This window comes from Cucurbita pepo, chromosome 8, assembly GCF_057944985.1.
Source record: "Cucurbita pepo subsp. pepo isolate OVF chromosome 8, ASM5794498v1, whole genome shotgun sequence".
Classification (NCBI taxonomy): Eukaryota; Viridiplantae; Streptophyta; class Magnoliopsida; order Cucurbitales; family Cucurbitaceae; genus Cucurbita; species Cucurbita pepo.
Window position 1 is genome coordinate 9,816,497 of NC_141805.1, and position 105,296 is coordinate 9,921,792.

The 105,296-nt window shown below is 34.1% G+C and overlaps 15 protein-coding genes, 1 long non-coding RNA gene and 1 other non-coding gene across 24 annotated transcripts; 10 read left to right on the top strand and 7 right to left on the bottom strand.

Annotated features, from left to right (window-relative positions):
• The first annotated feature begins 6,016 nt into the window (after nucleotides 1–6,016).
• Nucleotides 6,017–9,134, top strand: LOC111800880 (uncharacterized). Of its 5 annotated transcripts, none has more exons than XM_087126034.1 (5): nucleotides 6,018–6,266; nucleotides 7,030–7,498; nucleotides 7,845–7,906; nucleotides 8,833–8,880; nucleotides 8,978–9,134. In XM_087126034.1, the coding sequence occupies exons 2-5, from the start codon at nucleotides 7,359–7,361 to the stop codon at nucleotides 9,043–9,045; spliced, it is 318 nt and encodes a 105-aa protein (XP_086982160.1). In that variant the 5' UTR covers nucleotides 6,018–6,266; nucleotides 7,030–7,358; the 3' UTR covers nucleotides 9,046–9,134. The 5 variants fall into 5 exon arrangements, 1 of the variants encoding a protein (XP_086982160.1); XR_015422127.1 differs by lacking the exons at nucleotides 8,833–8,880; nucleotides 8,978–9,134 and adding exons at nucleotides 8,000–8,050; nucleotides 8,132–8,420 and having other exon boundaries at nucleotides 6,019–6,266; XR_015422129.1 differs by lacking the exons at nucleotides 8,833–8,880; nucleotides 8,978–9,134 and adding exons at nucleotides 8,015–8,050; nucleotides 8,132–8,420 and having other exon boundaries at nucleotides 6,019–6,266.
• Nucleotides 9,135–10,937: 1,803 nt separating this feature from the next.
• LOC111800815 (inactive poly [ADP-ribose] polymerase RCD1) lies at nucleotides 10,938–19,145 on the bottom strand. Its single transcript, XM_087126036.1, is given in 9 exon segments — nucleotides 10,938–11,785; nucleotides 11,788–11,851; nucleotides 12,720–12,812; nucleotides 12,890–13,072; nucleotides 13,280–13,371; nucleotides 13,590–13,831; nucleotides 15,979–17,227; nucleotides 17,381–17,486; nucleotides 19,018–19,145. Coding segments are annotated over 7 exon segments (1,887 nt in total). The 5' UTR covers nucleotides 17,106–17,227; nucleotides 17,381–17,486; nucleotides 19,018–19,145; the 3' UTR covers nucleotides 10,938–11,699.
• Nucleotides 19,146–22,273: 3,128 nt separating this feature from the next.
• On the top strand, nucleotides 22,274–26,262 carry LOC111800857 (uncharacterized). Its single transcript, XM_023684740.2, has 6 exons — nucleotides 22,274–22,446; nucleotides 22,593–22,675; nucleotides 25,154–25,518; nucleotides 25,598–25,693; nucleotides 25,892–26,012; nucleotides 26,124–26,262. Exons 1-6 carry the CDS (start codon nucleotides 22,372–22,374, stop codon nucleotides 26,158–26,160), a joined length of 777 nt encoding a protein of 258 aa, XP_023540508.1. The 5' UTR covers nucleotides 22,274–22,371; the 3' UTR covers nucleotides 26,161–26,262.
• A 600-nt stretch (nucleotides 26,263–26,862) lies between these two features.
• Nucleotides 26,863–29,844, top strand: LOC111800879 (dolichyl-diphosphooligosaccharide--protein glycosyltransferase subunit DAD1). The gene is made up of 5 exons (XM_023684784.2): nucleotides 26,863–27,021; nucleotides 27,106–27,153; nucleotides 28,798–28,885; nucleotides 28,975–29,018; nucleotides 29,547–29,844. Exons 1-5 carry the CDS (start codon nucleotides 26,938–26,940, stop codon nucleotides 29,628–29,630), a joined length of 348 nt encoding a protein of 115 aa, XP_023540552.1. The 5' UTR covers nucleotides 26,863–26,937; the 3' UTR covers nucleotides 29,631–29,844.
• Nucleotides 29,845–41,686: 11,842 nt separating this feature from the next.
• On the top strand, nucleotides 41,687–45,155 carry LOC111800834 (alpha/beta-Hydrolases superfamily protein). The gene is made up of 5 exons (XM_023684707.2): nucleotides 41,687–42,166; nucleotides 43,550–43,586; nucleotides 43,918–44,154; nucleotides 44,236–44,283; nucleotides 44,492–45,155. The coding sequence occupies exons 1-5, from the start codon at nucleotides 41,838–41,840 to the stop codon at nucleotides 45,008–45,010; spliced, it is 1,170 nt and encodes a 389-aa protein (XP_023540475.2). The 5' UTR covers nucleotides 41,687–41,837; the 3' UTR covers nucleotides 45,011–45,155.
• A 535-nt stretch (nucleotides 45,156–45,690) lies between these two features.
• Nucleotides 45,691–51,053, bottom strand: BZIP16 (basic region/leucine zipper transcription factor 16). Of its 2 annotated transcripts, XM_023684703.2 has the most exons (13): nucleotides 50,723–51,053; nucleotides 50,278–50,382; nucleotides 49,754–49,810; nucleotides 49,591–49,665; nucleotides 49,133–49,222; nucleotides 48,960–49,019; nucleotides 48,709–48,878; nucleotides 48,081–48,135; nucleotides 47,144–47,186; nucleotides 46,810–47,069; nucleotides 46,603–46,680; nucleotides 46,380–46,505; nucleotides 45,691–46,145 (listed from the first exon to the last, which is right to left on the bottom strand). In XM_023684703.2, exons 2-13 carry the CDS (start codon nucleotides 50,344–50,346, stop codon nucleotides 46,023–46,025), a joined length of 1,206 nt encoding a protein of 401 aa, XP_023540471.2. In that variant the 5' UTR covers nucleotides 50,347–50,382; nucleotides 50,723–51,053; the 3' UTR covers nucleotides 45,691–46,022. The 2 variants fall into 2 exon arrangements, with proteins under 2 accessions (XP_023540471.2, XP_086982265.1); XM_087126139.1 differs by lacking the exon at nucleotides 50,723–51,053 and having other exon boundaries at nucleotides 50,278–50,400.
• A 722-nt stretch (nucleotides 51,054–51,775) lies between these two features.
• On the top strand, nucleotides 51,776–56,617 carry LOC111800821 (uncharacterized). Of its 2 annotated transcripts, XR_002816024.2 has the most exons (5): nucleotides 51,776–51,969; nucleotides 52,195–52,601; nucleotides 53,572–54,710; nucleotides 55,589–55,845; nucleotides 56,191–56,617. XR_002816024.2 is itself a non-coding variant. In XM_023684688.2 (4 exons), the coding sequence occupies exons 2-4, from the start codon at nucleotides 52,259–52,261 to the stop codon at nucleotides 55,661–55,663; spliced, it is 1,557 nt and encodes a 518-aa protein (XP_023540456.2). In that variant the 5' UTR covers nucleotides 51,776–51,969; nucleotides 52,195–52,258; the 3' UTR covers nucleotides 55,664–56,142. The 2 variants fall into 2 exon arrangements, 1 of the variants encoding a protein (XP_023540456.2); XM_023684688.2 differs by lacking the exon at nucleotides 56,191–56,617 and having other exon boundaries at nucleotides 55,589–56,142.
• Nucleotides 56,618–57,246: 629 nt separating this feature from the next.
• Nucleotides 57,247–59,520, top strand: LOC111800811 (DNAJ heat shock N-terminal domain-containing protein). Its single transcript, XM_023684666.2, has one exon. The coding sequence runs from the start codon at nucleotides 57,327–57,329 to the stop codon at nucleotides 59,298–59,300; it is 1,974 nt and encodes a 657-aa protein (XP_023540434.2). The 5' UTR covers nucleotides 57,247–57,326; the 3' UTR covers nucleotides 59,301–59,520.
• Nucleotides 59,521–60,597: 1,077 nt separating this feature from the next.
• Nucleotides 60,598–65,091, bottom strand: VPS25 (E2F/DP family winged-helix DNA-binding domain-containing protein). Its single transcript, XM_023684764.2, has 7 exons — nucleotides 64,921–65,091; nucleotides 63,733–63,845; nucleotides 63,216–63,355; nucleotides 62,903–62,956; nucleotides 62,721–62,809; nucleotides 62,088–62,163; nucleotides 60,598–61,089 (listed from the first exon to the last, which is right to left on the bottom strand). The coding sequence occupies exons 2-7, from the start codon at nucleotides 63,789–63,791 to the stop codon at nucleotides 60,968–60,970; spliced, it is 540 nt and encodes a 179-aa protein (XP_023540532.1). The 5' UTR covers nucleotides 63,792–63,845; nucleotides 64,921–65,091; the 3' UTR covers nucleotides 60,598–60,967.
• Nucleotides 65,092–65,875: 784 nt separating this feature from the next.
• LOC111800823 (phosphomevalonate kinase, peroxisomal) lies at nucleotides 65,876–71,514 on the top strand. Its single transcript, XM_023684690.2, has 10 exons — nucleotides 65,876–66,089; nucleotides 66,734–66,884; nucleotides 67,367–67,464; nucleotides 67,612–67,721; nucleotides 67,811–67,863; nucleotides 68,193–68,573; nucleotides 69,435–69,536; nucleotides 69,971–70,198; nucleotides 70,360–70,482; nucleotides 71,113–71,514. The coding sequence occupies exons 1-10, from the start codon at nucleotides 66,082–66,084 to the stop codon at nucleotides 71,359–71,361; spliced, it is 1,503 nt and encodes a 500-aa protein (XP_023540458.1). The 5' UTR covers nucleotides 65,876–66,081; the 3' UTR covers nucleotides 71,362–71,514.
• Nucleotides 71,515–73,764: 2,250 nt separating this feature from the next.
• On the bottom strand, nucleotides 73,765–73,870 carry LOC111801246 (U6 spliceosomal RNA). The gene has a single exon (XR_002816120.2). It is a non-coding gene; the product is annotated as a U6 spliceosomal RNA (small nuclear RNA).
• Nucleotides 73,871–75,305: 1,435 nt separating this feature from the next.
• LOC111800794 (extra-large guanine nucleotide-binding protein 3) lies at nucleotides 75,306–80,769 on the top strand. Its single transcript, XM_087126185.1, is given in 10 exon segments — nucleotides 75,306–75,474; nucleotides 75,929–76,990; nucleotides 77,104–77,241; nucleotides 78,041–78,145; nucleotides 78,236–78,421; nucleotides 79,107–79,287; nucleotides 79,376–79,614; nucleotides 79,766–79,938; nucleotides 80,030–80,584; nucleotides 80,586–80,769. Coding segments are annotated over 9 exon segments (2,613 nt in total). The 5' UTR covers nucleotides 75,306–75,474; nucleotides 75,929–76,009; the 3' UTR covers nucleotides 80,641–80,769.
• Nucleotides 77,248–77,727, top strand: LOC147791532 (uncharacterized). Its single transcript, XR_015422190.1, has 2 exons — nucleotides 77,248–77,505; nucleotides 77,580–77,727. It is a non-coding gene; the product is annotated as an uncharacterized LOC147791532 (long non-coding RNA).
• A 73-nt stretch (nucleotides 80,770–80,842) lies between the features above and the next one.
• LOC111800835 (26S proteasome non-ATPase regulatory subunit 13 homolog A-like) lies at nucleotides 80,843–84,505 on the bottom strand. The gene is made up of 6 exons (XM_023684709.2): nucleotides 84,264–84,505; nucleotides 82,964–83,410; nucleotides 82,702–82,782; nucleotides 82,197–82,393; nucleotides 82,006–82,105; nucleotides 80,843–81,325 (listed from the first exon to the last, which is right to left on the bottom strand). The coding sequence occupies exons 1-6, from the start codon at nucleotides 84,411–84,413 to the stop codon at nucleotides 81,140–81,142; spliced, it is 1,161 nt and encodes a 386-aa protein (XP_023540477.2). The 5' UTR covers nucleotides 84,414–84,505; the 3' UTR covers nucleotides 80,843–81,139.
• A 2,124-nt stretch (nucleotides 84,506–86,629) lies between these two features.
• LOC111800876 (uncharacterized) lies at nucleotides 86,630–88,942 on the bottom strand. Of its 2 annotated transcripts, none has more exons than XM_023684777.2 (3): nucleotides 88,551–88,935; nucleotides 87,891–88,070; nucleotides 86,630–86,959 (listed from the first exon to the last, which is right to left on the bottom strand). In XM_023684777.2, the coding sequence occupies exons 1-3, from the start codon at nucleotides 88,614–88,616 to the stop codon at nucleotides 86,786–86,788; spliced, it is 420 nt and encodes a 139-aa protein (XP_023540545.2). In that variant the 5' UTR covers nucleotides 88,617–88,935; the 3' UTR covers nucleotides 86,630–86,785. The 2 variants fall into 2 exon arrangements, with proteins under 2 accessions (XP_023540545.2, XP_023540546.2); XM_023684778.2 differs by having other exon boundaries at nucleotides 86,866–87,006; nucleotides 88,551–88,942.
• Nucleotides 88,943–91,868: 2,926 nt separating this feature from the next.
• LOC111800854 (secretory carrier-associated membrane protein 4) lies at nucleotides 91,869–95,872 on the top strand. The gene is made up of 12 exons (XM_023684737.2): nucleotides 91,869–92,067; nucleotides 92,690–92,803; nucleotides 92,895–92,957; nucleotides 93,253–93,286; nucleotides 93,382–93,504; nucleotides 94,230–94,292; nucleotides 94,393–94,486; nucleotides 94,670–94,715; nucleotides 94,816–94,883; nucleotides 95,068–95,116; nucleotides 95,318–95,383; nucleotides 95,656–95,872. Exons 1-12 carry the CDS (start codon nucleotides 92,011–92,013, stop codon nucleotides 95,686–95,688), a joined length of 810 nt encoding a protein of 269 aa, XP_023540505.1. The 5' UTR covers nucleotides 91,869–92,010; the 3' UTR covers nucleotides 95,689–95,872.
• Nucleotides 95,873–96,987: 1,115 nt separating this feature from the next.
• LOC111800797 (hyperosmolality-gated Ca2+ permeable channel 1.8) lies at nucleotides 96,988–101,525 on the bottom strand. The gene is made up of 11 exons (XM_023684651.2): nucleotides 100,875–101,525; nucleotides 100,439–100,591; nucleotides 100,192–100,327; nucleotides 99,977–100,078; nucleotides 99,772–99,891; nucleotides 99,580–99,660; nucleotides 99,151–99,491; nucleotides 98,807–99,052; nucleotides 98,391–98,715; nucleotides 97,999–98,232; nucleotides 96,988–97,445 (listed from the first exon to the last, which is right to left on the bottom strand). The coding sequence occupies exons 1-11, from the start codon at nucleotides 101,186–101,188 to the stop codon at nucleotides 97,122–97,124; spliced, it is 2,376 nt and encodes a 791-aa protein (XP_023540419.1). The 5' UTR covers nucleotides 101,189–101,525; the 3' UTR covers nucleotides 96,988–97,121.
• Nucleotides 101,526–105,296: the final 3,771 nt, after the last annotated feature.

The following is a 105,296-nucleotide window of genomic DNA, read 5'->3' on the forward strand; positions in this document are numbered from 1 at the left end:
CACTTTTCATGAGACAACCTTAATTTCTTCAAAAATATGTTTATAAGAACTGTTAATGTGTTTCTGAACTTTTAATTTTGTGTCTGATAAGTTCTTAACATTCATTTTGTTCTTGAGCTTACGGGAAAAAAATGGAAGGAAATAATAGAACAGTGATCAACCCAAAAGATGAAGTTGATGAGTTATGGTAAATTTAATTATATTAACGTTCTCCCGCCCTCACGTGTGGGCTTGAAACACTGTAAAAGATCCAATAAGTGGAAACCAATATTGACCAAAGAGGAAATTATATTTCGATCTCTCATCAGTTAGGGAGGAGAACGAATCATTATTTATAAGGCTGTGAAAACATCACACATCTTAAAACTGAAAGTCTGAAAGGGAAAGCCAAAAGAGGACAATATTTGCTAGCGTTGGGCTTGGACTGTTACTAACAGTATCAAAGTTACACACAGGGCAATGTGTTGGGTAGGCATGAGCGGTGTGTCAGCAAGGACTCTGGGTCCTGAAGGGGGTGGATTGGGGGTCCCACATCGATTGAATAAGGGAACGAGCCAAGAATGTTGGAGTCCCGAAGGGTGGTGGATTGCGAGAACCCACATCAATTAAAGAGGTAAACGAAACATTTTTTATAATGAGATTTTTTGGGAGAAAACAATATAACATAAATAAAAACTTACGGAAAAGATCCAAACATATCGTTATCATATCATTTCATAAACATTATCTTAATTACATCATTAAAAAACAACATTCTTCATAGGATAGAATCAAATTATTCCAAACCAATGGTACATACGCGCGTGGCGACACACATACGTCATTTATTTAATTTCGTCCTAATTATAATTAGTATAATTTATAATTATATTGGATAAAAAAACACGTGCCTCATAATTCCTAATTTCCACACTAAAAGCCAAAAATAAATGGATTATTAAATTATTTATCTAATTATGCCGACAAATAATTTTATTAAATGAGCAGTAATAATTAAAAAAAAAATTATTTTGTAATAATTTAATCTGATGAAAAATAAATTTTTAAAATTTGATAAAATAGTATTAAGAAAAAGAAATAATAAATAAAAAAATAAATAAATATTGGGAAAATAACGATAATGACATAACATAGTTCTCATTTATTTCACAAAAAGGAAATTATACATTAAAGAAATAAAAAGAAAATGAAAGGAGAGGAAACATACATCCAAAAAGTGAAAATTGCAGCTTTACTTTTTATTGTTTTAATGCTGACAAAAGTCTAAGAGAATTTATTATTTCATTTAATGAAAATATTTTACCATTTATTTATTATTTTCTAAATTAAATTTTAATTATATATATATATATATATATATTGCACGTAAGGTTTGAAAAGTAGTTAGCATTAAAAGAAAAAAATAAAAAAATAAAAACATTTTATATATTGAAAAAAAGTTAAATTTATAATTTAATAATATATATATATATATATATATATATATATATATATATATATATATATATATATATATATATATAATTATTTAATTAATGTAATTTAAAAAAAAGTTAAAAAGGGAATTTGGAGAATAGAGCAGACAAGAACTGACAATTGTAAAAAAGCCTAGAACTACGATTAAATTAAAAATAAGGAGCCAAATTTTACACACCCACCAAAGCGACGTCGTACAGGCGGCAGAAGCAGCGTCATCTTCCGTATAGCATGCACAATTATTTATTTATTTATTTATTTATTTTTACAGCTTTCAGAATTACCTTTTTACCAGCCACACCCACGTCAGTCAATAACATTCATTCGTAGAAGAGAATGTCAAATTATTTAACCATCATTATATTTTCGTTCTGGGGCCCACTATTTTTACACGTGGCGCAATCACGTTGCCTCGAATCTCTTCCTGTAGTCCCTGCCTACCGTCAGATATGGGAAAGCGACGTGTGCTACTGAACCCTACCGTCCTTGATTTCACCCAATTCCACGTCCTTGTGAAAGTCTCGAGAATTTTTTTTTTTTTTTTTTTTTTCCTTTTTTTCCTTTTGCATGTAATTATAAATTATTAAAGAATCATTGCGTAACTTCTAGTGGTATGAAACTTTTGTGCAACTTCTTTTCTTTTTATATATATTATTTAATTTTTTTAATAAATAATTTAATTTTTTAATTCATATTTGTTGAACTAAAAAATATTTTAATTAAAAAAATATTATTATTTTAATAGGAATATTTTTATTAATGGAAGCTAACCGATATAAGATCTCACAATTCACCTCCTTGTGGACCCAGCGTTCTCACTAACACACCGCTTAATGTCTGGCTCTGATGTCATTTGTAATAGTTCAAACTCACTGTTAGAAGGTATTGTCCTTTATGACCCGTTATATATCGTCATTAGTCTCATGATTTTTAAAACGTGTCTATTAAGGAGAGGTTCCAACACTCGTATAAGGAATGTAGCGTCCTCACTAACACATCGCTTAATGTCTGGCTCTGATACCATTTGTAACAGTTCAAACTCACTGTTAGAAGGTATTGTCCTTTATGACCGGTTATATATCGTCATTAGTCTCGTGATTTTTAAAACGTGTCTAGTAAGGAGTGGTTCCAACACCCTTATAAGGAATGTAGCGTCCTCACTAACACACCGCTTAATGTCTGGCTCTGATGTCATTTGTAACAGTTCAAACTCACTGTTAGAAGGTATTGTCCTCTATGACCCGCTATGTATTGCCGTTAGCCTCATGATTTTTAAAACGTGTCTATTAAAGAGAGGTTCCAACACTCTTATAAGGAATGTAGCATCCTCACTAACACACCGCTTAATGTCTGGCTCTGATGTCATTTGTAACAGTTCAAACTCACTGTTAGAAGGTATTGTCCTCTATGACCCGCTATGTATTGTCGTTAGCCTCATGATTTTTAAAACGTGTCTATTAAGGAGAGGTTCCAACACTCGTATAAGGAATGTAGCGTCCTCACTAACACATCGCTTAATGTCTGGCTCTGATACCATTTGTAACAGTTCAAACTCACTGTTAGAAGGTATTGTCCTTTATGACCGGTTATATATCGTCATTAGTCTCGTGATTTTTAAAACGTGTCTAGTAAGGAGTGGTTCCAACACCCTTATAAGGAATGTAGCGTCCTCACTAACACACCGCTTAATGTCTGGCTCTGATGTCATTTGTAATAGTTCAAACCCACTGCTAGAAGGTATTGTCCTCTATGACCCATTATATATCGCCATTAGTCTCATAATTTTTAAAACGTGTCTACTAGTGAGAGGTTTCCACACTCTTATAAAAAATGTTTCGTTTCGCTATCCAACTAATGTGGATTCTCACAGTCCCACTAAACTTGTAATGTAACCTAAAAAACATCCTTAAACACTAACTCAACTAACTATGTCTAATATTTTATCTGTTTTATTATCGATCACTCGTTCAAATTATCACAAATTGCTCATTTTTTTAGTAATTTAATTATTGTGAGGTGGAGAATGAACTATCAACCTTCGTGATAGTGATTAATGTATTGTCTATTAATCAATATTCGGGATAGCATGTATCAGTTAAATTGTACATACCTAAAATGACAACTGGGTGAACTCGATGCTTGATAGCGACTCGACACAAAAGATGACAACAAAAGCATTTTATCACCTTATGATAAAATTTTGGTTGGACCATCGAGTTGAATATGATATTTTGTCGACCCATTTCATTCCTTCAATAATGCACATACCTCGATACGTCTAAATTAATTTAATATATAGTTTTTAATTTTTATCTCGCGTAAAATTTTCTTCTATATATATATTAATTAGAGAAATAGATATTGAAAAAAAAACATAAAAAGGACAAATTAAAAAAAAAAGTTAATTTTGTAAAATTCTTATAATAAAACACAACGCATTATAAGGCGATATTCTCGCGAGGGCCAAGGGGATAATTATTATTCCTTGTGGTGACATAAAAAGGGAGATAATTAAAAAAAAAAAAAGGAAAAAGAAAAAAAGAAATGCACACACGCTTTCAAATCCGTCGCACGTGTGAAAGTGACATCTCGAAAAGAGCCGCAGTGGCTAAGCGACACGGTCAAAGACACAGCGTCCAGCGTCACCGCCAATCACCGTTAAGAACGCTAAAAGAAAAAAAGAATTTAAAAATAGAGCGAAACAATCGAGGCGCTTTATTTGTTTATTTATTTATTTATTTATTTATTTATTATCATTTCGAAATCATTTTGTAATCCATTGCTTTATGATTGACGCCTCGCTGACCGCTCTGTCACTCTAGCACCAGTGTCGCTCCTTTGTCCTTTCCCCCCTTTTCTTTCGGGCAGCTCGGGCACTCCAAAGCCTACCACACCCTCTGATTGCGACCATTCCTTCTTAGTCCTGTCCTTTCGGGCAGTCATTTCCTTTTCTGCCCGGCATTCAAGGCGGGCTATTTATAATTTATTTCTCTATTTATTTCCTCCATTTTTAAAATTTTTTTAAAAATATATTTAAAATTACAATAGCTATACACAACTTTCTTTTATTTCTTCCTTGCCCCAAACATTCTTTCTATTTCACTTCTAGCCCAATACTTCAAATATAGGAGTGTTCGTGAATTAAATTACGACATTTTTAGACTCAATTAAAGTGTTCGGGTTGTTCACATCGTTTATTCAATTTTATTTATTTTTAATAAAAGATTTTTTTTTTTTTTTTTTAAATATATATTAGCAAGAGGGACTAAATTGAAAATAGGAAAATGAAGAGGGGTGGAATGGGGAAGGAAAAATATGTTGTCAGAACCTGTGACACTCTGACACTGACATAGAATTTTAATAAATAATAAAAAAAAAGTTTAATTTAATTTAATTTAATTTATTTATGTGTAAAAAAATGATACAAAGTCTGCAGTGAATCATTCATTCATAATGAGTAGCTTTTTGGAAATGCATAGTATAAAAAGAGATGTAAGGATGTGACATGTGCTGAATTGTATATATTATCTCTTTGGGACCTACCTTTTTTTTTTTTTTTTTTTTTGAATTTATTAAAAAAAAATATATATATATATATATATATATATATATATATGTAGAAAAAAGCGTCCGCTCGAGTTATATCATTTTTTATTTAATAAAATTTTATCATAATTTATATTTTCTCGGGCTATGGTTCAATAGATACAACAACGTCTGTTATCATACGTCGTTATCCAATTATATGTTTTTTTTTATTAATAGAAATATTTATTTGGAAAAAATAAAATTATTAAGTGATAGATAATGAACTATGGACCAACTTTGACATTCAATAAAATGCCAAGGCTTATGGGCCATGTCCATTTGTGGCAAAAATTACTTTAATAAAAAATGTAAATAAAAATAAAAATTCCAACTTTCTTCCAAGAAATGATAGCCCATCACGTGACACATAGAAAGTTGCATTGCAAACTAACCCTTTTAAGCTTTTAAAGTTGCATGCTTTTGAGCTAACCCACGTTACTGGTGATCTGGGCACTTCATTGGACTATTTAATTGGTAGGAGAGACGGGTGGTGTGTATAAAGGGCAGGGATGTAGTCAACGCGAGCTGATGACTCGTGCTTACTGGGAATTTCTCGTTGAAGACCAAGGATTGTTTCGTCTCGTAATCTTGACTCTAAAAAGGTATTAGAATTGAAATAGGTAGCCCACTGAGATGAAAGTGTTACTAATTTCTTGATTTGGTTGAAAAACCCGAGCAAGAAGCCAAATCAAATCTCGTACTGGGAGTGAGCGATACAAAAAAAATATATATATATATATATTTTTCAAAGTTTTTTTTTTTTTTTTTCAAATAAAAAAAATTACTAAAAAATTAAAGAAAAAAGAAACAAATGACCCATGAGTGATGTTATATTTGGGCCTATTTTTTGTGAAATTTGGGCTGGGCCTTAAAGGGCGTATTAGGCCCATAGTATAAATAGCAAGTTTTGGGCTTTATTTTAGGGTGCCCAATATCGAATTCAAAAGACTCCGGGAACAGACGGCGGATCCCGCCTTCTGCAATCTCCTTATCCAATTGTTAGGTTTTTTCAGCGGGAAGGTCTAATGGCTTCGACGAGGTTTCCCTGTGCTCAAACCCTATCGAAAACCTCGAATTCTCTTCTCCGATCTTCTCTTTTAGCCCTAATGGCGTCGAATTCGCTTCCAACTTCTCGTTTAGGTTACTGTTTTACTCGCAACGGCTCCTGCAGCACCGTTCCAGTTCGCACTTTGGATTATGAGGTACTTCTTCTTAGATGGTTTGTGTTTTGTGTGTTGCAAACTTAGGACTGATCTGATATTTCAGGATTTTTTAATGGAAGTGTTTATTGGAAGACATTTTCGCATTGCCTTCCGAAAGCGAGAAGGATTACATGTGAAAACTGACTATTGTTAGGATTTATGAATCAAAGAGAAATTTGATTCTTGTTTACAATTGTTATCTTTAGTAATGATGTATTTGATTGACATACGTCGAGGAACTAGAGATTAGAGAGCCAAAGTTTTGTGTGCGGATGTATCGTTGAGGGTGTAATGACAATTTGTGCGTTGTATGATGTGTCGTCTTTGTGAGATACGTAAATTGTTTATTGGAGATGAACAGTCCACTTGCATCAATTTAATGCATACAATCTTTGGAACAAACTGGTTTGTTTATCTTGTAATTCCATTTCTAGTTCTATGATTCGGAGTATTATTTCCTATTTGATCCCTTTGAATTCCATATTCGAAGTTGCGATTGGATCTATTCATTAAAAAGAATCGATTCAATGCATTTCTTATGCACCCATAGGTGTTATATTGGATTTGAATAAGATTTCGGATCAATCTATATTGATTGACTTCCTCCGTTATCTTGTTGCTAGCGTCATGACCACCTAGATTAGCTTAAGAAATGGAAGGAAAAACTATAGTTGTTGTTTTGGGAGCATGTGTAGTTGGAATTGCTTTTTATTTCGCTCACCAGTCTTTTACCCCCCTACTTACTGGATGAAGTTTCATGTAGTTCACCAATGGTTCTTCTGAAGTGGAACTGAGATAACACCTTGGGACACAAGAAATTGGTAGTTCAAAAGATGTTTTTGTGGATGCAAATCAAGCCTCGTTGATAATTAAAGGACAATGCTTGGGATCGGCTATCACTTTTCTGGAAACGAAACAACAATTTGAGAAAATAAAACCTGCAGAAACAATATGGTTTTCCATTGTTATGGTAGATAGCCTCCGACAAATAGTATGAGTCTTAATGTCTAAATATGACATTTGTTTGATGAACAGGTATATTGATGAAGATCAATTAGTTATAAACTCAAAGAAGCATGATCCAGACTTCAAATGGCCCAACATTTTAGAGTCTTGGTAATCCCTTATAGGAGGATCTACGCAGTTTCCAAAAGGAACATCGATGAATTTGATAGGGGGGATTCAACAGATTTTAACCAAAAAGTTGGGCAGGAACTCGAAGTTGGGCTAGGGTATGGCGTCTGTTTGATCTATTTTTGGTCATTTTCATTATCCAATGTTCAAAGTTGATAGTGATCGTCACGTCAATTGCTAGTTTATTTGAAATTACTGATTCTCTCCCTTTCCAAGCAATGTCTATCAACTGAATTGTGGCCTTGAAACGTAACAACTTAAACAAGGCAAACATTTTAGTGCCAGGTAGGACCTACTTCATGTTATCTTAAGCAAGATAAACATGAACTTTCATTTTTCAATTATTAACTTCAAAAACTACGAGAAATTTATGTCCTTCTGAAATTGTTCCTACTAATTTCGTAAAACTTGCTTCTGAGAAATTTTTACTGGTATGATTCTCAGGTATACTCCATCGAGTACAAAAGAATTGCTGGAAACATTTTCCAAGCAGATCGTTGATTCATGTGAGTACTATTTGCCCTGAACATGCTTTAATGCCACTAATCACTGCCAGGGTCTTATAAACTTTTTCCCTTTTCACAATAATCACCTTCAAGAGGACTCGATGTTAGGAATGTATGACCTTGACATAAGCACGCCACACTAAGGTTAGTGTTCCCTCCTTTGATTGAGCAAAAAGAATTCCTCCCAGACCTTAACCCTTCTCCACCATTGGTTCTCAATGTTAGGAATATGGAGCCAATACCATGCTGCAAAGCTTGGAGGATCAAAATCACTGCATCCACATTTGTTGAAGTCATTGTGGTACTTGGAAGTCAAATAATTTTAGTTGGGTTATGTGAAGGTCGATTAGCAGCACGAGTTTGAGACCTTTTGTAACCTTCATTACAATAGAATCTGCCGGCAAACCAGTATACTTAACAAGTCACAAATGAGACTTGTTAACTTATTTGGCTCACACTTGTGAAGGGTTGAACAATTGAAGTATATTTTAGTTGTCTTAATGCTCTTTGTATCCATTTCTCCCAACACCTAAGTAGATTTGACTTGAGGATAATGGGCGTGGGAAACTCAAATAAGACGAGGAAAGAGAAACAAAGAACCTTGCACCTATAAATAATTGTTCACCTTCTTAGTTTGTCTACATTGTAAATGATTTTGAATAAAGAACACTCATCTCTCTTAAATTGGATGCTCAACCTTTTAAGATTGAATATGACTTTCATATTTGGGTCAAAAGTATATGTTTTAACTAGGTAAGCCACATTTAAAATCGTTGCTCTTTTTCCGATATTATATTGTCCAAAATGCCTAATTCGTGATCATAAAGTCTTCTCAAAATTTATGTTTAAAATGATACTTTTGAATTGTTATCTATTAAAATATTATTTTAAACGTGCTTTCTCCTAACAAAGTCCTCTTGTTTCAGTGAAATCAAGACAAAAAAAAGGAATTCTCAACCGGCATGGAAAAAGAGGTACGATCTCGCCCACCTTTGCCACTCAAGTATATATACAACATATGCCGTTAAAAATCAACCGGTGTGAGGTTTAGAGCCCTTCTTCCATCAATAGGTACTCCCAACGTGTTGAGTATTCGGAATCCGTCTTCTACAAAGGAAAAGCCTGTTACGAATAAGTGAGAATGAGCTCGAGCTTAGTGAAACACTAATATGCATAGTACCGTGGGATGATTTTATATAAGAGAGCGGCAAGACTAATTGACTTCAAATCCTCGATTCCATTTGCTCCAATTATAAGCAATGCATTTCTTTTATGTCTTCAGGAGGATGGTGCTGTTCGAAATACTCCTCCTCTTCCTTACTTACCATAAACAGTGTCTATCATTTAATAAAATCCTTAAACTACTGCATGGACTCAAATTGAGATATCACGTAAAAAAAAAAAACTCACTACTTGGATCGTGTTTCGTTTTAAACATGTTTTCGAAGACTAAAAATAGCTCTTACAAAACTAAAATGAAATGATTATCAAACAGAGACTTGACATAATGGATTTCTTTGCCATGTTTATCCAAAAGGAGTATACATAATAATAAAATGGATCATTTATTCTTTTGGTAATGGAATTTGAAATTTTAATAAGCAAACTAAAAAATGTATAAAAAGACTGGGAAAATAAAGAGTGAAAACCTTCCAACCCTATTTACCAATTTTAAAACCTCTCAAATAATGTAAATATTAAAGTTAGTCACCTGATAAGATGGTAAGATGCATCGAAATACAGAAAATAGTCTGAAAATGATCATCCAAGTGACTCAAGTCACCTAATAAGATGGTAAGATGTATTCAAGAGACAAAAAATAGTCCGAACATGATCATCAAAGTTAGGTTAGTAGCCACCTGATAAGATAGTAAGATGTATCGAGATAAAACCATGGATAAGAAGAGACTTCAACATGAACTTTTAACTTTATTTCATATATAGATCACAAGTACATTTAGCTCCTCGTCTCATCGCCAACGACTTCCTCATAACCTGATCAATGCTAACACATTCAATGATCGAAAGCCTTGGCATACGACAATAAAAACTTAGAAACGTGATATTCAACAAAGAAAGTAAAACATTACGAAACCCAGCATCCAGACAGTACAGGAACATTAACAAAAAACAACAAATAAAAAGTCTTCTCGAGTTCAAATCACTAGAAAAATGGACTTTAACAGTCCGCATATGTTCCAAAGTAACGATCACCATATTCACAATTTTATGTCGACACATTCTAACCAAAAGCATCACATAACCATTACCATTAATCACTTTCGCCACAAAAAGCATTTTCTTTCGATACTGTTTCAGATCCTTGCGTTATGGACTAGATGATTTCAGTGGCACCTGCCAAGAAAGAGGAAGTTTAAGAAAATTGGACATATATATAACAAAAAGCAGTTTCTTGTACAATAGTTTCAAGGAAAAGGCCAAATGAAATGAAATGATTGTATCTATTTTAATCCCTGATCTTTAAAACAGTTCATTACATCATTGACTTCTTAACTTTGGTTCTAAAAAGTCTATGCTTAACATTTTTACTTAAATGTCAACACACATTAATCAAATGAATGACTGTGACACAACGTAGAAATAGGTGGCACAAAAGAGTCAATCCACTTTGTTAACTTGCCTCATTGTAAATTTTAGCTCATACGTCCTTATTTTATCCAATTAACTTACTCTATTGTGCCACATTATTACTACGGGGTGTCAAATCATCACTCATCAATACGAATAACGTGTCACATCAATATTTAAGTAATGATGTTAATGAGAAGAACTTCATGGAATCCAAATCAAAAGTTAAAGAGTGTAAATGGAACTTCTTAAAGTTTAAAGACCAAATAGATACAACTATTAAAAGTTGAAAGACTCAAATCTGTAACTTAATATAAAAAATTCAGTCAAAAAAGCAAAGACAGATCAATGGTCTCATCTCATGTCTACAAGCATAGCTGACTCATGGTGATGCATATTTAGACTTTACAATAAACAAAACGTCATCTTCTGGAAACTGCAGCAAGGTAAAACACAGTATCAGGTAAATCAAGTGTTACTTCAGATAAGTGTCACTTCATTAATTTTAAGGTTATCGATCCATTTCCGCATATTTCATGTAATTTACTCTAAAATAGTATATATATAAAAATAATAAAAAATAAAAAACTTGTTCGTTTCTACTCACCTACCTCCCAATAGATATGACCTCCGGACCTAATGAAATGAGTCAACAAATTTTTTTTTTTTTGGGGGGGGTGAAGAGTACAAGATTGTTTTCTTCTTTTTTTTCAAATCAAGATCCTCACTAGTTTGAAAGAAACTGACTGAAGGAATAATGATCATGGCCCCCCAATAAGGACCAGTATATTCAACATGGGCACGCCTGAAGAAGGGTTTTTCCAAGAAGATCAGCGCTTGGAACTTTTATTGAGAGATTGAATCTACTCAATTATCACTGGTACAAAGAAAATTGAACGATAAAGAAACAGCAGGCCGAGTTCTTTGGTTTGACAATGTAGACTGGCTATTTGAAGCAAGGGATTCATTTAAAGGAAGGTTTTCAACCAGGAAGTCAAATGTCCACATCCTTCCCATTTTGGGCCCCCTAAAGATTTTTTGCTAAGTCCACGTCCTTCTAACAACATCCAAATCCCCCTGAATGAACCAAATATGTTCCCAAAATGCCTAAAGCCCCATTTGGTTTTTAAACTGGAGCCTAAACCACTCATTTGGGACAAAAGAAAAATTGAGCAATTAAGTAAAAAAATGGGAGGATCTCTTTTTATTTGACCAAGTAAATTGGAGTTGGGTTTCCTCGTCCAGAAATTGTAGAACCCATGAAGATCTTTCTAAAGCTCATTTCCATCAGACGACATTGAATTTGAAATCTTCCCACATGCACGAAAAATTGTCAGGAATTCCAAACCAATCCTCCTCTAGATGCTTACAGTAGAGTAAAATTGGGGAAGTGGTTTGAGTCATTCCCAGCGTTGACTAGGTGATGGAATCGGCTCAAGCACTTGTTAGGGAAGAAATTGAACAATCGGGGTAAGACATCAGGAACTTTGCAACCAGGTAATCATCTTACTAGATGAGTAAGGTAAATCGTGCTCATCTGAATTTCTTTAGCAAAGTAACCTCTTTGAATTTTAATTCGTAGTACTTCAATTTTTGTAAAATCAATAATCATAAGCTATAGCATGTTTCCATTTTTAGCCCACATTATCTAAGACTTGGGATTTAGAAGACTAAACAATTTAAACATCCCGAATAAAGTAACCGAGTTAAAAATGCAATAGCAAAAGGTTGTAATTTGATTTTAACCTTTAGAAACGGGAGAAAATCAATGAAAAGTTTCATTTCTTGTTAAAAAAAAAAAAAAAAAAACAGGAGTAGTTCGATTCATTGACATGAAAGAGAGACGTTGAATTTTCATGTCAAAGTGAAACATTTAAAGGTTTTAGATTCAGTCTCTTTGGTTTTTCCATCATGCTTTCATGCTATTTTTGTTAGCTTGTTTCTCCCTTGGGCCTTTTGCTCCTTATTATTCGATCTTCGCTTTAGTATATCTTAGGGGAGTTTTCCCTTTTTGGTTTGGTCGTTTGTTATCTTCACTAATTTTGGGAGTTCGTATCCTTCAACTTTTTCTTTATTTTCATCTATCAATGAACAATTTGCTTCTTGTTCAAACATAGCGAGAGAGAAACATTGAATTTTCATGTATTTAAGGTCAAAGAACCAAAAGTCGATTGAAATTTAACATTAAAATCACAAGAATGAGAATAGAGGAGCAGAAAATGACCTTGCAAAGACTTGTTATTGTACTCCTCAACAAAGAATCTCCAACAACCAGTCTCAGCTGTTTTACAAAATCATCACGATGCATCTTCTTGGCCTAGAAAACGGTATCCAGATAAATAACATGAAAAGACATTGAAAGAATCATGACATAAAATTAAAATTTCAAATTACCCTGAATTGTTCATATTGCATATTAATACGTTCCATGTCTTTAGAAGAAACTTTGTTACAGATAGCAGCAAACAACATGGAGAAAGGCATCCATGGAGACTTGGGTGTTTTCATAGAGTTGGAAGCAACACTAGCTGCTCTTTCCTGAGGTCTCCAATCATCTGGAGGTTGAGCATCGCCATCCTAAAAGATAAATAAATATTTGCAAGTAAAGTCACGTGCTAAAGGATCAAATATTAAAAAAAAAAAAAAAACAAATTCTGACTCAGTTTACTAAATCCCATTTTCAGGAGAACAAAAAAACATGAGCTGCAGTCTATATTTCAAAACTCCATAATGAATGGCTGCAATGGTAGAGACATACATCAATTGACATATTTGGAGGCTTACCATATTAATTACCGATGACCCCAATGGTATTTGGCCAGGGGACGCTTGACAAGATGCAGTGATCCTCGAGATGTCATTGGTATGACTTTCAACTGCATGCATGAATCAGCATCAACAAGTGTTCAGAATAACATTGCATCTATTCATAAGATTCCAACTACTACAAATTGAGACCACCCATCAGTGTAGTAACATCCCTAAGAATAATATGACTGCCCTTGGGCAGAATTTGTAAAACTAATCAAGGAAAAAAAAAAAAAGAACGAAGTAACTCCTCCAAACAAACAGTGCACCCAGAGAAGATGACCACCTTTGAGACTGGGTGCAACTTTAAAGCTGACAACAGATTCTGGATAGATGTGGGTGTTCATATTCATTCTCCATATAACGTAATATGTTGGTTTTGTAAGGTTGTCCACTCCACTGTCAAAATCCTTGCCACTTGGATGGAATTGTCTGCTTCCAGGGTGAAGAAGTTCCATGTTTCCCATTATTACACGGCAAAATACAAGATGCTGCACTCCTTTGTCATCAATATCACAATGACTTGCACTGTAAATAAACAAAAGATCAAATCTTATGAAAGCAGGATAGTATGCCATTACCAAGCACGTAAAGGAAAAAATGAATTATGAGAAAAACCAGTCAACATGGATACATTATATGAAATTACCATAGCCAGATGAAGAATAAGCCAAACATGCAAGGAAAGTGGAAGTATGATAGGAAGAAAATTTTATGAGTTGTACAAGCTATAAAACAGATCCAGTGTTTGGTGTATTGCATTGCTTATGACAAAGAACAGACATGGAATGTATAACATGTTTGGCCATATTGATACCCTCGGTTCTAGAAAGATGCAAATGAATGGTTGGCAAAGAATCAGAGGCATGAACACAAGACACAAATGGGCACAGTGTCAAATTTTTTGTTCGACAGATCCTTCCTGCAAGGTTAATACTTTAGATCGCATTCAGAGGTCTTCCCCTAAGCTGGTTGGCCTAAGTGTTGTACCTTCCGTAGGAAGGATAATCTCTTGTGGTTTGCTTCTTTTTGTGCTTTCTGTAGGGACTTTAGAGGGTAAGAAACAATAGAAATTTAGGAGAGGCAGAGAGACCTTCATGCGAGGTGTTAAATATCATGTTTAGCTTTGGGTCTCCGTTTGTGAAGACTGTTGAAAATATCCTTCAGGTCTTGAATTGTACTTTGGGACCACTTCTTTGGTCAATTAGGCCCCTCTTGGGGTGTTTTTTGTATCCTTCATGTACTCGTAAATTTTATCTCAGTTTGTTGGCTTTTCACCGAAACAAAAAATGTTATTTTTAATATTAATATCAAAAAGGATTTAAGAATCGTTAAAATTAAAAGGCCATTACATTTAAGAGGAAGAGATAAACATTTGAAAAAGAAGAAAAAAGTTGGAGAACAATTTTGAGAAAAAATGGTCTTTCAATAAGGTTCTTTATATAAGCTTGCAGGTTGGAAATAAAGTGGGCAAAAATTTAACAGAGAAAAACGTTAAAATAGAGAGACAATATTTCTGAGAGAGGAAAAGTTTATAGAGAAATAAAGTAGGGAGCGTGATACGATAATTATACAGTGAAAAAGAAGTTAGGGAGACCATTTTTGGAGCGAAACAGTTAAGAGGTACAGAAATTTTAGACAAAAAAATTTGGGAGAGAAAAAGTTCGAGAGAGTGACAAGAAAATTGGGAGAGGAAAAGTTCGAGAGAGTGACAAAAACTTGGAGAGAAACAAAGTTAGAAAGAGTGAAAAGAAACCTAGAGCCATCACCAAAAAATTAGAGAGAAACAAAATTATAGAAAAAAATAACTTATAAAGTTTTAAGGCAAAAATAGAATGAAAATTTTGAAATTTAAAGTAATGATCATTTTGGTAACCAATTTTCTAACCATCAATTGACAAAAATCACTTAAAAACATCTCCAAAAATCACTTTATGTACAAATGTCAAAATCCTTCCAAAAAATACCCTTTTACCTACGTGAAGGGACTAGAACCATGGTAAAAAAAATTGCAAAGTAAAAAAACTTGGAGAAAATGAAAAGTTGAAGTTGCAGCTATGAGCTAACAAACATCAGAAAAGCCATTTTTTTATGGGAAGCAAAGACTTATTTATTCTAACGATGAAATGGAAATCCAAAAAGTGGTAACAAAGTTACATTAAAATAACCAAGTATACATACATATATGTATGTATACAAAAGCCTCCTCCAATGGCAAAAATAAATAGGAGAGGAGCATAAGATTGAGGGAGGGGACTTGCCGAATCAACTTCTTATCTGAACCTATAATAAGCTGGAGAGAATAAGAGCCATTTGGTCGTTCCGAAATAATAAAAAGACTTGGACTAAATAATGTGCAAAAATCTTCCAACAAACTGCATTACCTAACTACTGGCGTGCTTTGGCTTGACCTTAATATTTAGCACCAAATGAATAGCATTTCATCATCCTAACTTAGAGGACCAGCTTCCTTAAGGTTGAGGGGCAAATTGAGGCAGATGTTGTATTGTTCACAGTTAGCAGTCAGTAGGTCAGTAGTTGGCATTTTCTGTTAGTGGCTGGATAGTTAGTTATGCTAGTTAGCAGCCAGTATGATTCAAACGTAACCAACATATTATTTATACGAGTTCAAAATCATTTAAAAGATAATTATTTTTCTGAAGAAATTTAGCCACCTGACATTCGAGCAATCAACGGCTGTGAGGTGAACACCAGTGCCATACATGGATTTGATTGAAGAAGCTCCAGAAAGCCCGATTCCATACATCGTCAAGCTAGATAGTTCTGTTTCAGAAACAGGAAGCCAAGCAAAACGAACATTTGCATCCCCTCTGTACAGTTTGGTCATTTCTATGTTCTTATTGAAAAGCTCTAATTGAGACTGCGTTGAAGTATCATGGCAGTGTTTTATATTAAGTATCTCTAAACTACCATCGGGGTTCATCATTCCATCGCGAAATATTTTCTCTACCGTTTTTGTATCCAATTCTCCATTCACAAGTTCAATCCCAGAGGTGAGGTTCATATCCAACTCCTTTAATTTTGGAGCAACCTCATACACTTTTCCAGTAGGTATTCTACAACAATTATCCTCAACTTCTTCAATATCATAGTCATAAGCAGGTTTTTCGTCGGTTTGGGACTGTTTGATATAATCATTTGACTCCCCACTACACAACTCCAAACTCGACTGGCCAACTCCATTTATTTCAATTTCCAACTGTAACTTGATGACATTGGACCCATGATTTCCTTCCACCTGTGGTTCTGTATTTCCAAAATCATTAGAATTGTAGCATTGACTTTTGTATGCAGCATAAATCTCAGGGAAGAAGCAGCTCCCTGCTGCATCAATCCATCCAAGAGGTTGCTGCAACCCTGTATTTAAGTCCAAAAAAAACATATGCAAAAAGTCTAGCACGCAGTGCTGTCCATTAGACTTAATTTCCAAAGATGCTTTCTTTACCTGCAGAGTTTCCCCAGCCAAATCAAGAAGATCACGGGGAAAATTAATCCACTCACCATTTTCATAAAGCATTATTTGTTTTGGTATCCCACTTTTCATAAAATTTGAATAACCTCTGTACAAGGGTCTAAAACGAGTTTCAGAGTTTGCAAGTGCGCTACTACATCCACCTAGCTTCTGTCTCTTTCCCACGCTATTTAATGAAGTCATGGCAGGGCACTGATGTGCCATGCAGATAGGTTCTGTTGAATGTACACCAAACTGGGCAGCTCGCTTTCTTTTTAAAGCAAGTCCAACTTTCTGGCTACCCAATACCTTTACGATCTTGTCTTCCATTTTCACTAGCTAGCCTAATATCTAAATGCAACTTCAAATCTAAAAGTGTGTCACAAATCCAAAGTACACCTTATACATTAACTGGACTTGTGAAGAAATTCATGAGAGAAACTTGGAAAACCCTGGAAAATGAAAATATAGCTATTAGATGAGGGAACATTAAACAATCATAAACATTAGACTAACTATGTTGACAAACATTAGAGCGAAAAAAAATAAGAATAAGTGGTCAAATACAACTTTATTTTCCCATTTTGAGGACTTAAGCTCAAAACCTTAGATTGGTTGCTCGATTTCCCAGGTTTACTTCATGTGTATGGTGTGTGCACGAGAACTGTAGCTCGGAGAGTTGGAACATACCAGGAAATGTCAAGAAGCAATCTGCTGCACCCAAAAGCAACATCGCGGAAAAGGTAAACAAAAACAAAGCTATAATGTTAGAAACCATTGAAATTGCAAGTTAACAGCAAATTCACATGTCAGAAGGGTATCAAATAACAAAAGGTAATTTCCCAATGAAACAAAATACATCCATAAGATTCAAACAAATTTTCCAAGAAAATAATTGCAGATACCTTCAAACAATTAAAAGAAAATGATAATAAACACATCGCTTGACTACAAAACTCGTACACATTTAGCACTCTGAGCCAAAAAGCCAGCCACTTATTTTTTAAAATTAGACTTTTTTCAGCAAGCACGATTCTTCCAATCAAGATTAAGATGCTCAATTGAAACATAAGTTTTACTATGAGCATCAACACAGATCATGTGTAGAACACTTAATAGAAGGAGAACCATAAATACTTAGAAACAGCAAGAAACAACGACACCATTCGGGTGGGGGCCCTTAAAGGTTCTTTCATTAATATGAGGACGGTAATAAATAATATATCATTCATACATATAAAGAATGATAAAAAGTTTTTTAAAATACATTCTGATAACTGGAAATTTTTCGAAACTGCAAGAAGCAGCATAATTAAACATGGTGTCCAAAGAAATCGTGTGGGTTTAAAAATGAGTGAATGAAAAGAATAAAGATGTAGATTAATGTTGGAGAAAATCTAAACAAGCTCATCTACGTCAAATCTTCAATAAGAAGGCCCTATCAAATTCATCTTCTATCAAGGATGTCATTATGGCGTTACACTTGCACCATTTTTTTCGGTAAAATCCAAATTCATCAGGGATGAACTTCAAGTTGGCTGCTTTCTTTTTCTCTTTAGTTTTCAAAAACATCATCAAGTTTCAGAGGATGGAAGGCACTGGACATGATTCTCCAGGCTATGTGTAGTGATGTGCTTAATCAAATGCATGGTGAAGTTGAAAACATGGATAAGTAGCAATAAATAAAAACAAGATGATGATAAGAAGGAAGAAATGGGATTTTGTTGTTACATCAAAAGTGGTTGAGATTATTACCACAATTTTAAAGTTAATTGATCCATCAAAAGGTAGAAAAATAAATATAAACAAAATCAGCATAACAGCGAGTTTCAACAATTCATGTTACACTGATATTAAAGTTGACCGTCAATTATTCCTTCCCCTCCAAGAAAAAAAAAACATCCGATCCCCTCATACCAAAACTAAAACCTTGTTATGAGCAAATACCTAATGAAAATTTCTTCATCTAAGTTATGAATACCCTAATGAATCATTCAACTCAAACAAAACGAAAATTCACACACAACCTAAAATCGTGAAGAAAAATTAACCAAAACAACTCAGATCGAACAGATCAGTGTCATCCGTATGTTTTAATCGGCTTTGACTGCAAAATTAATACTTCTAAACCCAACGATCTAAATGCAGACATAAACAGAAGGATTAAAGACCGAAAACACAACCAAATCACTGGTCGAAACTTCAGAAAAATTTCCAGAAAACAATAGAACAAAAATCTTACCCTCAACTTCACATGTAACAAAAAAAATAACATAACATGTGCTGGATTTCAATTTGCAGTAGAAAAGATCAAGAAACGAAGATCGAACGAACAAGGGGGAGAGAGAAGAAGGAAAAAAAAAAAATAATAAAACAAAAGTAGAAAATAAAAATTATCGTGAAGTGTATATATATATGTAACTCGAAACGACGTCGTAAATGAAACCCCCGCGACTTTATAAGTCGACGATGTCAATAAGTTGGGCCATACTGTGGGCCGCTCACGCTTTCAACGTTTCCAACGGTAAATTTAAATTATTGTATTTTATTTATTAATTTTTATACGGAAAAATAGAATCTCTATGTGAAATTTGATCTTTAATTTAAAATTTTAATTAAATTTAATTAAATTTAATTAAATTTAATTAAATTGACCTCTAACCCTAAATTGGAGAGTAGATGCCATATGGTTGAAATTTCAAACTTTTCAATGGTCACGCGTCTAGTTGGGAGGTGGGAGTAGATATTTATTGTACTATTAAATATTAATTTTTCGATTTAGTTTATAGGGTCGTTAGTATTGGTTCATACGTGTATGTATAGAGTGAGCGGGTGAAGATTTGGGCAAGGACGGGGACGGAGAACGTGATTCATGTCTTCAACTCTGTGTTAACTAACATGGAAAAATCTCTCTTTACTCCCTTTTTCATTTCCCGTACGATGATTCTCCACCACATTCAAGATGGGGTCCCTAGGCCCACGTGTGTAATGAACATCTTAAACCGTGAGAAAGACAAAATTGATGATGATAGTAATTGATAAGGAGTGTAAGGAAAAACGAGCCTCGTTCTTAAGAAAGTTAGGAGGAAATGTAAAACGTCAAACGGTGGTGGGAGAACAAGTTTAAACTAAAGAATAGAAAGAAAAAAAAACGACCCACCGAGTCTCCTCTCGAACAATCGTCCATTCATGTCTACTCTCAAACATAATGCTTTTATTCACTCTAGACTCCCTTTGTTCTCGAGACATATCGTCCGTCCGTCTATGACTCTGTCATCTTAACTTGCTACATGGGTAAGTCTATAACACAACCTTGATACACGTTGTTAATGAAAACGAGCCATTCTCGCAGGTTTATAATATTAGCCCGACATAAAATCTTAATAATTTAAAATTATTATATAAAATAAATAAAATTATTATGGAATTACAATAATAATAATTAAAAAAAAAAAACAAATAATTGATTATTATGGTAGGTATGACAATTTCCCCGAAACTGGGTCCCACCACAGTAAATACTTATTTTTAAATTTGAAATTTATGCCATCCAAAGTCAAGTCACCATAATAAATAAATAAATAAAAGAATAAAAAAACCAATATCATATTTTCCAGCTATCTTGCGCCACAACTTGTTTAATAATTATTTATAAAAAATATATATATATATATATTTTTTAAATAATAATTAGACATCATTGTTTAGTACAACAAGTTAGAAATATTGCCGACTACTAAATTAAAAGTCTCCACGTCAGATGAGGTTGCCACCGAATTTCCACCTCATTATTTTATTTTAATTTTATTTTGTTTGTTGCCAAATGAATTTGGGGTTGTTTAAGATACTTACTACCTTTTACTTTATCAAATATTACCTACCATAATAATAATAATAAACAAAATAAACTTTACATTAATTTAAACTATTTTATTATTTATAATATGAGTTTGGTCTAAATTATTATTTAAAAATGACCATTAATAAAAAAAAAGCAAGAAAAATAAAAGATATTACTATAGTGGAGTATTATGTGTATTTTTTATTTGCCAAAAATGTTTTTAAAATTAAGAATATATCTAAATAACTTATACAAAAATTTAAAAATGTAATTTAACTAAAAAAATATACTAAACATTATTAAAAATTTTGATTAATACTTTAATTTTTTTAAAACTTATTTTTAATTAAGAATTAAAAAAAAAAAAAAACTTTTACTAAAATATTTATACACATTTGAAAAATACCTACAAATTTTCAAAAATAATATTAATAAATTTAAATTTGTAAAAAATAGCTGAAAAAGATTTTACCTCGTACTCATAAATTTAGGATAAAATAATTTATCATCGGTAAATAAATATTTTTCCGTTTATATTTTGATTAAAATATCAGATATTAATAATCATTTTAAAATTTTATGCGGTTAAGAATGAGAAATAGAAATAGAATTGGAATGGAAAGTATTTTGTTATTGATATTCATAAGCTTTAAATATAATACAAGCAAGCCACTAATACCTATCCTAAAGAAAATATAAATTAATTAAATATTAAAAATAAAATAAAATATACTATAAATCAAATCAGGAAATAAAGAATATTAAGATATAATATCTATGATATATTTCATAAATAATATATCTCAACACTCCCCTCAGGTTGGAGCGTGTATGTCAATCACATCCAACTTGTTTTTATAGTGTAGGTCAATAACACTCAAGTTGTCTGAGTGTAGGTCAATAACACTTTTGTCTTCCGAGTAGTGAAAATAGAAAGTGTAGGTCAATAACACTCAACTTGTCTTTGAAAAGAGAGTGTAGGTCAATAACACCCAACTTATGTTTGAGAAGAGAGTGTAGGTCAATAACACTTTTGTCTCCTAGGAGAGTCTAGGTCAATAACACTTTTGTCTTCCCAATAGTGAAAATATCCGTCAAGTTAACTCTAAACAAGTATCATCTGGGCACAATGGTTTGCTTTGTAGACTTTCAAGAAATTATTGAATTTCCAAGAAAGATGCAAAACTCAGAAATAGACTGTCTTTGATTGGTTTGCATTTTTAGACTTCTCAATAAATTATTGAATTTCCCAAAAGATGCAAAACTCAGAAATAGACGGCCTTTGATGTATCTCATAAGCTTTAAATAGAATACACAACTAATACTTATCAATAAAGAAAATATAAACTAATTAAATATTAAAAATAAAATAAAATAAAATATACTATAAATCAAATCATAAAAGAAAATAATATTAAAATATATTTAAGACAATAATAAATATATTTTAAAATGTTTTAAAAAAATTGAAAAGTTTTAATAAAATTTTTGAAATTAAAAGTATTTATATTGAAAGTTGATTAGTATTTTTATTAATTTAACTTAAAAATTATCGAGATTGCCCCCAAATCAATAATCCCGGGTCGGGTCGCGTAAGATCCGATCAAACCCGAAAAATATCTCGTCTGGCTATTGCCACACTATATAGTTCTGTAGACACAGGTCGCGGCAAGCTGAGGCGGGAACACAATTCGTTCGGGTTTTATTTCTGTATTTGTTTTGCAATCGCATCACTCTCAGAATTCAATCGAGAAGATGGGTCGAAACAGAATGTACTGGGATGATTCCATGCCTGTCAAGGTCATGGATGAATCTATGACGAAGTATAAGGTTATCTCTCTCTCTTTCCATCTGTTAATTCTCTCTTTGCAGTATCCAAGAAGTGCTGTCGTAATCTGTCAATCTGAGATTGTGTTGATTTTGTCTTCGTTTGTTGCTTCGTGGCTTTGATACGAACAAATGCTGGCGTTTTCCAGATAATGCATGGACAAGAAGCCGTCTGTGTTCCGGCCGAGGGAGGAGTTTTTAACGGTTGCGGTAAGAATGACGAGCCGAAGAGGTCCGTAGTTGTTTTGTATATAGCGCTTTTCTTGTTTTTTTTTTTTTTTTTTTTTTTTTTTGGTATTATCAATCATATCTCTGGAAGTTGAAATGTTATTGTAGTTATTTAAAATTCTTGGAAGTTTTGTGATCATGTTAACGGGCAATGTTCTTGTTTCTGTTTGATCCTGTGAGTTGAAATGAAAGTGAAGGCGTGGATATTAATATTTTTGGACCTTGGTTACATGTTTGTGAAATCTTTAAGTTTATGGCGTGGCTGCTAATTTTTGAGTCTTTAATGGTGGTCAGTGGACCAGTCTTGTTTACCTTCAAGAACTGGAAGTGACCTTGGAGAATGTTTTATTCAAGATGAAAGACCTTTCTACTTGTGAGATCCCACCTTGGATGTGGAGGGGAATGAAACATTTTTTATAATAGTGTGTAAATCTCTCCTTAGTTAGTAGACACGTTTTAAAAACCTTGAGAGAAAGTCAGGGAAGATCCAAAAGGATAATAACGGTTAGTAGTGGGCTTGAGTTGTTACGAATGGTATTAGAGTTAGACATTGGGCGATATGCCAGTGAGGAGGTTGAGTCTCGAAGGAGGGTGGACACAGAGTAGTGTGCCAACGAGGACGTTGAACCCCGAAAGGGGTAGATTGTGAGATCCCACATCAGATGGGAAGGAGAACGAAACATTCTTTATAAGAGTATGAAAACTTCTCCCTAGTAGATGCGTTTTAAAAACCTTGAGGGCAAACCCGAAAGAGAAAGCCCAAATAGGACAATATTTGCTAATGGTGGACTTGAACTCTTACACTACTAAAGTCAAGCTGGCAGATGAAGCTAATTTTCTATATTCCCAAGATTTACATTTTGGCAGGTTGCAAACGCCATCTTACTAGTCGGATTTAGAAAGCTGATTCTGCCTCTTAGAACTATCTTTTATACAAAACTTGAATGGGTATTATGGGATAAATAGATCTGGCATGAGAATTCTTGAGTTTTAGCAGCAAACCTCTCCTAAAAGACTATCATCTTTGCAAGTATGTTTAAAAGGCGAAAAATCTTCATTTGGGAAGTCTAGTTGGGAATCTTTTTTCCCCATCGGGAATCCTTGATCTTGCCTCTTTCTGTTGAGGATTTTTGCAGTGATGAAGTGGGGACGACTTCCTAATCCCACCTATATTCTTGATACCCGACTTTCTAACTTCTACCCCAAGCTACTTATGGAGAATGCATAACTTTAAAGTTACAAGTCTTGTGGGCTACCAAGCTACTCTACCCCAGTGGACAGATTTCCCATCACCAAGAAAAACCGCACGCCATAAAGTTGAATGACACTTGAATGACAGTCTTTTGATTTGATGCCTTGTCATATATGCTATTGGAGTTATTTTGACTGGTCTCAAATAACACTAGATTTTGGATCCTAGGGAAGTTAGGGTCTTTGCAACCATATAAACATTGTAGAAGAAGAAATGTTCTTTAATGCACTACCTCTTGGCCTCCAAGATATGGGGAAGGCACTTAAAGGCGTGCTAGGTTTAGGTTGGATATTCTGGAGGTGCGAGAAAGATTCAGCGGTGCAATTGCTTTTAGAATGTAGAAAAAACAAGAACATTTGAAAAGTTATTAGAACGGTTTCTGTGGCTGCTGTTACCTACAAAGTTTACTTTAGAGAATACTTTGAGAGAAAAGAAGTGATTTCGTAGAGGTTCAGGGTAGAATGATCATTGTTACTTTCCATTTCAACGTCCTTCTGGTCTGCAATTATGGAAGAGTACTATAAAATTTGGGTTTTTTTTTTTGGTCAAAGACAAGCTAGAGGGCTCTATATCACTCTCCCTAGGTCTTACTGTGGGGTCTCATGTAACAGTCCAAGTCCACTGCTAGTAGATATTGTTCTCTTGGGGCTTTCTCTTTCGGGCATCCCCTCAAGGTTTTTAAAATGCATTTTTTTTATCTACTAGATGTGGATTTGTGTTGTTACAAATGGTATTAGAGCCAGACATCGAGTGATGTGCCAACGAGGAGACTGAGCCTTGAAGGGGGGTGGACACGAAGCAGTGTACCAGCAAGGAGGCTAAGTTTTGAAGGGGGTGAACACGAGGCGGTATGCCAGCAAGGGTGTTGGGCCCCACTTTAGGGTGGATTGTGAGATCCCACATCGGTTGGGGAGGAGAACGAAACATTCTTTATAAAGGTGTGGAAACTTCCCATTTATTTATTTGCTTACGGTGAACTTGGGCCGTTACATTTGGTCTTTAGACCTTGTTCTCTTATTTTTTTTGTGTTATTGTATCTCATTCTTATCAAAGAAGAGAAGGGAGATAGATAGGAAGAAGTGCCATGGCTAAGCCCCTTCTTGTTTTGTAGGATATATTGCAACTTCTCTTCAATAATCTCCACTAGGGAAAATACAGGAAAAATAACATATAGTTATTCCGCTTAATATTTTATTACTCTCTTAATTTTTGTTCATCTTCAAAGAACAGGTGTGTAAATGAAGAGGGCAACGTCGAGTTTGAAGTTAATGGAATTAGAAATGCCTCGGAAGCTAATGAAAATAGCACTGTAGAGCCGCAACAGGGACCCATTGAGCACTTCAATTTAGATCTGAAAGGTGAAGAGCGCTATAACCAGCTACTCAATCAGTATTACGAGCTCGAGGAGAAGAGGCAGAAGGTTCTAGAACAGCTGTATCAATCCGGTGCTGGTGGTTGGAACTACCAGGATGTCAGCGCAGGGTCGGAGTTTGGAACATCTTCTGCTTATCAAGAGCTCCCAGCCTCTGCAAGCCAACCTTCTCAAAACCATCCAATACCCTCCTATTTTCCCTCCAGTTTTCCAATTCAAGCTGGTATGGATTGCTTGTTGTATGGATTGTTTGTTGTTGGCAAGTGGCAAAGTGTTACCCATTTTTCATTCATTGGTCTCAGGTCCTGAAAGTTTGTCCTTCGCTGATGATGACATTATCAAAACTGCAATGGATTCTGCAGAAAGAGCTATATCCTCCGTGAAGACTGTAAAAAAAGGTAGGCATGATTATTTCGAGTCGTATCTTTTTAGATTATCTGTTCGTTGTGTCGTATTGAGTTAACGATTATCCGACGAGCATGAACCAAACCACTTCAGTAGTTTCAACATGATCTTGCATATTTCAGTTGTGCATACATTTTAAATAGCTTTAGATAAGAATCATAAGATTATATGCGTTTGATCTGTTGACATAGAGAAAGAGAGCGAGAAACATGATGATGGGGTAATGGCGCAAAGTGGTCCAGTTGTATACTCTGAAACAGACCTTTCTGCTGTTTTTCATGCTTGGTATTCTGCAGGCTTCTACACTGGCAAGTACGTTTTGCTTGAAAACGTTCTTTTAGACACTTAAAAAGTCGTTCCAAATAGGCCCTTTAAAAAGATCGAGTCTAATCAAGTGTGTAATAATCTCGATCTGTTTTGCAGATACCTTGTGGAGCAATCTCATCCAAAGAAACTGTGAAAAAACAAGCTTCCTCCTACAACTCTATAATCTTTTCACTCAACTTTGCTTGTACAGAACAAACCCAACTCTGATCTATAAATGAGTTTCAATTTTCCACTATTTTCGTTTTCTGTTGATTTTGTGACATTTTAGCGCCCTTAGACGTCTTATAGTTATAGCGAACGTCTCATTCGATAACCTATTGAGCTTTTAACTTTTGGTTTTTACAATTGTGGTTGTTTTTTTACAATAGAGATGTCCATGGCGTGGGGATAGGAAGTCTTTTCCATCCTCATCCCGACCCCATTCTTCATTTTTTTATTATTGCAAAAATTTTCATTTATTTTTATAGGGATCGGGGCAAATACACAAGATGAGCAGAATTGGGCTCCAAAATTCATTGTTTTTTACTCAAATTTCACAAATTTTAAGCTTATTAATCAAAATAAAGTGCAATGAATTGGAACAAAATGACTGCCTATTTATAAAAAGTCATGAAAATGTAATTATAAAATAAAAAAAAAATAAAAAAAAGATTTATTATCATATTTTTGGGGCAGATCCCCACAAAATCTTTTTGTTATGTAATTTTAACATATTAGATACGAGATAATATTTGGTGGTTATCGTTTCCAAGGAAGAATACCGGTTCGGTTCGGTTCGGTTCGGTTTCCGGTTCATAGAAACCGAGAAAATGAACTGGAGTGTTCACCCCTTCTTCTAAGTCAGCATTTTAGACCAAAGTTTTCATTCGTCGTGTATTGAGGGCACAGAAGAACAAGAACTGGTACTGCCATGGCGAGATCCACCAGCAAAGATGCTCAAGCTCTTTTCCAATCGCTTCGTTCAGCTTATGCTGCCACTCCAACAACCCTCAAGGTATGTATATCTTTCACTCTCACATTGTACTCGCCGTTTCTTTCCTTGCCGATGGAATTTTGACCTAGATCGTCTTCTTCGCAGATCATTGATCTGTATGTGATGTATGCTGTTTTCACGGCTCTGATCCAGGTATATGGCTTTAGATCCTTCTGTTGACGCCATTTCGTTGACTATTGTTGTAATTTTGTGTTGTTGGTTATTCTTAGATCTCCGTCGGTTTGTCTTGTTTCGGATTTGCATCGAATTTTTATGATTATTGCATTTGAGCCTTTTCGATTACAGAAAACTGCATGTAATGGAATGGAAATAAAAATTTGGCGTTTCTCCTGTTTTTCGCGTTGATGTATTGTTCCATTATTCTATAAATTATGATCTCGCCTAATTTCTTTTCAACTGGATGCATTCAATTTGAGGATCTTGCCTGTTGTTTTATCAGACTCTATACACTCCATGTTGAATTGTGTATCTCCCCCTTAATCTTCCTTTTGTGCATCATTGTTTTTATGGGTACTCTTTTTTGTTTTAAGAAACATTCTTAAGAAAATGGAAGAATACACAAGAATAGGAATCCTCTCTCTAGCTTAACCGGGTTACAGAAACTTCCATAGTAGCTCAAACAGTGTAAGCTAATAATTACAAAAATAATCTGAGTTGCATCAAGAAGACAATAAAAGTAATTGTTGACTTAACATCCTAAACAAGCCTCTCTCACCAACAGTCCAACAAAGTTATTAGTCTTTTACGATGATCTCATGTTGCATTTTTATCGTGTCTCCTTTGCATAATTGCATGTATTATATGATCCATCTGTTCAACATTGGACCCTTTTCTTTTGTTAAAGTTGTAACTGTATATTCACTGTCCTAAAAAAAAGCTAAAAGGTTTATTCATTGTAAAAGGTTACTCGCCGAGTTCTTAAAGTTTCATGTGTTCCTTGGACAATTTATTTCAGAAATAAGGCACTGCAAGTTGTAAAGTGAAGTATGAACACAGAAGTGTGGCGTTGGAACCTTAACTTGTATTATTCTTGAAAATCGAATATATGGAGTGCAATAAAGTGTGGTTCGAAAACAGCCTCATGACCTTCCGCCTACTTAACCCATCATTTCACACTGTGGAACATGACAAAAATTAACTACTATTAACTGAATGCAACTAATCGAATGGCTTAACACTTGGTGATGTTAGATCTCTGTTTTTTAATTGAATAATTGAGCTTTGTTTCAACTCCATCTAATAAATCCTATCAACAAAAAAAAAGTGCATTATATGGACAAACATGGTAGATTTTGCCCCAAACTTTATAATTCTGGGAGTGGGAGACTTCATTACTTTAGGTCGTGTTTAATAGGCTCAAGGTAAACACAATTGTGGTGTCTGGATCATTAGCATTAACACTTGAAACATAGCTTAGTCATTATGAGTTTTTCTTTATTTGTAAACTGTGATGCAAACTGAAGGGAAATTTTTTTTGTAAGGCGTATGATTGTTAAGATAATGAAAAACTAAGAGAATGATGGTTTTCTTCGGTGCTTGTTCAGAGATATAGGCGTTTTAAGTTTTTATCATACGTATTTATTTTGTAGTAAATTAGGAAAATAAAAATGTTAAGAAGTTTGAGGTACCCAACAGCATACACTTCTTGCACTGGGAGGTGCCTTCATCTTGCTTAACGCGCCTACTCACACTTCTAAGATCTCTGTCTCCAAGTTCTTTCGATGTTTAAAACTGTTCTAGATTAATTTTAACTCATAAATTCTTGTAAACAAACAGGTAGCTTACATGGCAATTATAGGTTCATTCCCATTCAACTCCTTCCTCTCAGGCGTACTTTCTTGTATTGGGACGGCTGTCCTTGCTGGTAAGCAGAATGTATATCATGGTTATCAAAGGACATAATAATGTGAAACAGAAGAACAGTTCTTATTCTGATCGAATTCAATTTTGCAGTATGTCTCCGGATTCAAGTTAATAAAGAAAATAAGGAATTCAAGGTAATGTCTTCAAGCTTTTCTACTTGAGCATGCTTTAACCTTCACCATAAGTTGCTTTACCCGCTGTTTGTTTCCACAAGATTTGAAGGGATTTTAAATCTTGGATTTGAAGTATAAACGGGATTTCAAATCATGTTCTTACTCGAATAACTTTTCGTGCTAAAATGGATACTGGATTCCGAAGTTGAATAATTTGTCCTTAGTTTTCATTTATTATTTACATATTTAGAAAGACTATAGGTAAAATCTTTAATTTTCTTTTCATTTCTAACAAATATCCAAACAAAAATTTTAAAATTAATTCATTTAAGAAACTTATCATCCCTCCATTGATTTGGAATGATTTCTTTTTCTTGATTCCAAACAAGGCGTTAACCTTTTCTTTTGTGCCATATTTCATGGTGGTAAGCAAATTGCCTGATCAAGCATTACTCTTCTCACACCCCCTCCCCATACCTCAACCGAAAAACTGGTTACTTACTGCATTTCATTTTTGGAGTTGTTAACGAATTTTCCTCGAATTTGCAGGATTTGGCTCCGGAGCGAGCTTTTGCAGATTTCGTTCTTTGCAACCTGGTTCTCCATTTGGTAATTATCAATTTCCTTGGATAAACACCTCATCTTGGGTTCTAATTTTCTTCTTTCCTTTGGAGAATTATTTAAACCTAGGAAGTAGCTTATGCTAGAGATTTTCCTTCCAAACTTAGCACATTAGAGAGAGAGAGAGCGAGAGAAAGAAGGCATGCAACTGAGTCAATGTCATTCTGAGTACTTTTCTACAGTAATGTTTTTCCAGACAATGAAATACGTCAACATTTTCTGGCCATTATGATGCAACAGTGAGAACTATGATTATATTTTCTTGCACTTAATCAAGGAAGATAACAAATTTGGACAACAGCTAGGACCCTTTACCCCCACATAAAAAAAATGAGAAGTACAAAGAAAGAATTGCCACAACTCTTGAACATGCTTGAAGATAAAATTGCGAATTAACTCTGCATGTTCTTTTTCAATATGGTTTCCTCTAGAATTTGGTTATACATCTCTGTGCATGATTTATACAAAGAATGATTATATGTTAGTATTCCTGTAATATGGAACATGTGCATAGAGAAATTTATGCATGGCTGAATTACAATATTCTCTCGTATGTCTAAATGGTATAGAACTTTCAGTAAAATTATTTTAACCTCATAATTTCTTGAGTGAGTGAGATGGAGTTTGCTAAGTTACAATGAACACAATCCATTTTGTTAGTTTTGAATGTTATGAAGAAAATATCGTCCTTTAAAATAGAAATATAATCTTCAACACCATGCCACTTTAAAATTTCTCCCACATGTATAAGCTTTGAGTCTTATATATCTAAGTATACCATATTATATACATGTAATCTAAATATATTAAATGTGTTTGTCATGTGAACATATGCAACTTGATGTACTGGAAACATCATTTTCAAGAATTATTGTGTTGTGAGACCAACTCAAATCATTGTGTTCTAATTATTAGGCTATCAGGTAAATGATTACTAATTTGATTTTTTTGAGTTTTTTGGGAATCATATATGAAATTATGCATATTTACTTCGGATTCTCTAGGGTTATGTTCTTATTAGCATTTTTGCTGTTGGCTGAAATTACATGCTCAATTTTTTCTTGGTAAATTCAATAAGCAACCTAATTGGTTCTAAGGTGTATATATATATATATATATATATATATATATATATAATGCATATACTCATATTTTATACTCACCCATATGTAATTATAAGTGTAACTATAGATTATACACTATAAGTTATGTAGAACACCATTTGTACCAGTTTTATGTTCATGCTTTTACAACCTTCTATGCACATTTTTAATTATTAATACACATCATTAGGCTGAAAATTAATTCGACCTAATGTTACATATTATGATTTAATATTCCTTAATTTTAGTTGAGCTAAAAAGTGGCCATTTTTTCTCAAAATTAAATACTATTCATCATTTTTTCAAGTTGGGCTTTTTAAGATCATAAATTCTTCTTGTTGGCCCATTTTTGGGTCAGTTTCTTGGGCCTTGCTTGTTGCAGCCCATCATATTTTTATTTATGTAATCTGTTCAGATTTTTTTGGAATTTTTGTAATGTAAGACGACCTATTAAATTAATTAATTAATTAGCTGAATTGATGGTTTTTTATATATAATTATAATATTTCCTGAATTTTTTTTTTATATTTCATTAAACTATAGATTAATTGCTCATATCGAGATCAAAACATTGATTATTAAAAACATCAATAAAATATTTATATTTACTATCCATTATCATACTTTAAAATTTTCTTATTTGTAGAGCTTTTTTGTTTAAATTATTATTTTCAGATAATTGTCAGGAAGTACCACCAACTGAGCTATATCATTTGACATGAAATGACACGTGTAAAATTTCTACTGGCTGTTAATTTATAATTACAAATAAAAATAAAAAAAGAAGAGAGAGAAAACTCAGAATCTTCAGTCACTGTTTCATCCACCACTTCTCTCTCTTCCTTTTGAAGTTTGTTCAGTAAACAAAGATACACCAAACCCTTTTTCTTCCATTTTTTTTAATATTTTTGTTAAAAAAATAATTTAGTCTCTATAGTTTAAAATACGTCATTTAATAATTAAATATGTCGCTAAAATTATTGATTAAATTTTAATATTGTACGATTAAATTGATTAAATTGACACAAATTTAAGAATATCGGGATTAAGTTAATAATGTGAAAATATTGAGACAAGAAGTATTTTTTTTTTAGTTTTATTTTTATTTAAATAATAATCAAAAGTCTCGTGAGCATAAATTAAAATTAGATTTGCACAGCAAAAGACAAGGGAGTTGAGCTAAGATAAAACAATAAGAAACTAACACATGCCAAAACGACGCCGTTCCCCATGTGGTTGCAAGGATGATCAGGCTCCTCTTTGTCTAATTAACTAATGGCTATCCACGTGGCCTTCGAATAATCTCACATTCTTTTACTATTTTTCTTTTTTAACTTTTAAATTTTATTAATGTTAAAATTATAATTTTGGTATTTTTTTTATTTATAAATTTTACATTTGATTTGTGATCCCTATATTTTTAAAAAATTAAATAAATTTCCAATATTCCAAGGATCCATCTTTCAAAAAAAAAAATTTATTTGTCGCTACTAGATATTGTCCGTTTTTGTCAGTCGTGTATTGCCGTCAGTCTCACGGTTTTAAAAATGCTTATAAAAATGCTTCGTTCTCCTTTCCCACCGACGTGGAGACCTCACATTCCATCCCCTTTAGAGCCCAGCGTCCTCGCAAGCACATCACCCACTGTTTGGATCTGATATCGTTTATAACAACCAAAACCCTCCACTAACAGATATTATTAGTTTTGGCTCGTTTACGTAACGTCGTCAACCTCACGATTGTAAAACACTTCTTCTAAGAGGAGGTTTCTACATCCTTATAACCAATACTTCATTCCTACTCCCGACCGATGTATTGCAACTCTGAGCCTGTTTATTTATTTATTTATTTTTAGTGAAAATTAAAAAAACTAATAAATGAATTTTTCTTAAAATTTGAAATGTAAATATTTAGGACCACTAAATCTTAATGAGAAGCGTGCCGTGGCTGGTTTCCTTTGGAACCAATGCTTTAAATTCTGTTTGTTTCCCGAGAAAAAAAAAAAAAAAAAAAAAAAAAAATCTGTTGGGCCTTTAAATTTTCCCGAGAAAATTTTCCCTTTTTATTGAATTTATATTTATTAGGTATGGTTACAGTTCAATAAATCCCATAATTAATCTGCTTATTTAATTCAACCATTGCTTACTATGGCCACACACTATCCCTTTCACATCTCACCTCCCAATAAATAAATTCCCTTTTTCTATACCATACTCTTTTACTACTTACATGATTTATATCCAAATTTTTTATCTCCTTCAGATAATTTTCTTGCATTTCTCGAGCTACGTCGGGAGCTCGTTTAGATCCTTAACTTCCTCACTCAATTTAAGAAAGGTTTTGCTTTGCTTCCTCAAATTAAGTCGGGAGCTTGTTCATTAGGTCCCATATTGATTTGAGAGGAAAACGAAACATTCATTCTAAAAGTGTGAAAATCTTCTCCACAGTAGACATGTTTTTAAATCGTGAGGTTGACGACAATACATAACGGGTCAAAACGAACAATATTTAATAATAGTTGGTTTGAGCTGTTACAAATGATATCAAAGCCCGACATCGAGCGATGTGCCAATGAGAACACTGACTCCTAAAGAAGGTGGATTGTTAGATCTCACATCGGTTAGAGAGGGAAACAAAACATTCCTTATAAGGGTGTGAAAAACCAAAGTGGACAATATTTGTTAGCAGTGAGTTCGGGCCGTTACATGTCAAGATCCTTGACTTCCTCACTCGATTAAAGAACAGTTTTGCTTCATTTTTCAAATCAAGTCAAGTCAGAAGCTCGTTTATATCTTTAGTTTCTTCACCCGATTGAAAAAAGGTTTTGCTTCATCTCTCGTATTAAGTCGGGAGCTCGTGTAGATCCCTAGCTTCTTTACTTTATCGACAAAAAGTTACGTTTGGTTATTTATGTGCGCTAACTAGGGTTTCAATACTTGCTTACGATAGACATACTAGCTCATTTAATGCCTTTATTGCTTCAATAAATAAAATAAAATATTCTTTTTCTTACAACTTCAACTGATAATGTAGGATCGTATCCTATTATCGAGTTAGACCTAGACTTAGACCACGATCTCTTTTACGTCATAGTATTAAATATCAATAATTTTTACCGACGTGTTAATTATGCCCGTATTTTTATGCTTATTTTAGAAAGATTCAGCGTTGTCGACTACAAATATTTTTATTTTAAAAACTCGTACTAACACGTCAAAAAAATGGGTTTTTATCTGAGTAATCTCGACATAGTTTGCTCGCACTGAAGTGGTCGGGTAATCGTACCACTAGCCCTTGTTCACTCTTGACGTAACTTTCATCTATTAGTGCTATGTACTTGAATATCATTGACATTACTGTGTTCTTTCTAATCTTAGCTTGCTTCACTTTTTTTATCGGGTAAGTTATATTCTTTTTCGTGATTGGTTAACAACTAGTCTGGTTTTATCTCACCCTCTCGTGTACCTTTTGTCTCTCTATCTATGTAGCACACGTACTCTGATGCTCTTACGTAATTTTCAATTTAGTCCTTAATCTTTTTATAATTTGCAATTTGACCTTTTGGTTGAGAATTTGTAATAACCCAAGCCTACTGCTACCAGATATTGTCTTATTTGAACGGTTTTCTTTCATGGTTTTAAAACAGGTCGGTTAGGAAGAGGTTTCCAAACCCTTACAAGGAATGCTTCGTTTCCCTCTTCAACCGACGTGGGATCTCACAGTCCACCGAGGCCAGCGTCCTCGCTGGCACACCGCTCGGTGTCCGGCTCTGATACCATTTGTAACAACTGAAGCTCACCGCTAATAAATATTATCCTTTTTGGATTTTCACAATTGAACTAATTTCTAAGTCGTTAATTATGAAATAAAAATAATATGGAAAAATCCAAATAATAATAATAATAAGGAATAATTATTAAAAAAAAAAAAAGTAAATGTGAAAGCTCATTCAAAAAAGGATTTTCATAATTAATTACACTAATTAAAGCCACTTTTTTAAAAAATAAAATAATAATAATTGGAATAAATAAGTCAAATTTAATGAGCTTCCCTTTAACCCTTTTTTCCTTTTTTTAAGATTTTCATAATTATAATGTTTTATGCACTAATGATTCTCAAGTCAAAAACAATTTGTCTCATTTGTCCTTTGCTTTAATAAAGGTGTTTAATTGTGTTCAATATCTTTGATTTATTATTTTTATATTAAATTTTCTTATATATTTATATTATTTATTTATTTATTTTCTAATTAAGTGTGATGTCCAGAGGACAACAAAACATCATTAACTGTGTGAAAACCTTCCCCTAGCATCTGAAAGCTTTGAGGGGAAGCCCGAAAGGGAAAACCCAAAAAAGACAATATATGTTTGGTGGGTCTGGGTTGTTACAAATGGTATCAGAATCAGACACTGAACGATGTGTCAGCCTTCTCGTTGTCCCCCGAAGGGGGTAGAGACAAGGTGGTGTGCCAGTAAGAACGCTGGGCCCCCAGGATTTGGTGGCGGTTCTATATTGATTGGAGAAAGAAACGAGTGCCAGCGAAGACACGCTAGCCCCGAAAGGGGGTGGGGGGTAGGCACGAAGCGGTGTGCCAGTAAGAACGTTGGGCCCCCAGGATTTGGTGGCGGTCCCACGTCGATTATAGAAAGAAACAAGTGCCAGCGAGGACACGCTAGGCCTCGAATATGCTTAACTCACTTGTTGCTGGGAAGTGAGTGTTGCACAATGATAAGTCTGCTGCTATCAAAGTGCGATTATGACAAGTGGTCCTTAAAGGGAAGCCGAAAAAGAAAAACCCTTTTAATAAAAATGGACAAAACCCACCATTTTTAACATAAATTAAATTATAAAGTAGTTTTTATTAATAATTTACATATATTTTTTTAATTTGAAATATATAACTAAATTTAAAATAAAAAATCAATATTTTTTCAAAAAATTTGATGTAAAAAATAATATATATTTGATTTATTTATTTCTTAATTTTACACTCTCTCCAGGTTTCAGTAGTCAAAGATCAAATAAGTACACACGTGGCGTCTTCAGTAAACTGCAGACACGTAGGGCCTCGTTGTAGCCGTCAGATGTACAATCCAAACAGAATCTCGACCGTTGAAGAGATTGCGGGGCCCACTCTAATATCCAGGTCAAAAAACTAAATGAATTCAGGAAACGTACCCGTACTATTGACTTGACAGTGGAGCGTGAGATCCACGTGCCGTCACCCGAGATCCCGCCCCGACTTTTCATTTTCACGTTTTTGTACCAAAAGTTCACAATTTTCTAATTAATTCTCAATTATGTTAAAAAAAAAAAAATTAGTTTAATATCTAAAAATAAAAACTTAAATTTCAGAACAATTAAATACTTATTCTATAAAATAATTATTCGTGGACCAATGAATAAAATATTTTATTTATTATTATTAAATTATACTCTCTAATTTCACTTAAATAATTAATATATAAATTATCTATTATTTATTAGAAATTTTCAATCTACCAATTATATATATTTATAACAAAATTAAAATTCAATCGAAATAAGGATATGGATTTTTCCCTGGAGTGTGGGGCCCACTTTTTGGTGGCGTTTCGGAAGCACGAGCAGAGAAGCGCGTGGGGCCCAGATATAATTGGTGGGGGATAAAGAAGACATGAAGGGAGGAGGGCCGGATTCAGTGCGAGTACTCCCACCATAATCTCCTACAGTGGCGTTCTGTTCGTCGTCCATTTGATCGCATAGTGCTTACAATCAAATCAAATCAGGTTGTAATTTGTACTAAATAGAAAATTTCAAAAATAAATAAATAAATAAATAAAAACATCGCTATTATAAAAACGACAAATCCATGCCACTGTTATCCATGGAAAACATTCTTAAATCCATTCAAAAAATTATTCAAAATTATTAACTAATCATTTAGAACTCTCAATTAAAAAAAAAAAAAATTCAATTATTTTAATTAAAATCTAGTAGTTTAAAATATAATTTTTAAATAACTTAAATATTATTATTATTAAAAATGAAAAATATAAATAAAATTGGAATCGAAGGTATATTCTCACTGATATTTATAAAATTTAAATAGGATTAAGAAAAATATAAATTAATTAAATATTAAAAATAAAATAAAATATACCGTAAATTAAATCATAAAACATATATTCCATGAATAATATATTATCCAAATATTATATCTCAACAATTATCGAGTCAGATTGTTTGACATGTATTATCGACCAAAATGTTAAATTTTTATTATTATTATTTTTAAAAAATTAAAATTTTAAATTTTATAAACTTTTTTTTTTAATAAAATTAATTTTGGGTGAGTGATTGAATTGTCAAATCTGTAATACACAAGTACTGTCACACAAATGTTTACGTAAACTCCTGCTATCACACTTTCATGGGCCCACATTACTTTAAATTATGACTTTTTCTTCCAAAATAATAATAAAATATTTAATTTTTTTAATTTAATAAATATATATAATAAGTAAATTATGAATAAATTTTTAATTTTTTATTTGTAAGTAATATGTAGTGGAATAAAATTTTTGAATTATTTGATAATATTAAAATTGTTTGAATTTATTAAAATTTTAATTTTATATTAGAAATAAAATTTAATTTTTAAAATTGGATAAGATATATGTAGCCTAGGGCATCTTTAAATTTCTAGACTATATTATTAATCTTGATTTTACCCTAAATTTAGTTGCTTTTTTTTTTCTTCTTTAAAACATAGTGGCATGGGTTAGGGTAGCACACTATGTGGACTATCACGAGGTCCACAGAGACGACACATGTCAAGACATCTGACGTATGAACACTTCGAGATGACCCATGAGGTTTAAAAGCTAAAGAACTGTCTAAACGTATCAAACTTGGTCCTGTCTTAGTCAAAATGTTTGCACGTCCACGATTGAATCCCTACGACCATGTTTGGTATTGATATGATAAGAGATAATAGAATATAATGGACTTCGTTCCGTTGTTGGGTTATCAATTCACATTTTAGCTTAGCCCGACACTGCTTTGGTTTAAGCATTGACTTAAGTATCAATGTGTATTGTGAGATTTTATATTGGTTGGAGAGGAGAACAGAGCATTTTTTATAAAACTGTGGAAACCTTTTACTAGTAGATGTGTTTTAAAACTGTGAGGCTGACAATGATATGTAACGAGCTAAAGCGGACAATATTTACTAACGGTGGGTTAGTGATGTTACAAATGGTATCAAAGTCAAACACCAAGCGGTGTTCCAGCAAGGACGTTAGGCTCCCAATAGGAGTGAATTGTGAGATCCCACATCGGTTGAAGAGGGGAACAAAACATTCCTTATAAAAGTGTTGAAATTTCTCGCTAGCAGACACGTTTTAAAACTATGAGACTGGTGATGATACCCAACAGACCAAAGAAGACAACATCTGCTAGTGGTGGGTTTGAGCTGTTACAAATGATATCAGAGCCAAACATCGAGGACTGGGTCTCAAAGGGGGTGAATTGTGAGATCTCACATTGGTTGGAGAGAGAAAATGTGTGAAAATCTCTCGCTAGCAGACACGTTTTAAAACCGTGAGGCTGACAATGATACGTAACGAGCTAAAAAAGACAATATCTACTAGCAGTGAACTTGAGTTGTTACATGCATGTAACACAATACTACATCAGTATATGTTTTTTTTTCCGTAAGTCGGCTCATTTTGTTATCTTAGCAGTCTATAGACTTGAACTCGAGAATAGATACATGCATAAACAAATAACGTCGATCTAATTTTAGGTCAATAGTAGAAGTTAGATGTGCATCCACCCGACGCAATAGCACAATCTTAAAAAGCAACCTGTATTCATTTGGATGTGTTTTTATTGTAAAATATAAAATTTTGAAGGTCCTAGGATTAAAATGAAATAAGTGCAAAAAATTCAAAAAAATATAATTAATTTGAATTTAGATTTATTTTTTGAGATAAAAACAAAAACTTGTTAACTTAAAAGAATACGACCAAAAGTATGAGGGAGCATATAATAAAAATTATATTATTTTTTATGATAATGTATGGGAAGAAAATGTTGAAAATGAAATGATTATGTCTCCATTATGCATGAAAAATTAAAACTAATCATCAACAAAAACATTCATAGCATCTTAGAAACAAAGCCATGCCTCCTTCATATAATATTATTTAACAAAAAAAATAACAATATTTTTCACCTTTTAATTAATTTTTATTTATTATCTACATAATTATTTTTTATTAAGAAATATTAAATTTCACCACAAAAATTAATTTATACCCTTAAATTTTAGCATTTAAATTGTCGTAAAACCCTTCCTTTGAAAATCGTCTATGTATTAATCTCGTATTTATGTACGTTTTTTCTAAAATTTTAAATATTTCGTTTAAAAATTATGAATTAATTAATATAATAATCTAAATCAATCCACTTAATTTAATTTATATAATTAAAATTGAAACATGATTTCAAAATTAAAAAAAAAAAATTAGATTTTATATTGATATAATTTTTTTTATTATTAATATAACTTGGTGTAAATTACATTCTTATCCTAAATTTTAATATTAGTTACACATGTTTGGATCTCACAAAAAAAAAAAAAAAATAATAATAATAATAATAATTTAGTTTAAAAATGAAAAAAAAAAACTTAAAACTAAGTTTAATTTTTTTTCCTAATTTATTATTATTTTAAATAAGAAGACTATGCATAAAATAAAAATTATTATTATTAGTAGACAAAATTATAAAAAACACAAAATTACAATATTACCCTCTAACTTAAAAGAATTAAAATTTAGTTTAAAAATAGAAAAAAAAAACTTAAAACTAAGTTTAATTTTTTTAAAATATTAATTTTTTCCTAATTTATTATTATTTTAAATAAGAAGACTATGGATAAAATAAAAATTATATTATTAGACAAAATTGTAAAAACACAAAATTACAATATTACCCTCCATAAAAGAATTAAAATTTAGTTTAAAAATAGAAAAAAATAATAATTAAAACTAAGTTTAATTTTTTTTCCTAATTTATTATTATTTTAAATAAGAAGACCATGCATAGAATAAAAATTATTATTATTAGACAAAATTATAAAAACACAAAATTACGATATTACCCTCTATCTTTCGTACTTGTTTCAAAACTCTTTTTACGTTTAAAAATTTAATTATTTTTTCAAACGTAACAAAAATAATATTACTCCCTTCTAAAATAATATTTAACAAGGTTGTTTTTTTATAATTTAATTTTTAAAATTTAGAAATAAAAAAAATTAAACATAAATATTTAAAAAGGTAGAGAATAAAATAATAATAAAATAATAATTTAATGTAAATATAAATCTATGATCCAAAATTGTTAAATGGTAATAAATAAATAAATATTTTTAAGTTAAAAATTTTGGATTTTAGCAGTGGCATGAGAGAGAAACAAATATTTTTTGACCTAATGTCTCAGGAACTGACAATGCAATGAAGTCATGCATATACAACTTTAAATTCCTCAAATATAAATATAAATAATTTTGTTTTTTTTATTACCATTTTAATATAAATAAATCAGTTGTTTTTAAAAAATTATATGTTTTTATTTTTGTTTTTATTAACTTTATGGGTCGACAAGGTCATAGTTTAAATAAAATTAATGAATTAAATAAATGAGTTGGATTTCAAATTATATTAAAATAATTCCCTTGTAAAACTAAATTTAATTTAAGCTAAATTACTAATTTGACCTCAGTGATTTGGATTTAGGTTTAATTTCACACCATTTGGTTTTCATTTCATCTCTTATGTTAATTCTTATTATTTTAATTTTTTTTTTAATTTCACTTGAAAATGAACTCTAATATAATAAGGTAATTTATATATATATATATTTATAAAAATAAAATTGAAAATTTTAAAATTATTGAAATTAAATTAAATTACAATTTTTATTCAACTTTTTAACTGAATTTATAATCAAACCTTTAATTTAATATCTTACGATATATTTTTATCAAATTTAGTCTTTCATTTTTAATATATAGAAATTTAATATTTTTATTTAAAATTTGTAACAATTTAGTCAATAAAAAAACGGGTAAGGTGTAATCGGATTTGATGTGACAGCCACTTATGTCTGATCGGTTCAAAAAAATGACACATTAGTGGAATTTAAGTAACTTTCACATATAACCTCGATGAGATTTTCCGCACTCAAAACTAAATTATTATAAATTATGTTGACGAAAATGTAATTTAATTGGTTAAGGTGTCATACTCTCGATTAAATTTTAAAATTTAAACTACTAACAAAAATTGTCAATATAAAAATAGTTCATTATATATATATATATATATATATATTATTATTATTATTATTATTATTATTAGGTAAGATCCAAGATCTGTTGGGAGAGAATGAAACATTTTTTTATGAGCGTGAAAATCTATTCCTAGCAGACACGTTTTAAAAAACTTGAGAGGAAATTCTAAAAAAGACAATATGTCTGTTAGCTATTAGAATTAAGCAATGTGCTAACAAGGAGGTTGAGCCCTAAAGGAAGATGGACATGAGGCAGTGTGGCAGCAAGAATGGTGGGTCTTCAACGAGGTGGATTGGGGGATCCCACAACAATTGAATAAGGGAACGAGTGTCAGCGAGGACACTAGCCCTAAAGGGGGTGGATTGTGAGATCGTATGAAGAGTAGAATGAAGATCTTAAAAGGGAAAACCCCAATATGACAACGGCTACTAGCGGTGGGGAATTGAAGCTGAGCAGGAGACGGAGAATGTAAATGTGGTCTCCGACCCTGTTTAAAAAAAAAAAAAAAAAAAAAATAATAATAATAATAATAATAATTTAATATATAGTGTCTCTGTTTGTCTCTGCCACTGGGCTTTCTCTCTCATTCTGTGTTTAGAAATCTGAAACTTTTACATTACAAACAATGATATTACACAGAAATAGCTAACTCTCTCTCTCTCTCTCTCTCTCTAGAACCCACTTTCTCTCTCCTCTTCCACCTAAAAAAAATTTACAATGTTTTGAATCTTTCACTCCCATGAATTTGAGTTTCATCTTATTTTCCGGTGAATGGGTTGCATGCTCTCTCATTTGGCCTCCAAATTCGCCTTCTTTCCGCCGTCGCCACCCACTTACCAGATCAGAAAGCGTGACGGCGACAGCGACGGCGACGCCCGCCTTACGGTGGTTCCGAAGGCGGCGGGAGCGCCGGTGGATGACAGTTTGCTGGATGTTTTGATGATCGATACTAAACGTGGGAATAAGATTGTGGGGTTTTATTTAAGGAATCCATGTGCGAAGCTTACTCTGCTTTATTCCCATGGCAATGCGGCGGACCTCGGCCAGCTTTATGATCTCTTCCTTCAGCTTAAAGTTAATCTCCGAGTTAATCTCATGGGGTTTGTTCTTCTCTCTCTCTCTCTCTCTCTCTCTCTCTCTCTCTCTCTGTTTTACTCTGTTCTGGTTAATGGAGCTCTGTTTTTGTGGAAGCTTTTTTGTTTATGGCTTCTCGTAAGAGATGCCCAAATGTGCTCTTAGCCGATATTGTTCTATTTGGGCTGTTTCGGGCTTTCTCTTGAGGTTATAAGGAGTGTTTCTTGAAATCACAATCTACCCTTTTGGGGTCAGACACCGTCCGAGAAGGACACGGATACCAATTCTAACAGCTCAAACCCACCGCTTATATTGTTCTCTATGAGTTTTTGGGCTTTAAAACGCTGTCGGCTAGAGAGAGATTTATACCATATTAGAAATAATGTTTTGGGATCTCACAATACAACCCTTGAGCTAGTGTACTAGCTGACATAGGATCAGTGACTGACTCAACGTCAGCAGATATTGTCTTTTTCTTTGTGGGTTTCTTGAGAGGTTTTCACGCTCTTAATGTTTTGTTCGGTTCTCGAACGAACGATGTGGGATTTGACAGTTCTTTTTTTTTTTGTGTCTCTATCTAACTTTGTTCTGATGAACGGAGGTCTGTTTCCGGTGAAGCTGTTTTTGGCTATGGCCTCTGTTTCTGTGCCATGTTTGATTTTTTACAAGGATTTAGGTTTTTACTGCTCTTTTTCAGATGGGATTTTGAGTGAAAAGTAAAGAAATCAAAATGAGTTGAAATTTACTGTTTGGGTTGGGGGAGATTTACAGCAATTATTTACCGGATAGATGAATGATGGAAAGTGAAAAGTGAAGAAGAGGAGAAGAAGAGAAGGGTGGTTTAATAGTTCCAAAGTTGGGTTCTTTTAAGGTCATTTTCTTACCTTCTTTTTTCTTTTTTTACCTTTTTCCCCTGAAAAAGCAGTAATTTTCTCATCTCTTTTAGCTTCAAAATATGTTTGTTTGATGGAGTTCTGTGCCCTTTGGGGTTCTGGGAAAGTTTGCTTTTTCTCCCTTTTCCATTCTTCTTTTCTCTGCAAGATTGTTTATTAGCTTAATGTCGATATTTGTTCTCGAGAAATTTTGTTTGTACGAATGCTCTATATTCGTGTTGCTAAACGCTCATGGTCGTTATGAGAAATGTTTGTTAGCACGAGACGTGTGAGATCCCACGTCGATTGGTGAGAAAGAAACGAAGCATTCTTTATAAGTATGTGGAAACCTCTCCCGGAAGCCCGAAAGAAAAAGCCCAAAGAGGACAATATCTGCCGGTGGTGAGCTTGGGCCATTACAAGACGGTTATTTTTACCATTTTTTGAGCTATCCGTGGTTCCATATCGGTGAATTTGATCGCGTTCATCGGTTTCTTGATCATGTTTTTTCCTTATCTTAGTAATCTTTTTATGCAGATATGACTACTCTGGCTATGGAGCTTCAACTGGTAAGGTATGTTGCTGTTCCACTCTATGCAGCAATCTGTTGTATTAACTCTTCCCTTAATGATTCGCGTAGAAATGATCGAGGTTGAACAAGGGAATGAGATTAACTCGAAATAAAACGCAGTAATCTAGGCTATCTGGGTGAATTTTTAGGCTCTAGCAGTCCTTTCGAATGAGGCTTTGTTAGTATTCGTTACGAAAATGGTTAGATCATTGCTATAAGGTGGTCGAATTAGCTACTCTTGTTCGGTTCTTGCTCATTGCTATATGCTTTCTACGATAACTTGAACTCGTAGTCACTATCAGTGAGTCAAATTAACGTCGTTTTTGAATCCCAGCCTAGCGAATTGAATACGTACGCTGACATCGAAGCGGTCTATGAGTGCCTTGAAACTGAGTATGGAGTGAGCCAAGAAGACTTGATCTTGTATGGGCAGTCTGTTGGAAGTGGACCAACATTGCATTTGGCTTCGAAGTTGCCGAGGCTAAGGGGCGTCGTCCTGCATAGTGCAATTCTTTCGGGTTTACGTGTTCTATGCCATGTGAAATTCTCCTTTTGCTTTGACATTTATAAGGTAACGTGCTTATCTTCGACATCGACGGTGTCGATACTTTCGTTGTGTTCATTAAGCTTATGAGAACTCTCTCCACTGCAGAACATCAACAAAATCAAGAAGGTGAAGTGCCCTGTGCTTGTGATACATGTAAGTTCTTTCCATCCTTGTTCAACTTGAACTTGTTTCCTGTCGTTCGATTTCGAACCATATCGTTGATTAGATGGTCGGGTGGATACCCGTGCAGATGTTTTCAAAAGTTCGTATCTCTTTCTTATATCGAACTACAATTTTCATACCAACTGCAATCGTTATCGAAGAAGACGAGCTTGTAAATGTTTTTGGATAATATTCACAGGGCACAGAAGATGATGTTGTGAACTGGCTCCATGGAAATGGATTATGGAAAAAGTCAAGAGAACCATATGATCCTCTATGGATAAAAGGAGGAGGGCACTGCAACTTGGAGCTTTATCCAGACTACATCCGCCATCTTTGCAAATTCATCCAAGAAATGGAGAACATGACGACGAAGATTCGCCTCAAGAGGATTCGACAGACGCTCGAGCTACAAACAAGATCCTGTTGCTGTTCGGGTTCTTGTGATGGATGCTGCTGCAGGCTGAAATGCTGTCAGCCAAAATGTCCGAGACCAAGCTGCGCAAGTTGCTGCTCGATACGCTTGAAGTGCCCCAAATGCCCCACATGCCCAAAGTGCCCGACGCCCGGATGCTGCTTCAGCTGCCCCTCCATCTCCAGCTGCTTTGCTTGGATGTGCTGCAATTGCACCAGTTGTTTTCAATGGAGATGCAGCAACTGCTGCAGCAGCTGTTTCCAATGGAGGTGCTGTTGTGGAAGAGGTTCCTCCAATGGGTAAGAGATTGTATAGAATGCAGCGCTCGCTAACACCCATTTTCTAAAATTGTGCAGTAGTTTATAGAACAAGAGAAGTTATTTTTATCAGATAAATTCTTTGGGGGAAAGAAGGTTTTATTTAATGATATTATTCCTTTCAAGTTCTACTTTTAGAAGAATATTCTAACACCATTTGGGCAGATCTATGTTATCAAAGATGAACTTGCGCCCTTCTGAAGTGATTATCAATCATATCCCACAAGGTTACGCAACATTTTTTCCCCCTAAAACGTCAATGTTTCTCTCGTCGCCTCCTCGATCAAAGATTCTAAAGATGACCCATCAGAGACTCTTGTATGAACTAGCTTACGTGCACCTCAATCAATCCCGAGACAACTCCTTTGCCTAAACTAACTTATATGTACCTAAATATTTCAAGAGACAAATATTCTAAAGATGACCCATCATACTCTTGTATGAACTAGTTTACGTGCATCTCAATCAATCCCGAGACAACTCCTTTGCCTAAACTAACTTATATGTACCTTAATATTTCAAGCAACGGTTCTTTGTTTCAACAATACTAATATCGTAAGAAGGAGGTTAACATAGCAGATGACATGATACGAAGTTTATAATCGAGCCAACACGGTGTGGGTCAACAATTTTCAAACATGAAAACCCGAGAAGACAGAACAGAAAGGTACAAACAAGTAAAGACTTGCAAGGTATATTCATTTTTTTTATCCAAGTCAACAATAATTAATGTGGATGGGGTTTTAGTACAGACGCTAAAGTGAAGTGTGAATGCTACAAGACTAATTTAACACGCTGGGGGCTTTGGCAGTTAAGGAAGCACCCCAAAGAGATATGATAATATGGATCACAGGAATAAACAATCCTAAAACTATAATAGGTCAGCAGCTTATATAAAAACTCAACCTACAAGCTAGGAGACCTAAAATTTTGGGGTTGTTGACAAATTAGTTAAGGTTATGCGCCTAAAAATGCAGCAAAGCAAGCAGGGAGAGCATTCAATTCTTGTTACCAACTTGTACAACCTCCGACTCTGTAAGTTGTGTGGTTTCGTTACTCGAATGCTGGCCGTTCCTGCTGGCCCTTACTTCTTCGTTTCCCGTAACTTCACCGAGTCGTTCCTGCAAAAACAAAATCCAGCCTATTAGATGGGGCAAGTTAATGCCAACATATATCTGTTGCAGTGAAGAGGAAGCTTATTTCCCAACGCTTATCATTCAAACAGCGCAAATGATGAAATAGATTATAATGTCGTCGCAAGTCTCACTATCCAACCGTCTCGTTTTGTTTACCAAAGTGACAGTCAAAGTGAGTTGAAGCAATTGAGGGAGGAAAAGAAGTAATTTTAGTATTACCTTCAGAGAAGTATTCTCTGAAAGTAATTGTTCATATTCACTCCTTATCCGGTTCACTTCAGACCTAAGACTGGCATTTTCTTCTTGTAAGGCTTCAGCTCGATGTCCTAGTTCATCACATTCTGCCTGAAAAGAACGAATTCAGAGCCAGTAGGTTATAGAAGAAGCACAAGATATCAGGTCTACCAACAAGATTAACAGTTTCCAGTATGTGTTTCAATACCTGCTTGCGTAACCGGGATCGCCGTGCAGATTCTCTATTTGATTGCTTTCTTCTCTGTCTTTTAAGCTCTCTCTCATCCTAAATCCAAATATATAGATATTATTTTTGTTTCGTTTTTCAACTTCCAAGATCAACTTTTCGAATTATAGATATTTTATGAACAACAAAACTTTTCATTGAGAAATTTTCGAGTCTATTAGAGCTTACCTGCAACCAAAGCTGTGACTGTACACTATCCCGAGATCCAACTAATCCTCCAGCTACTCGAGTTGATGGAACCTTTCCATGCATTGCAGGGATAGCGGATGATGCACCCCAATAGTCCATTCCAATATTTAAGTTGGTCGTGGGACCAGGAATGACTCCCGGGGCCCCAGCAGCAGCCAATGGAATGACAGTCATTGCCTGAGTATTAGATCCTCCATTTTGAGTACCATGCATGGAGTTGCCGTTCTGAGATGCTTCACCTGTAAAAGGAAAACATTTTTCACCATGTCTGGGATGATAACTGTCAAGATGAAAGAAAAAGAAAGAATCAAACCTTCCAAAGTGTCTTGCCTGGAACCTAACTTAGGTTGTGATTCCTACAAAAGCAAAATACTACTAGATCACTTTATCTCGAAAGAAAGACCGGAGCAGCGGTTTAAAAAAAAAAAAAAAGGAAAAAACAAAAAAAATAAGCACCGAACAAACTTGACATCATAGCTACAGAACTAATAAACTGTATCAATATATTTACCATTTAGTTCATTCTCCCCCTCAATCAATCTAGTTTTACATTTCAACTCATATTGATCAAAAATCTGATTCAAATCCAATATAAGTACACCAGAAAGGTACTGAATCGATTTTTTTTAATGAATAGATCCGATCGCAACTGATAGTATGGAATTCAAAGGGATCAAATAGGAAATGATACTCTTTATCATAGAACTATAATGATATATACGATCAACCAACATTTATCAAGAAAAAGGGTCGGAAGAAAGGGTTTGATCCTCTTCCTCCTATTTTTCTTTCTCGATCCGAGAGATCCATGAATCGGGATTCTAATGCATATAGATACAAATGGTCCAATGGGAGCAAGAATTTCGAGAACATTTCATTTCTGCTCTTCTGAGCAGAAGAGCCATTTTCATTTACCTATGGGAACGCTTAACTTTCATCATACCCAAGTTTCCTCATGGTTGAAAACATCATTTGACTTATATCACTGGGCAATAGATGAATGAGGTAAGAGAATGAAATTGGTACTCATTCTTCTTATCTTTCTCTCCCCCCATTTTTTTCATTTTGTTTGGTGGTGGTGGTGGGGGGGGGGGGGGGGGGGGGGGGGACTCTACTGTATCAATACGGCACGTAATACTAGTTTGACTGACCTACAGAAACATAATCTATCCAGGTCACATCCAGAAAATGAATAAAGTCGATCCATGTGAGATGAAAATGTCAACAGACAAGCAATGACCACTACTTACATTTTGAGAATTGGCATCGCTTCCTTCACTTGTACCTTCGCTAGCACTCTCACCACTACAAAAAACCAGATAGATTCATATTACCCAAGATTCCAATGGGCCGTCAATAAAAATTGTAGGACACCAGTTTTCAAGAATGTGAAGTTGATAATATCTAAAATCTTCAGTGATAGACAGTCCCTACAACAACGTTGTTCATGCAGCTGCAGAGTCCCCCCACCCGAAAAAAAAAAAAAAAGAGAGGTTAAATTCCATGGACATCACATAAAGCTTCCTGTTTCCAGAGTTCTACTTTGATCAGTTCCAATTACTCCCACTCCCTTGCAGGTATAATTCCGAGAATTTTTTACTCTTTTTTCAAAAAAGATCCGACGGCTTAACCTTCACACCCAAGAAAATTTCAAGAATCTTGTGCATATATATGCTCCCTTGTTGTCAACCTATATTGAATATCGTTGGTTTGATCCCTCCTTAGTGGAAGGGAATGCCTTGACCCAGCATCCCCATGGCCACTATTTCGATTAGTTTGTTTGATGAATTATTTATCATTTCCTATAAAAAATAAATAAATTATATAGCATACACCATTATTAATCGACACGGACTGTGTTCCAGAAAAGATACAAACCTTTTAGAGTATGCTCCATTGGCAGATGTTCCAGATGTTTTACCGAGCTCATTGTTCTTCCCCGTAATCATGTTCAAACTGCCCAAACTTCCTTTTGATCTTTTAATTGGAAGCTTTTCCTTCACTTCAGGTGGTTTACCCTCCCCATCTAAGCTGCCTGCTGTATTACCCTATATACGTCTTCACATGTCATTTGTATTCACTTAAAAACAATGATAACTCATCATACAATAAGGAAAGAAAGAACTCACAGAGGCCTCAGTGATGCCATTTGGAGAGGGCATTGCAAATGGGCTAAAAGGATACGATCCCTATTATAAATATTAGAATGTGGCAAACATAATGAAGTAAATCCATCAGACGAGAATATAACAGAAATTTTAACATAATAAAAAGAAGGTAACTTCATAATGCCCAGAAGTACCGGAGGAATGGAAGGATGAGCATATATGCCACCAGGGGGGTACATTGCAACATATGGATGTGGAGGCGTGCCATAAGGAGGCATAATATGCTGTAATTAAAAACCCACATTTAGATAAATACACATAATATGCAGGTAGTAGAGGATAGAACAAAGTCATATTCCTTAAAGTACTCTCCAGCTACAATTTTCGAAATACTGCACAAAGTTATCAGATACGGCATGGACCATTAGGTTGTCAATGAAACATAGAGATCACTAAACAAAGAAAAATTACTTCAAGACACACAGGCTAAATATTAATAGCAGCGTCATAATAATAAGGAAAAAAAAAGAATAGTGCTAAACAGAGTTATGAAAACTCATTTCACAATCTGAATCCAAGCAAATTACATTCACATGGGTCAAAACGCAGAAGACGTAATACACCTAAAAAAACCAGTGCGTAGCCAATGTACCTGAACTCCCCACATATATGGGTGGGCTTGGGGGCTTGATGCCAAGAAACCATGCGGAGGCATTGGAGAATATGCCTGAAATAAAAAAGAAACAATACAATGATCTAACCATAATTCCGTGCCAACCAACAAGACTAAACTAATTTTTTTACGCCAATCTGACCTGAAATCCCGACCAATCAGGATTAACTGCGCCAGCGCTAGTGGTTGAAGTCTGCTCCTATAAAACAAAGACAATAAATTATCATATAGAACCTTGTGGACCAACTTTAAAGAAAATTAATCTAACACTTGGGAACTGTTTGCTTATATTTTCTGTGATAGAAAATTTGAAGCTGTTTTATATCACTGTTCTAAAAAAAGTGGTCAGGATCATCCGAACCTGTGAGGAATGACTTCAAGGAAAGTGACACAAACACTATGGAACTGTTTGCTCATATGTTACATTTTCTGTGATAGAAAAATTTAATTTGTTTTTTAAAGAACTGTTATAAACAAACAAACAACGTGGTCAGGTTCCATTTAAAACATAATACTGGTTTGATCTTGAAATTACTAACCATTAACCCATATTTTTTAAAAAAAGAAGAAGAAGAACAATTCATGTGCAACAACATTCTAATGAAAAGCAAAGAGAATGAGTTAACAAAAAAGGGGGGGGGGGGGGGGGGGGGGGGGGGGGGGAACCTGGGTGGTAAGCGGCGGTGTCTTGGTCTCCTTGTCTTTGGGTGGTTTCTCCATCTCACTGCTACTCATGGTTCAGCTTCACCATCTTCCAGCCATCCCCCAAGCCTTCAAACAACAAGAAACCTAATCCTTAAAACACTGTCGACTGACTTTACCACAAACGCTCCTCGATGAATCCCCATGAACACAATCAACAACTTACTTCAAATTTAAAAACCGAAAAAATTTCGTTCCCACAATTCACAATCCCATTTCAATTGTTCAATTCGCAAGCAAACCAAACATAGAACATGAAGAATTCAAGAATTACAAGCACACTATTCCATTCCCTACATGCATGAAGCTAAACAAACAACGAACAAAACCAAAAACCCTAAAAAAAAACGAGAAACGGCACAAAAACACCCAAAATTCCAAATTGAACAAGGTAAATCTCTTCACTTACCAAAAGTCGAAACTTCAAACTCCACTGGCGGAAAAGAATTCGAGACTAAATTGAAGGAGGCTCCAAAGGTGATCAAACGACGAAGACGAAGTCTTAATTGGATAATCAGTGCAGCAAGGCGATTCGAAGAACAGCGATGGCGAATAATGAAAGGAGAAAATTGGGAAGGATTGAAGTTCGGAGAAGAAGTGGAAAATGGGAAGATCGGAAGAGGGATGCAGGAGGAGGACGATGAGGATGGTCGTACGGAATTACTCTCTGTCTCTCTCTCTCTCTCTCTCTCTCTCTCTCTTTCTCGAAGAAAAGTTGCGCAATCGCCGTCTCGCTCCTCAGCCTCAGGGCATGAGCCACTCCATTTTCTCTCTTTCATGGTTTCGGCATGACTGCGACTAATGGGCCGAAGCCCAAATTAATGGGCCGAATCCCAAATTAATGGGCCGAAGCCCATCATTATATGAAAATTGTGTAACTGAGGGTATTTATCGGCCCAACCAATTATTTTCATTATAATTTTTTTAAAATACATTAAAAATATTTTAGTTTAATTAATTCGAGTTCTTTTAGTTATTTATTTAATTTTTTAAAAATAAAAATATATGTAAAAAATATTACATTAAGTTTTGCAACTCAAATTCATATATATATATATATATATATATATATATATTTATTTATTTATTTATTTATTTATTTATTTTAGTTATGATAAAAAAAAATTTATAAACTTTCTTTTAAGAGCTTTTAGCATAAATAATCGAAAAAATAGTTTTAAAATATAAAAAGTTAAAATAAATAATTTTAAACTATAAAAAAATTAAAATTAATAAATGTATATATAATTATATAATAAACAATTTTTTTTTATTGAGTTCAAATTAATTTTAAATTTTTTTTAAACTAATTGAAATTTTCAATTATTTGAATTTAATTTAATTCAAATAAGTTCTGTATAAATAAATTAAAAAATTAGGTTGAAAATTAAATAAAACATTTTCTGAATTATTTCAAGCAGAGAGAAAGTTTGGTCGCAATAAATAAATAAATAAAATGAAATTGAAAATTGGAAATTGGAATTGTAGCGCTCAAGCTCGTCTTCGAGCTTGAAATTGCAGGAAGCAGTGCTTAGAAATTCCAGAGATTTTTTCCCTTAAAATGTCAATTTCGAATGCAATTCTACAGTTCTAGTTTCACACGGAGAAAATTGCCGAGCGTTGGGTTCTTGTAGTCTCTGAGTTGCTCTATTCTCTGTAAGTTCTCTTGAGTTTTTCGCAGTATTATTGCCTTTACGATTTTCTCAATTACGGAAGTTTTAATTCTTTGCTGTATCATTTTTCAGAAGATTTGGTTTCATGTTAGAGTCTGTATAAATTTGAGATTATATCATTAAACCCTCATTATGCGAATCGATTCTGGACTTTGTTCGATCAGTTATTGTTGTTGTTTCTGATTTATGTTTGAATTCATTTTCGTAGGATTTTTGGTTCTTAATTGAGAAACAAGCGTTCAAGAGGAAGATATACGTAGTTTAGGTGTAAAATGATTGATCTGTTTCTGGCTCAGCCTGTCTTTAACGAAGAAGAGGATGTTGGCTCTGCGAAGTTGAGAATTTCTTTGTTAAGCAGATTAGAATCTGTTTTATGGAAATTGCTGGCTTCTGGAGGACGGTCCGAGGTCCGATTATGGCTTTCTAATACTATAGCTAGTATGACATCTATCAGTCCCCAGCATCAGCGAGAACTGTTCATGACCTTTCTGAGATCGAAGCCACTGAATTGGGACTTTGCATCTCACTTGCTGCAAATGTTCTTTGAAAAGAGACCACGAGAAGCAGGAGTTCTCATTGCCAAGAGAAGCTACATCATGGAGAAGTTTTTTGAAGGTTAGAGTTTTTAATACTCAATTGTCAAATTTAGCATTGGCAGTTCCATCTGCTTGCAAGAACACTTGACTAAATCTTCATTCTTTCAAATTGCTTTACTGGAAAATAATAACCTGAAGCTTGTTCTTGAGGACCCATTGATGAAGAATCAATCCAAAGGAAACCTCTGATACCAAATGTCATGAAAAACCTGGGTTTGATCTAAAAACATTGTTAAATAACGAGAACTCTAGATCTAAATTATCCAAGAATCCGAAAAACAATAAGAATCAATCCAAGGAAAAGTTTTGGAATGGATTACCTTGATGATCAATATCATAAGTAAAGAAAACTCGTTTCTAAACTCGTGATTCAAATCACTCCACAAGATAGTTTGATCAAGATTACTTGAATGACTCTAGCATATAAATCTAAACACAAGTAATGCAACGGAACAAGCTCATGGCTTAAGAAGCATAATATGCAACTTTCATTCGTACCACCCCCTATGTGTTTTTTGGGTATATGTAGATTTAATAAGGATGTACATGAATGTGAAACATGGACACAACACAGCTCAGACATGTATTAGAATATAAATTTTAAATACACATTATTTTTGTACATCTCAATTCTCTTGCTAAGAGTCTGTTTTAGTTGATAATGCCTTGCATTTATGATACAATGCTTTATGTTATCGGTGTTGTTAATGAAATGTATGCTTCTCGAAAACGAAATTCAAAGTCGATATTACTTTTGCATTTATATGTATTTCATTGTAAAAGTCTGTTATAGTTTCCTTGTCTATCAACGGATTTTATCTTTAACTTAAGACATTGCAACTGCTTCCTTTGACAGGGGAGTTTGTTTATTAAAGACACAACATACTATTCAATTGCAATAGAATGGTTTGCTAGTTCTGTCTTTGATGATTTGCTTTTTCGCTTTCCATGCAGATTCCTGATCATGCTATCGCTCCTTGATTCTGCAGGAAACCCAAGACGAATATCTCAGTGGTTTTCGAATTTTGCTACAAATGGTGCATCTGATCATGGAAAAGGTGCCAAGGCCTTGGCACAGTTTTCTTTTGTAAATCGAGACATTTGCTGGGAGGAGCTTGAGTGGAACGGGAAACACGGGCAGTCTCCTGCCGTGGTTGCGACAAAGCCCCATTATTTTCTTGATCTGGATGTGCATCAAACTGTGAAGAATTTCATTAAGAATGTACCTGAGTTTTGGTATTCCAATGAGTTTGCGGAGTCACTAAAAGATGGTGAAATTTTGTTCCTCGATACAAAATTCTTTGTGAAATATCTCTTCGATCAAATGCTTAAAGATGATTCAAGAGATGTTTGGGATGCCATTAATGAGTTCCTAACGCAGGAGTCATTTTCTTCATTATGTCAACACCTCCTTATTACTCTTGAAGAAGCTGATTTCTGCTGCTTTCTAAAAATGCTATGTAAACTTCTCCGCCCCAGAATGGAAACCAAGGATTTTGGTAATTCATCTCTTCTGTTTGAGGTCATACTTTCTAAATATGGTGACGCTGAATCTCTAGATCAGATTTTACTATTAAATGCTGTCATTAATCAAGGACGCCAACTTCTACGGTTTGTACAAGATGAAGATGCAGAGGAAGAATTGGATGAAATCAAGACTATTATTTACGAGATTTCAGCAATCTCAAGCGACACTCATAGCTTATCCCCGCTATTGAAAGAGTGCTACAGGAGAAAAAAGACAATAGAGGTGATAAAATGGCTAGGGCTTCAGTCTTGGGTTCTTCACTATAGAATGTCAGATGAATGTCAAACTTCTGAGTTATGGGAATCCTTGTTTGTTGATAATGGCATATGCTTCCGAAAATCTAATGAATATGCATTGTTAGATCACAGCTGTCTATCAGAAGACGATGGTTTTGAACCATGTAATACGGCATCAGTTAAATCTAAGAAGCGAAAAAGAGGGAAAAAAGGTAGAAAAAGAAGAAAAAGGGACTTTGACGATGAGGATAGCTGTGACGATGAGCTGTTGGACTTTGATATTAAAAGGGATAAAACGGATTTGAAGTTAAACACTGGAAGTTGGTTGCTTTCCATTGACAACTATACCGTACCATGGAATGCTGTAAGTACACTTATCATCAACCCTCATTTTTGTGTCTGATTTTTAGATTAATGTAAATGGTCATGGTATGAGGATACATGCTTGAGAAGTGACTTTGAATATGTTTACTTACCAATTTATCTGGGAATCATTTTATTTCTTTGGCCTTAGAGTCTTCCTTGGTTGTGGCTTGTATTCCTTTCATAGTTTAAATGAAGGAAGGTCCTGAGTCAATTCTTTGTTTAATGCCACATTAGTTCATATCAAACTTCTACGGCTAGTTCTTAAAGAATTAAAGTTTTCAATAGAAGAGAGCTCCTATTCCCAATACGCAATCTGGCTGAGGAGGTGTTATTCCATCCCCATTCAAAGAAAAGGGGGAGTTTTGTGGAATCTGGTATTTTACCAATTTTGTGGAACATCGAACTCGAGAGAAACAAGGGGTTACTTAAGGGGAGGAGACATCTTAGAAAGGTTTGGTCCACAAAGATTCAATACCCCTCCCCGTGACGGTGCTTAAAAAGTTTTGTATTTATCCTCTGTTACTTGTTCTAAACAGTTGGAACTTTTTCTTCAAGTTTTTTTCACATTCTTTTTGTTTTTGCTCCATTTGATGTGGGCTACGTCTTTTCAGTTGCTCTATATAGAATTTTTATTTAAAAATAACACAAATGCATGTTATCTGAAGCTTGGCACATTACAAATCTGTATTTGATCCTATGGTTATTATGAAATACTTGATTACATACAATATTTTTTATAAGAAGCGAAGGTCATGTTTTGGTGTACGTTCGTTCTATCGATTTTGCTCTTCAGCATATTCCATTTATTCAAAGAAATTAGTTCCTTGAGGAAGGAAACAGTTTCTGCAGTTCTCTGATTATATTCCTCTCTTGTAGATTGATCTACCAGAATACCTATCAAAGCAATGTATGGCTTCATGGATGAAATGGCTGTTTTCTAACCGAGAATGAAGAATGAAGCTTTTCTAGTAGTGTGAAATATATCCAGCATTGGGAAGGAGGCTGGTTACGATCTTCGGAAACCGTGATGGCGCAACAAGATCACTGTTACCAACAGATATAATCGCGATCAAATGAATTGGTAAGGCAAGGGATCATGTGATGACCACAGGCTCGTTGTACTACTATACATGGTACCAAGTTTTCTTAATAGCCTTTTTGTTCAATATATTTCTGTCATAGAATACAATCAATAATGTCAACTAACGAACTACATCTGAATTGTATCATTGTTCTTTAACTGTATGCTGTTGCTGATCAGAAGAATATATATATATATATATATGAGGATTAGAAGCTCGTATTATATTTGCCACTTTTACTGCCTTTTTTTGGTAGAAGCAATGTGTTTAGTCTTGGAATTGTTTGTATATAGAGTATGAACTCAAATTCTAATTTTAGTTCACTAAATTGTTGGTTCTGGTGGTTTATCTTGTTCTAGTGATAAAAATCTCTCATTCCTGCACCACATTTTGTAGATGTAGCATTTACGGATATTACGATTCACTTAAAAGGATCAAAATCTCTAAACCCATGTGCTTGGATGAAAGTCGGCCTTAGTAATCCGACGATGCCGAGTGGAAGGATCGTTGCTCAACAGATAAAAGTTACTCTACAGATAACAGGCTGATCTTCTCCAAGAGCTCACATCAACGGAAAGGTTTGACACCTTGATGTTAGCTCTTCGCCACCAGGGGTTGTAGTATGTTCCAAGGGTTGGGTTGTTTGCCCATTAAAGCAGTACGTGACAGAAGGCTTGATCCTCATTGAACTTCGTCTCCATGTAGAATGGACAATGGAGGGGAGGGTAAGTGTAAAATGAGATTAAAAATCCAAACAGGTGAGAATTATTTTAGCAATACATTGTGGCTTTTTTTTTTTTTTTTTTTTTTTTTTTTTTTTTTTTTTTTTTGAGTTAGAGTGTTATTGGTATGTTTATATGACTTTTATCTATATGCTTCAAAATTGCATCAAATAATAAAACCTAACAACGTTTTCCTATGGACTGTTCACGAATTTAATGTAGTTCAATTGATGACAGTTCACGAATTTAACATTTTTATAGACATTTTACGAATTTCAACGTAACTAACATTTTTTTTATGAAAAATTAAAAACATCAAACGTAACTTAATTGGTTAAGATATAAATTATTAAATATGGATGTTTGGATACTTTCATCTCACATGTGTGGGATAGCTTTTTTTTTTTTTTTTTAATTAAAATTGAATTATATTATTAATAACTCAAATAAAGTTTTTTTTTTTAGGATTTAATTAATAAATAATATAAAATTGATTCTTCATTATTAGTTTGTAATGAGATAAAAAAAATTGAAAAAATTATAAGGTTAATGAAACATTCTAATTATGATAATAATCCATATTTCTTTCTTTATTTTTATTATATTAGACATTTTTTTCAAAAATTTTAAAAATCGTAAAAATAAAATTATGAGCTGTGATTAATTCAATTTTGTAGATATTAAATTTTTAAGTGTTATTAGATAAAAGAAAAATAGAAACAAAAATAAAACCCTATTTCTTCGTTTATATTCTGAAGGCGGCGTAAACCGTTGGGGAATTCCCTCCGCCGCGGGCGCCGTTCTGTAGAAATGAACGGAGAAGCTGAGCAAAAACCAGAGGCTCGGCGTCTCCGAGAATTGGCTGAGACGAAGTTCAGAGATTCCAATCTCAAATCTGCTCTCAAATACGCCAAACGAGCCCACCGCCTCGATCCAAACCTCGACGGCGCCGCTGAAATCCTCACCTCCCTTCAGATTCTCCGAGTCGCCGCCGGCTCTCCGGATGAATGGTACCGGATTCTTCAGGTGGAGCCCTTCGCACACATCAACACAATCAAAAAACAGTACAAGAAGCTGGCTCTGCTTCTGCATCCCGATAAGAATCCCTATGCCGGTTCCGAGGAGGCGTTCAAGCTCGTCAACGAGGCGTTTCGCTTTCTGTCCGACAAGGTTAGAAGGAAGGAGTACGATTTGAAGCTCCGGATACGGATTCAGGACGAGAAGATTGGAGATGCTGATGCGGAGGTTGCTACGGAGAGCGAAACGTTTTGGACTGCTTGCTCGACTTGCCAATTGTTGCACCAGTTTGAGAAAAGGTACGTAGGCTATAATTTGGTGTGTCCTAGTTGTAGAAAGAGCTTTAAGGCCGTTGAGGTCGTGCATAATGAACCTGAAATTGTGGAAAATGGACACATGGTTAGGGGTAGAAGGTTGAGGAATTTGAGTTCTAGGCAAAATTCTGGTAGTTTTCAGGGATTAGAACCACCTAGCTCGAGAAAAAAAGTGAGTACCACTCAATCGAAGAGAAATTCTTCAGTGAAGAAAAGTAGCGGTGAGAAGGAGAAGGGTATGGAAATGAATGGAAAAGCTGTTGCTGTAGAAGATGAACTTAGAAATGGAGACTTGGAGGAAGAACATGATAGTGATGATGAGATATGGAGTAGAAGAAGATTAAGAAGTGGGAGTATGAAGAAGAAGATGAGTAGTGTTGGTGAGATTTTGGAGAGGTCTAAGTTGAAGCCTGTAAAAATGGAGGAAGAAATGATGACTTTGGCTGAATTACAGTCTCAGGTGATTCGGAAAGCTCGAAAAGAGAAGATGAAACTGAAGTTAAAGGAGGAGGAGGAAGCAGAGGAAAGAGAGAATAAGAGGAAGAAGGGCGTTGAGGATGGTGACGACGACGACAACGACGATGACGAGAGACTAACCTTGAAAGAGATGGAGGGTCTACTACGGATTCGTCGGCAAGAAGCATCGAAGAGGGCCAGGTTCCCGAGAAACGAAAAACAAAGGAACTTGAAGAAGGATGTGAATCTGGAAATTAAGAAGCAAGGATCTTCTTGTGATTTGGATATGATGGTGGAAGATTCAGATTTTTATGATTTTGACAAGGATAGAATGGAGAGAAGTTTCAAGAAAGGGCAAGTTTGGGCTATATACGACGACGACGATGGAATGCCGAGGCATTACGGTTTGATCGAAGAAGTTACTGTAAACCCATTTGAGGTGAAAATGAGTTGGTTGGATGTTCAAAACAATGGGGAAGAAAGGCTACTTTCTTGGGAGAAATTGGGATTTCATGTTTCTTGTGGTAGATTTAAGGTCTCTAAGAAAACAACCATTGATTCATTGAACATTTTTTCTCATGTTGTGGATTGTGAAAGAGCAGCAAGGGAAGTCTATAGGATTTATCCTAAAAAGGGTTCAGTTTGGGCACTTTACAAAGAACAAGAAGCTTTGGATGCTGAGAAGAAACGAAACGTTTCGAATAAAGAGAAGCGAACTTACGACATCGTGGTGTTTCTAACAACTTATAGTGAGATGCACGGTTTAAGTATGGCTTATCTCGAGAAGGTTGATGGATACAAGACGATATTCAAGAGAAGGGAGATTGGTTATCATGCTATTAGATGGTTCGGGAAGGACGATATTCAGTTATTTTCGCATCAAATTCCTGCTCGGAAGCTTTCTGTAGATGAGGAACTTGGGCATCTGAAGGACTGTTGGGAGCTTGATCCAGCATCTCTTCCTTCAGATTTGGTAACCACCTGCAGGAGCAGATAGCATCTGAGTGCAAAACTCCCTTGCTGTTCATCGACGGTATTCGAGCGATCTAATTATCGGGTATGTACTTGCTAACCATGTAGGTTTAATCAAATAATGCATTATGATTTGTAGCATAGCATAAGAGAGGAATTGTAGTGTATAGATCAAGGCACAATATCTTCTAGCCATAACCATACTCTTCATAAATCTAATATTGTTCGCCAAGTATTTATGGGTCTCTCTCTCTCTCTCTCTCTCTCAGAATTTATGCCATGATTCTTAAGACAGGATTTGAATTGAGAAGGAAGAAGAAGAAACTTTGTGCCACTATGAGTTTAGTTTTCTATCAAATTAAAAGAAAAGAAAAAAAAAATCTAATAGATTGGTTATTTTTTAATTGTTTCATTCAGGAGGAGGTTGATGAGAAAAAACTCTCATATTTGGCTCTCAGAAACTAATAAGGAAAAAAAACATAGAGAAAGTGTGAGATCCCACGTTGGTTGAGAGAGGGGTACGAAACATTTCTTATTAGGGTGTGGAAACATCTCCCTACTAGATGTGTTTTAAAATCTTGGGGAAGTCCCTAAGAGACGTATTTTAAAATCTTGAGGCGAAGTCCCTAAGAGACGTGTTTTAAAACCTTGAGGGGGAGTCTAAAAGGGAAAGTTCAAAGAAGACAATATCTGTTATAGTGGTATTGAGTTGTTACAAATGGTATCAGGGTCAGACACTGGGCGGTGTGCCAGTGAGGACGTTGGGCTCCGAGGGTGGATTGTGAGAACCCGCATTGGTTGGAGGGGAGAACAAAACATTCTTTATAAGAGTGTGAAAGCTTCAAGGACGTTGGGCTCCCCCAAAGGAGGTGGATTGTGAGATCCCACATTGGTTGGAGAGAAGATCGAAACATTCTTTATAAGAATGTGAAAGCTTGAAGGATGTTGGGCTCCCGAGGTGGATTGTAAGATCCCACATTGGTTGGAGAGAAGATCAAAACATTCTTTACTCAACAGATGTAGGTGGATTGTAAGATCCCACATTAGTTGGAGAGAAGATCGAAACATTCTTTATAAGAGTGGTGGATTGTAAGATCCCACATTAGTTGGAGAGAAGATCGAAACATTCTTTATAAGAGTCTGAAAACCTCTTAACAGATGCATTATAAAACCTTAAGGGGAAGTTCGGGCAGCGAAGTAGTCCTTGAATTTGACTCAGAATTTTAATATTTTGTTAACAAATATGAAATTAATAGTAGAGATGGATGAGAAAACAAGCAATATTTTTTAAAAATAAAAAATCAAATAATTACAAAACAAAATCCAAATAAATCAATTTTTTAGGATAAAATAATTGATATAACCATTTACTTAGCAGAATTACAGTTCCCCAATTCCCACTTCTAATCTTGTTACTATTCAAGTCATTCCAACTGATAATAAAAATACATTTAAAAGAACTTCAAAAGGCTACACAAAATACCATATCCTTCCAAAGCACTTCCAAGCATAGTTTCTTAAGTTCTACTTGAAGGCTCTTTACTTATTGGTTACATTACTACATTGCACCAAAACTTTGGCAAGAAGAACTCTTCACAATCCCAGTTTGAATAGGCAGGGAAACTACAGATGAGTATCATTTAGAAGAAGATTGAACTGGAAAATTCACATTGAGGCCGTTCGATTTTGGAGTCATACAGAGAATTTGATGCCTTCATCGTCTGTTGAAGAACCCTTGAAAATTGCAAGCTTTCCCTTCTGTTCAAGTTGCTTCAATGCTCTCATTAAAATCGTACGGTCAATCCCTTGAAGCTCTGAAAAATAAACGTATTGGTTTGCACAAATAAGGCTTCAATGTGATTAAAGGATGTAAACATTTAGTAATGCAAGTATCAAAAGCATAATCCTATTTGATTCATGAATTTTGTGTAAAAGATTATTTGTCTTTACTATGAAACTTTTTAGAGAATTTAATCAAACTCTTACATGACTCGCATGAGTTAAGTTCATGCTTCGAGTCTCATCCACTTCATTTGGCATCAAATTTGTTAAATATAATCTATCGATTGGCAAGGACCAAAGAAATCAAAGTAGACCTTTACAAATATAAGAAAAGTTCCTTTGTTGTGTGGCTTCCAAAATCAGAATCATATATTCTTTTACACAAGAGAGGAAATGAAAGCGAAAACTAGTACAACTCCGGACCCTCTGACTCTATTCGTTGATGTTCCGTCTTATTCAAATAATGATTTTCTGACTCTCATCTACGTAACTAATTTGTTTGCCCATAAAAAGTAAGTGATCTGAGTTATTAAACTTCTATCTTCAATACCTTTTTGTTTTTCTTTTGAATATGAATGTAAGGAGAAAGTTATCTATATTAATGGCTCCGGTATATCTTAAGTTGACAGGTTTAAAAGTTTACAAATAAAATGAGACTTAAACTAAAAGGCTAATTGTTCATATCAGTTTTGCCAGTGTTACATTTCCCCTTGAGCCAAGTTTCTTGGATTTATTAAGCACCAAGATGTTTTCCATCATCTTTTTTCCCCCCTTTTTTTCTTTTTACTTTTTGAGGGAAGTGAACTTTCATTGAGAAAAAGTATTAAAAAATGCAAGAAGGTACAAGAAGAAATTAACCCCAAACAAAAGAAGCCAAACTAAAATAAAATCAGGCTCCAATTAAACAAAATAACACCTGAGGGATAGCCAACTAGAGTTGCTTTAATACGAATATCAATGTAGCAAATTAAAAATAGATTTAGAAATCATTGGAAGATCTAAATCGCCTCAGTAGAAGCAAGGAAAGTACCTGTTCCTCTAGATTCAACTCCTGAACGTATTTCCTCAACTGTCATAACACTATCTTCAAGTCCATTGTTTTTCACCTATTTCATAAGGCAATTGCATAAGAATTTTTCAAAGCACCCCTGGATTAGAGTTTGTTTGGAATGATTTGGAATTTAAGTGTTACAAAAATGTTCATAATTACTCGAACAATCTTTCCAAAGAGGCTCAATTTGAGAATGTTGTACTTCTTTAAAATAATTGTTGTAATTTCTTAATTAAAAAAAAAAAAATCAGTTGTAATATAAAGTAAATAAGTGTGGAAGTGTGGAAAAATATGGGTAAAAAGGATTTTCAAGAGTTTGTCAGTAGAGGCATCTAACTTTTTGAGAAGTCAAAAGATACGCTTAACAACATTTTACAAACCAACACAACTGAAAAGGTATTTTCTTTAGCTTAATTTATAATCAGTCAACATTAAAGAATGTTAAAATTTCCTCCTAATCAAATCCAAATGCAACCAGAAGACTAGAATACTTTGAAAACAGCTTTAATAGGATAATAGCATTTATTACCCTTTCAAAAATCATTCCAAACTCCACCCTAAACCAATCAACTTTAACATAACTATGAGAGTTAACAAAGTATTTAGTCTTACAAAGTGCAAAATGATGTCAGCCCAATCTTGAATCCGGTGCCACAAAATAAGACATTTCCTATGTCCCTTATCCAGCCATTCTGCACGACCTATTGGACAATTAAAGTAACAATTATCAGTTTTGGGAATAAATGGGAACTGTAAACAAATTTAATGATAGAACAAAACTAGCACGGACTAACCATCTGAAACTAAGGCAGAGAGAAAAACTACTCTAGCTTCATGACTGAGAGATCCTGTAGCATCACAACCACATTGTAAAATACATCAAACAACTGGAATAGTAGAACATAGATCCATGACTGAGAGTTCTAAACACCAAGTCCAATGTCCTATGCTCCATAGAATGAAAAGGTTTCATATAATGAAGCCAATATCTTAATGTTTTTCACACTGTTCATGATGCAACTGTGAATGACTTTATTAGCGTTGATATTAATGCATGTACCAAAAGTCTTAACGGTCAATGAGGACCAAACAAGTTCAGGAATTTACTCTCAATGACAGAATTTGAAAATAGAGGAAATTCCTCTTCGAGTCCAATGACAAATATCTTTTGTGTTCGGCAGTAGTCGAGAATAAGTTCCTTCCAAAGTTGAATTTGCTTCTCACGGGTGTCCTTCACCGGTTGCAAACTGATAAGACATGCAATACAAGATTATAAATGAAACTTAAGACAAAAGACAAGCTTGATATAAAGTGCAACAATCAAAGTTGTCAATAACAATTTCAGAATTGCAGCAAGGTAGAATTATTACATTCATTTTTTATGAAAAGAATCATTAGATTCATTCTTATGAGGCAAACGGGGAAAACATAAGTGATCCTGAACCCTATTATTGTTGCATAACTACTGGCTGAGCAATGAAGTGTTGGTTTTATTCACTCAGGCAAACGCAGTCAAAACCAAGAGATCAACGTCGTCAGAAATTGACTCGCAACTTCCAAGTTACTTGGTTTAGCAAATAAACATGTAAAAAACCATGGTAGCTGAACAGGAAAAGGAAATTACGTGAAATATGGAGGGTAATTGAAGAAATGCGGTAGCTTGAAATCTCCCAATTTCTGCATTTTCTCTATTGCGCTCTCTGAAAATGAGTCCTATGGATGCATTTCTCTCTATAACTGAGAAATTTCAGATGGGAGGGAAGAAACTTAGCACCAATATCAATAAAATAAAGAGATAAATAACACAGAGATTCATAAACATATCAGACCTAGCCACTTTCCATTGATGCATAACTATTTTGGAGGTGTTAATGATTCTATGAGACTAGAGACTTGCAAACTAAAACGAGCCTTGCATTCCAATAGCTAGTATAAATTTGACAAGGAAATACAAGTGGTTCTCTTTTTCTAATTTTTATGCTGTTGTTGATTATGAATGGAAATAAGCATGTCAAAGTAGAATCATTTCCCTGTTTTTATGAATCAGATCGAACTGTAAGGTAAAATTGCTAGAGTGAAGCTATAGCTATAAGACAGCATATGGCATGATAACTTCACAAGCATAAAGTACCATACTGAAAGAACCCATAGTTTCAAGGCAGGAGACCTCATTGGAAATATCTTGGATGATAAGAGATTCGTGATTGAGCACCTTTTGTGCATCGACTTGAACAAGCAAAATTGTTGAAGAAATACCTAACAACTTCATAACTAGCATACTGTTGCCTAAAGGAAAATGGCATATGAAATAGAATGAAGCGAAACCAAACAAAGATGATGACTTCAAGTGAGTCTGGAACGATTCTAAAGTATTTACAAGTACTTTAACGGGTTAAAATCACATTTAATGATCCTAAAGTAATCCCAAACTTTGCAAGATGATCATTATCTACGATCTAATGCTTGATAACAGATTGCCGCTCGACGCGCAAGCAAAACACGATTTGGTAGCTAAAATTATCGTCCTTGAAAAGTTTGGAATAATAGAACTAAACATATCCAGCCATTTTCGGAATAATTCATGCTTGATTTCAGAGTAAAAGAAGCCAATAAACTGAGAATCAAAAACTCCAAACTGGAATTCAATTTTTCCACAGAATCTCGCGTATCCAATGCGGAGATACAAAAATCTTTCAAAACTCTCCTCAAGCGCAGTGTAATCATAATTTTCCATCAGTATGTTACGATATTGAGATCAATCAGTGGACACAAAATGGAAATTTAGAGACAGGAAAAGAAAATTAAATTGTACCTGTAATCAATCGCGAAAACAAGAAGATCTTTGGATTGGTTGCCAATCAAATCGTGCTCTGTGCTCGCCAAGTATCGAATTTCGGCTTCGTCAATCGGCTAACCAAGAAGCAAGACCGAAACAGTTCGGGTCATCGCTGCAGAAGAAAACTCGAGCCCACTTCGGGCCCAAGATGATGAGTTTCCTCGGCCTCTTAAAATACAAATTTAATATTAATATATATATTTATTTAACTTTTTAGAACAAATAAATTTATTAGAAATAAACTTTAATTTTTTTTTTATTTAAGAAGACATTAAAATTTAAATTTTATGATTAATAGTAAATTTTTAAAAAATTAAATTGGTCCTTACAAATAAAATACAAAATTAATAAATTAAAGACTTGTTTATTTTTTGTAATAATTACTTAATTAAACTTATTATTTGTTTATTAATTAATTATTTTGCATTAATATTTTAAATTCATTTAAAATATTATTTTTTAGAGTAGGGTTATATTTATATCTTAAATACAAAAAACTTCAACCCCACAATATTATAAATTAAATAATTACAATTTAATATTATATTAAATTATATTTACTCCACATTTTTTAAAACAAAAAAAAAATTAAAAAATTAAAAAATATTAATGTCAACAAAAATCTCAAAATTTTAATTTTATGAAAATATTGATGTTGATGGATAAAATAAAATATATATTTAAAATTACAAATAAATGTTTTATTATTATTATTTTTTCATGTTTCATCCATGCTTCAATAGAAAATGTCTATAATTATAAAATATATTATATTTTCCACGGAATGATCATAATTAAATCTTAAAATTATTTATGAGATTTTATCCGAATAAAAATTTTAATAAATTATAAATTTATAGAAGTTTAAAAAAATCACTTTTTTTCTTTAATAATTTATTGATAATAATATATTTAGCGTGAAAAACGTTGGCGATTGAGCGCGCGCAAAAGAGCAAATGGCGTGGGAAGCATGCGAGAGAGAGAGAGAGAGAGAGATGTTGACTGTGAACTCATAAGAACTTGATCGATCGTTCTAAGTTGTGTCGCCAATTTATTCAACATTTCTCGACTAATCTCTCTTCAGATCGCATCGGCTGATCATACATTGATTCCGCAGTTGACCAGGAACTAGCAGCGATGGCCGTGTGAGTTTAATTCTTTTTCCATTTGAATCGGAACTATTTTCTTTAGCTGTTGATTCAGTCAATCTGAGGCATTTTGGTAGGATCATCTAAGCTTTGTGTATCAATTGAAATTTCGTTGCTCATATCATTTTGTCCAAATTTAACAGAATCACAGTATACGTTTTAGTCTCTAATGTTAAGGATGTTATTTCGATTTTGTCGCTGTTGATTTCAATTTAGATTGTATGATTTAAACCATTTCCGCCGGTGGAGGTTGAATGTGGCTAATTGTTGGCTTGTGTGGAATGATACTTAGTGACTAGTGAGTGGACAAAATCTTAGATGAGAAATTAAGCCATTTAAGTGAGGATAATTTCAAATTCGTCTGAATTTATAAGAATTTAGTCTTTTTATATCTTAGGTTGATTAATTCTTCCTTTCAAGTTTTGTCAACTCACTAAGTATTATACCATGTTCAACTATATTGAACATCTGCCAATGCTAGTGACTAAATTGGAACCTTTTAAGTGATGGGAAAAAACACTCAAGTGAAACATAAATAATGAAAGAAAGACAATGAATCAAATTTGTCACAATTTACACCAAATTTAGATGTCTCTAGACACATGACAGTCGAGTTGATTCTAATTTTGATGCTTCTGCAGAGTTACTTCAGCTCCTGGGAAAGTATTATTGACAGGAGGATACCTGATTTTGGAGAGGCCAAATCCTGGTTTGGTACTCAGTACAAATGCTCGGTTTTATGCAATTGTGAAACCACTGCACGAGAAAACTGAGGCAGAAAATGGGAGTGGGGTATGTTGTGTCCCTTCATGATTGTACCTCGCATTTGTTATTAGTATAACAAGCCTTTTCAATTCATCTTTTGCTGTTTATGCCTTCTGATTGACTTTTGTGATTATATTTTTTACTTTATACTTCACCATCTATCTTGCTGTTGATTGTGAAGTGCTCTTGCTTGACTGAACGTATAAATTCAGAGATGCAGCATGTACATGGTTTCTTGAAGTAAAAATCTACTCTTGCTAGGCAAGGGAATTGAGGGAGAGGAAGAATAGAAGTTGGTTATTGTTTCAATGCCTTAATCCCAAATTTGCTGAATGAAGAAATTCTGGATTGAAGAATTTGTTTTTAACAATAGCATCATGGTCCTTGTAAAACTGCTTTTACTGGCTCAGTTTTTGCACTATTTCCCCTAAAACAATTGTTTCGGCTGTTGTCATGCTGGGTACCATTCATATTGCATTACATTACAACAGTCTCTTTTCTTTTCTCAGGAATGGGTAGATGTGAAACTGACCTCACCACAGCTTTCTCGAGAAAGTCTATACAAATTATCGCTTAAGAGCTTTACCATTCAGTGCATCGGCTTGAGGTATGTTTCTTTTTACTTTCCTTCAAACCACTTGCTCCCATGCCCCATCTATGCCCGCTAGTCTTTAATCAAGTATTTAGTTTAGCAATATGCTATAGGATGTATGCAACTTATTCTTGATTTCAATGTGACACTCCTTAAATTCAGTGAGTCAAAGAACCTTTTCGTAGAACATGCTTTGCAATATTCGTTGGCTGTTGCACATGGGATACTTGAGAAGAACAAGAAAGATTCACTGCACAGGTTGCTACTACAAGGTAAAACCAGTATGGTCTTCTTCAATCATTTAAAACCATTAATGCTGCGAATTTAGTTGCTAATTTTTCAAAATGGGCTAGCTTTGCAGGTCTCGATATCACAATTTTAGGATGCAATGATTTCTACTCTTATCGGAATCAGGTGCATGATATGTTTTTAACCCATCACTACCTTATTTCTCAACATCATGCTTATAACTTAGATGTTAGCCTGTATGGCTTTTCCTTTATGTATATTAGTAATAGTATCCCACATGCACTTATTCTTTGTTTATAGTTCTATCTGATTTCTAAGGAAATATTTGTTTACAACGAACAAAAGACTGTCTGATGGAGTCGGTGACTCTCTTTTCTTTTTCCTGAACAGCAAATAATTGTTTCCTTTGAAATGTGTTTCTAGGATACTGAGATTTTTCAATATTGAATCTTTGTTTGTTGAAAGGATGTTGATGAGTTGATCCCATTTCATAGATTGAAGCACGTGGACTTCCGTTGACACCAGAATCCCTGTTGTCTTTTACACCGTTTGCATCAATTACTTTCAATGCTGAAGAATCAAGTAGTGAAAATTGCAAGCCTGAAGTTGCGAAGACAGGATTGGGATCATCTGCTGCAATGACGACTGCTGTTGTTGCTGCCCTACTTAATTATCTTGGAGTTGTAAATCTTTCCTCAACAAGAGGTCAAGACAAAGAAAATGATATTAAGGATCTTGATATCGTGCATGTAATAGCCCAAACTGCTCACTGCATTGCACAGGGAAAAGTTGGAAGTGGATTTGATGTCAGTTCGGCAGTCTATGGCAGCCAACGTTATGTTCGTTTCTCACCCGACGTGCTTACCACTGCTCAGGTATTTGCGCATCTGCAACCCATTATTTAGCTCTCCTTCATCCTTTTCCTTGTAATCTATATTCTTAATGACAAGAAACTGCCTGCTTACGGACTACACCATCAAACTAAAACACTTGAATCAAAGGATTCTAATGCCAATGTTTTTTTTCCAATTCATGAAGCTCTGTGAGCCTTTGTTTCTATGTTCTAAGCACTTTAAATATGGTTTCAAGATTCTTTACAATATAATCGTGATTCCCATAAACCATGCTATTATTGCGCAGCATTGGATAATCCTAATTTATGTTTTCAATAGAATGAAGTTAAGCCTTTTGAGTCTTGGCTTTTCACTCATTTTTATTTGGGCCGTGAGTTGATGGCTTGATGATGACATGTTTGGAATAACTTTTTCTGTTGAAATTTAAGTCTTTGCGGCTTTAGAATATTAGATATTTGTCGGCAACTCTGACCATGTTGAAACTATTATGGTATTCCTTCCGAGTCCAATGAACTATCGGTTAACCTTCTTTTCTTAGTGATTACGATACAGAGACAAGTTTGTGCATTTTGTGATTAATGGGACTACTCTTAACTATTGGGACTTTTAATATCGGTTACTATCGGTTACTCTTCAGTGTACTGTTAAATGAAAGAGTGGAAAATAGGAAGATTCTTTCAAGAATATGAGATCAATTTAAGAAGTGTAATATTAGAAGGTAGGTTTTGTTTTTTCTTCCATGCCAAGGGTTCACTTACAAACATCTCATTCTAAGGTTCTATCCTCAAAATTGCATTACACATCTTCTGCTTGTGTGATTTCCAAACAGCATGAATGCCTTCCTGAACTTGCGTTGTCTCTTATACTTTTGTATAATTGCAGGCAGCAGTTAAAGAACCACTAGAAGAGGTCATTGTCGATATCTTAAAAGGAAAGTGGGACCACGAAAGGACTGAGTTTTCCTTGCCTCCACTAATGAATCTTGTGAGCAAATTGGGGATTTCTCCCTTACATTTATTTAAACAAGGATTTTTAGATTTTTTATTTGCAAATATTTTCAACATATGTAGGTTAAGATTATGGCTCCTAATGCTAGATTATTTTCTTATGCTGTGCAGCTTATCCTAGAGATCGTTCGTATATATATTCCCTTACATATATTCACTTTAAAACAATATTTTTCTACCAATCTAAATATAAATGTAGCTTAACTGGATAAAGACATTATAACCTTGACCAAAAGATACTGTTCGATATCTTCAGATATTTGAATCTTCATTCCGATGTCATGTTGAACTAAAAAGACGAAATTGTTCGATATTCAAGCAGTTTGGTTGTGCGTGTAGTAAGACAGTAAATAACTACCCAAGTCTATCCTCTGACACTATCTTTTCTTCTATGGTCTGTTTTTTTGTCAGTTATTAGGGGAACCAGGAGCAGGAGGATCATCCACACCATCGATGGTAGGTGCTGTTAAAAAGTGGCAAAAATCTGACCCTCAGAAATCTCAAGAAACATGGAATAAGTTGTCAGAAGCAAATCTCGATCTCGAGAGGCAACTAAATTTACTAAGAAAAGTTGCAGCAGAACAATGGGATGTGTATAAATGCATCATAAGCAAATGCAGCATGCTTGGATCAAAGAAGGTAGTTGTCAAGCTTCACTAAGTCATTTTTAGGATGCATGATAGAATCGCTTCCATTGTTGGAAAACTATAATGTAGTGAGATAATATCTTCCGAGAATAGAAGTTTGTTTGATTGTGTCCCTGCATACTAATTTACTTCTTTTATCCATGTTTCTGTTAGTGGATGGAACAAGCTACTGAACCAAACCAACAAGCCATTGTTAAAGCATTGTTAGGGGCAAGAGATGCCATGCTTGAAATACGAAATCATATGCGGCAAATGGGCGAAGCTGCAGGCATTCCAGTAAGTCTCTTTCTTCATTTCTTCTCTCTTTGATCTTTCATTAAAATACAGTTTTGATCCCTTTACTACGAGAGATCTGTTTTATTTTAGTCCATGTCCTTTCAAAATTTAGTCCCTAAACGTTTAATAAATCTTAAAACTAGGTTTACGGTTATTGTTAACTTTTACAAAAAAGATGGTCACTATTAGCTTTCTCTTTATAAATTCTAGAATATATAACTACGTGCCTTTTCTTGAATGTGTTGATAAAAATTAACCCCAAACTAACAATAAGTCCTAATCTTAAAATTTATTGAAAACACAATAACTAAATTTGGATATTTACCAACACTAAAAGAGAATGAGACCCAAAATTTATAACTTTCTATAACTTCAATTCCCTCCATTGTCGATGGAAAGTACATCTGAAGCAACAAAGGGAAATCATGTCAGTCTGAGCATAGCTTAGTAAATAAGACATTCATTATCATCCCAAATATTGATTATTCGATCATCCTCTCTGCAATTGTTAAACTAAAAAAAAAGAGTAAACCATCCTATGGCATTTCATGCTCTCAACGTACCAGAACATTTCGGTCCAAAGAATACAAATAAAAAGTACCTGAGTTGTATTGTTGGGTATATATACAGATTGAGCCAAAGTCACAAACTGAGCTATTGGATAGAACAATGGAATTGGAAGGAGTTTTGGTGGCTGGAGTTCCAGGGGCAGGTGGGTTTGATGCTGTTTTTGCTATTACATTAGGTGATTCTAGCAGCCATGTGATTAAGTCATGGACTTCACTCAATGTTCTTGCCCTCTTGGTTAGAGAAGATCCCAATGGAGTTGCTCTAGAATGTGGTGATCCTAGAAGTAAGAGTATGGCACCTTCTGTTTAAACCCAACTCTTCTATCGTGTTTCTTGTATTATGTTTTCATCTTGTAGTTTGATGGATAATGGATTGGGGTTTTATCATTTTAACTGCTTTGATCATCAGAGTTTTTCCGAGAATATATATTGGTTAAATTATAATTTGGTCCAATTATGGAAAGTATGTCTTCAACAGGGTTCCCAATCGAACTCTGGTATTTAAATATGTCAAAATATTAGCACTTTTAAGCTATTTCTATAATGAAATGAGAAATGAGATTGATGATGATGAGATCTAAAAATATGAGACTCATCTTGAGATGGTCTGACCGTCCAAGTCAACCGCTAGCAGATATTATTTGTTTTGGCTCATTATGTATCGTCGTTAGTATCCAAGTTTTTAAATGTGTCTAACTGACGACGATATGTAATGGGCTAAAACAGACAATATCTGTTACTGGTAGGCTTGGGCTATTACAAATGGTATCAGAGCTAGACATCGAGGATGTTGGGTTCCCAAGGGAGTGCATTGTGAAATCTCACATTAGTGGGAGAAGGTGCATTGTGAAATCTCACATTAGTGGGAGAAGTGAACGAGCATTCATTGTAAGAGTGTGAAAAACCTATTAATGTGATTATTCCAGCTATATTTAGTACCATACATTATTTTTATAAGTAGAGTTCCGAAAACTATAAAAAAAACTTTCTAGTTCACTTATAAAAATTTGATTTTTACTCTCCAAATATATGGAATAACTATTACTATCCTTAACTAAAAAAATGTCATCAGATACGAAATTCCGAATGCCGACTAAATCATCCATATACGCAAATATTGCTCAACGGTGGGCTTTGAGCTGTTAGTTCAGTAAATTAAAAAAAAAAAAAAAAACATTAATATATTAATATTAAATTGTTGGAATCTAGTTATAATAACCAAGTAACCAAAGTAGCTGTATTATTCCAATTATTTAATATTAATATTCAATAATTTACTATAAGATAACTATTTGAAGATGCTTATGCTTCAAATAGCAAACAAATTAGTTCAATCTAAATTATTTAATAAAAAAAATAATTATTATTAAAAAATGAATCAATAAAAAACAATACATTTTAAGAAAAAATTTAATTCAAAAGATGGATTCGACATAATTTAGCAAGTAAAAGTAAATTGAAAAATAAAATAGCTTACAAGAGTGCCCCAATATTCTCTAATAATTGCTTTCTACCCCCTACTACAAAAGTAATTTCAAAGGAGGCCCTACAAATTCTATTTTTGTCTCATATTTATTTCTAATTATAACGAAAAATCCAATTTAGGTATTATTTTTAGAGAAAAAAAAAAAGGAGAAAATTATATTAATTTATTTATTTATTTGGGTTGAGAGAATGGGGCAGAAATAAAAAAGGACAGAAAGTTGAGGACAAAAAAAGAAAAGAAAAAAGTAGGGGGCCGTTGGCAATAAATATAATAAGTTGGTAACTTATTAACCAAAACCCAATAATTCTACTCTGTACTCCCCCACCTTTTATTCAGATAATAATAATAATAAAATACGAATTATTTATTTATTTATTTATTTTTAATTCAGTTTCTCTCTGTAACTTAATTTTGTAGGTCCCACCTTCCAAATTTGATTTACAGTCGTCCACGTGGTCATCATTAAAATCACCTCCTGTGGGCCCCCACCCACCATGGGTGTGAGTGGTTATTCTCAATGGCGTTTGAATAAAATTTACGACTCCGCTGAGGTAATAAAGGTCGTTAACTTTTATTTGGTTTTTAAAATTAAATTAATATTTTTAGTCTTTAAATTTTATATTTATAAAAAAATATATATATATTTTTAATTAATCTCAAATTTTATTTCTAAATTATATAATAATAACGGATTAGAAACCAATTTCACACTTCAAAAATTAAATTTGGACTTCTAAAACTCAAATAATCAAATAGAAATTATTTAAAAATTATTTGACTTTTTAGTTTTTATTTTTAAAAAAATGAAGGATATAAAATAATGTTTTTTTTTTTTTTTGGCGAGAAAAAAAGAATTATTTTTTTATTTTATTTAAATTATAAACACCTGTTCTAAAACTTTTAGGTGTAACGGCCCAGATACACAGCTAGTAGATATTGTTGTATTTAGGCTTTTTCTTTCGGATTTTCTGTCAAGGCTTTTAAACGCTGGGGAAAGGTTTCTACACCCTTGTAAATGGTGGTTTATTCTTCTCCCAACAAATGTGGGACATCACAATCCACTCCCCTTTCAGGGCTAGCGTCCTCGTTGTCACTCTTCCCTTTCTCTAATCGATGTGGGACCACCCCCAAATCCACCCCCTTTGGCCCCAGCGTTCTTACTGGCACACCTCCTCGTGTCTACTCCTTTCGGGGAATAGCGAGAAGGCTGACACATCGTCCGGTATCTGGCTCTGATACCCTTTCTCGATTTGTGCGTCTCATCCTTGCGCAGTGGCCATGTTAATCTTCTTTACATCATTCCAATTTTATAGAATGTTCGGGAAGTTTTAATTTTAAATTTTTTTAATTTTTAAAAATTCAAATATTTTTAAAAAGATGTGAATCATTGTACGGAAAGAAAAAAAGAAACACAATTTTAAAATTTTGCTTTTTTATTTGGGTGAAGAATCTGAATGTTTCTTTATAGACAATAAAATAAAATTTATTGTAAAAAATAAGAAAATAAGTAAAAAATAATAATAATAAATTTTTATAAATATATTGACTAATTATACTTTTCTCTTTACTTTTGCTTTTTCCTTCCCTTATTCCCATTTTATTTTAATGATGAGGTGTCAGGTTGATCTTAATTTTATTATTATTATTATTATTATTATTATTATTATTATTAAAGATAATGTTGGATTTTAAAATAATGTTGAGATCAACTTTTGTAAGGCACGAATTTGCCCACTAATAATAATAATAACTAGTTAATACATAATACATTTATTTTAAATAATAAATATTTTTTATTTTTTATTTAAAATACAATATATAATAAGTAACGGTTAAAATTAATTTAAATTTAAGATTAAAATAAAATTTTATTTTATTTTTATCACAATAATAAGATAAATATAATCATCTTAAAACAATATTATATAGGGATAAATATATTAAAAATCCTATTTATTTATTTATTTAAAAGTTATTTACCAAAATAAAAATGTAATGGAACTTAAAAAAGACTAATATTAAATAGAAGTCAGAAAATAATAATGAAGTATTCAAATTACCATTATGGAGTCAAAGTTAACGATACCGTTACCGTCAAAATGGAGATGATTGCCCACGCTCTTCGGAGCGCTTTGAAACTGCAATTCTATGTTATAAATATCTTGGTCGTGTTCGTCTTTGTTGTCACGCGCTTGGTAGGCGCGTGGGACAATAGCTTCAAGGACAACCGTCTGTCCCTGTAACCAGTCCCTATTCATCACGAACTCAAATAAGATTAGAATTAGTGGGACCCACTTTTATTTATATATATATATATATATAATTTCTTAGGATAATTTTTACAGTTGTAATATTAGTATTGGTGTTATATCGGTGACTTAACAATATATAAAAATTAAATTAACGCCAAATATAAATAAAATATTTCATTATACCTTAGAAAAAAAAAATTTTAAATCATAATATTTTAATTAATTTAGAGTATTAAACGTTTTTTTAATTTTTTTTATTATGATAATAAAAAATTAAAATATTTGGATGAGATCATATAAATTAAGATTTTAATATTATGGTTTTAAATAAATTTAAAATTATAATATTTTAATAGTTGAATTTTTTTTAGTTCAACAATTTTGGTAATAAAAAAATAAAATACCCCGATGCGATCGTATAATTTTTTTTTTTAATATAATAAATATAAATATAAAGATTTAAATAAAATTATATAATAATTAAAAAAAATGTGAATAAATATATTTAATGACAATACCCTCACTTCCGAGTCCTACTCTCTGTATTTGCTTTCTGCTTCGCTTTCACCATTTTTGGGGGTCTTCGTCTTTTCGCTCGTCCATGGTGGTGGATTTTGCAGTCCCTTTTGCCTTTGGGTTCCAAAAGCTCCAACAATCCTTAAAAAGCCGCCTCTCGGCCTCCCTGGTTCGCTCTCATTTTGTCACTTTCTTCATGTGTTTTCTACTTTACTCTCTCTAAAACCCAACTGTTCGCGCTTCAAAAGGGTTTTTCTCTATCTCTTTTCACCACTTTTGGTATCTGTTAGCTTTTGATTCTTGTGGTTTTGTTCAGCGTGTTCTTCTTTTTCTTTTTGTTTGTTTATAATTTATTGTTTGTTTGACTGTGATTTTTCAACTCTTGGATTATACGGATGCATTCGTCTACTCTTTTTTTGTAAAATATTGTTTGATTTAGCGGTTTGGGTGTCTTGATTTTGACTGGAAGATAATTAGGGCTTTTGATTTTGAAGTTTTCTTAGTGTCTTTTAAGTCAGATTTGAATTAGGAATTGTGTTAATCCAGGGCTGCTGATGAATGTTTTTGTTTATCTTTGTTGATTGTGAAGATTTTTGAGGCTTTGTTTGTGGATGTTGTTGTAGGGAGCTAGATATAGACGAGAGTTCTTCTATCTTGAACGTGTTCATAAGTTCGATTTAGTATTCGGGTTGTAAATCTAGTGTATGTCGTCCAGAAACGAAAGAATGGAGGAAGAAAACTGGAGGAAATTGGTGAAGGAGATGCTCCCTCCTGGAGTATCTATCCCGGAAAGTGCTGGCGATTTGGATTACTCCATAGCTATGGAGTATGAGGGTCCACCAGTAATCTACGACGTCCCGAGAGTCGAACCTGTTGATGTGAATCCTCATTCGATTCCAATGGCTGAACCTTTATCTGAATCCCAAAGGTCCATTGCTTGTAATGGTCCTCCGACGATTGAACCGATCCCTTTGCCAGTTTCTCGTATTGTTGGTGTCATGAGTTCCCCTACTCAGAGTCCAAGGGTATCAGGAAGTTCGGAGTCTGTAGTATCCGTCCTGCAAAACCGTGATTTCTCTTCAGCTTCACCTTCTGCCTCCCCAGCTTCGGTTCATAACGTTCCTAGCAATCAACCGAAACAAGTGGTTATCGATGCGAGGAGAGCACCTGTTGTCACTTTTAATACTGTCGATCACTCCCATCGAAAGGAACTTAATGTTGAGAAGCAAGTGTATCCAGAGTACATCGGAGTTTCGAAAGAGAAGAAGAAAAAGAAAACTCGAGTATGTTATAGGTGTGGGAAAGGAAAGTGGGAAACGAAGGAGTCGTGTTTAGTTTGTGATGCTAAGTATTGCGGTAGCTGTGTCCTTAGAGCCATGGGATCGATGCCTGAAGGGCGTAAATGCGTCACTTGCATCGCTGCTCCTATAGACGAGTCTAAGAGGTCAAAATTGGGCAAGCATTCGAGGGTCTTGTCTCGATTACTTAGTCCTTTAGAAGTCAAGCAGATTATGAAAGCTGAGAAAGAATGTCCTGCTAATCAGCTTCGACCCGAACAGCTGATTGTGAATGGATTACCTCTACGGGCCGAAGAGATGGCCGAATTACTCGGATGCCCTCTTCCTCCACAGAAATTGAAACCTGGTAGATATTGGTACGACAAAGAATCCGGTCTCTGGGGAAAGGTGACTATAACATACCGACGTTAGCTTTCTTCTGATATTTATTGTTTCGCCATACACACACGCTTTCGTCTCTGCAACGAGAACTTCATGAACTACTTTTGTTGGTCTGACAGGAAGGAGAAAAACCAGATAGAATCATTTGTTCGAACTTGAGCTTCACCGGCAAGCTTAGCCCCCACGCAAGCAACGGAAACACCGAAGTTTACATCAATGGTCGAGAAATCACTAGACTCGAACTAAGGGTGCTTAAGGTACAAGTTTCGGCTTCATACTTAGAGATCAATCTAGTGATACCATGTATAATGCCTTATTTTCTTACATTCCTTAATCATAGCTTGCTCGCCAAAGGTCTATACTTAGTTGAAAATAAGCTCGGAAATGCTCGAGATGTTTTGACTTGTGTGTTCTACAGAAACTTCATTCTGTCTCAAAAAATCGCATGGATTGTCATGTATGAACGGTGTAAGTAATGACCGATCAAGACGTCTTTTTTTGTAACGCTAAGTCTTTTGGAGGTTAGCATTACTTCGTAATATTTCACATATCTTCGAAAAGTACCAAAACCTTTCATAGCTTGTTGGCTTTGTAGGGGACTGAGTTGAGACTCGGTAAACACCACGTGTCGTAGGTTCGGTCCAATTTTGGTGGAGAGAAGGAAGAAAAAGGAACATATATCATTGAAAAGTTGTGTGCGTGTTTTTTTTTTCGGTTTTGAAAAATTGATCAAGGAAGAAGAATATGAGGAGCGTTCGACTTGGAGTCATGAATCAGCTCGAATCATTTATATTGTTTAATTTTTTTTGGAGTTGGTTGGCTGATGGCTTCTCCTACTCTTCTACTGACCGGTATTGCATTATTTTCAGCCTCCTCGTCACGTGGATTGCTCGATGAGAGCTCTTGATTTAGTTTAGTTTGCTCGTTTACTATGAAAAGTATCTCCGTGTCTACTTAAAAAACGAAGTTTTCGATTATGAGCTCAGTTCCGTTTAGAAGTCTAATGGTTTGTGGCTTCGGTTATAACTAGACCTATTCGATGTGATTACTTTTCAGTTGGCAAATGTACAATGCCCACGAGACACACATTTTTGGGTCTACGATGACGGTCGGTACGAGGAAGAAGGTCAGAACAATATCAGAGGAAATATATGGGAGAAGGTGCACATAATACTTTTTGAATGAAGTTTAACCTATGTCGACTTGATCCTTTTGATATCGAGAACCTTATATATGCTTTGAATAAGGCAGGCTTCGACACGCTTTGTCTGTGCGTTGTTCTCATTGCCCGTGCCACACGGTCAACCTCCACCTGGAGTGAGAGAAGAGGCTAGCAATTATACAACAGTTCCCAACTATTTTGAGCAACAAAAAAGGATTCAAAAACTTCTGCTCATCGGGATCGAAGGCTCGGGAACTAGCACCGTCTTTAAGCAGGTACGTTTGCTATCATTATTGTTGTTATTTTGCTTCACCAATGTTCTATTGGATGTTCAGAACCTTGGAAGTGGAGAGTAGGAACTTATAAGTATGTTGGGCCGAGGAATTTCTTTTTTACGAAGGATAAGCGGATTCCGCCACCGCTGGCAGATATTGTCCTCTTTAGGTTTTCCCTTTTGGACTTCCCCTCAAGGTTTTTAAAACGCGTCTGCGAAGGAGAGGTTTTCACACCCTTATAAAAAATGTTTCGTTCTCCTCTCCAATCGATGTGGGATCTCACAATCTACTCTCCTTCCGAGCCTAGCATCCTTGTTGACACTTGTTCCCTTCTCCAAGAGATGTAGGACCCTCCAATCCACCCCCTTCGAGGCCCAGCGTCCTTGCTGGCACACCGCCTTGCGTCCACCCCCTTCTGGGCTCAGCCTCCTTGCCTCATGTCCACCCCCCTTCGAGGCTCTGCCTCCTTGCCTCATGTCCACCCCACTTCGAGGCTCTGCCTCCTCGCTAGCACATCGCCCCGTGTTTGGCTTTGATACCATTTGTAACAGCCCAATCCACTGCTAGCAGATATTGTCCTCTTTGGGCTTTCCCTTTCGGACTTCCCTTCACGGTTTTAAAACACGTCTACTAGGGAAAGGTTTTAAACTATCTTCAATGCTTGTTTTTTTTTTTTTTTTTGCAGGGAAAATTTTTGTATGGGAACAGATTTAATCAAGAAGAGCTTCAAGATATCAAACTTATGATTCAGAGTAACATGTATAAGTATCTCAGCATCCTGCTTGACGGTCGAGAACGCTTTGAGGAGGAGTTCATAAACCGAAAAAAGGCTCCAAATTCTCGGGGCGATCAAGCTCTCGACACTGGTAAGACTTTCTTTCCACCCTTTTCTCATTACACTTCTTAATGAAATGATACAAATGCTTCTCTAATTACAAAGTTCTCTTTTCAAAGATGAAGAGAGGGAGGTTAGCGAATGCATATACTCCATCAACTCGAGGTTAAAACATTTTTCCGATTGGCTTCTCGATATCATCGCTACCGGAGATTTGGATGCGTTCTTCCCTGCTGCAACTCGCGAGTATGCTCCATTAGTCGAAGAGCTATGGAAAGATCCTGCGATCCAAGAAACTTACAAGAGAAAAAACGAGCTCCACTTCCTTCCCGATGTTGCCGAGTACTTCTTAAGCAGGGTAATCCGTCGCTTGCTCATCATTATACTTGAGTTTCTAAACCAGAATGTTTGTATTGGAAATAACATCATCTGCCATCATCTATCTTAGCTTTGGCTTAGGAATGATTGAATTGTTGGGAGAAAATGCTTAGAATTTGTGATTGTTTCAGGCTGTGGAGGTGTCGAGCAATGAATATGAACCTTCCGATCGAGATATCCTCTACGCAGAAGGGGTGACACAAGGGAACGGATTGGCTTTCATGGAATTTTCACTCGACGATCGGAGTCCAATGTCCGAGACCTACATTGATAATCTCGAAGCTGCACCCCCACCCCTTACTCGGTAGTATATGTTCCCATTCTACATATTGATTTGGCTCCCTGAAAGTGTTTCCAAATTTGTAGCCACTTAAATTTGTATTCTATTGTTACAGATACCAACTTATAAGGGTAAGTGCTAAGGGGATGAATGAAGGGTGCAAGTGGGTAGAGATGTTCGAAGACGTTCGAGTCGTCGTCTTCTGCATTGCTCTCAGTGATTTCGATCAGATGTCTCTTGCTGCCGAAGGTAGTGGCAGCGGAAACCTATTACAAAACAAGATGATGCAAAGCAAGGAGCTCTTTGAGACAATGGTCCGACACCCTTGCTTCAAAGATACCCCATTTGTTTTGATACTCAACAAGTACGACCTCTTCGAAGAGAAAGTAAACCGGGTATCGTTGAATGTTTGTGAATGGTTTAACGATTTTAGCCCCGTTCAACCACTGCACAACAACCAGTCACTCAGTCATCAAGCTTACTACTACGTAGCCATGAAATTCAAAGACCTTTATCAATCCATCACTGGTCGTAAGCTTTTTGTATGGCAAGCTCGAGCAAGGGACCGAGTGACTATCGACGAAGCATTCAAGTATATAAGAGAAGTTGTTAAGTGGGACGACGAGAAAGAAGAGAACTACTTTGGACCTGAAGATTCCTTCTATAGCACAGGTGAGCTCATTTCCATTTGTTAGGATGATGATGAACAGAGATTTCTTGTACTAGTTTCATAAATAGCGTCAAAAGTGAGCCCAAAAAAGGAAGAAAAACATGAGCTTCACTTTCCTCTTACCTCTCCTCGGATCGAATAAGGTTGTTCTTGCCATTTTTTGAAGTTTTGATATCTTCTCATGCCATAGCAAAGCCTGCAGCCCTATGTTCTTCATATTTTAAAGTTTTGTTATAAGAAAATTGATTAGCATTCAGCTCAGTAAAACTCAATTGTATGCAATAAAAGTAACAAATACAGAAGTATAATATCCAATCTTAAGTCTGTTCTCTACTCCTCCAATTCATGCTCACTTTTAAAACTAACTAGACTGAAGTAGAGGCTTCTGCTTCCTAAAAAATAGTTCAAGAAAGCAGTAGGTAAGATGAAAAGACAGCTTGAAAACCAACCAGCACATGAACATTATAGAAAGGATCAGTTGGTCCCTGGCTTTTGTTTTGTCCCTCTCCCCTTCCTTCTCCTTTGCTAAGTTGTTTCGATATGAAATGAAGAGGATTATGATGCGACTAGATCGGGGGTCTCGGCCTCAACTGAAAGCAAAGTCGAATGTACTTTATCCACCCAGTTGTCTAGCCGGTCTCGCAGGGATTTGATCTGTTGAATGCCAAGAACTCTGGGTTGCACCCAGGAAACATGCACTGTCCCCTCGACTTGATCGATTATACCTTCTATAAGGTGGACCTGCAAATAAAAAAAAACATTCAGTTTTTCTTTCATTGGTCTTCCGATAACAATTGTACAATCATCAACTACTGGCATTGGTAAACGACCTAATAGCAATAAGTCCTGTTTGAAGAGGCTCGTATAAGCATCAAAATTCAATCATGGTGATTATGAAATCAGTAAGGCCACAAGCTAAGAAAAGGAATTCATCAGAAAAGGTCAGATCTGTAGTTGCACCTCATAGCATTCACCACACAGAAATACAAAGCTTAATGCTCCCTTTCAGCATTGTCAAGTGAATGAATGGTTCGTTTTTTTTTCTATTTCTCAACTGCCTAGAAAGTTATGATAAAATAGTTTATTTCAACAAAACAAGCTTTCTTTTCATTCATCCAACTTACTGATTTTTCTACATATTTAATCTAGAAAGAATTTGCCAACTTGAACATAGCTCGGTCAGATTAAAGCATATACCCTCAATATACCCCCTCAAATGAAAGATCGTAAATTCGAATTCACCCTGTATGTTAAAAACTAATCTAAAATGAACTTTTATGCCTTCCAAAATAATATCACTGCTGCTTTTCCTTTGGTGCATCAAAATTTCTCTTGGCCAACTTATTTTAATTTCAAGTGACCAAGTTCGTGGACTGATTTGAACCAATTCTTCGGAGAAAATAACTACAAGTGATACTTACAGAGAGGCTCTTCATTAGTAGATGCTCCACATCCTCTATAGAAAGTTTTGTCCTTTCTGCTATAACCTTCAATGGAATAGTCCGATCTTCGGATGGCCGGCTGCAACAAAACCAAATTAGCACAAAAATGATATAGAAAAATCAAGATATTGGGCAGATAACCAGCAGACAAAGGAGCAAAGCCTGCATGCCTGAAGATAATTTCCATAAGGCAGAGAATGTTGATTTTCTCCAATAGTTTCTTCTCATTCTCAACTAAAGCTGGTTGAGCCCTTAGAGCTGCATTATGCACTTGACACAATTCTTGATAGCGAACTAAATCACCTGCATTGAATGCCTGAAGTATGTAGTACAGCCACTCGACCTTTGTGCCCAACAGACTTTTAATCTGAACAACAAGAAGTTACACAAACATATCAGGTGTGAAGTTCAAAATAAATAGAGGCATGAAAAGATTGAGTATCGGCAGCAATATTCACACAAAGATAGCAATGATAAGGATTGCAGGATGTCAATCATGTTATAAATACGAAGGCCATTGTACTCGTCCTCACACTAAATTATTTGTTAAAAAAAACAGTGATATTTTAGTTTACTCCTACTCAAGGAGAAAAGATCAACATAAACCCTTGAAGGCAATGCAAAATATTATATAAAGAGAGCAGAATAATAATGAACTACGGTGCAAATTCTCACAATAGGATGTGCAAGAAGCTCCCCAAAGTTGTAGATGTTATCTCCCAGAAGTGCAGAAAGAGACAAATCAAAGGCCAAATCCTACAAGGACAACAACAGGCAATAATTTAAATAACGAAATAAAAACATGAGCCAAGTATGGATAGAGGATAAGAACCCATCAAGCGTTGGATATTATGATCTGAGCCAGTATCTTGTTTGAAAGGGAAAAAAGGTTATAAAAAGATAATGAACTGTACACAACGAAAACTATTCATCATACCAATTTAAAAGAGTCTGACAGTGACTCCACTGAAGTATATGCCAGATAAAGAAGAGCACTTTTATAGAACTCAGCAAACTCTTGGCGAAACTTATAAAACTGAGATGAAACCCAGTAATAGCTAGCATAGACAGATGGATCAATGTCGGTCATGCTGTCAAGAGTGTTCTTTCCATCCTCCAAAAGTTTCTTGCACTCTTTTCGGTCACCTTGCTCGAGCTTAAAAACAGCTATTTGCATCTTAATATAGAGGATGGGCTCCTCTATGCGCTGCTCTTTAGTGCTCCTTAGCTTCTCAATTATCCCTTCAAGATAACTAATAGCAGCTTCTTTCTCTGCATATTGCCGAGAAACAATCACTGCGAAATGTGCAAGCTTGAGAAGATTGATTTTGGTCTCAAAATCAGTGATGAAGTTGTGATACAACTGAATCAGTGCATCACCAGCCTGAACATTTAAACACAAAAAATATTAATTGAATATGGGGTTTCTGCATAAAGAAAGGTAGATAAATCATGAAATCTTGGTAAAATTCAACTGAATATTCAAATATACAAGGATTCACCAGATGCTCAAAATAATTTAAAACTATTTCAGCTCTAAAGCAATACCCATTGAATACAACAATTATCCTCTCCTTAGTCTCAACGTCCAAAGATCGCATTCTTTAAGAAAAAGGAGAGCAAGTCAGTCAAACTCAAGAACTAATAAAGACCCCAGTTCATGCTTACTATCTACCAAAACGCTTAAGTTGTTCATGGTAGGCTAAGGCGACTTTGATCTTTTGATTAAAGCCTCAACACTTCTCTATCGCATACACCTAACATGCAGGTTATGATCAAGAAATGTAAGGAAAATTACATGGCAAAGATTGGGAGACAATTTCTTGCTCTACTTTAGTCTAACAAAAACTTATTCTCAATCCATTCTTTACAAATGAGTAAAGTTGTAACGCTCCAACTAAGAAATGTCCCACATTCAGTCGATCATTCTAACTTATACGCTCCAACAACCGAAATGTGGGGGGTACTTTACATTTCAACTACTCCGAATCCAAATTTCAGTAAGCTAAAAGAACCGCTATAACAAAAACCCCAACTCCACGATCCTCTCCGTTTAAAGAACCCTAAATTTCCATTCATTTCGCCATCAAAACCTCAATCTTAACATTTGCAGACTCAAAACCCTAACAGCATCCATCAAGAAACCAAAGCATCTAAAAGCTGAAATACTAACACAAACTCATGAAATTAAAATGTTAAAATATCCATTAAAAACGTAGTAAGTTAAAGAAACCGACCTGGAAGACGGTCAGGGCGACAAATTGCTCAAGCTTGAGTGTGAGTTGATGCCAAAGCTTCTTCTGGTACAGATCTGCGAGCGAATTGTACCATTCCGCGAGTTCAGGATGCGAGATACGAAGCGAATCGAGGTACTGCAAAGCGGCCATGGCTGCTATTCCGGCTATGGATTCTGGAAGGGAAAAAACGAGAGCTCCGATTTATAAAACTTGGGCCTCTTCCTCTGTTTTTTTTCTTGTTCTCAAAGAAAAGAACGGAAAAGCAGGGGAGAGCTTTCAGAGGGGCTTTATGGTAAATTCGCATGGTCACACTTGGAATCGGGTTGAAAATAACCCGACCCGATTCAATGCAATATATCACATTCACACCCTCCCTCTCAACTTTCAAAGATTTATTATTATTATTATTAAACTAAATTAATATAAATATCTACACAAAAATACCTCTAAAATTTTAAAATAAATACTTAAAATTACCAACTTGTAACCATTTATGCCGGAGATTGAACGAAACCAAAGGAACAGAGTGGTTTCAATTTGTAACGATCCATGTCCAAGATTCGAAATTCAGATTTAGCACCTGTTGGCCCCCACATTTCATAGTCACGTCACCTACTTCTTGCTTCTTAAAAGTGAGATCATTCCCACATACCGACACGAGTTCTTTCAGCATATTTTGTCCTCATTTATATGCATCTAAAAAAAATTCTCAAGAGGTCACATAACCTAAAATTGTTCCAAGCAAAACACGTTTAATTATGAAGTTCTTATGGTCGAGCCACTGAAAAAAGAATGTGCACCATGTCGGTGCCATCAAGTGTCGAATCTGAATCTGAATCCGAATCTTAGACACGGGTCGTTACACAAATGAAATGGGTTGTTTGGAAAGATAGTTTAAGATAATCTGGGTTAATTGCTTCGAAAGATCAAGGAGATAATTATACTCTTTATTTCACATGTTTGATCGTGAATGAGGGCTTGAACCCATTAATCTTTTGGTTTTAATCAATTTAACTATTCTTACGTTAATAATTTATTAATGACACTTTTTATATTTCTTCTAGTGCTTTCATATTAAAAATAAAATTAAATGAAATAAGGTCGGTTCGATAATTATCATATTTTAAAAAATTAAACTTATAAATATCAATTTCACTTATAAATTTTTTTATATTACTTTTAGAATTTAGAAGTCTTTATTAAAAAACAAAAAAAAAAATTCATCCACAAATAAATACAAATTAAAAAAAAAAAAAACTTACTAAATCTGTCTAAATTATTTATATTTTATATAGATTTAATAAAATAAGAATCACTGACAGATTACCTATCTATTTATTTATTTTTTTTAGGAGTTTATTATTATATTTTTAAATGGTATTTATTTATTTATTTATTTATTTATTTATTTTTGTTTAAGGAAGCACATGTTTTTTGTTTGTTTGTTTTTTTTTTTTTTTTTTCCTTAACAAATGAAAATGTTTTGTATTTCATTATTAAAAATTATACCGTAATATTAAATTTTAAATTTTTATAATGCTGAAATTTGAAATTTTAGATATTTGGTCAATAAAGCTACCTTGTTATGACTTTACTCCAGTCACCCGTCCTTCTTTTCGGCATCTCCTTCTTGCAGTTGAGATAACGACTTTGGGCATGGTCAGCTCCCATAGTGTGACAGGCGGTATGTACAAGGTCCAGAAACGAATTCACCATTGTATGGTTGACTGACGTTTACTAGCGATTTCGACTTCGTGCAAGCGAGTTGCAGCCTACCATCCCAACTTAGAACAGGATTTTGGAGTAAAGTTACTATTTTAACAAATAATTAGCAATTAGCTGTAAAGGTCATTCCATACATAATTTTTAATATCCAGCTAAACCCATCTAACTAGGTTTCCATTCATCATTTAGCAACTCTAATTCTATCACACTTTAGTAGCCATTGATAAACAAGTCTTCAATGCCAAACCAAGAATCCCGACTCTCGAATCCCGAACATTCTTCCTTGAGTTTTGAGACACCTTGATGTAACAATCCGAGGCCACTGTTAGTAGATATTGTGCACTTTAGCCCGTTACATAACACCGTCAACCTCATGGTTTTAAAACGCGTCTTTTAAGGAGAGGTTTCCACACCCTTATAAGAAATGTTTCGTTCCTCTCTCCAAATGATATGAGATCTCACAATCTACCCCCTTTCAGGACCTAACATCCTCACTGGCACATCGCTCGGTGCCTGACTCTGATAACATTTGTAACAACCTGAGGCTACCACTAGTAGATATTATCCGCTTTGGCCCATTACGTATTATCATCAGTCTCACGATTTTAAAACGCGTTTTCTAGGAAAAGGTTGTCACACCCTTATAAGAAATGTTGATATACTATGTAAGCACTTAACTTGTGACATGGTATTGTACATGGAAAAACAATAATAAAGGTAAAGATGGGGGGAGGTACAAACTTTGAAAAATATTGTATAGGCAACTCTAGACTCCATATGAGAAGTAATTAGTCGTGCTATATCCCGGATTCCTCGAGTAGGTTTAGGATGTTATGTTCAGGAGCACTCATTGATGGTAAGATTGTCCGTGTTGCCCGTGGTCTAGTCTCACAAATTTCGGGTTCTTTCATGACAGGCATATCTGGCATTCTTCGAAGACTCGATACTCGTTCCTTCCATATTCTTCCGTCCTAATGGTCGAAGAGTTCAAAATCAGATCTCGATACATATCACAAACCTACAACTTTCACTACTAAGTTTGGAAAATCAACAACATCATAGTTCTTTGACTAGTTCAATCAAGATCGGCTTCATGACTTTCAAATTTGATTTACGATCAAAGTTCGTAAATAGGTATATCGAAATCTAGCATTCCAACACGTTCAATACAAATGATCGAGTGATCAACATAACTCGAGACCGTGTAGACTATAATCACTTATGAGTGTATGCAATGAGTTTGTTCTTTAATATAAAGGAACAAGGAACATCTTTACTTCGTGATGCTTATTGTATTGGTCTTTTCTACGGTTCTAAATCTCATCTTTAAGATCATGAATAGACTTTCCAAAAGGAATACACGAATAGCAACTTTTGAGTCGAGATCGTGCCCTACCAAACACTTATGCAGATAAGTTTTTGGCCTTTCTATTAGCCCGTGGACATATATACATCAATATATGCAATAAGGTAACTAGATATGTAATAGCCCAAGCCTACCGCCAGTAGATATTGTCCTTTTTGGACTTTTCCATCTACGCTGCACCTTAAGATTTTAAAACGCGTCTGCTAGAGAGAGGTTTTCACACCCTTGTAAGGAATGTTTCGTTCCCCTCTCCAACCGATGTGAGATCTCACAATCCACCCCTCTTCGGGGCCCAGCGTCCTCGCTGGCACACCACCCGATGTCTGGCTCTCACGCTCAACGCTAGCACATAGTGCTCTTTGGGTTTCCCTTATGTGCTTCCCCTCAAGGTTTTAAAACGTTAGAGAGAGGTTCCCACACCCTTATAAGGAATGTTTCGTTCCCCTCTCCAACCGACATGGGATCTCACAGTATAATCAATTAAATAGGGATTAAGCCAAACAAAATTGTATAAGAAGATCGAGTCTGCAGCTTACATTCAGAATAGACGGTTCAGGCAACGGGCACTGAATTGGCCTGTCGTTGTCGAGAGGCTCGATCGGGTGTTCAACAGGCTTGAACTCCACAGCCACTTCAATTCCATGAGAAGCAGCAGCAGCAGTGGTATCACTAACACCAGTACTTTCTGGGATTGAAGGCAGTCCTTCTCTTCCATCCTGCATCAAAATTTACCTAAATATCCTACTAAATGTTCAACAAATCCACAAAAGTAAAGAAAAACAATGACCCAGATGGTAATTTCCTGAGTAGAACAGGACAGGTAAAAGATCAAGTATGAAAAGATCTCAGAAACAGCCATGGAATCGATTCTTTTTTAAAAAAATAGACCAAAATCAGCACTAGATTCGAGTTTCATATGACCTAAGTCAAAGAATTCTACAAAAATGGCGAGTACAGATTCCAATTCGCTAAAAGTCAACCAATCTAGCAGCCATGAACAACCAAGAAATGGTATACACTTCAAACGTTTAGACAAGAAACAGCAAATCAAGAGAACAGAACAAGTTCAGATTCTTTAGAAACAGAAAGAACAATCGATCATCAAACCCATAGCTTAAATTCCTCAAAATCCCCATAGAAAGAGCGACCAATTCATAACAAAAGACAAATTCAAATAAAGAGAAGAAGCAACTTACAAGTGCACTTTGAGCTCGTCGATGCCCTGTTCTACTAGATGAAAACCTTGAAAATATGCCCACCATCTGTTCGACAAAATGCCCAAAACAAAAATTACTCACAAAAACGAAATAGATATTGAAATCTCTCTCTCAGGGTCTCTAATTCCCTTTAAAATAGTGCAGCAGCAGAGGCCATGGACAAACACAACGAGTCCAAAAAATTTCAAACCCAGTAAGGATCGGATCACGACCAATCCAACAGAGAAACAGAAGTCGCTTTCTCTCTCTTCAATTCAGGAGAGAGAACAAGAAGATGAACTTATAGCTGCGATTTGGATGATGAAAACTGCGCGTAGCGCTTTACTTAACGAATGGGGCTTTTGATTCCTTTTCTTTTATGCGAAGTAAAATTGAAGCGATCAAAATTAATAATGAAATAATAAAAGCTGTGAAGAATATGGAAAGGTCGGTTTGAAACAGAAAATAACCATAAATTAATTAATTAATTAATTATTGCATTAAAATTTTTATTTTAACCTAATTTTTTTACTTTTAAGTGTTTAAATTAACCTTATATCTCAATGAATCTTAAAATTATTTTTTTTTATTGATTTAAGGTTATTTTTACCATAATATATATATATATATATCATTATTATTTACTTAAATATTTTTTTTAAATATCATATTATATTTTTTTTAATAGAAATTATTATTGTATCAAACTGAAATAAAAATAAACAACAAACTAATCATAAACCCTAATTTTAATATTTATTGAAAGTACTTTAAATTATAGAATTAAAATAAAGAGAGAATATTTGTTTTTTTTTTATTTTAAAGATTTAAATGGGAGAATAAAAAATATTTATCCGTGTAATTTTTTAATATAAAATATGTCAGAATTGTAACCTTCTACCTTAAGGTAAGAATTTGTTGTACTCACTTTAATAAATGCTCGGACATTTATTATTATTATTTTTTTTTAATATTTATTAAATTCTTTTTTTTTTCTTTTAAATTTAATAAATAATGCGGTGTAAAATTAATTATTTAAAAAATAATAATAAGTGTCTTATCATATTAGAAATAATTTGAGATAAGGTGGATGATGAGATTGGCATATCTACCAGAAATATTATTTGTTTAATATTTAAATTTAGCTATTTATTTATAAATGATAAAATATTTTATAAAGAAATATTAAATTAACTATAATGAAAAAATGGCGTGTCTCATTGTCACGTTTTCAATCCGAGAATGTATTTGACCTTTACGTGACAATAAAAATAAATTTTATTTTGACGGGTAAAATTAGGTTAAGCGTTTATCACACGAATTAAAGCCCGAGTTAGTAAAAAACGTATAAAAAAAATTTTAAATTTTGATAGGCGGAATGAAACTGATCGAAATTTTCTTCTATTTAATGAGAGAAGAGTATTCATATACCTCACATTTATGATTCTCGTTGGTTTTTTATAGGGTTAGGATGAAAGATGACCGAACCAAAGTTGGATCGGGATTGCACCAACCCCAAGAACATTGAGCGAGACTATTCAAAGTGGGGCCCACCATGGTCTCGAGCTCTGGCTTGAGTTTATTTTATTATCTCCTCGTTTGGTGGTCATAGTCTAATTAGACTCGAACCAATGTGTATATTGTCAACTTTATTTAATTTAATAATTGATTTAGATACGTGTTAATTATTACCTACTTATAGTTTCTCTAATTCACAAAAAGAAAGGGGCAAAGTTTACAAACGTGACAAATTTCAATGAAATCGTGTTAGACACATTAAGTTTAATATATATTTATGTGACTATCAAATATTTTTTCTAGTTCAACGACGTGCATGGGTGATATTTGAACCCGATCTTGTAATTACCTATTTAGCTATGCTTATGTTGATGGACCGTCATAGAATTTGAACTCATGTGTGATGTCTCACATTGGTTGGGGAGGAGAACAAACCACCCTTTATAAGGGTGTGGAAACCTTCCCCTAGCAGACGCGTTTTAAAGCCTTGAGAGTAAGCCCGTAAGGGAAAGCCTAAAGAGGACAATATCTGCTAAGCGGTGGATCTGGGTCGAACATCATGTAAGTTCACTAATTTTACCAATCATAAACTCGTAAGTTAAAAAACTGCCAACACGAGCATAATAAACTCGTAAGTTAAAAAACTGCCAAGAACTGCCAACACGAGCATAATCTAATTGGTTAAAACGTTCGATAGGTCAAATGTTTAAAAAATATATGGATGAAAGAAAGAAAGAAAAAATGTTAAAACTATTATTTATATATATATATATATATTTATTTATTTATTTATTTAGTAATTAGTAACTTATTTGACAAAAAAAAAATAATAATAAATAAGGATTAGTTAAACAATTTTTTTTTTTAAATCTCAACTAAATAATCATTAACAAAAATATAATATAGTATTAAAAAAATGTAATTTCTAAAAATGTAAATTAAAATATATATATATATATATACACATACATATAACAACGTGACGTGGTTGATGGTAGAGATGAAGTTGGGGGACGAAAAATATAATCTCCGTTTAACTACGAGAGAAACCTCTCTACCTCCTCCTCCATTTACCATTCCATTTGAGACGCGTTTTCACGATTAAATTATATTTTAAAATATCAACAAAACGAAACATAAATGAACGGAAAAATTCAAATACTAAAAATCAAAATTATAGACCAAACAAAAAAATATGTACAAATGAAAAGACTTATTTAAACCAAAACTTTTGGTCTCATTGAATGTCTGTCTACTTAAATGCTTGAAGATGACATGTTTCCCGTAATTATTAATTTAAAAAATAGTGACATTTTATAATAACGGTCTTAGCCTAAATTAATTTTTCAACAAATTTAAATAACGCTTCTAACTCGTAAAATTACCATAACGTCCTCGAAAGATTATAGGTTCAAATTTTCACTTCATTGTCATCGAATTTCTAGACAATAATTGACTTATTTTTTTAAATTATTAAAAGTGGCGAGGCTAAAATATAATATTTAAAAAGTTGAGGGACTTGAAAAGAAACCAAAGGGCAAAAATGGGAATGTTGAGACAAAAGTTTAAGAAGCTCTCTTGGAGTGTTACAAAGTTCAAATTCAAAAATTTATATTTGAATAAGTTTGAATTAATAAATAATATATATATATATATATATATAAAATAATAATAATAATATAAATTCAAAATTTTAAATTTGAATTGATAAATAATATATATATATTAAAGAATAATAATAATAATAATAATAATAATAATATAAATTCAAAAAAGAAATTGGCCAAAATTTCCAAGCCAGATCCCGCGGAGCAAACAATCGCTGATAATAAAAGGCGGAACAAAAATTAAAACCTCCGTTCGACTCTTCCACTGCCACCCGTCGCATTCTGGCATTTATCTCTTCTCCATTTCCTTGATTTTTGGGATCTGAAAAATCGCCATGAATCGCCACAACGATCCCAATCCATTCGATGAAGAAGAGGTCAATCCATTCTCGGTAAGTTTCTATTTCTGTCGTGGCTAAATCTCCGCTCATATAGATCTATGTGCACTGTTTCTCGTTTTTGTTTCATGTTTTACGCGATTTTTATTCGGCTAATGTCGAGATCGGGCGGTTTTTCTATTTTTGAGGTTTGGGAGGGGGTGGAGGGTGAGGGATGGTTGTTGGATTGTTCTTTTATCTGGATCTGATGGAGATCTTTCTAAATTTGGAGGAATATTGTTAGTTTATGGCTGCGGAGAAATATCGTGGTGGAATTGTAGGAGTGGTGTGGAACAGGTGAAGAATTGAGTAGAAATTTCGTGTTTGAAATTTGAATAATACTAAAAGTAGACATACGGAACTAGTAGTTGTGTTGGAGTACGGATGGAGGCGATTTCATTATCTAGGATTGGAAACGAGCGTCATTACAATCTGATTTTCGTGTTTGTGTGGGATTGTTCGTTGAATATAAATTAACTGAAAGCAACGTTCTGTTGATTATTGAAAATACTCTACTGATTGACGTACTTTTTACTCACCTGTAACATCTGATATCTGTAAAATGAAGCAAGCTGAATCTTAGGAGGATTGAAATGATAATAATATCATCTGTTGTTACTGGTTTTGACCTTTGCAGAAAGGTGGTTCTGCTCCTGGATCAAAGTTTCGAATCCCACAAGTGGTGTCGGAAACTCTGGGCTTTGGCCAGAAGCATGATGCTACTGTGGACATACCACTGGATAGGATGAATGTAATTAATATCGTACTCTGTTTTTTCTTGCTTAGAGTCTTTTTTGTCTGGAAGAAGCTTGTAAATGTAATGTTACATTTGGTTTGTGTAGGATCCGAAGACGAAGGAGCGAGAGCTTGCTGCTTGGGAAGCAGAACTTAGTAGGAAAGAAAAGGTTGTTCTATGATATACATAATTTTTTGTTTGCGTGACAATGGTGTACTACAGCTTGGTCCATAACTTGACAATATATCAATACATTTTTCGTAATTGTTCACCTACCTATTTCTTTATGCAAGTTGATTTTGTTTTCTTTGATTTTCATCCGCACACTAAATTTATTCCACAGCTATTTCTTATTTGATATATATATTTTTATCAGCCGCCCAATAAAAGACTACAACAAAATATGATATTTTGTTATTGTGTAGTGGTTACCTAACTGTTGTCATGCTTCTTTTTTTTACCAGGAAATCAAAAAGAGGGAAGAAGCTGTTTCTAAAGGTGATTAAAAAAATGCTACAAGCAATGACATTGAATATTGTTTACTTTTGTTTTTATGAAGCTATTGGGTCTATAACTTTTTGTATGTTGAACAGCTGGTGTCCCTGCTGATGATAGAAACTGGCCTCCATTTTTTCCCATTATTCATCATGATATAGCTAATGAAATACCAGTACATGCTCAGAAGTTACAGTACTTAGCCTTTGCTAGCTGGCTAGGTATGCAAAGTTAATTATCTCAATTCATCATCACATGACATCTCATCTTATAATTATTTTTTTGTATTAATGGAAGGGAAATCGTTTTTTCTTAAATCTTTTTTTTTTTTAAATGAGGTTTTTAATTATTATTTATTTATGCACTGTATTTGAGATGGTAATTGCCATAAATGCCCTTTATAAGCTGTGATAACCGTATCATCATTTGGTCAATTTCCTTATCATTACCAAATCTAGCCACCTATTTGAGATGGTAATGTATGTTGACTATAGAGACTCATTTCCATGCTTTAGTGTTAGCCTTGTCTTCAATGACTTCCGTGTGCCACACTTCATATTTTGCAGGCCACTCCCAATCTAACGCGCACTTGTGCACCTTGCACCTCATGCAACTAAGTGGTGTACATTTTTTTTAACAGCCCAATATTTTTTCCTTGTTACTTTCAAAACTGCTCTTTTCAGGTTTTCTTTTCCCATCCCAGCTTGTTATCATGGGCAAAATACCCCCCTCTCCCCCTCTCTTTTCTGTTATCGTATATACTTTATATCCAAATATTTAGTTTAAACATTCTTGCAAGAGTGGCTTTTCTATGTGTATATGATGTTCTTCACCTCACTCTAGTTCTTGCTTCAGTTAGCACTTGATCGTTGACATTTTCTTAAGCGTATGTCATGCAACATAGTTATTTTTAAGTCTACATTTTTATCCTTTGCTGCTTTTGCAGGTATAGTGTTGTGTTTGGTCTTCAACGTTGTTGCTATAACTGTCAATTGGATAAGAGGCGGGGGTAATTACTTTACTATCAATTTTTGCTTTTGTGTAATGGTTTTTACCTTAAGCTGCAACTGGTTCTTATGTTTTATTTTTATTGTTGTCACAACTTGCAGGAGTGATAATCTTTTTCCTCGCTGTAATATATTCCATACTTGGGATTCCTCTTTCATATGTCCTGTGGTACAGGCCTCTATACCGTGCTATGAGGTGAGATTGAATAATCTTTATATTTCCTTTATTCGTTGTCATTGGGTTAAGAGGCTTCTTTTGTTATATTATTGTTTAATAACCTAAGATGCTATTTTTATATTTGCTCGTTGTCATTGTATCCATAGACAATTTGCTGAATGCTGATGGTATTTTGCGTTGCCCATTGTATTTAACTTGCAGGACGGATAGTGCCTTGAAGTTTGGTTGGTTCTTCATGTTCTACTTGGTATGAATAGTAAATAATATCTTTCTTTCTCAAGATAAAGATCTTTTATATCCCTTATTTTATTTAGTAGTCAATTAACTGAGTTTCCACCACTGTACAGTTACATATCTTATTTTGCATTTTTGCTGCCATTGCGCCTCCGGTTGTGTTTCACGGGCAGTCATTGACGTAAGTTTATTGCTGATTAATTTCATTTGTAAGCTTCTAATATGCTTCAACTTTAAAATGTTCATGAAATGAATTCTCATTCTACTGCCTACAAACGTAGTAGCCCCTTTTATTATTTTTGTTGCGCCTTATTGCTTCTCCATACTGCTTGCATTGTGCTAAACATATGTCCAAATATTTTCAGGGGCATCTTAGCAGCAATTGACGTCTTCTCTGAGCATGTCTTGGTTGGGGTAAGTTTTGAATAGATAAGAACATACAACTACAAATTTCTTTATCTAAAAAGAGAATTAGAATAGTGAACATACAAATTGGGGTGCATGTTTTTAATGCTTATGCTCTTTAAACTGATGTACCAATAGAATCATTATTATTATTAACGCTTATGCTATTCCCAAGTTTGACTAACATTAAATTCGTATTATATCTTGCAGATATTCTACTTAATTGGATTTGGCTTTTTCTGCTTGGAATCGCTTCTTAGTTTGTGGGTCCTTCAGGTTAGAACACGAGCATCTTTATTATAATTCTAAACCAAATTTCAAACACAAAATCAAGCTTTTTCCCAAAATTTGCTTGGTTTTAATGATTTAAAGTTTTAGAGCTTAACTGTTCAACTCAATATAATTGGATTAATATGCCATGCATCATCTCATAGTCTTGTATTACAGTTCCAAGCAACGATTTAAACCTTCTAAGCATTTACAAGTTTACAAATTTGTAGAGAATGTTCATCTGTATCTTACTAGTTTTAAACTCTCTTTTTTGGCAGAAAATCTATTTGTACTTTAGGGGAAACAAGTGACTTGAGTGAAGAGATTACGCCACGGTTGCGACGTCGCAGCGGTTAAATTTTCAGGTTATCATTTCTTGTGATGGTGATTGTATTTTTAGGATGTTGGTGATTTTTTTAAATGAGCTGAGAGTGAGAGATGTGGATTCTAAAGTTGATACTGTTGATGTGATATAAATATATAGTTTTGTGCCAATTTGTTATTGTATTTTAGCATATGGTCGTTCTTAGGATGTGGAAAATTATAATTTAGCTGTCACAATCGGTTATTAGAAAAATATAGTTTTTGGTTTGTCATACGACAAGCCTTTAACTTAGATCTTAGATTTTAATTATATTTGAATTATTTTGAAATATGAATTAGTTTAGAACAATTTTATTAATATTTCTAATTTTCCCTAATTTTGGAATGTAAATACATACTTTTTTGAGAAAATTTTGTACTCAAGTTTCAAAAACAAAAGTAATTTGTTTAAAAAATATTATTATTATTATTATTATTATTATTATTATTACTTCCATTTAAGGTAATTTATATGAAATTATTCATGCATTGGAGCAAGGGAATGATGGATGTTGAATAGTACATTAACCTCGATATCCTCAAATAGTTGTCATTTTTAATATTTTAAATAAAAATATTTTTTTTAAATAACAAAATTATTTTGTTGTATAATATTTAAAAGCAATTATAGCGGTTATTTTTCTAAATATCATAAAAAAAATGTTTTTCTAAATATCATTAAAAAAAAAAAAAACATTCCAATCACATCTTTAAAAAAATAGAATGAGAAATAGAATTTGGATCTGAGAAATATAATTTGGATCAGGGTATCCTCTCGAAATAGAATTTGGATCAGGGATAACAAATATTAACTGATAAAATTTGGTGTAACAAATTTTAACTGATTACAAATATATTAACTGATAAAATTTGTGTAACAAATTTTAACTGTAAGATATATTTCATAACTAATTATTATAATATATTCTAATAAAAAACAACCAACTGATTAGTAGGTAAGATATATTTAATAACTAATATATTCTAATAAAAAACAACCAACTGGTTAATAGGTAAGATATATTTAATAACTAATTATTATAATATATTCTAATAAAATATATTTAATAACTAATTATTATAATATATTCTAATAAAAAACAACCAAAAACTCAAATCACTAAAAATTAATAAGATTTCAAGTCAAGTCAGAAAGAAAACAACTTAACCCAACTTCACAACTCGTCGTTCCGAAGAGCGAACAAATCCGTACCCTTTCGATGGTCAATCTCATCCATCAAAGACAATGAAATGAAACTACACAAACATTCATTGAGAAGATGAGAAATAATTACAATTAATCAAAGATAAACATAAAGTTTAGTTAAAGCAATTAGCTAAGAGGATCATAACTACATTAATTTATTTTTGTGTTCTAATGCTAAGGATCATAAGTATAGGCATAATGATGTGATGGATGTGGAGGATATACAAAATGAGGAGGGGACTGTGGATGATAAATATAATGAGGTGGGGACTGAGTATGATGAAGATCATCCACTCTGTGTGGTGGTGAAGGAGAGCTCAGTTCACTCACTGAACTGTCATCATGAACTGGTGATTTTTGTTTCTCTACCTTAACCTCTGCTAACTCTTCTTCCTCGAAAGACCTGAAAATGGGATGCAAGTATGCATCCGCTAAGAATGCTTTTACGTTCATGTCGGGTTCCGTGCTCTTCTCCAGTGTATCTCTATCCATCGCTTCCTAAAAAAGAAAAAAAACAAGGGTCGATAAGACTTTTGGAAGAACGATAACGATTACTTGTTATAATCGCACTCTCAAACTGTAACATCTCAAACCCACCGCTAGCGGATATTGTCCTCTTTAGACTTTTCTTTCGAGCTTTCCCTCAAGGTTTTTAAAACGCGTCTACTAAGAGAGGTTTCCACACCCTTACCATATGAGAAATGTTTCATTCCTCTCTCCAACCGATGTGGGATCTCACAATCCACCCCCTTTGGAGGCCCAGCGTCCTCGCTAGCACACCGCCTAGTGTCTGGCTCTGATACCATTTGTAACGGCCCAAGCCTACCGCTAGCAGATCATCCTCTTTGAGCTTTCTCTTCAAAGTTTTTAAAACGCGTTTACTAGGGAGAGGTTTCCACATCCTTACAAAAAATGGTTCGTTCTCCTCCCCAACCGATATGGGATCTCGCACAAACTTTCAATTGGAGTAATATAATTAACCTCTTAACAGAAGTATAAATACATGTCGGTTAAGATCCTTTTCAGCAACTAGATTTAAAGTAGACTTTACCTCGAGAGGGTATTTACGAAACGCGGGTTCGAACCGGTTCTTGCAGTACTTGTGGAAGAATAACGTCAATATCGGTAACGCGACAAGTAGCGGAGTTGAATTGGCAGCCTTTTTTGTACTGAGCAAACCCAATAGAAGTAGTTGAGATATCAACAAGCTTGCTATGATGCGGCTGTGGACATGGGGCCAGAAGGCACCAACACTTTCATATTGCTGATTATATACATTGATGATCTGCACAAATTCATCCACATTTACAATATATGATTCAGTAAGAGGATCGAGTAAATCTCCGCAAGTCAACCGTGTTCTTTTTCGATCACAACAACGAAATACTATACATAATATGTAACGAATAGTCATATAATCGAACCAAATGTCGGGTGTCAAACCTGATGGCGGTAAACCAAGTATGCAAATGCGAAGAAGACGAGTATAAACGGAAGAAGAATCGGGGTGACCACGGCATAAACAATTCCCAGTAGGAAGTACAGTTGTAAGCTCGGTAAAGTTTCGGGGAATTCGACACTTCCTGGGTCCATTGCCTTCTCTCTATCTCTATCAGTTTTCACTATGAACAGATTCTTGAGATGAAAGATGACCAGCGGTTTCAACCGAAGAATCTCGCTCGCTATTCCAGCCCACCCGTCAACCATTATATATGTAATGAAGAAAGTAGCCTTCATCGGTATGGAAACTCCAATCGTTCGGGGAATTCTGCGAATCGATTCGACGAGAAACAAGTCAATTATGCATAATTAGAAGAATATGATTGAAGGATCATTGAATGTAGGGTGTGAAGCATTACTGGGTAGGAGATTGGTGAATGAAGGAATCCAGTTGCTCAAAAGCTGTACCAGTCACAATACTTCCCAAGAACACATTCACCAGCATGAAATAATAGTACTTAGCTGCGGCCCTTCGTTCGAGCATCGAAACCGCTACATGTCCCTCAATTTTCGACATGATCATTAGAACTGTTGGAAGTATATATAGAAAGATTTTGAGAGCCAAACCAGGAAGAAAACCCTGTAAAAATGACTTGACAAACTTCCTGTACAACATAACCATTCAATTCAAACAATCAATCTTTGAATATTTCACATTAGGAAGTAGTAATCAAATGGATCATGATCAAGGAAGTTGACTTACAATTCTATCACCGGCCTTAGGAACGGGGCAACTCGTTCGAGACCTTCCAGATTGGCTAGTGATTGTACGAAAGCAATTGGTATCATGTAGAAGAACACGAGAGCGAAAACCGACAAGGATATGACTAGTTTTCTGATACTTAGAGAAACAAATGGTATCGCAAGGTTCTTCCAGTAAACATCACGAGGTTCCGGAGCCCAATTCGACAGCCATAACGTGGGATTCTTACTCTGTTGAGTCTGTGCACAAACTGCAGCGCCCCAACGAGTATTAAACGAAACGAAAGCAACAGGCAATATTTCTTTTGAATCTTTGATAATTTTCTGTCTCTCCAATGCCATCTAACACATGGGGATTCATAAACAAAAATGTTAAGGAATTCAGTTCTTAAAATGTTGGAAAACTATTGAATCTGCTTTCGTGACTTACTCTAGCATCGAGATCCCTAATTTGTTGTTTGTAGTATTCGATAGAATCGACTCTGCTACCGCAAAGTCCGAAGCATCCTACCTGAAAAAAGAGTTCAAATGGTCAAAACTCGGCCATAACAACGTGCTTATAGGTTTGCAGTCGATGTGATTCACTGAGAAGTAAAAGATCGAATTCAAGTCGATCGGATACCTTTCTAGTCGGTCTCTTGTCGGGATGTCTTTCAAACTTAAGAAGATTGTAATCCAACCAATTCTGGAGCCTTGCTCTTTTTTTTGCTAGCTTAGCAAACTTGTTGGCATTATATATGGCCTAAAAACAAGAAATGGCTTAAAAAACAAATGTCCTATAGAGAAACCGTGCACGGGACGCTGGGAATCATGTCCAGTTTGCTTACCTGATGAGAAAGATAATGTTCGGGATGATTTTTATGAAAGAACTGATCGACGGTATCTGAGGTCGAGCGACCAGAAACATGTGGCACGTTCCTAACCAACACCTGCAAAAGATTAAGGTACACTTTTGATTGGAATAGGAATCTCTAATTCCAGTTCGTGACATGTTCCACGACATTCAAAGAACGAATATCAAGCAATAACGCTATTCACTCACGGTGAATTGCTCGGCACGTCTTCGTTGAGATGCCAAGAAATTCATTCTCATTTGTGCAACGTTGTCGTATTCTTTGTAAAGCATGAAACAAATCCACAGGGTGAACAAATACTCCAATCCTATATGAACAAAAAACCTGAAACTCAAACGTAACAAATGTTATGATACTATCTATTCTGCATTCTCGAACACGAAAATAGATAGTAAAGCTCGGGATTTGTCGTTCATGATGACAAGACGAGCTCACCTTATAGATTCGGGACTAACATTCGATATCGATAGCTTATCAATGTCACTTACAACCAATTCTTTCCTCAAGAAGAACAGTGTTCCACTAGACACATTGACTGGGATAAGAACAACAAGAGCAACAATGGCGATTGGGAAGAATATCTTCAACCTGCCATTAAGCATAGATAAGGAAAATCCTTCAGAATTTTCACTTGATGGCTTATAAAAGCAAAATCATTATGAACAGCAAATAAACGCATACGAATAGCCAAAATTCCCAAACAGTAATGATCCATAATGCAAAAAACTGCTCAAAATCAAAATCGAAATCGAAATCAAAATCAAGCCAAGAAGAACAACAGAGAGAAAGAACACTATGAGAATCATCTACAAAAATTCACAAGAATCAGAAAATTGCACAAGAAATCAGCAAAAAGCGGCAAACTACAAACCCGAGAGTGTAAATTCTGAGAAAAACAGCAGAATCAAACCCAGCGTGACTAATAATTTCAGCCTCACTCATCTTCAAAGCCGCAGGCATCCAGTTCAAGAAAGTGAGATAAGTCAAAATGTTGAGATTAACATATTTCCCGACGAAATTCCTGGAGCCTCGCGGACTATTTCGGCCGCCATCGATGTACCATTTTGGAAAATAAACTCTGTCGTTAATCGGTTGAATTCGCAAGAGAGCAAAAGCAAGAAGAAACACAAAAGCAGTGATGATATTGATTAACGCTGAAACTCCAATATCACCGAGAGTCGCCATGGGAGGTCTGAGAAGCTTTTAGAGAGAGAAGTAAATGGTTGAAAATGGAAGTGAGGTAAATCGGAGGATGAAGAAGAACAACAACAAGAAGAAAGGAACAATGGAAGGAATTTGTTGAGGTTCTTGATGAAATGGATAATCAATGGAAGGATTGGAGTGTGAAAAGGAATTTTTGGATGGTAGGTTTTGATTATTGACTTCATCAATGCGCCATTTCATCTCTAGTAGTTTCAGTGCATGTGCACTGAGAGGAGAGGAGAGAGAGAGAGAGAGAGAAAGACAGATGAGAGAGAAATACAGAGGAGAGAGAAAGAAGTGGCTATGGCTTTCTCTCTCTAAAAGTGGGAATTTTTTTTATTATTAAATTCGCTTTTTTTTCTTTTTTTTTTTTGGTTAAATTATAAGTTTTATTTCGAAATTATAAAAAAAAATTATTTAAATAAAATTTTATTAGGTGATTGTATTTTTTGTAATTAAGTGAACTAATTTTCCACATCACCAACATTAGGAAAGTCATTATGTTCCCGCGTAATGTTTTTCTAGCTAGTTTGTTCGGGTATACTTGTAACATTTCTAGTTTAATGTTACTGTTACATTAATGATTACCCGAAAGTTTATATGTCATCAAAGTAAAAGAACTGGGACCACAAATGACTATAATCTTGAGAATACGATGACTAAGAAAAAGTAAGTTACTACATTTGAGAATGTTTGCGTAATCTGCTGACGTATATGGTGTCTGAAAGTTCTCTATTTATAATTAAATAAATTATCGGGAAAGAGTAATAAACGAAAATAACAATAAAAGAAAAATATCTGCGGTAATAAGACAAATATTTAAATATTTGACTTTAATAAAATATCAAATATGATATATATGGTAAACTATAATTTATTAGTAAATATCCTTAACACTAATAAAAAATTACTCCATATACCAACAAGATGTATCTTCTTTTTTTGTTGGTTCAGTTAGGAACTGGTTTAATTTAATTTTTTTTTTCTAGGATGCATGTGAGTAAGAAGAAAGCATGTTGGAATGACTCGTGTTGGTTTGTAATGATAGTTTTCACTCTTGGAAACAAGGAGTAACATGACCATGTCGTAGGGGATGCAGAGAAATGTCGGAGTCTGTCGAATCTGGACTCTGAATCTTGAGCGCGGGTCGTTATAGTCTAACACAAACGTAAAGTTATAAATGAGTTTCATATTCAAGTGTTAATCAAAACAACAAATTTGAAGATGAAAGCAGAAGATAAGTAATTGAGAATTTATTATTTATTCTCACAATCTGACGTCGAATTCAAGTATTTGGGTAGCTAAAACGTACTCGAGTTAAATAGAAACTGATCTCACAAAGTAAGATGAGTATAAATTACCCTTTAACTTCAAAAACTTCGAATAAATCCATTCATGAATCCTCCCACGTTATTTGAAATATAAATGAGGTACATGAATGAACTAAGACTATATCCAGATAAGAGCAATACTCATAATAGATTATACTAACAAAGCGTATCTTAATTTTTTTGTGGCTCAATCACGGGATGTCGTGGCTATTCGGATTTCGATTTCTTATCTAAATCCTGTGAGTGGGTTGTTACAAAAACAACGTGGAGTACAAGTTTTTTTTTTTTTTTTTTTTTGAAAGGTCTTCGGTATTATTTAAACGAAATTATGCTATCATTATCTTTTAAAATATATATTTTTTAATTTATGAATATTATCCAAACAAATTTCGTAAATTAGAAGTGTTTTTATTATTATTATTATTATTTTTTAAATTAGCCATAGCCATTAAAATAATGATTAATAATAAAAATAAAAGAATTCTCTGTTGGAAGGAAGAATAAAGCTAAAAAAGGCAACAGGCTATGGCGGCGTCGCTGTCAATATTCGAATGGTTTTCACGCCCCGGGAAAGCTGGGCGTTGACGTGGGGAACCTAAATTAGCGCCTACTTCCCTATTAATTAATTAATTAATTAATTAACTGTCTTAATTATGTCCTTAATTTCTTACCAAATAACTTCGGCTTCAAGAATTTGATTCTTAGTCTGATTTTGGGAAATAAATTAATTAGTGAATAATTAGAGGTTGAAAATATCATATATATATATATATATATATATATATATATATATATATATATATATATATATATATATATATTCAATTTTTCTCATTCACATGTTAATAAATTAAAAAAAAATTATTTTATTTTTCCATTTCTTAAAGAAAACAAACACATGTACTTTCGATGGCTCGAGGTACGATTTTTTATCAAATTTAAATAATTATTTTTTTAATAGGCAACCATTTTTTTGTTGATAATAATCGTCACGTCGATTTTCATTTAACATTCTTACAAATTTTTATTTTCAAAGCCGTTTTAAAACACTTCTCAAATATCAATATTATAATATTTTTTTAACGAATAGGATAATTTTTAAATAATAAATAAAGTTAAATAATATATGTTAAGGATATTTAATACTAAATTATAGTTTATTATATATATCATATTTAATTTTTTATTATAAGGTAAATATCTAGATATTTATCTTCTTACCACAGATATCTTTCAATTTATTACTGTTTTCATATCGGTGTGATTTATTTATTATAAATAGAGAACTTTTACACACCTAAGCGGATTAAGCAAATATTCTCAATCAATAAATAAATAAATAAATAAATATATATATATATATATATTTTGCTAGTATCAAAATAACCATTATTAGTGTCATGTATTTATTTGGACCGTATTATGATTAAATAAAATTAAAAATTAAAAAGAAAGGAACTTTTCATTAAAGGAAAAAAGTGGTTTAGCTAAGTGGTGGCAACGTGGGATGATAATTAATTAAAAGTGACTAAAGCGTGTTCTTTTCATTTATGCTTTCATTTGATTTCATGCCCTTTCAAACCATACTTCCACAAACGAATAATTTAGGTTAATTTTTTTAATATATTGTCACAAACAACCATTCATTTATTTAAAAGTTATTAAATTTCACATCATTTTAAAATAATAGTAACATGAATAAATAAATAAATAAAATATTTTCATTTTATTAAAGGGAGGTTAAAGTCCTATTTTTATTACTCAAATTTATTATTATTTTAAAACAAGTTATTTTTGGAATTTCACATATTTGGTTCTTGAAAATTAAAAAAGAATAACCAATAGATAAATATATATATATATATATATATATATATTTATTTATATTTATATATTAAATTTCTTTTTATAAATAAAAACAAAATATCTATCACGTGAATGTAAAAAACAGGGACTATGATCATTGTCTCGACTCCATTTATTGTTTCTATTTTAATATATATTTATAAATTCTATCATAAATATAAACAATTTTAAGCCTAATTTTTATGAAAATGTCACACCACGTCTCGATCTTTGTCCTCTTACGACTAAACATACAACCTACAGAATAATAATTTCTTGAACGAAGACGAAATTTTAAAACCAAATTTGCTTATTCTAAAAATAATTATTAAACGTACGATAAAATGCTTTTTTTTTTTCCTTTTTTTATTTTTTATTTTTTTGGAATTTTGCTTAAACTAAAAAAAGAAAATTGCAAGAATAATAGTAGTTTGTTCCAGCACAGTGTGGGACCCACTACGCATGCTAAAGTCCAACTCACTCGTGATTGCACCGCAGATTCTCCGTAACGGCCGAGTTGGGACCACACGCAATTTTGTTATTTATTTATTATTATTGTAAATAGAAAATTAAAATTGGGCCGGGCTCCATTCTGGATTGGGCTTTAGCCTGCGTCTAACGGGCTAAAGGCTCAACTAGATAATTTCGCACCATTTTGTTTTAATATTTATAAAACTATTTATTTTCCTATTTATTTGTTGGTTGTTTTTTATTTTTTAAATTATTTATTTTAAATCGTAAATAAATTAATTAAAACTAGACGTTATAATTTATTCTTTTTATTACTTTTTTTTTTTTAATTATAATATCTGCATAGTGTGAGTGGGACAAAATTAGGTAAATTTGGCATATGACTCATTGCCACCTAGTTTAAAATGGACATGTCAGCATTTGAGTATGCCACCTAACCCTCC

Bases quoted from the DNA above. Each gene is read 5' to 3' on its own strand.
- LOC111800811 (XM_023684666.2), top strand. From the start codon at position 57,327: ATGAACGGAGAAGCTGAGCAAAAACCAGAGGCTCGGCGTCTCCGAGAA.
- LOC111800835 (XM_023684709.2), bottom strand. From the start codon at position 84,413: ATGGCCGCTTTGCAGTACCTCGATTCGCTTCGTATCTCGCATCCTGAA. The intron at 82,394-82,701 runs GTGAGAATTTGC...CTTGTTGTTCAG, and splicing joins AGCTTCTTGCACATCCTATT to ATTAAAAGTCTGTTGGGCAC. The intron at 82,106-82,196 runs GCATGCAGGCTT...GTTTTGTTGCAG, and splicing joins CTTATGGAAATTATCTTCAG to CCGGCCATCCGAAGATCGGA.
- LOC111800834 (XM_023684707.2), top strand. From the start codon at position 41,838: ATGGGTTGCATGCTCTCTCATTTGGCCTCCAAATTCGCCTTCTTTCCG. The intron at 42,167-43,549 runs GTTTGTTCTTCT...CTTTTTATGCAG, and splicing joins CTCCGAGTTAATCTCATGGG to ATATGACTACTCTGGCTATG. The intron at 44,284-44,491 runs GTAAGTTCTTTC...TAATATTCACAG, and splicing joins GCCCTGTGCTTGTGATACAT to GGCACAGAAGATGATGTTGT.
- LOC111800876 (XM_023684777.2), bottom strand. From the start codon at position 88,616: ATGGTGGGCATATTTTCAAGGTTTTCATCTAGTAGAACAGGGCATCGA. The intron at 88,071-88,550 runs GTAAGTTGCTTC...ATTTTGATGCAG, and splicing joins GACGAGCTCAAAGTGCACTT to GATGGAAGAGAAGGACTGCC. The intron at 86,960-87,890 runs GTAAGCTGCAGA...TTCGACCATTAG, and splicing joins CTGAACCGTCTATTCTGAAT to GACGGAAGAATATGGAAGGA.
- VPS25 (XM_023684764.2), bottom strand. From the start codon at position 63,791: ATGCAGAAATTGGGAGATTTCAAGCTACCGCATTTCTTCAATTACCCT. The intron at 62,957-63,215 runs GTAAATTCCTGA...GTGATGCTACAG, and splicing joins TTCAAATTCTGTCATTGAGA to GATCTCTCAGTCATGAAGCT. The intron at 61,090-62,087 runs GTACTTTCCTTG...TTTATTTTTCAG, and splicing joins AGTTGAATCTAGAGGAACAG to AGCTTCAAGGGATTGACCGT.
- LOC111800854 (XM_023684737.2), top strand. From the start codon at position 92,011: ATGAATCGCCACAACGATCCCAATCCATTCGATGAAGAAGAGGTCAAT. The intron at 92,958-93,252 runs GTTGTTCTATGA...TTTTTTTACCAG, and splicing joins AACTTAGTAGGAAAGAAAAG to GAAATCAAAAAGAGGGAAGA. The intron at 93,505-94,229 runs GTATGCAAAGTT...CTGCTTTTGCAG, and splicing joins AGCCTTTGCTAGCTGGCTAG to GTATAGTGTTGTGTTTGGTC.
- LOC111800880 (XM_087126034.1), top strand. From the start codon at position 7,359: ATGGCCCAACATTTTAGAGTCTTGGTAATCCCTTATAGGAGGATCTAC. The intron at 7,907-8,832 runs GTGAGTACTATT...CTCTTGTTTCAG, and splicing joins CAAGCAGATCGTTGATTCAT to TGAAATCAAGACAAAAAAAA. The intron at 8,881-8,977 runs GTACGATCTCGC...TTCCATCAATAG, and splicing joins CAACCGGCATGGAAAAAGAG to GTACTCCCAACGTGTTGAGT.
- LOC111800823 (XM_023684690.2), top strand. The intron at 67,465-67,611 runs GTATGTTTCTTT...CCTTAAATTCAG, and splicing joins ATTCAGTGCATCGGCTTGAG to TGAGTCAAAGAACCTTTTCG. The intron at 67,722-67,810 runs GTAAAACCAGTA...CTAGCTTTGCAG, and splicing joins GCACAGGTTGCTACTACAAG to GTCTCGATATCACAATTTTA.
- LOC111800879 (XM_023684784.2), top strand. From the start codon at position 26,938: ATGGCGAGATCCACCAGCAAAGATGCTCAAGCTCTTTTCCAATCGCTT. The intron at 28,886-28,974 runs GTAAGCAGAATG...TCAATTTTGCAG, and splicing joins TGGGACGGCTGTCCTTGCTG to TATGTCTCCGGATTCAAGTT. The intron at 29,019-29,546 runs GTAATGTCTTCA...TCGAATTTGCAG, and splicing joins AAGAAAATAAGGAATTCAAG to GATTTGGCTCCGGAGCGAGC.
- BZIP16 (XM_023684703.2), bottom strand. From the start codon at position 50,346: ATGAGTAGCAGTGAGATGGAGAAACCACCCAAAGACAAGGAGACCAAG. The intron at 49,223-49,590 runs GTACATTGGCTA...TTTTAATTACAG, and splicing joins CATATATGTGGGGAGTTCAG to CATATTATGCCTCCTTATGG. The intron at 47,187-48,080 runs GTAAGTAGTGGT...TTGCTTTTGTAG, and splicing joins GCGATGCCAATTCTCAAAAT to GAATCACAACCTAAGTTAGG.
- LOC111800797 (XM_023684651.2), bottom strand. From the start codon at position 101,188: ATGGCGACTCTCGGTGATATTGGAGTTTCAGCGTTAATCAATATCATC. The intron at 99,661-99,771 runs GTATCCGATCGA...CTCTTTTTTCAG, and splicing joins ACAAGAGACCGACTAGAAAG to GTAGGATGCTTCGGACTTTG. The intron at 98,716-98,806 runs GTAATGCTTCAC...ATCGATTCGCAG, and splicing joins ATTCACCAATCTCCTACCCA to AATTCCCCGAACGATTGGAG.
- LOC111800821 (XM_023684688.2), top strand. From the start codon at position 52,259: ATGATTGATCTGTTTCTGGCTCAGCCTGTCTTTAACGAAGAAGAGGAT. The intron at 52,602-53,571 runs GTTAGAGTTTTT...TTGATTCTGCAG, and splicing joins CATGGAGAAGTTTTTTGAAG to GAAACCCAAGACGAATATCT. The intron at 54,711-55,588 runs GTAAGTACACTT...CCTCTCTTGTAG, and splicing joins ATACCGTACCATGGAATGCT to ATTGATCTACCAGAATACCT.
- LOC111800857 (XM_023684740.2), top strand. From the start codon at position 22,372: ATGGGTCGAAACAGAATGTACTGGGATGATTCCATGCCTGTCAAGGTC. The intron at 25,694-25,891 runs GTAGGCATGATT...CTGTTGACATAG, and splicing joins CGTGAAGACTGTAAAAAAAG to AGAAAGAGAGCGAGAAACAT. The intron at 26,013-26,123 runs GTACGTTTTGCT...TCTGTTTTGCAG, and splicing joins GCAGGCTTCTACACTGGCAA to ATACCTTGTGGAGCAATCTC.